General features: G+C 40.9%; 6 protein-coding genes across 20 annotated transcripts in view; 4 read left to right on the top strand and 2 right to left on the bottom strand.

Annotated features, from left to right (window-relative positions):
- The window catches only part of LOC131217185 (ACT domain-containing protein DS12, chloroplastic-like), a 19,952-nt gene extending 5,446 nt beyond the window's left edge, over positions 1-14,506 (bottom strand). The window contains exons 1-7 of one of the 3 annotated variants that reach the window (XR_009157214.1): positions 14,166-14,500; positions 10,900-10,951; positions 10,704-10,829; positions 9,991-10,085; positions 8,288-8,372; positions 8,121-8,180; positions 7,411-7,466 (exon numbers count right to left, since the gene is read on the bottom strand). Coding sequence is in view for 1 of the 3 variants with exons in the window: in XM_058211995.1 (XP_058067978.1) it covers positions 7,411-7,466; positions 8,121-8,180; positions 8,288-8,372; positions 9,991-10,085; positions 10,704-10,829; positions 10,900-10,951; positions 14,166-14,482 (791 nt within the window). In the remaining 2 variants the exon portion in view is untranslated. Of the gene's footprint in view, positions 1-7,410; positions 7,467-8,120; positions 8,181-8,287; positions 8,373-9,990; positions 10,086-10,703; positions 10,830-10,899; positions 10,952-14,165 lie in introns of all 3 variants that reach the window. The other 2 variants (XM_058211995.1, XR_009157215.1) reach the window with 2 other exon arrangements.
- A 27,302-nt stretch (positions 14,507-41,808) lies between these two features.
- On the top strand, positions 41,809-49,554 carry LOC131217184 (cytoplasmic 60S subunit biogenesis factor REI1 homolog 1-like). The gene is made up of 5 exons (XM_058211994.1): positions 41,809-42,025; positions 45,324-45,926; positions 46,185-46,354; positions 47,390-47,608; positions 49,204-49,554. Exons 1-5 carry the CDS (start codon positions 41,918-41,920, stop codon positions 49,361-49,363), a joined length of 1,260 nt encoding a protein of 419 aa, XP_058067977.1. The 5' UTR covers positions 41,809-41,917; the 3' UTR covers positions 49,364-49,554.
- Positions 49,555-55,065: 5,511 nt separating this feature from the next.
- On the top strand, positions 55,066-64,769 carry LOC131217183 (uncharacterized). 9 transcript variants are annotated; one of them, XM_058211991.1, is made up of 4 exons: positions 55,066-55,224; positions 55,384-55,532; positions 60,949-61,852; positions 64,412-64,769. In XM_058211991.1, exons 2-4 carry the CDS (start codon positions 55,502-55,504, stop codon positions 64,422-64,424), a joined length of 948 nt encoding a protein of 315 aa, XP_058067974.1. In that variant the 5' UTR covers positions 55,066-55,224; positions 55,384-55,501; the 3' UTR covers positions 64,425-64,769. The 9 variants fall into 9 exon arrangements, with proteins under 9 accessions (XP_058067974.1, XP_058067971.1, XP_058067975.1 ...); XM_058211988.1 differs by lacking the exon at positions 64,412-64,769 and adding an exon at positions 62,978-63,136; XM_058211992.1 differs by lacking the exon at positions 64,412-64,769 and adding an exon at positions 62,682-62,936.
- Positions 64,770-67,021: 2,252 nt separating this feature from the next.
- Positions 67,022-75,714, top strand: LOC131217182 (replication protein A 32 kDa subunit B). 2 transcript variants are annotated; one of them, XM_058211982.1, is made up of 10 exons: positions 67,022-67,347; positions 67,679-67,789; positions 68,412-68,509; positions 68,745-68,786; positions 69,723-69,800; positions 73,815-73,893; positions 74,007-74,105; positions 74,220-74,293; positions 75,318-75,386; positions 75,463-75,714. In XM_058211982.1, the coding sequence occupies exons 1-10, from the start codon at positions 67,246-67,248 to the stop codon at positions 75,545-75,547; spliced, it is 837 nt and encodes a 278-aa protein (XP_058067965.1). In that variant the 5' UTR covers positions 67,022-67,245; the 3' UTR covers positions 75,548-75,714. The 2 variants fall into 2 exon arrangements, with proteins under 2 accessions (XP_058067965.1, XP_058067964.1); XM_058211981.1 differs by lacking the exon at positions 67,679-67,789 and having other exon boundaries at positions 67,101-67,347.
- Positions 75,715-78,061: 2,347 nt separating this feature from the next.
- On the top strand, positions 78,062-80,171 carry LOC131217181 (ribulose bisphosphate carboxylase small subunit, chloroplastic 3-like). The gene is made up of 3 exons (XM_058211980.1): positions 78,062-78,250; positions 78,364-78,495; positions 79,377-80,171. Exons 1-3 carry the CDS (start codon positions 78,104-78,106, stop codon positions 79,620-79,622), a joined length of 525 nt encoding a protein of 174 aa, XP_058067963.1. The 5' UTR covers positions 78,062-78,103; the 3' UTR covers positions 79,623-80,171.
- Positions 80,172-86,051: 5,880 nt separating this feature from the next.
- LOC131217179 (VIN3-like protein 2) lies at positions 86,052-106,013 on the bottom strand. 4 transcript variants are annotated; one of them, XM_058211976.1, is made up of 5 exons: positions 105,877-106,013; positions 105,664-105,752; positions 103,074-103,752; positions 88,522-88,838; positions 86,052-87,575 (listed from the first exon to the last, which is right to left on the bottom strand). In XM_058211976.1, the coding sequence occupies exons 2-5, from the start codon at positions 105,683-105,685 to the stop codon at positions 86,314-86,316; spliced, it is 2,280 nt and encodes a 759-aa protein (XP_058067959.1). In that variant the 5' UTR covers positions 105,686-105,752; positions 105,877-106,013; the 3' UTR covers positions 86,052-86,313. The 4 variants fall into 4 exon arrangements, with proteins under 4 accessions (XP_058067959.1, XP_058067960.1, XP_058067961.1 ...); XM_058211977.1 differs by having other exon boundaries at positions 105,924-105,989; XM_058211978.1 differs by having other exon boundaries at positions 105,899-105,946.
- Between the last annotated feature and the right edge of the window lie 38,166 nt (positions 106,014-144,179).

The following is a 144,179-nucleotide window of genomic DNA, read 5'->3' as shown; positions in this document are numbered from 1 at the left end:
AACGAGAACGGGATAAACTTAGTCTCAGGGCAGCTAAATGTGTATTTCTTGGATATAGGGAGCATCAGAAAGGGTATCGTTGTTATGATGCATTTTCTCATCATGTTCGTCTATCTGGACATGTCACATTCTTTGAAATTTTACTATACTATAAAGTTGTTCATGCATCTCCTTCAGTTACCATTGTTCCATCTTCCATTTCTCATGTCTTCTTTTGAAGACAATCATTCTATGCTTCCTTCTCCCACTCCTCCTTTGCAGGTCTACCAACGCCGTGTAAAGCCTATCTCTCTTGGGTCCTCTCCCTCAGCTGCTTCTGCTTCCGATCAGGTGTCTTCTTCTCTTATAGCGTAGGTAACTATCCCATCTTCCACTGAGATTCAATTACGTCGTTCCAGTCATCCATCTATTTCTCCCCGTCGTTTAAATCTTTTTGCCTCTCATCAGGCCTTATTTTCTGGATTAGATTTTTTGGTTGTCTCTACTTATTCTCAGGCATATACACAACCGTGTTGGCTAAAGGCCATGGATGATGAGATTCAAGCACTCGAGGGGAATGCTACTTGGACGTTGGTTCCATTACCTGAGGGGAAGCAAGTGATAGGAAACAAATGGGTATATACTGTGAAATTAAAATCTGATGGGATCTTAGATCGATACAAAGCTCGGCTCGTGGCCCAGGGCTATAAACAAGAGTATGGATTTGATTATGATGAGACATTCACTCCAGTGGAAAAAATGAAAACGGTCCGTTCCTTGATCGCTATAAGTGCTTCTAAAGGTTGGCAACTCAGTCAACTCGATGTCAAGAATGCTTTCCTCCATGGAAATCTCAAAAAAAAAAAAAAAAAGTTTACTTGAGGCAACCTCCCGGTTACAAATCTAAGGATCCACGCTTAGTTTGCAAGCTATCTAAAGCTTTATATGGACGCAAACAAGCACCAAGAGCATAGTTTGAAATTTTTCATGGGGTGTTAACCACAGCGGGCTATTCTCAAAGCTAATATGACTCCTCACTGTTTATTCTCAAGTCCGATTCAGGTCTAGTTGCTTTATTGGTGTATGCTGATGATATTCTCATCACAGGAAGTGATGCTCAAAGAATTGCTGATCTCAAATCATTACTTCACTCCTCATTTCATATGAAGGATATGGGGCCGTTAACATATTTTTTGGGTCTTGAAATTTCTCGTAATACTCAAGGTTATCTCTTGAGTCAACGTAAGTATACCTGTGCGTTGATCAAGCTAGCAAACCTTACAGATAACAAGACCCATGAGACTCCTCTGGAATTGAATGTCAAGTATAGGAAAGATGATGAAGACCTTCTCTCCGATGTTACATCCTATAGGCAGCTGGTGGGGAGATTAGTCTATCTCACTATGTCTCGTCCCGATATCTCATATGCAGTTCATGTTGTTAGTCAGTTTGTTGAGGCTCCTTGCACATTGCATACAACGACAATTCATCGCATTATTCGATACCTTAAAGGTACCCTCAACCACGTGCTTCTCTTTCCATCATCGCATGATCTACAATTATCTGCTTACTCTAATGCAGATTGAGCAGGATGTCCCATTTCATGACGGTCCACCACTGGTTATTGTGTTTTCTTAGGACAATCATTGGTTAGCTGAAAGTGTAAAAAGCAAACCACGATATCTAGATCTAGCACAGAAGCCGAATACTGTGCAATGGCAGATGCATGTAGTGAAATTACTTGGTTCCGGGGATTGTAGACAAAACTTCAGATCCATTTGTCTGTGGCGACTCCATTATATGCTAACAATCTTAGTGCGATTCAGTTGGCTTCGAACCCAGTATTTCACGAGCACACTAAAAACATTGAAGTTGACTGTCACTTTGTGAGAGAAGAATACACCGCTGGAATCATTTCTCTTCCTCATGTGACATTAGAGCTGCAACTTGCTGATTTATTTACCAAAACTATGACCTTATCTCGTCATAAGTTTCTTCATGGCAAACTGATGTTGGTTCATTATCTTACATGAGTTTGAGGGGGGATGTGAATATCATGTATATGAGGTTACTAGAATATTGTATATATGGGTAGTTAGGTGTAAAATACCATGTATAGAGAAGCTCTAAATAAGCTTCCTTGTATAGCCTTGTAATGTGGTTATTTAAACCCACCCTTGGGTTGAAGAAATACATAAAAATATTCTCCAGATTCTTGAGTTTACATGGAGTTGGTTTGTTGTATATCTTAGTTTCTCAGGTTTCCCTTAGTTTGCATTATTTTGTTCTTTGTGTTGGTTGTGTTTTGTTTTGTTTTGTTTTCGTTGTGTTTTTGGCTCTGCCTGATAAATTCATTCACCTTTCAAAAAAAAAAAAAACAGCTGGTCCCACAATTTAATTTGTTTAATTTGGGTTAGTATAAGGTACACGTACCGTTTCTAAGTGCCTGTGTATCAAGTGTCATACACAGCCAGAATAAAATAACTCCTCTAGTACAAAAAGTTTAACATTTCAATTCCCATGATGAAAAAACTGGGTGTATGCCAATCAAAAGGGATGGGTGTAGGAATTAATTCCTTACTTAGAATGTCATATGTGATAGGACATAAAAACCCAGCATTCCTTGATGTGAAAATTATTACAATACACATTTCTAGAATGTCGGATATCTAGCATCACAAGAAAAAGAATGAATCTATCAAAGTAATGCAGGGTACTAAGCCTTCTAGTACCAAGAGAAGCATGAGAATTCAAACATCAAGAACATTTTTGTAATGACGAACAAGATTATGACTTTGTGACTTTGTGACTTTGATGAGAATTCAAACATCAAGAACATTTTTGTAATGCCGGTCATCAAAGAACTCCCCGAAGAATCGTACCCTAGGTGGGGAGACCTGTGGCGAGTTAGGGAAGGGCCTTCTCCTCCTCCGGCTACTGAACCAGCGATGACAATCAAGACGTGCACCAACCTCCCGAGCTCTAGCAGATCACCAGTGTTGTATGCTAACATCACTCCAGTTCTCGTCGGGGAAAGAGATCTCATTCCTTCCTCCCATCGAACACGTGGCGAGATCAACCGCCCTTGATCGTCCCCTCCATCAGGCGTCATACCTCGAGCTTCGAAATTTCGTAATCGATGGAAGGAGAGCACGACACGTGTCCCCCTTGCAGCGGAAGCGCCTTTGGCGTCTGCCCCTCCCCCCAAGGACCTGGACGATGGAGACACGAACTCGCTCCCGGTGCGGACACGTCAGCTCCATTCGTCAGGAGAGTTAAGGCGCCCTTCTCTCGATGAGCAGGCTCTTCGCGGGGAGCGACGCGTCTCTCCGTGGTAGTACCTCGAGCCCTCCCCACCAACACGTGCCAAGCTGTCGACATCTACCCTTCTCTTGTTCTCCGCACGAGGCTGAGATATACATCTTCCAACTCGGATCCGGGCCTGGATCCTCATCAAGTCCAGGTCATGCAGCAGCCGCAAACTTCAAAGGTTAGTTACAAGTCCAGGGCTCATCGCAACCTCCAAATCCAAGCACAGGAGGCAGGGCAATTGGGGCGGTTCGTTTGCCCAATGAGGATAATATCGGGGAACATCAGGGGGGTGGGCTCCAAGCAGAAAAGAAGCCTCATCCAAGCATCCGTTAATAGGAAAAAGCCAGACGTCATCTGCCTTCATGAGACTAAGGTCCCAAACTTTAACGATAAGCTGCTGGCCTCCCTATGGAGGGCGCCTGACGCTACTAAATTCCCCTTTTCTATTTCTGGAAACATAAGTTGATAACAAAAAATAAAAATTCCAAAACTACTTATCAGGAAACAATTTTGTTAAAAAAATACGAGTCTTTCTAGCGTGAAAGCTTTTTTCATCTTTCAGAAAAGCCATGTAGGGGTATCCTCGTAGCTTGGAAAGCATCCAATTGGGAGCTTCTCTCTTCCTCGATAGGAGACTTCTTGGTCTCGGTCATCCTAAAAGATAAGTCCTCCAAATTCCAATGTTTAATCTCTTCTGTTTATAGTCCTACTGTTGATTCTAATAGAGGTGAAGCTTGGGACGAGCTAACCCGTGTTAGACAGTCCTTCTTAGGTCCTCTCTGTATATTTGGCGATTTCAATGTCATTCAATTTGCTAATGAGCACTCCCATAGAAGAAGGGTCTCTCCAGCCATGAACTGATTCTCTGACTGGATCCAGTCTCAAGACCCCATTGATCTCCCGTTGTCTGGGGCCAGGTATACCTGAACCAATGGCCGCAGATCTCCTATTCAATCAAGGCTGGATAGGTTCCTTATTTCCCCATAATGGGTCGAAGCATTTCCCTCACTTCACCAAATTGCCCTGCCCAAGACGACATCCGATCATTGCCCACTGCTTCTGCTGATGGAGGGCGATAACTGGGGACCCAAACCTTAAATTCAACTCTTCCTGGCTCAGTATAGAAGGATTCAGACAAATGATTGCTGATTGGTGGTCGAGCTTCCAGGTGGAAGGCTTCACAGGTCACGGGCTATTATGCAAACTCAGAATGCTCAAACTCAATATCAAGGAATGGCTTCAGGAGGAGTGTCACAAGAGGGAATCCAGTTCGGAGTCTCTTTTATCGAAACTTCAACGTCTTGACTTAGAGGCTGATGACTCCCAGCTTTCGTCCGATCATTTGATCAGGCGCATTCAAATCATCCAGTCCTTGTCGGCCAGAGTGCTAGAAGAAGAAGCCTCTTGGAAAATTAAATCGAGAGCTAAATGGATCGCTGAGGGTGATAAAAACACCAAGTATTTCCATAGCACTGCCAACATGCACTCCCGGTCCAAGGCAATTTTCAGCATTTCGGAAAATGGAGTCCACATCGATGATAAAAACATGATTGCAGACCTTGCTGTTAACCACTTCAAAGCTCTCCTGACTGTCGACACCAGGACCAGACCGCGTCTCGATTCCATCCATTTCAACACGCTGGAGGAAGGTGAAGTTGAGCTCCTTCAATCCCAATTTTCTGAAGAAGAGGTTAAAGCGGCAGTTGACTCCCTGGGTGGGGACAAATCCCTGGGACCTGATGGGTTTCCGATATTTTTCTACCAATCCTTCTAGGAAGTAGTTCGTCAGGACATTCTTCAATTTGTCCAGGAATTCCATCAGAGAGGCAAGCTGTCCAAAGGGTTGGGAGCCTCCTTCATTGCTCTCATCCCTAAGGTGATCAGTGCCTCTTCGTTTTCGGACTTCAGGCCCATTAGTCTGATCGGTGGCCCGTATAAGATCCTCACCAAAGTTCTTACCAACCGCCTGTCTAAATTCATAGTGAAATTAATCTATCCTAATCAGAATGCCTTCATCGGAGGAAGACAAATCACGGACTACGCTCTCATCGCCAATGAGGTTCTTCATTCATGCCGGAAATCTAACTCAAAGGCCATTTTCTGCAAGTTGGATACTGCCAAGGCACGTAGACTGGGGATTCCTCCACTACATGCTATCTCGTATGGGGTTCGGGATCAGGTGGAGAAGGTGGATCCAAGCATGCATTGGCTCAGCCAATTTCTCCATTCTTCTCAATGGTTCTCCTAAGGGCTTTTTCAAGAGCTCTAGAGGGTTTCGCCAGGGTAACCCCCTGTCCCCCTTCCTCTTTCTCATAATTGGTGAAGCCTTCTCCAAGATGATGCTTAAAGGCCAGGAAAATGGAATTCTGAGAGGCATCTTTATGCTTGGGCTGCCTGTCCCCATTACCCACATTCAGTTTGCAGATGATACGCTCATCTTCTCTGAAGCCTCAACGGATTTCATAGCAAATCCCCACACAGCTCTTCACTGCTTTGAGGCTGTCTCTGGGCTGTGTATCAACAGGGCCAAGTTGAAGCTATTCGGGATCAACATGCCACCCGATCTCCTCCATAACTTCGCAGATACCCTCAATTGCCATGTCGATTCTTTTCCAACCACATTTGTGGGCCTCCCACTCTCTATTGGTCCTCCCCCCAAATCACTATGGGACAGAGTCATTTGTATATTTCAGTCCTACCTCGCTAGATGGAAATGCCGTTACTTATCTTTAGGAGGTCGGTTAACTCTTATCAATTCAGCTCTCACCAGCCTCCATCTATATTTCATGTCCCTGTTCAGATGCCCTGCCCCCGTGTTGAAATCCTTAGACACCATCAGAAGAGATTTTCTGTGGTACGGGAAGGACGAACATCACAAGATTCATCTCCTCGAATGGAAGGATGTTTGTAAAATTTTTTGTGAAGGCGGTGCCAACGTTAAAATTTTGAAAACAATGAACCGAGCCCTGCTCGGTGAATGGACTTGAAGGCTTGGTACAGAAGGTGAAGCCTTATGGTCCTTGATTGTTAAAGGCAAGTACGGCTCAGCCCCGGGAGGTTGGTGGACCAAAGACTCCGCTAATTACAGGGCTTCCTACTTATGGAGAGGTATCCTCCAATCGAAACAGGCCGTTCTTCGGAATATTAGTTTCGAGTTGGGTGATGGGACCGCTATCTGTTTCTAGGAAGATATATGGATGTGAGACATCCCGTTGAAAATTCGCTTTCCCAACATCTTCCGTCTGACCCCCGATAAAAATATATTCATATCCGATTGCTATTCAACCCCCGCGTCCCAAACTGTTTGGGACGTGAGATGCATAAGAAATCTAAGAGACAGCGAAGCTTCTGAATACTCTAACCTCCTGGAATTCACCTCCAAAGCCATGCCACAGCAATCCTCGCCTGACAAACTCGTCTGGAGAATCGACAAATCCGGTGCCTTCTCAGTCAGATCTCTGTACTCCCAGCTCTCCCATTCATTGTCTCCGCCAGTCCCAGCTTCCCCATTCATCTGGAGATACCCTGTCCCTCCTAAATTCATCTGCTTTGGGTGGCTAGCTGGTCGTAACAGAATTCTGACTGTAGACAACCTCAGGAAGAGAGGTATGCAGATTGTCAACATCTGCTTGTGCTGTATGCAAGCAGCGGAATCGGTCAACCATCTTTTGGTGCATTGTCCCTTCATCTCTCAGATCCGGTCCGACATCTGCCAGCGATTCAACATCTCTTGGTGCATCCCTGACTCCACCCTCAATCTCCTATCGTCTTGGCATGGATTCCAGCTCGGCAAACTCAGAACAATCATTTGGAGAATGGCCATCTTAGCTACCTGGTGGTCGGTCTGGGTTGAAAGGAACGATAGATGTTTCAACATCATCTCCGCCTCTGTCTCAGTTGTTGGTTCCAGGGCCAAAAGACTTTTGTTAGAGTGGGCAACCAATGTGAAGGGTTTGAAAGATTATGATTTTTCTTTTCTTGGGTGTTAAGGCTGTCTGCTATCTCAGCAGGCTTGTTCTTCCCTTTTTTTCCTCTTTTTGTTCCCTGCTTTTCCCTTCTTTTTAATAAAATTTCCAATTGCTTTTTAAAAAATATATATATGCAATAGAACATGCATACCTTCGGTCAGGACCATCGTCATGGATGTGTATATGGGTTGCGATATCCACATCAACCTGAAGATAGAGAAGTGAAACAGTAAATCAAACATTGACAATAAAACAATATAAGCCACAGGCTGATCCTGCAAAGACCCAATAAGTACAGAACACTGTAACACATAAAACCAAGTCCCTGATTTTACATTGATGACACATTTGTTTGTGTTGAATCCAAAATGTGGATATAGAAAACAAACATGGAATCCTCAGGAATGGAAAATAGTAGATTCCATATGGAAAACTACTGTTTGGTTTGCAGTGTAGTTCTCCATTGATTCATGTGAAAATGCAAAAATGTACATGGTCAAACAGTCACCCACCTCTCTTCAATGCCTTGAAAATCAACTCAACGCCTTTTCTGGGCAACATCTTTATACACGTTTCTCGTGTATAAAATTGGAAAATAAATTTACATGCCTTTTTTTTTTTTCTTTTTTTCTTTTTAACCATTACCGTTATGGACCACCTTGCCACTAACCCAGTAAGGGATGGCAACACAAATAAATAACATGGACTGGTTCATAAACATCATAAGTGAGAACAGTGGATAGTCGTTGCATACTGCTTATACTTTACACTAGAAAAGTAAATTAAATACATCTCTGCTCCATAAACAGAAAAAACCATAGTATGATCTTGGCATTCAAAAGCCCATTTGGAAGGATGTACCTTTTCCTTTGGTGGCTCAACCCCAAAAGTTGCTCCCATGGCTAATTGCGCACTGGATTCCTGGTCCACCAATTATGGTCATTTAAAACAATGTAACTTATAGAAGTATGCATGACAATCCTTGAAGAATATTTCATGCATGTAAGCCGAAGCTTCGAGAATGTTACTGGGTGATACTGGAGTAGGTTGTTGATAATCGTCAAGCGTATTTTCTCTAGCAACTCCGGATTATCAACTTTGCGGCCAGTAACCCTGCAAAAATGCTGCAATGAACACATAGACAATTTTCCGCAAAACACCAACTGCAAGTAGCTATCCAAAACTGTTGCAGGTAGGAGCTGAGTTCCTAAATATTCTCATGGCGAGATGCAACTGAATCACTGCAGAGAGAATATGAAGTCACATGTGTGTGTGTGTGTGTGGTTATAGCTGATTTGCTGGCCTTGCTTTGTTATCACATTATGAAGTACACAGAAATTATATGCTTCCATGAATGAGAGATAATTTCTTTTAGCCAATTGCACCTGCAGGTGAAAACCAAGAGTAAATAGATATCTTGCAGCATCAAATGTTCAACTCTTTTTTTTTTTTGAAAGGTAATGATTTTATTGAGAAGCCGCTATAAGTGGAAAAAATAGGCCGCATTGGGCTGCATCGGCTGATACAAGCTGATACGCCCCAGCATCAGCACCATTACCTTCTGAAAATTTTTACTCTCGTTTTCCCATTCATTCATTTCAACCATGAAGGAAGCTTAAAAACTAATTTAAACTAGATCCAAGCCCATTTTAAGGATTTTTTTTTTTTTAAGGTACAATTCAATGAATCAGAGCGGAGTAGACCATTTTGGGAAATACCGAGAGAAGAGGTAAACCATTACCTTTCTGTTTTCATTTTTCCATGTTCTTTTTATTGTATTTATATGCGGGCCCTAATCCACAATATCATGCTTGATTTGTTTCGATTCAGGCACAACTGGTTACTTTCATTAGGTCAAGCTGCCACTACCGGAGCTCAACAGACAACATTATTACCAAAGAATGGCCCGTTACACCATCAAATACATGTTCAGAAAGGGGAAAAAAAAAAGATTACATATTTGGGATCCTTACATATTTTAGACTTCACAATATCATGCTTGATTTGTTTCGATTCGGGCACAACTGGTTACTTTCATTAGGTCAAGCTGCCACTACCCGAGCTCAACAGACAACATTATTACCAAGGAATGGCCCGTTACACCATCAAATACATGTTCAGAAAAAGAAGAAGGAAAAAAAAAAAAGAGAGATTACATATTTGGGATCCTTACATATTTTAGACTTCTGCCAATAACTTTTTTTTTCCCCAAAAAAAGAGGCCGTTACAGGGCTGTATCAACCGAATGGGAGTCGTATCAGCCGATATGCCAGCCAATGCAGTTACATAATACCATGACTAAACTACTAAAGAAGGAAATATATCCTAAATGGTCTGAAATTATCCAGTAACTCATGCACATATTCTTCTAAATAATGTTATAAACCACCATTTTAATTTAATGCATGCTTTTTTGTGAGGGAATCCTCTGATATAAACTAGAGTGATCAAAAAACCATAATTTTGCAAGAATGAAAGAACATAAATAGAAAAAACACTCATATTTAAAGAACTACAAGAATAAGTTTTAAAAAAAAAAAAAAAACTGTGAGATAGACGCATGGGAACCCATCATCTTCTTGTTGCAACAATGTCCATAATATAGCAAGATATAAAGTACAATAAATTCATGCCAATAAGCTGTCCCTACTTCATAGATGACAGTAGCAATTCAGGAATGAAAGCATAACATAAATCCAAGCCCATCATTATCATACGAAAGAGAACTTACGCTCTAGTGATAGCAAAGGTATTGTGTTTGCCAGATGAGTCCAAGAAGACATTTGCCTTGACAACATTCAGTCCTAGGTTCTTAAGCGCATGCATCTACAGAAGATTAAAACATTGTTAGACAAAGATACAGGAATCTTGCCAACTCCCGGGGGGGAGGGGGGGGGGGGAAGAAAAGAAAAGGAAAGGAAAAAAAAAAAGGGAGCCCATAATATACATACAAGGTTTGCTAAGTGCACACACATGCAATAAAGCCCATGTACATGCCACATATGTGCCAGCATGGCACAATAGGTCCGAGATCCAATCCATCCATCAGAAAGGAACCACTATAATAATGCCCAAGAATCAGGTTGATCCACTAGTCGGTTGGTCCACAGCTTGTGAAACTTGCAGCTCTGAAAAAATTGGCTTAAGTTTATAATCCATCCACCTGTTTCCAATATTGGGGCCCACATGCCCAGTGGACCAGATTTTTTTCCTGTGTCATACCAACCTGATGGATGAAGGATCTTGCACCTGAGTACCATGCTGGCATATGTGTGGCATGTACATGATCTTTATTGCACAGGTTTGTGCACTTAGCAAAGCTCTACGCATATTACGGAGTAATAAGTCTGGATTTACGAAGAAACAGTTATTTCAACAAAGAAGATGACAATATCCTGGATTTATGAAGAAACACTTATTTCAACAAAGAAGACAATATCCTACAGTATCGAGAAGAGCTCCAAGGCGGTCACCGAAAGTTATCTCCACAACAGTTGCATTTGGATCTGAGTCCTGATCTATTATAACTTTGGGAGTAGGAACTGTATCAGTTTCACCAGAACTTCCACCCTGTTAACCTGAGAAATTAAGTATATATACGATGCTAATCATTCATAGGGAAGCAATGGTTTTCCTGTACCTCTACAGAGGTTGGAGCAGCTTTTGGAATGTTTGCAGTTGTAGACAACCATCTAAAAAAAAACCAACTGCATAATCAACATCCAGTAGCTCTTCGGCTGTGCCAGAAACCGAAACTATAAAAGCAAGTGATTCAAATGAGGTTCCGCATTTAAAGATAAGGATTAAAGATAAGGATGAAAAGACGAATGAAACTTAAATGAAATAGAAATGTTCATTTCCAATACATTCACATTCGATATGAATTGATGCATCAGCACTCTGCTCCCAAAGATCTGCCACCGATGATCAAAGGTTGGCCTTCACAGCCTACCCAGTTAATAAGCAGGCCCAAAAATCTATCCAATCCAGTTGGCCTGGTTCAAGGCTTGATCACACCGATGACAAAAGAGGGCCCCAGATACATATACGTCTGTCAGATCAGACTACTGAGCCCAACAGATGGACCCATCAGATCCTGGACTCGACACATGCATTTTTCATTTGTATAGACAAGAATCGCTCATGACCCAAACGCATGGCTCTATTTTTTAAGAATAGCTAGTTAACCATGGTTAGCTAGTTCAGTTAGCAGCTTTGGTTATTTTGGAAAGCTCTCCCTACATGAGTGCTTGTAGAGACTTTGAGTTCTATTATTGAGTAAGAAAGCCCTAGCGTTTCCTCTTTGCCTGTTTTTCTTGAGATTATAGAAAAGATTGTTGAGGGTGAGGTTATCTGTTGAGTTTGATGCAATCTGGCAACTTTCTTTTTAACTGTCCATTATCTTTATACAAGCTCTAGCCCTCTTGATGAGTCAATTGGCCCGGTTTATATAGGCCCAAGTATGAGATTCAAACTAATATACCCCAACCTTAAGCTCTGATACCACTTGTTGGGAGGAACCTCAGATCGAATCAAACAAGCAATAGGGAATGAAAAATCCAAGCTCTCATAGAGAACACAAGAGATTTAACTTGGAAAACCCTTGCGGGAAAAACCATGGCACAAAGCAACGATCAATCCACCATAATCATAATAAGGTTACAAGAGATGGAACAACTTACATTAGAAACCCTAGCTTTCTCCTCAAAACCCTTAAGTATTCGTGCCAGGCTCCAAAACCCACTTGGCGCTCGTTTTACTCTACAGCTCTAATCCTAATCGCAAATTACGAGGGTATTTATACACTCCCGTACAATTTTAGAAAATAAAACCCGCACTTACACATTCCGTCAGTCGAACCAATGGGACTTTTGGTCGGACTGAAAGTGACGCAGGGATGAACGTGATGAGGATAACTACTCCGAATCCACGGAGCTTCTCTGGAATCCTCACAGAGACTTCTCGAATCCATGAGGAAAGAAAGCAGAAAATAGAAATAAATTCTAAGAAATTCGAAATTGATTAATTGATGAATAAAAACGAGTTCACAACCCTTTAAATAGGGGTACCAAGCAATGGGAAAGAAATCAGAATCAAACTACAACTCAAACTCCTAGAATCCGCGACTTACTATAAATAGTAAACTTACTATTTATAGATGGTCGTGATGTCTACTAGTGCGCAAGGTTTTCGGCCAAAAATAGTAAGTGTCCTATTTGGCTTCACCAAACCGTTCTCCTAATTATTCTAAGCTCTTTTCACGTTGGGCGCAACTCCTAGAGCTCAACGGATGAAGAGTTATAATCAAACTAAAACTTACTATTTATAGTAAAAACGAAATTAAAACAGGGAAATGACCGTCGATCCGGGGGTTTTTCGCAATTCCAGGCTGCGCAACCTGGCATAGCTGGGTTAGTTGGCTTTAGTAGCTCGTTCTACTCCAAAATCATATATTTTACGTCAGATAACTCATTCCGGATTGCAAGATACGCCCGATTTAAGGTTCAAAGGTCTGGATCACTTCTGTCGTCGACCAGGCCTTTTCTGATCCATCTTGGCCATGTAACTGTCCGCGACCCGCTCTACATCAGAAAGGAACCGACTCACACACTTAGGTCGAACTAAAAATGTGCAAAAGTGGACAACGTGCAACCTGAAAATCCACCCCTAATTCGGTCTAACCAAAAGAGACGTCAGTCGAACCGAGACAGGGCTTCTCTGCACTAGGAATAAAGGCAATCGATCAACAACAATAATCTCATTGATAAGACATCCTCATGGTATTTCTAACTGACAGATAACATGCAGAAACTTAGAAGCTGCAAAAATTGCATATGTGCCAGATACATAATTCAAATCAATTGTCCAAATTGTGGGCCTCAATTTAGATGCATCATGAACCAAAAAATATGCTCATTTGATCATCTTACTATCAGCTCAGTAGACATTCATTGGATGGTTTAAAATGAAAACATCCAATGGTCCTATTTCAACAAACAAGCGCCCATGAATCATACGTTAGGATTGCTCAACCAATCTAATTTTCCGATCGGGACTTAGAAACAGTGGATTCCACACTTTAATCGGTTTAATTTAAGTTAATATATGCAACTTGTACAATTTCCAAGTGCCCGCACAAAAGTATCACACTCCACCTAAGTATCAAACAACCCACCCTTTGGCCTATCTACGGAGGTGATGATCTCTGATCGGTGAGATTTTTCCCAATCTGGCCCATATGCAACAGTTCCTACCAGATCAACGGTCGGATCATTATCCAGTGTGGCAAAATGGGTGAGCCTCCCTTGGCAATTTCTCCCACCAAAATCCAAAAATCTGCACAGTTATCCCACAGGATCATGCATATCACCCACCACTTTTTTTATTTCCATATACCTATTTTCCATTTTGGGAATTGAAACAGTCCAGAAATGTACTATTTCAATCAGGTCCTGTGTGTGTCACTTCCAACGGGTTGGACGATTAGTCGCCGTCCACCCAGCCGATAGCTTCCAATAATGAAATTTTGTTAAAATCTAATCCGTCCAATTGCTTGATCCCACCATGAGGATCACCTGGTGTTAAAATCATCCCCATCCGTTAACCAGATGGCCCACAATTGTAATCTGTAATTAATCATCGGTTATATATTTTTAATGGTGTGGCCCACCTGATCACTTGATGGAGCTGATTTTTACATAATGTGATCCTCATTGTGGGAAAAACACATTGGACGGGATAGATGTCGTACGTGCATGATATATTATAAGTTATCAGCTAGGTGGACGGAAGCTTATCGTCCAACCAGTTGGATGTGAGCATTTCTCGACATGTGAATACAGAATGCGTACATTCCCACGCAGTCTAGACTATACACGTGCAACAAGCGACTACTGTTGGATCTACCTGCTCTTGTACGGAACCCAGCAGAACCGTCGATCGGAACCGAAGGCGCGGACGCGGAGCCCGATCGTGGGGTGAGGATTGTCCCCGTGTTTTGGTCCGAAGCAAGATCCGAGACTTCCAGTACGCATAGCTCCCGCCATTCTCTCTCTCAAAAGAAGAAGAGAATGCTGAAGAAGAATGCGAAGAGAAAAGGGGGCGGTGGTTGCGAAATGGGAAATGCCAGCTGTTTTATGGTTTGATTGGATGCGCGTAGAAGAAGATGATGATGATGCGAAGCACGTGACACGCGTGTCTAGAGCGAGCTCATGGAGTTGCATAACCCGAATTCCGAATCCGTGGATTCTCTGCCCTCCCCCTCTTTCATGACTCTCTCTGCAAATATCTACTGGAAATAGTAAAGAGATTCGCGACAGGAGAGATTGAAGAGGTGAATCACATGCTATATTGGCATGCTATTGAGATATCCACGCAATCTAGAATGTGAAGCGAAAGGTTATAATTCTCTATAACAAAATCCAATCCTTTAAAATAATTATATGGGCCACAAGTGTACGTTGAATGCTTTTGACGTTGAATTACTACTTCGTACGTCCATTAAGTTTCATTTTTATGATTAATACTGGATTTTATTGGCTAATGGGATAGTTATCGGTCTGATGAACCGTTTGGATCTCTCACATGTTCTCCAATTTGACATGTGTTCTGAGATTCATCTCTTAAATATCTTATCGCGCAAATCTCCATAGATATAACTTTTCTGCCTGTGTGCCGGCACAACGTCAATGTCTTTTCTTCTCGAAAATTGTTTGATACTCTTGGTGCATTACATGGATAATACACGGGCAGATAGAAATTACTGATATATTACATAGGTGGTAAAAAATAATTAAAAATAAACTGTCAAAATTGTCTATAAACTTTTAGATTTATCATAACCCAAAAACGATTCTAATTTCGTCGTATAAATACTTGATTTATGAAGATTTATTGGACGGTTAAAAAAGAAATTTATCCAATACTCCTATTTCAAAAAAAAAAAATTTGACTACAAATCAGAGGTTTAAAATTTTTCAAAAATCTAATTTTTTTTATTTTAAATTTTATGAAATTGGATCCATAAATTAGTCGGTTTAATTTGAGCTAATATTTTCTAAATGTGACATTTCTAAGTGGCTGAGTATCAAGCGTCAGGCACAACCTGGGTATAAGAGAGCTTTTCTTTTTCTTTGAAAAAAACTTTGATACTCTGAAAGAGCGCCTAGGATGATACGCAGGCATTGGGAATTACTTATAAATTGTCTAAGTGGCGTACATGTAAGTCAAAATAAATCGTCTTAATTATGGATCTTACCATAAATTTGTGGTGCAGTGAAAATTATGCTTTAATTGATAATCTGACTATTGGATCGGTGACCATATATCTGACGGTCAAAATTATCAAATGGTTTATTTCGACATATGGATGGTGACGTATCAAAGGTTAGGATTATTCATATATTCTTATATTAGGATTTTAACTTAGCAACGATGGATTCCACTGCAAAATGCAAGATTTCTGAGTGGCCGCGTATCAAGCGTGGCTGCTGCCTAAGTATCATAGCAATGATGGGTTCCACTAGACGGTTTAATTTTAGTTCATCCATGCAAAATGTAAGATTACTGAGTGGCCGCGTATCAAGCAGCGGCTACTGCCTGAGTATCATATAAGTCGCTTTTTCCTTCTTCTTTGTTTAGTCTTTTTTGGCCTTTTTACTTTATACACATCAATCCATCTACGCTCGTAGAGGTGAGCAAAATTGACCCAACCCGATGGATCCAACCCGATTCGAATAGAACCGATAGACTTGATCAGTTAAGTTCGGGTAGGAGCGGTCAAATCCGAACGACAATCGGATCGAATTCGGGTACATAGTAAATCCGACCGAACCGAACCAAAATCCGATCCGGACCGCACCGGTGTAATAACTAGTAAATTATAAGTTTACCCCTCCCTATATCTCATATTAGTAGGTGGATCCTACAAAAGTTTTAACAATGAAAATCACTATCTCCGCTTCTATTTATGATGTGGTCCAGATGATCTTTGAATATGATTGATTTTTTGGATAATGCTCTAAAATGATCTCTGAAAATAGATGAACAGTGTAGATATAATAAATACATCACTATAATGCTCATGTAACTTTGATCTCCTTTGAACCGTTAGTACAACTCAGAGCTCGAGGAGCGTCAGTGCTCGTCTTTGAGCAACAAGTACCTAGAGCAGCTGCCTGTATAGCTGGTGTTAGCTAGCTAGTAGCTACAGAGGTCAGAGAGTGGGAAGCGGATTGCGTACTGAGTAACTCAGTATGCTAAGCGTACTGAGTAAACTCTGTGGGATCCACCGTGATTTGTCTATTTGATCCACGCCGTTCATCCATTTGAAAAGTTAATTTCATTTCCATATGCCAAAAATAAAGTATATCCAAATATCAAATAGACCACACCACAGGAAATAGTGTGAAATAAGTGTTTACCATTGAAAATTTCTAGGGGCCACCAAAGTTTTGGATCAAGCTGATATTTTATCTTTCCCTTCATCTAAGTATTTTTGATCTTACGTACATGTTGGATGACAAATAAATATCACTGTGGGCATTAGAAAGATTTCCACGGTCGAAATCATTATTCCCACTGTTTCCAGTGGTTTGGATCACTTGAGCTTTGTATATGCTTCAATTTTAGGCTCAACGTATAAAATTAGCTAAAACAACATATGAACGGATTGGATAAACCGCATACATTCAAGGTGGGCCCAAATGAGTTTACTCAGTACGATACACAATCCTATTTTCAGAGAGTGCTCATCTTCAAGTACGTGACTTGAAGCTTCTTCAGGAAGTTATGTAATAGGTATAAGCTTCTTCAAGAAGTTATGTAGTTGGCGTGAGCTTTACGGTTTTATCCTACTGAGTAAACTATATGGGGCCTGTCTTGAATTTTTTGGTTTATCCACACCGTCCATTAGTTTTTCTATATCAATTTAGGGGTTGATACTAAATTTTAAGTATATCCTATAATCAAGTAGATTACACCATAGGAAACAATGATAATAATAATTTCCACACCATTGGAAAAAATGAACGATCCGAACCTTGTCCAATCTGATTCGACTCGATTTTCCTGACCGAGCCGGACTCGGATCGGTTTAGGGCAGCAGAAGATCGGATCGGATCAAGTAAGATGGCCCGGACTCGGTACCGAATCAAATCGAGTTCGGGTTTGACCCCGCAAATTGCGAACTAAGTCGGGTTGGGCCCAATCTGATCCGACTCGATCCGATGCCCAGCTCTATATGCTGGGGAGCGGATTAGGTACGCCCCGGCCTCCTCGAGACGGTGCGGCCATTAACGTGGGGTCCACCTTGATGTATGTATTCAATATCCACGCCGTTCATCCGTTTTTCCGAATCATATTAGAACATGATGCACAAAAAACGAAGAAGATGGAATTCTCATGTGGACGATAATAATAAGGGTCTCCCCCTCTTGGTCCACGCCTCACCCCACATGATGCGGCCCTGACTATAAGGCTGCCATTGATGTGTTGAATGTATATCCACTATGTTTATTCATTTTTTCAGCTCATTTCATGACATTATCTCAAAAAGAAGCAGATCCAAATCTCAAGTGGGGCATCTTACATGAAGCAAAGGTGATTGACCAATAAAATCTTATCATGGATGTCAAGAGTTTTGTAAAAAATTGATATTTGTTTCTTCCATTCATCAAGTTAAATATAAAATAAATCATACGATAGGCATTTAGGTGGTTGATATTTGTTTATTCCATTCATCCATGACTATTTTACGTTAATAATATTGGGTTGAATAAAAAATAAGCATTAGCTTAAGCGTTTAGGTGGGCCCCAAGAAGTTTTCAACGGTGGATGTTTAATAAGTACACTGTAAAGCCTATATAATTTATCTTTTTATTTGAGAAATATATTTCATATTTCATTTATCTTATCCAAACCTAATCTCTTATCCGATCTTAATATCTTATTTCTATCTCTAATTCCTCTCCCTTTTATCTCTCTAATTCTCTTCCCATCACTCTGACTTAAATATTAACAAAAAGATGCATGGTGTACAACTAGGACAGAAAGAGAGAGAGAGAGAGAGAGAGAGAGAGAGAGTTGGTGGGAAAGCAATTTCAGGTTGGTATATTTATAAATTTATTAATCTTGATATAATATATAGCCAGATGAGTGCGATGAATGGTTTGAATCAGTCCTATGTCCATAGTACACATTTGAATGAAGATGATCAATTTACTATGTAAATGATATAGTTTCGACACAAGGACTTGCTTTATATGAATAAATTTATATTTATAGGATAAATTAATTATTATCAATTTTGATAATTTTGAAATTTAATTATTTGAGCAACACAATAAGCGTGTCAGATCGACCATACAATTATTATGTTATCGAATATTAAAGTGTTTAATAAGGAAAACTTAGATTAACTAATGAGGGCAAATCTATCAATTATGGTTAAATGGACCATATACCCTTAATTAAAGTAACTCCTCAAATTTCAGATTTATCTATGTATCATCGATCAATCGTTGATTGATTGATCGATTGATCGAATGTGCTAAATTTTGTCTAACAACCTATATACCTTAAATAAAATTCCATTAATTCGAAGTTCGGTCGATCAAGGCATTCTCGATCGATGTCGATCAATCGACCGCATCGATTAACAGGTGTCTGGACATAATTTGAGCTTTGATAATCGAATCAAATGAATCATGCATGTAAACTTAAATTGTTTGGTCGTTAAAGGTTGTTGCATAGCGGTTTACTACTTAGGGTGTTGAAATCAAATGTGCAACCCACCATATGATGTAATTGGATTAAACACTAACATAATTGTATGATTGTTAGGATTTCCAAATTCAATTTCATCATATCATCTTGTGAATTATTCACTACTAAACTTAGGTGAGTAACCCAACATGTCTCATGTTCATGAAATTTCAAATGGAATTGTTTTTATAATTGATTGATTGATGTTTTAATCTAAATGACGTTGATTCATGAAATTGTGTCATATTCTAATTTATGTTCTTACATTTAATTTATAAAACAATGATGGAATTACATGCTTACATTCTAAAATACACACAAGTGTTTATAATTTGATGAAATCATACATCATTCATCGCATTTTCATATCGCATGGTCGATCCTGGGGGGTCTTCCCTGAAAGAAATGTCAATCGTAATAGAGCATTACTAAATGCGGGTCATGCCCATGCCTTCCGAAAAGTGGAAGCCTACCCAACAGGCGGATGCTGGTTGACGATTTTCAACCTCAGCAGATAGACAGTCACCTCATCTAGCGCATTCATACATCATGTGCATACATTTTTTTATTCGGTATTTTGTATTATTTCAATTACTATGTTCATGAACCATGCTGGGTTATTTCACTAAGCTTGACCAGCTTACATTTTTATTGATGGAAAAAACTTTATAAATGAGCCATTAGCAGATGATGTAGCGCAGGAACTAAAAGGGGCCACTGAACCTGAGCACAACCCACGCGAAACATGGTCATACTTGTATGAAGATGAATTGGTTGTATTAGACCATTCACGAATATTTAATTTACTTGCTATGATAATTTGATTTGTGTACAATGCATATTGGCATTGATCGTGTGATTTTAAGCAATTGTTTGAATTTATTTGATTGGGACATTGTGAATTTTGAATAAATATATTTATATTAGGATGCCATAATAAATTAATTATGTTCGGAATTTATGTTATTTGAATGGTCGTGAAGTCATGAAGATTTATATATGCATGGTTGATTGGTTCTAATGTTATGTGTGCATGATTGAAATTCGACGAACTTTGGTGAAACTTAGAATGAATATAATTCTCATATTTGATTAAGCTGATCAACAGGTGAAGTTTGTACACTTTGTGTACGAGTTACAAACCAAAACTCAAGTCTGAGTGTGCACACTCCGTACCCATATTTCAAGGTGTGACATATGGTCCGCCTAAGATTTGGACTTGCTTGTTTTTTTTTTTTTCCAAGCTTTAAAATGACCAGGCAAATGTGATAGACAACATGGATGTTACACACATACATACATTGAGGTGGCTCCCATGGTTAGAGTTGTAGCATTTTAGGTGAGGCGAGGAAGCACTTAGTCTACTCTCTCTTGTGGTTATTAATTAAAATAGTCATAAATTATGATCTAATATAGGCGTTAATATTACATTTTCAAGTCATCTTTTTTTTGTCATTCGAGTACTTTTTGACTTTTTCTCTTGACGAAAATGCTCATTGCAAGTGGTAGCTTTTCGCAGAAGTTGAGAGAGCATTTTGAGAATGAGGTGTGGGCCCACTAAATTAACAATTGGGGCCACCATCGACCAATTTGATATGTTCTCTTTAATCAGACGGTCATGAACCTACAAAAAAATCATTAAAAAAATTGGAATTGTTTATGGCCTACAACTACATCAACGTTGTGAGTTAATTCTGAATTGTTCTCTAGTGTTGTCTATCCATGATAAAATTTACCTTCAAACTTGTATATATGGTATAAAATTAAAACCACTTTCATATGGACAACTCGTATCTACTTCAAGATGAATAAGTGGGCCCCATATAATATGTGGGATGGGTTCAATAAGTGGGTTCCTTGTGCAGGGAGGTTATTTATCCGTTTAATTCTTCTTCATTTTTTATTTCACGGCAGGGGACCATTTTAGCCATTAAGACCATTACCACCTATGTGCACCCACTCTAACAAAATATAGGTGGTTCAATAGGTGGGTCCCTTGGTATTTGTGTTTTCCCTTGATTTGGGTATAAATCACCTCACATATAAACATCAGTGGTGACTGCAAGAAGGTTTGGATTATGAATGTTTTCATCCCCATTGTCAAACGTGGTGTATCATTTTCTTTTTCACACGCATCACATGAGCACTCGAACTTATGATCTACTTCTTTTTTTGAATTATGTCATAGCAAAAATTGTTAAAAAAATGTGGACATTAGATGGTTACACATATCGGGCCCTAGTTACCTTTTGTTTACAAGGGCTTCTTGTTAATAAGATGCTAGGAAATTCGCATTCGTTATGTTTTTTTTAATAGTGTATTTTTACAATATAGCTCATGTGATTATTGGCTTGTGTCTTGTATGTTTGTCATAGGAAGGTGTTTGATACTCTTATCCACTGCTTGATTAATGACACTCAAAATTATCTAAGTTGAAGTGCAAAAGTGGATTGGTTAGCAAATATATACCTCTTATTCATGGTCTCTTGTTCGTAAATAGGCTAAAAGTAATATCGTTATGTATTCGAAGCTCATCCATATCTATATCCATATATGTGTAATATAATATGAATTAAAAAAAAAAATTACAATATTTTGGCTCCCTAACTAATCTTAAATTTTTTATTATAATAACATAAAAATATCATTAGAAATATAATTGTTTGATGATAATGGCTTAGATTTGACACAACGAGATTCCTTTCGTTGGCATGCACCAACCTTCCACATATATATATATATATATATATATATATAACACTAGTTGGACTGTCCAACTAGTTGCCTCATTTAAGGAGAAATTAATGTCAGAAAATGTTCTTGATAAAAGTTATTTCAATGAGGAAAATGGATTGTTAGATTAGGTTAGAGGATTGTGATATAAAATCTTCATGGGCTAAGCTTAATGACCATGTGATTCCCATATATGTTGCACTGACTTGTATCAACTCATATGTTGCATCTGCATCAACTCATTATATCTGGCAACTTGTAATTAAAATACCAAATAAAAAAATTCATTTAAATTATAGGAAGAATTTGATTATTAAGTCAACTTTAATATTCTGAATTAGATATTTGATATTTAATTGAATGATTGTCATAGGCCCATTGAAATATATACATCGGCCAAAGAAAATAAAATCCTAAGCATTTTGTTGGCCACAAAGCATAAAGATCCCAAATGAGTAACTCGCCATCATATTTTATTCATCGATTTACATGGCTAATGTTTTGAGAGTTCGAATTATTCTATTAATATGATTTTAGTGATGCAACTAATAATTAACTTGTTTGGGGATTCATTTGCATGCTATGTTTATAATGGATTAATAGCCTAATGAAACATTTGCTACACACAAAACTCTCTCACCTTTAGGGCTTGTTTGATTTTTAAATTCTTGGTAAATATCCTATAAATGGGTAATAATTACTTCCTTAAGTATTTACATCATTTTTCTCAATACTTGATTTGATCGTCTGCTCTTTAGATACAAAAATCGAGAAAGCTGCAAAACATTTGTGGGTCCCACTGTGATGCATGTCACATATCCATACCTCATCCATTATGCCAGCTGAATTTATGGTATAAGCCAAAAAAATGAGGCATATCCAGAGCTCAAGTGAACCACGCCATAAGAAAAAGGGAATCAAACCACTTACCGTTAAAAACTTCTTAGGGCTATCGTTTCTTCTGGTGCAGGCCACTTAAATGTTGGATCTGCCTCATTTTTTAGCTCATGCCTCAAAATGTTGTGGCAAAATAGATGGATGGAGCAGATGTATCATATACATCACCATGGAGACCAAAATTTAAAACTAACTCTTTTGAACCGGTTTCCAAGATAGAAATTCTAATGAATTTTCAAACGTGGGTATTTACACCTACTTTGAAAAATCAAACAGGCCCTTAAAATGGAGTGGAAAAAAAAAGAAGCATTTCACTTACAACTACACTTGAATTACATCGTAAGGTTAAGATTTTAAAACATGAAAAATTTATTGTTTATACCTAATTTAATATGATCAGATCAGACAATTCACAAAATACCACATGTTACCATGCATGGTAAAGATGAGCTTAAAATCTAATAAAGTAGAGGCGTGTTTATACTGGAAAGCAATGAATGCAATAGTAAAAATAATAAAAATAATAAAATAATAAAAAAAGAAAAAGAAAAACTTTCCAACAATCCAACAAAAACAACAATCACGTAACTTGATGTATAAAATAGTGACTTAGAAAGTGTACAAAATCATATAACTTGATATAAAAAATACTACATACCTAATAAATTATGCACAATCACGTTACTTGCCGGAGACGGATATCTTCTCATACACGTGGATGAATATAAAAGGTTGCGTTTACATGAAAATTCAATGAGATATACATAAGATCGTATGGCCGGCCATCACCTCACTCCAACATCCAAGTTACGCCTATAACTACATTAAATATTGACCACGCCTCCGTTTTCTTTTCTTTTTTAATACATGCACACACACCCCCACACACTCACACCTTAGTGGGATTTCACCACCTATGGGTGCTCGAACCCTTGACCAGGTGTTGAAGTTGCTGAGAGTCTACCACCGGAGCAAGAGTAAGGACCCTATGATCACGTCAAATTATCTACGTCTATGACTAAGTTAATTGGGCCCTTACCAATCCAGTTAAACAATTTTTTTCTTAAGCTTAACGTTGCCTATCCAGTATTTTCATCCAACATCAACACCCATCTTATTATATCTTATTTTGGTTTAGCTGCTCTACTATTGTCCAGCACCATATTAGAATAAGTCTGAATTGATTAATGCAGCTTGCTCAATCTCTTCATTTCCATTCAACACGTTGTTATAATAAGTAGAAATTATATTAGTTTTATCAACGAACTTATCATTAGGCCCAAGTCTTTAGTGATTTTCTTAGCTATAACTTATTAGGCAAACCACGACTGTCTATATTTAGATGACTGTCTTCCGACCATTCAAGTTTAGAAGAGAGAAGTTGTCAACCACCATCTTCTGACCTTCTAAGTTTAGAGAATTGTCAACCAGCCATAGCCACTTTGCTTGTTCGAATTATTGTCAACAATTTATTTTTAATTTTAATTTTATTTTATTATCAATTATATTGCACTCTTATCTGGATTAATAAAATTAGCACCTAACTTCATATTTCATATTTTTTCTTTAAATACTTTGTTTATTAATAAATATAATAAAATGATCACAGTTGTAATAAAAGTCATTGCATTTTTTGTAAAAATAAGAAAAAACATACGTAAAGGAATAGCATACTCCTTTACGAATCACCCAAAGTATTCAACTTGATTACAGTCGCACATCGCTTTGGTACCCCCATATATACATATTCGCACTCTCACCCATTAGCTGCATGGGTAGCCGTGTGTCCCAATTGAAGCCTACTGGCCATGTATTTTGTGGAAACGGATTGGCTACTCATACAATCTCATTATATCTTATTTTGGTTTAGCTGCTCTACTATTGTCCAACACCATGTTAGAATAAGGCTGAATCGATTAGTGCATCTTGCTCAATCTCTTCACTTACATTCAACATGTTGTTACAATAAGTCGAAATTATCTTAGTTTCATCAACAAACTTATCATTAAGCCCAAGTCCTTAGTGATTTTCTTAGCTATGACTTGTTAGGCAAACCACGACTGTCTAGATTTAGATGACCGTCTTTCGACCATTCAAGTCCAGAAGAGAGAAGCTGTCAACCACCGTCTTCTGAACTTCCGAGTTTAGAGGATTGTCAACCAGCCATAGCCACTTTGCTTGTTCGAATTGTTGTCAGCAATTTATTTTTATTTTTAAATTTATTTTTTATCAATTATATTGTACTCTTATCTGGATTAATAAAATTAGCACCGAACTTCATATTTCATGTTTTTTCTTTAAATATTTCGTTTATTAATAAATATAATAAAATGATCACAGTTGTAATGAAAGTCATTGCATTTTTTGTAAAAATAAGAAAAAAAAACATATGTAAAGGAATAACACACTCCCTTGCGAATCACCTGAAGTATTCAATTTGATTGCAGTCGCACACCGCTTTGGTACCCCCATATATACATGTTGATGCAGTTTTCAATAGACCCTTTACAGTATCCCTCCTTGAACCTGCACAGATAGAGGTGAGAGACAAAGGAGGCCCTGGTTCATTCAGGGGACTCTCCGATGCTTAAGTCAGGCTCGTGGTCTTGGAAGTAGGATCTCCAGAAAAGAGATCAGTTAGGTGTTTAGGGTTTTCGTGAACGTACCTTAATGGTGGATGAAACTCTCTCATTTATAGGGAAGAGAGGATCCTGTTATGGAAGGGGGTCTCCCCTAATATCTTGAAGATTTGATACAATCCGGGATCTCCCTGAGATTGCGAAGTCCCAAGGTCATCGGGATTTGCTCTTATCTCCTGGAGATCTCGAAGGGGAGATCTTTAATCTTCAATGAGCACTCTTTAAGCCCATAGTTCGGCTTTAGGTCGGGTCTCAAAGCGGTCGCAGAATTGGAGCCAAGCCAAAAAGTACTGCCCTGATTAACAGATCGGCATTTATTTCTGTTCGTTAGTTAAGCTAGAAGGATAATATTTCCTTCATCCAGATGCTGAGACTTCTTAACCTTGTCAGGGGCGTCATTTAGTTTATGGCGATTTGTGATTGGGCTATGGCTGATCCGTGATCGTCTTGCAACTGATCTATGGCCAATCTATAATCGAGCTATGGTCGATCTGTGATCGTCCTGTGACTGATCTATAGTCGATTTATGACCGATTTATGACTGAACTATGGCCAGTCTATAATCGATTTGTAATCGAGCTATGGTCGACCCGTGATCGACGTGTGACTGATTTATAGATGATCTATAACTGTCCTTTAGCTGACCTATGAAATAGGTCGGTCTTTCAACCACTTATGTGAGCTTATGAGCTCTTCGAGTGTCTTTGCATTTGCATTACCCTTTTTTAAGGTCAGCCTGCTTTTGGACGTAGAAGCCTTATCAGGCTCGGGTTTTCATGGGCTCGGGCTAGTTCAATAGAGTTGGTCCATTCCATAAGCCGACTTATCGACTTGTCCATTTATCTCCCAATAGTGAGCCCCCCTTACTTCTTGGGCTAACCTATGGAGGTTCGAGAAGTAGGTCGGTCGAAGCTAGGTCAGATAACACATAGATTAGGTGGAGTCGTATTGTCATTAACACTACGTATGACGGCCAGCACAGAAGTCGAAACGTTTCAGTTCCTTATTATGGTTAGGGGTGTACATGAATAGAGCTAGCTTGGTTAGCTCACTCGACTCAACTCGAAAAAGCTCGATTCGACTCGGTTCGAAGCTGAATTCGAGCTGAGTCGAGCTGATTTTTTGAACTCAGAAATGAGTTCGAGCAGGCCCCAGCTCGACTCGACTCGGATTGAATCCAGCTTGAATCGAACTTGAAGCTATATGCACATGTATTTTGCTGATTAAAAAGAGGTAAAATCTGCAATAAACAACATAATTTTGAATCTAAGATGTTTTCTTTACCAACCATACATGACTGCTATCTTCTCAAATAAGTAGCTTCTGAAACTTCCATTGGATATAAGTGGGAATAATGATAAATACAAGGTAACTACCTACATCGAACGTAATAACGCCCGCAAGTCAGCATTCTCTGCCATCAGCTCCTGCTTCTTCACCTCAGATTCATCTGCCCATTGGCTATGAGGTTCTTTTTTTTCTTAGTTTTTATTGGTTTTTATGTTGCTTAGAAGGTGTTTGATAAAACACCTGTAAAACCATTGTCTCTGTTTGTAAAGCAGTGGGATTTTGAAGTTGCAGTTCAGGTGTTTATGGAAATGCCTCAATGGTGAACTCAGCTCGATCCTGGCTCAAACTCAGCCCGAGCTGGCCCGAGCTTCTGACAGAACCGAGCCGAACTGGCCAGTCAAGGTCAAGGACCGAGCTGAGCTGAGTTCGAGCTAAGGTCAGCCAGTGATCGAGCTGAGTCGAGTTGAGGCTAGTTCGACTCAGTTTGACTCGTTGTACACCCCTAATCATGGTGGAGAGGTCTCCAGTGCAGAGACCGGTGCCCGCTGTTAGGGCATTGGACTAATCTTCCAGGCACGAGAGGGTGTCTGGGATGCAAGGGCTAAATGTGTCCTCGGCGACAGACCAAGTTGTTGTGGCTCGCGATCCACTTGACGATGATGGAGTGGGCGAGGAGGATCCGAGGGGGCTTATGCCCTCGACTTTGATCGCAGAGGAACTGGTCCATATCAGACTCGGGTACCACATTCCTGAGTCTGTGATTTTTAGTCTTCCTTTAGCAGACGAACTTCTGTATCGACCTCCTGATTTTTTAGGTCGCCCTCCAGTGCGGCCTGCGATTTCCGCTTCAGAGAATCATTCGGCGTCTCTTGACATGTCTTGACTTGGCCCTGGGATAGCTAACCTCTAATGGGTGGAGGGACTTGCTCGGCTGCGCAGTCTTATGGGCTAAGCTGGAGTAGCCCGAGCTATCGGTAGATGAGTTCCTTCACTTATATCAGGTGAAGCCGAACACCCTTCAGCCTAGCTGGTACTACTTCTCTGCATTGCGAAACACTAGCAGGGCCCTGATAACCAACTCTTCTTCCTCCAATAAGTATTAGAGGGATAAGTGGTTCTGGGTTTATGGATGCTAGGAGACTACCGGCCCAAAATCAACGTAGTCCCTCATCCCTCGAGCTTTTTCCGAACCAGGTTCGTATAATAATGGTAGGTTGTCCTTCGTTAATCGGTTTATACTGTTAACTAACCCTATTTACTTGTCTTGCTTCGGTCATTCCCAAGAATCCACCTCTGCTTAACAGTGGGTCCTTGACTCAGATTCCGGATTTGTGGGCCCTTGACGAAGGTCGGCGATCTTGGAGGGTCCTTTTTCAACCTGAGTGACTTCTCCAAGCAGGTTTAGACTTGGTCCTCACAGGTACGACCTTTGGTATGATCTTCAACCAAGCTTCGAAACTTTGAGAACTTTCTTGGGTTGATAACTCTTTTTAATGCACTTGTTTTCGTACAAAGATGTCTGAGGCTCGGCCTTACATTCCTCCTCTCTCCAAGGTTTACGGGCCCCCTCGGGATGAGGTGACGACCCCGGAGAAGAAGAAGTCGAAGACTTCTATGAAGTCCAAGGGGAAGGTTGGCTCTTCTCACCTGGTTGCCATCGTGGACGAGGGAGAGGGCAGGGAGGTGGACACCTCTGGAGCAACGAAGATGGTTACTCCTGACCACGCCACTCATGATGATGCTCGAAGAGGCGCCAAGCCTTTGGTCAAGGCACGTCCTTCTGAGGGGGCGAAAGTTGGGGAAAGGCAAGTGAGCCGACTTCGTTGGACTATGGGGGAGATCCTTCCTTGGGTCGATTGTCATACGTCTGACATGGAGTACGTCACTTTGTTTAACGCTCTGACAGAGACGGTCCTTGCGCACACAACGACCACCTTGCTCGGGGTAGGCATCTCATCCGAAGTACTTTTATTTCTTTTTTTATTTGCTCACACAAGTCACTTCTTTTTCTTCTGCAGTTTACTTCGTGCGTATTGAAGTCGTGTGCAGAGTTCGCCCGGATGAGCGAGCGGGTAGAGAGAGCCTAGCAGAGGGCAGATCGGATGTATGCCGAGCTTAAGGTTGTGAAAGCGGGTTCTGAAGCGTCGATTGCGACGATGAAGTCTTAGCTGGAGGAGGCTAAGCGCGTGCACGTAAGTGTCACGTTGAGCCGCTCAAGGCCAAGGGGAAGCTCGACAAGCTGAAGGTGGACACCAAAGGTGTCATCGCCAAAGCTTATGAGGAGGTCCTTCATCAATTTGTGTCCTCCCAGGCATTCATGAATGAGAGAGATACCCTCTTTCGTCAGGGCTATGCTGAGTGTACGAAGGACACGAGAGCTTCCTTCCCCTATCTTGATCTCTCTGCCTTTAATGAGGAGGAAACGAGTTCTAATGGGTCGAGCGATAATGCAGCCCTTGACGCGATGCCTAAGCGGGTGCCCGAGTCTACTTGATATTATAGTCGATGTAAAGCCGATGTGATCAGACCATATTGGGTTCTATTAATGAAAAACGTTCCATTTTTGTCGACCTTTGTGTGCTTGAACTGACCCATTATAGTCGTCTTTCTAACTTTGCCGCTGTTGATAGAACTGATGTCGAGTTGTTGCTCAGGCATCAATATGGCGTTAGTTAAGCTAAATGAATTTTGATCAAATGTGGATCGGATGTAGACCAAATGTAGATTGAATATAGATCAGGTAGAAAACATGCGAATTTATTGACATTACTCTTTGACTAATATAGAAAAACGAGCATCATTTTGGTTTGCCTATGGGTAGTAGATTTTCAGATGCTCGGCGTTCCAAGGGTGCGAGAGCAACTGGCCACTGAGGTCCTCTAGTTGATACGATCCGAGTCGGCTTGTACGTGATACCACATAGGGCCCTTCCCAATTTGGACCCAGGGCCCATGTTCCCTATTCTTTGGTGTTTTGAAACACCTTTCAGAGAACCAAATCTCCAACTCGGAACCTTCTGATCTTGACCCGAGCATTGTCGAACCGTGACACCTGCTGTTTGCGAACAATGGTTTGAAATCGAGCTTACTCCCTTCATTCTTTCAGGAGGTCGAGACTGAGGGACATAAGTTCGTCATTGGTCGGTTCGTCGAACGAGCTTATCTGGGCTAAAAGTAATCCAATCTCTAGGGGGTAACTACCTCTGCTCTGTATGCCAAAGAGAACAGGGCTTCTCTGATGGCAGTTCGAGCAGTAGTTCGGTAAGCGTAGAGAACCTTGGGAAGTTATTCGGCCCCACCCCTTTAGCCTTCTCGAGCTTGGTTCAAAGATGGTGTTTAATGATCTTGTTAAATGCCTCTACTTATCTGTTCACCTGAGGATGTTGTGGCGATGAGTAGACGTTACGAATCCCAAGGTTCTCGCACATCCCTTGGTATTTCTTACTGTCGAACTGTTTTCCATTGTTAGAGACGATAGTCTGAGGAATTTCAAACCTGCATGTGATATTTTTTCAAACGAAATCTGTGATCTTTTGCTCGATAATCTTTGCTAATGGCTTGGCTTCTGCCCACTTGGTGAAGTAGTCGACCACTACTACGGCGAACTTGATTTGGCCTTTGCCTATAAGGAGCGGACCAATAATATCGATCCCTCATTGGGCAAACGGCTAAGGCCTTACCACTGGCATGAGCTCTTCCGGTGGCTATTGAGGGATGTTTGCAAATCTCTGGTATTTATCACATCTTTGGACGAGTTTTCGGGCATCATACTGGATGGGCAGCCAGTAATATCATTGCTGGATAACTTTATGTGCCAGTGAGCGTCCTCCCGAGTGATTTCTACAAATTCTTTTGTGAATTTCCTTTAAGACATACCCTGCTTCTTCTAGTCGGACACATCTTAAGTAAGGGAGGTAAAACCCTTTCTTGTAGAGCACGCCGTTAAGCATAGTGTATCGGGTGGCCTTGACCTCCATTCATCGCACTTCCACTCGATCCTCAGGGAGTTCACCGCTCTCGAGGTATCAAACGATCGGATCCATCCACGTTGGTTCTGAATTAACTGGAAGGACGAGCATAGGGTTGGCTTTGTCGATGCTCGGTCTAGCCGAGAACTCAATCGGGATGGATCTGAGGATTTCGTCCTCATCTGCTGTAGCGAGCTTTGCAAACATGTCGACCTTGGTATTCTCCGCCAATGGAATCAAGGCGATGTTACACTTCTATAAACTGCTGATCAATTTCATGGATTTTTAGAGAGGCCTTCAGACGATCTTTGTTGGCTTAGTAGACGTCAGTTATCTGGTTCACGATCAATTATGAGTTACTGAAGACTTCGAGACGCTAAGCCCCCATGTTCGCTGCCAGCCTAAGTCCGACGATCGGGGCTTCGTATTCCACTTATTGTTAGAGGCTTGGAATTCAAATCTCAAGGCATATTGCATACACGTATGGTCAGGAGTCTCTGGGACTACCCGACCCCACTTGGTTTTGAGTTGGATGAGCCATCAATGTAAAGTGTCGAGAGTGGTGGGTCGAGGACTGTGTGGACATTAGGTGGTTTGGCGACTTGCTGGTCAGGGGGAAGTCCTAATCCAGAGAAGTCAGCAAGGGGTCGGTCTTCGGTCGGCTCTTGCTCTGACGATTGTGCTAGTTCGACAATAAAGTCCGTTATGGCTTGGCCTTTTATCGCGGTTCGTGCCTGATACTTAATGTCAAACTCACTTAGCTTGATTGCCCACATGGTCAGTCGATCCGAGGCTTCAAGTTTTTATATGACTTGGAAAAGTGGGTGGTCGGTCAGGACGATGATCGAGTGAGCTTAGAAATATGGCCGCAGACATTGGGAAGATGTGACCAAGGCTAGAGCCAATTTTTCCAAGGTCGGATATCTTGTCTCTGCTGAAACTAATGCTTTGCTAATGTAGTAGACCGGCAATTGCCTTCCCTCATATTCCCTTATCAGTGTCGAGCTGACTGCTGCGTCGTACACGGCTAGATACAACAATAGTGTTTTGCCTAGCACGAGTTTGGAGAGTAACGATGGTGATCCCAGGTATTCCTTGAGTTGTTGGAAGGCGATCTCACATTCTTCGGTCTATTCGATAATCTGCCTTCCCTTCAACTATTTGAAGAAAGGGATGCATTTATCAGTAGCTCTAGACATGAAGCGGTTGAGGGCAGTTACTCTTCTGGTTAGTCTATGTATGTCTTTGATCATTTTTGGGGATTGCGTGTCGAGAAGGGCCTTTATCTTTTTGGGATTGGCCTCTACCCCTCGCTGGCTGACTAAAAAGTCGAGGAACTTTTTCGAACCTATCATTTGGTATTTTCAGAGAATGAGGAATATTTCCTATAAGTTGGCCGCATGGTCTATGGCTTTTATACTCTTGACGAGCATATCGTCATTATAAACCTTCATGGTTCGCCCTATCTGGCGAGGAAACATTTTGTTGACCAACCTCTGGTAGGTCGCTCTTACATTCTTTAAACCGAAAGGCATCACGCAGTAACAATAAAGACTTTTTTCATTGGTAAAGGCGATCTTAGATTTATTTATTGGGTGCATTACAATCTGATTGTATCTTGATTATGCAAAACAATTCTTGTCCTGTGGTACTGTCTACTAACTTATCAATCCTAAAAAGAGGAAAGTTGTCTTTTGGGCAAACTTTGTTTAGGTCAGTATAGTCTACACAGACACGCCAATTCCTATTAGCTTTCTTAACTAGTACAACGTTGGCCACCCATTTCGGGTAGTAGATTTCTTCGATGAAGCCGGCCTTGAGGAGCTTGCCGATCTCTTCTCCAATTACCGCGTATCTTTCTAGGCCAAGAGCGTGTTTCTTCTGTCGAATCGGGCGGTAGGATGGATCGATGTTTAGTCGATGCGTCATGATGACAGGATCAATGTCCGGCATGTCCTCATGGGACCATGCAAAAAACGCAGGCAAAGTGTCGGAGGAGGGCTACCACCTTGTCCTGTAATGGTGGTGTTAGGGATGATCCAATCTGTACTGCTTTAGAGGGATTAGACTCGTCCAAAAAGATCAGAACAAGGTCTTCCATAGTGTTGGCCACGTGCCTGAGTTCCTCCTGCGGGTCCAAAGAATCGATTATCATTGTTTCAAGGGGGGCTCTCAAAGCTGTAGCATAACACTGCAGAGCATCCTATTGGTCGCCCTTGACAATTCCCACACCGTGTTCGGTTGAGAATTTCATAGCGAGGTGGCAGGTCGATACTGTCGCTCGGAGAAGGTATAATGATGGTCGACCAAGGATAGCATTGTAAACGAATGATTAGCTGACTACCAGGAAGTCAACCATTACGGTAGTCTAATTTTTTTCATCTCTGGCTGTAAGTGGAAGCTGGATAGCCCCTTCGGGCATAACCTAACCTCCGGAGAATCTGATCAGGGGAGTTTTTACGGCTTAAAGTGAAGCCCGACCAACACCCATCTTATTAAAGGCCTGGAGGAAAAGTACGTTCGCCGACAACCCTGTATTGACGAGAATTCAGAAAACCTTCTGATTAGCTATAGTAATGGTGATTACCAATACATTGTCGTGAGGGTAGTGAACACTTCGGACGTCCTCATTGGTGAAAGTCACATTGTACCTTTCTAATTTTCTCTCTTTCAAGGGTCGGGTAAGGATCATAATTTTTACTTCTGGGCGTCCGATGCTCCTTGCGTGAATTTTTCGGGCATTGTTCGAATTGCCTCCGCCTTTTATAGCCTCTAAATATTGTTCGGATCTCCCTGGTTAGGTGGTTGTTGATCGGTTGTTCCTCAGTCGCCGTGGCCCGACTTCCTCTTTGATCCATGTGCTCGCCGAGGTGGCCTTCCCAGATAAGCCCTTCGATCTCCTGCTTGATGTGGTAACAATCGCTCGTGTTATACCATAATCACGATGAAAGTAGTAATATTTGTTCTTGCTTCTTCGGTCGGGGTTGCCTCGTAGCTTATTCGGCCACTGAACAAAGCGCTCATCCTTTACTTCCATCAGGATTTGCTCTTGAGATTTGTTCAGCGGGGTGTAAGCGGTGAACTTGTTGTCGGGTTGTTTGCTTGACCTACGGTCATCACAAGATCGATCATCCATTCGTTTTATGCTCGTATTGGTCGAGTCTGATTCTTTCTTTGCATGTTTTTTTGCCGCAGAACTTGTGTTTTGAACGAAGTCTCGCAAGATTCGAGATTCTTCGGCATTAGCATACTTCTGTGATCAGTTTAGGAACTCCGCCAATGTAGTAGGAGGGTTCTTATATAAAGAGAAGAGGAACAACTTATCTCTCAACTCGGTCATGATGACATTCAGTGCGGTTTCGTTCAAGTGTTTTCGCACTTGCAGTGCTCGCCGTCTCTTTAGCCTATATTCATGAGATGGGCTAACGCTTTGAGTCTCTTCTTTTCTCCAATGAAATTGGTGACGAAAGCCCCGCCGAGCTCGAAAAATGACCTGATGGATCTCGATTTTAATTATTTAAACCAAAGCCACTCAGCGTCGGCCAGAGTCTGCGAGAAAGCTTAGCACATGACCACATCAGACGCATTGTGGAGTTCCATGTAGGTTCGGAATGACTCCATGTGCTCTGTTGGGTCGGTGCTCCCTATGTAGTGGGTTATTTGAGGTTAGTCGAAACCTATCTGGCAATCGCGCCCACATAATGTCGATTGTGAATAGCAATTCTGTCTCTTCTGGAGCAGTCATATTGCCTCGATAGGTCAGCTTCATATCAGCTATTTGTCGCTTTAGGCTCTGCAGCTCGTTCCTCCAAGGTTCTTTGCTGTCGACAGTGGCCTCGATCGGGGCCGTGTTGTCCTCCGCCGATCTTTCTCATGCCGCAGGTCGGAGGTAGGTAGCGGAACTATCCCCGACACGTGAGATGGAGCGGGTACGATAGGGGCGGGTTAAGAGTTTGGTTGCGAGGCGACATGTACGATTGAGGGTTAAGGAGGGTTAATGCGGGGTTGAACGTAGCTCGACTGTCCCTCCCCTTGGTGATCAGGCTCATGGACGTGTTGAGGTTGCATATTTTCCATCGTTTGCTTCAAATAGCCTAAGTTGGCCTTGATCTCTCCAACCTCTCTCTCTCTCTCTCTCGCATCTTGTCAACTGCCCCTACCATGCGCTTGCTGACTGCGTTGGCTCGATCCTGAAGTGACCTGACTTTGTGGGGAGCCACGATGACTCTCCTGTCGCTCAGGGCATTCGATGGCCTGCGTGGCCTGGGCGGGTGTAGGTACGGTGTTGATCAGAATAGCTATGGGGGGAGATTGGGCTTTCTTCTTTCCTTTTGCTATTGCTGACACTGGTAGAACTGGAACGGCTTAACTGTGTCGTTCTCACAGACGGCGCAAAACTGTTGATGCAGTTTTCTGGCAGACCCTTTACAGTATTCCTCCTTAAACCTGCACAGACGGAGGTGAGAGACAGAGGAGGCCCTAATTCATTCAGAGGACTCTCCGATGCCTAAGTCAAGCTCATGGTCTTGGAAGTAGGATATCCAGAAAAGAGATTAGTCAGGTGTTTAGGGTTTTCATGAACGTACCTTAATAGTGGATGAAACTCTCCCATTTATAGGGAAGAGAGGATCCCATTATGGAAGGGGGTCTCCCCTAATATCTTGGAGATTTGATACGATCTAGGTTCTCCTTGAGATTGCGGAGTCTCGAGGTCATCAGGATTTACTCTTATCTCCCGAAGATCTCGAAGGGGAGATCTTTGATCTTCAATGAGGACTCTTTAAGCCCATAGTTCAGCTTTAGGTCAGGTCTTGAAGCGGTAACAGAATTAGAGCTGAGCCAAAAGGTACTGCCCTGATTGACAGATCGACATTTATTTATGTTCGTCAATTAAGGTAGAAGATAATATTTCATTCGCCCGGATGCTGAGACTTCTTGACCTTGCTAGGGGTGTCTTTTAGTTTATGGCGATCTATGACTGGGCTATGGCCAGCAGCATCCTGCTGCTACGTAGGTGGGAGAGGCAGGGACCGTGGGTCCCAGCCGTAGGCCCCCACTGTGATGTATGTGCATCCGTCCATCCATCCAACCGACCGTCCATCCATCTGGTGGGCCACACGTATGGACCCCACCATGAGGTATGTGATTTATCTATGACCGTCCATCTCTATGGGGGCCCGCTAATGGATGTGTTGCATCCAAATTGTCCATCCTATTGGTAAGCTCATCTTACAGCTTGAGACTAAAAAATAAGACAGATCTAGGATCAGGTGGACCACTTTACAGAAAATAGTGGGTTTGAACGTCCACCATTAAATCCCTTAGGCTACCAAGTTTGGACCCATATAATATTTGTTCTTCCTCTAAATCCAGGTCTTTGTGACCTTATGAATAAGTTGGTTGGGGAATAAACCCTATGGTGGGGCCCACTGGAATTTAACCGTGGAAATCATTATCACCATGGTTAGATACGACATGGTTGATATGATTCATTTTTTTAATATAGTACTTTATATTGATTTTTAAAAAAATAGATGAATTGTGTTTGACCTATTTGAATTGGCCCATTCAACTCAGCCCATTCAACTTGGCCCATTGATTCGACCCATTTGATAAGGCCCGATGTTATACATGAAGCTCGTTGTTAAGGCCACCTTGATATATGTGAGGCCCATGTGATGCGGCCCATTTGATATATTTGAGGCCCATGGGTTGAGGCCCAATGGCATGTGTATAAGGTCCATTACAATGTGTGATTCCACCGTCGTGTATATAATGATGTTTATGGCGGGTCATGCCTTGGGAGTAATGATGGTTTGACGTTTACATTGTAAGAATAATGTTGGTTAAATGTCTGCATTGTAACTCTCCTTAGGGCCCATTGATAGGCCTATACTTGTTGTGTGTAGGCTGTCTAGGTCAATCTTCATTGTGAGGATAATTCATCACCATATAACGTGCTTAGTATAACTCTATGATTCATGCCCATACACATCATATGTATGCTTGATATGAGGAGTGACTGATCATAGCATATGCCATTGGGCAGATTATTAAGGACTCACCGATATGAGTTACCCACATGAGCAAGCGGTACACACAAGATTGCTATATGACTGGACAGTGTGACTCATGCATCTTGCATATGTGTGACATGATCATTGTACGCTAATTGCTTGCCTCCAAGTGCAGAGGTTCGTAAGTAGTATCTCGTGAATACAGGGTCGATCCCACAGAGAGATGAATTGTGAGAAGGAAAAAATCAAATGCAAAACAAAATAAGTGATAAAAACAAAACTGGTGATTTGATTTTGGAATTTTCGAATGGATGTAATTCAACTGAATAAAATAACACCCAAGCTTCAAAGTTCCACACATAGGTTAATGTTCCAAAATCACGATGACTTGGATAACACAACTAGGATCTGAGCACTATGGTCAGCCTAATCGGAAAATAAAACAGTTTAAATATTTTAATAAGTTATATAAAATATTAGAAAATCATGAATTTGCACCATTGGCATATATTCTCAAGTACTAGTGATTTTAAGTATTAAATATTTATAGGATAATGAATATCAAAGAAACATAACAGGTTGAAAACCTCTCCTATATAGGAAATCCGATTGATCTAGGGTAAGCCTATCCATCAATGTGGATCTCATACGATGGAAACATATGGATCTCACAAGAGGATAAAAAAATAAAATATAAATAATAGATAACATGCATACACCATTTTTCTCATCGTTAAAACAATCAATCATCATAATCTTAAAGAATTATTAAACCCATGTGCTTCCCTTATAGCTTAGGCTAGAAGGAACTTATAAAGACATAATTAAATTGTATAAATAAAAAAATAAAAAGAAATAAATAAATACAAATAGAAAAGATCTAAAAATAATAACTTATAAAAAATAAAATTAAAGACTCTTTAAAAAACTTAATTCTTGCTTTGGGATGCCTTGAATGATGTTTAGGAATGCCATAAAAAGCCTTATTAACAAGTAAGGAACTCCAATTTTCGTACAAAGTTGAAAAACCCTAAAAACAGCCTCAAATATACGCATTTTTTCAAAATAGACTTATCGCTGCACAGTTTGTTTAAAATAGATTTTCTGCTGCGCAGTTTTTCAAAATAGACTTCAGAGCTTCAGAATGCACTTTTCAGGACGATTTTAGGATTCTTCACTTCAAATCTTCGATTTTCTTAATTCTTCACTTAGTTTTCTTAGATCTTTGGCATATGAATTTTTCAATCTTTGTCTCCTAAAATTCATCCCTTGCCTTGGCGATTCTTGAGCATCAAATCCATGCTTTTAGCACCTTTTTTCAATCTAAGCATTTAAATTCACCCTTGCAACACATACATGAGTAAATTAGAACACTAAGCTGATTCATGTGCATAAAATCAAGATGTAAATGGAAAAAATTATGTAATATTTGGGTCTCAATATATGCCTTAGCGACGTCAGGGCCATGACCTCCACAGGCACATTATGGATGACCAGATTGGATACTGAAAATATTGGCTCTAGCACTGTGGGCACATAAGATGTCCTTAGGTGAAAATCCTAAAACCTTTTTGGTACCAGGAGATGCTCCAACATTTAGACCGAGTGGATACACGAGCGCACGAGTGCCGAATACCAGTAGACCGCGTCTCCCACTGTGTCGAGGTCGGTTGGAAGGAGGTGTGGCTTTATCCGCCTGAGTGAGGGGGTTGTAAGTTAGGCTGAGTTTGACCAGCTCGCAAATGGATCCGTTATCGACGAGCCGAGTAGGTATTGGCAGACTACTGGTTAGGCGGATAGTGTGGTCTCTTCCACTCACTGGGCTGTGTGGCTAAGGAGGCGACAGTCAGTGTGGAGTGTACTAGACCCCGATGATATCTCAGAGAGAAACTGTATTGATATATGTACTTGATGATGACTGACATGCTTGCTTTGCATCACGCATATGACATTTGGCTACGTAGGCCTCGCATCGCATGGCCTTGGTATGGCCGATAACATTCATGTCTTGCATCGTATATCCTTAGCACAACTGATAGTATTCATAGACTTACCCGCATATTTTCACATTACTCTGATACTGCGTACTTGGCACTCGCCTTGCGCACATACTTACACTACCCTCTAAGCTTTTGTAAGCTTATGCACGATCGTTGCGTACAGGTGATGTTGGATCGCAGCAGCGCTGAAGCAAGAGCGCGCATCAGATTATTTTGGAGGCTTTTGATCACCTTGTAGTTCCCTTTCCGCATCGTACTTAAGTTTTTGATACAATGGATATGTGGTGATGTTGTTTTGTGACTTGGTTATGCTTGTGGTTATGCTCCATTATAAAAAAAATAAATTCATATTGAAAATCCTCCTTATAGGATCTCAGGATTTGAATCTGGCATATGAGTGCTGGGAGCCAATAATGGGGCACTACGGAGGCTGCCGACGCCGGATTTGGTAATTGAGAATTTTGTGAGCCCGTTTTCCAAGTTTGGGGCGTGACATTGCCGATCTGTGATCGTCATACAACTTATCTATGACTGATCTATAATTAAGCTATGGTCGATCTGTGATCGTCCTGTAATTGATCTATAGTCAATCCATGACTAAACTATGGCCAGTCTGTGATCGATCGGTGATCGAGCTATGATCGACCTGTGATTGACGTGTGGCTGATCTACAGACGATTCATAACCGTCCCTTAGCCGACGTATGAATTAGGTCGGTCTTCCAACCACTTATGTGAGCTTAGAAGCTCTTCGAGTGTCCTTGCATTTGCATTACCCTTCTTAAAGGTCAGCCCGCTTTTGGATGTAGAAGCTTTACCGGGCTCGGGTTTTTATGGGCTCAGGCTGGTTCGATAGAGTTAGTCCATTCCATAAGTTGACTTATCGACTTGTCCATTTTTCTCCCAGCAATGCACATTCGCACTCTCACCCTTTAGCTGCATGTGAGGCCGTGTGTCCGCCTACCAGCCATGGATTTCGTGGAAATGGATCGGCTACTCGCCACTAGCCACTGGCTAGTGGTCGATGGTATGTGGGCCCCACCATGATATGTGTGTTTCATCCATGCCGTTCACGCATTCTTCTGTATCATTTCATGGTACAAGCCCAAAAATAAGGTTGATCCAAATCTAAGGTGGACCGCACAATGTTGATTGAACGCCCACCATTAAAAACTTATTGGGCCACAAAAGTTTTGGATCAAGATGATGTATATTTGTTCCCTCCATCCAAGTATGTATGACCTATTCAACAAGTTAGATGTCAAATAACCATTACAGTGGGCCCTAGGAGGTTTTCAATGGTGGACATTCAATCACAGCTGTTTTCCCATGGTGTGGTCCATATGAGATTTAGATATATCTTATTTTTTGGATAAATCCATAAAAATATCTTTAAAAATGGATGGACGGCGTGGATAAAACACATACATCACGGTGGGGTCCACATAGCACCGTCCACTAGCCACCTGGCTGGTGTCCGCGTCACTAGCCAAACCTCGTCCCTATTTCATTCGCTGGTGGGTTTGGATCGGGTTTGCCATTTTCACACCTGGCCTTACCTCTTGTGCACGCAATGCTGTTTTTATAAGCCATGTCCGTCACCAGTGACGTTACATCGTAGCGTTTGTTAGTGGGGCCCACCGTTTTCAAATCCACATGTGATGGGATCCGCTGACCACCTGTAGATGGAGGATGGACAAAGATCTCCTAACTTGGAAAATCCAGACCTTCCATTACTGGGCCTTGAAAATGGAGGCAGAGTCCAGAAAAAAGGTCAGATACGGACGGGTTGATCTTTCAATCGAGAAAGATCGTCCTTCATCCATGGTGTGACCCACTGGACCAACGTCCTAGATCAGCGGAAAAAGGCCTACAAGATGGCCAAGCCAAAAAAAAAATGTAGGAACGGTCAATAAAAAGGGCCAGATATCCACGTCTAGGATATCCCGACGTGGAAGATTCGAGGGTCGTCCTTCATCTGGGGTGTGACCGTGCGGGCCAACGACCTAGATCACCTAACTGTAGTCGCACATGTACGAACCGGGCGTATTCAGGGAAGCGGATTGGCTGGTGTACCGCACACCACCGACCTGGCCGGGACCTGGCTGATGGGTTGACGTCACTAGGTTCTGTGGGTCCCACCATGAGTTATGTGTTATATCCAAACCGTCCGTCCATTTGGAGAGCTAGGTTTAAATCATGAACCGAAAAATAAGACAGATACAAAGATTAAGTGGGCCACACTGCAAAAAGAAGTGGGGATTTCAACTCATTCCATTGAAACCCTTTTGGAGTTACAAAAGTTATGGATGGATACAATATTTGTTTTTCCTCTTCATCCAGGTCTGTGTGACCTTATGAGCAGATTGGATGGAAAATAAACGTTGTGGTGAGCCTACGATTGTTTTAACGGTGGGAATCATTGTCCCACGGTTATCTGTGTTGTCGTCCATTTGAGATTTGGATATGAATTATTTTTGGGCTAATACTCTAAAATGATCTATCCAAATGAATTAACGGTGGGGATAAAATAAAAACATCACTGTGGGGCCCATGTAACTTTGATCTCCTTTGAACCGTTAGTACAGCCCTGAGCTCGAGGAGCGTCAGCGCTCGTCTTCGAGCGACACGTACACACATCTGTTTCGTTACACTAGCCAATCCGCTTCCATTTTCAGGAGGGACGCAGCTTCGGTGGATCCCTGACTGTGGGGCCCACATCGATGTATTTTCCTTAAATCCACTCTGTACATCAGTCCTACAGCTCATTTCAGGGTATGATTTTAGAAAAGAAGCTAATCCAAATACGAGGTGGACCACAACATAGGAAACAGTGTTGATCGACCATTAAAAAATTCTTGTAAGGCAAAAAAGTTCGGATCAAGCTGATATTCGACCAGTCACTTCATCCACGTCTTTATAACCTTATCAACGGTCTGGATGGAAAATAAGCATTCCAGTGCCCCCAAGAAGTATTTAATGGTGGGTATTCAATCATCACTCTTCCATGTGGTGTGGTCCACCTAAGGTTTATATATGTTCAATTTTTGGGATAATTTCATAAATTGAGCCTTCAAAACGGATGGACAGAGTGGATCTAAGCCAAATACATTATGGTGGGCCCCACAATCAGCGATCCACCCAAGCGTTGTCCATTCGGGTGAGAACATTGTACACCGCCCTAAATATCGGGCAGTCGTATGCATTTCTTCCTTCCCATCCTATATAAGCTTCGCCTTCCAAGCCCCTCCTCTTCCTCAAAAAATCAAAATCCTACCCATACGCGGTTCCAAAATACGATCTGAAAAAATCGCGTTTTGGGAAGGTACGGATAGAAGAAAACGAAGAAGAAGATGGCGGGAGGTCTGACATGCAATTCCTGCAATTCGGAATTCTCTGACGAGTATGAGCAAAAGCTTCATTACAAGTCCGAATGGCACCGCTACAATCTCAAGCGCAAGGTATTACATCTCTTCTTTCGGATTTCTAGGGTTAGGGTTTCTCTGCGTTAGTGTTCTTGTTTTCTCGTTGCCTCGTTAGGGTTTTGCTCGCTGTTTAGATGTAATTAGGTTTCTTGATGTCTGTGGCCATCAATCGTGGGATCGGAGCTATTTGGAACATGAGTCCTTCGTCTGATGTCATAGATGGGGGGGGGGGGGGGGGTTGGTGGTTGGATGTTCTATGGAACTGAAGATTCCAATATCGATCTAGTCAGACCGGAAATGATCAGATTGTGATGTTGGGGGTATTAAATTTTGATGCAATAGGGTTCTTGTTGTTTGTGGCGATGGATGCTGTGAGATTGGATCTAATTGGGTTATGGGACTGCCCCTGATGGTGTAGATTGAGGGGGCGTTTGGATACGCATTTCAATTTTTTTTTAAATTATTTTTTAATCTCATTAGACAGGAAATGATCAGATTGTGATGTGGAGGGATTGGATTCCTAATCCTCAATGTTATCACATTAATTTCAAGTTGGACCTTGCAAGTTGAGTTCTCTTTCCTGCTAGGAATGGAAGGAGATGACATTTCAGTTTTGTCTACCCGCTGTTTGCAATTCAATTAATTTGTGCATCCAAATAGGGAACGAATTATTGGAAATCTGAGTCTTTTTTTTTTTTTTTTTCTGGTTATGATAGAATACAATTGCCATTTGTTGTTGGATCCCCCCCACCCCCTTTTTCTTTTACTGATTTTGTAATCTATACCTTTTTAATAAAGTCAACCTAAGTTGGTATTGGGGTGTGGAAGATTTAGATTAAGAGGCACACTGAACTGCACTTGCACTGGCATATGGGAACATGTGCTGAAACGAATTGCGTAGTGTAGAACACAACAACAAATTCAGTATTATGCATTGTGGCAAAGCTTTGTGGGCCCCACTATGATGTATGTGTTTTATCCACGCCGTCCATCCATTTTGCCAGGTCACTTTAGCACATGAGCCAAAAAACGAGGCAGATCAAAGTTCAAGTGGACCACACCACAGGAAACAGTCGGGATTGAACTCCTGCCATTGAAAACTTCTTGGGGGCTACAGAAGTTTTAGATCAAGCTGACATTTGTGTTCTTCCTTCATCCATGTCTGTGTGACCTTTTGAACAGGTTGGATGGCAAATAAACATCATGGTGGGCCCCAACAAGGTTTCAATGGCGGGCGTCATTGTCTCCACTGCTTTCTGTGGTGTGATCCACTTGAGCTTTGGATTTGCCTCATTTTGGGCTCATCTGAAAAATGGATGGATGGTGTGGATAAAACACATGCATCATGGTGGGGCCCACAGAACTTTGCCAGTATACACAGTACTGACGTCGGTGCTGTGTTCTACGCTATGCAATCCGAATCCTGCTGAAACCACATTAATGACATCTAAGCCTAGTCCACTCATCAGGTGGTCCCATGTGCAAGTTGAATGTGCAGTTGTTGGCCCTTCTTCTGTGGCCCATTTTTCATACATATGGAGCCCATTTGATGAGGGGACTAGACCATTTTTGGGTCAGGTCATCTTCATGGTGGGGTGAGCCTGACAGTCATGCACATTAGCATGTTTTCCTGCATCTTTGTTAGTGCTGTCAACAGGCCAGGCCTGTGGTTGTCCTCGGCCTGGATTTTGAACTGTTTCGGGTTGGGCTGGGCCTATTCAAAATTTTGATTTTGGCAGGCCCGAGCCCGTTCCATTGACAGCCCTAATCTTTGTGTAGGCGTGCATGTAGGGAGGTGCTAGTGGGCTCAGCATGCCTCTTGGCGATTGGATTTGGATGTTGTAGTCCTCGAATAAACCATCGACCCCGCTGTCAGTTTCTTATGTAGTTATTGGCATATTTCTACTTTCAGATGATATGCATTTAATAATAAACATCTCTATAAAAAAAGTATTTAGTAATAAAGTCATGCTATTGCTTTTGCTTTCTGGGGAGAGTTTTTTATTTTGTTTTTTTTTCCCTTCTTTTTTTGTGGGAACTATTGTGTTTGTTTGGGGAGAGTGTTCATGAGTGATGTTTAAGTCTCATAGCTATTTTTACCTCTCAAAAAAAAAAAAAAAAAAAGAAGGAAAAAAAGAAAGAAAGTGGAAGAAGAAGTGGCTGATACAATGATGCGTTTGGATCCTTAGTTGAACTGTATGGGTTGTTGTTGTTTAAGTTTCTGAAAAAGTTTATATGCTTTTGAGCTTGCATTTGACTAATAATGTCATGTCACGCAACTGAATCCAATAGCGACTGTATCTACAGTTTTAGCAGTTGCAAACGTGAGCATCCGCCCAGTTTGGATAATGCTCATGCACTTAGGGGTCGTTTGGATGCCTACAAAGTCCTTATGTTGTCAAGGGATTACAGGTTATCTGATTACAAGGCTGTTTGGATACATGTATTTGCCTGTAAAGGCTTTACAGGCTGTAAACACATTACAACTTTTAGTTGTAATCTGAAACCTGGTAAAAAGCCATGTTCCAGATTACAGGTAAAGTCTTTACAGCTAAAAAGGCATTGTACACACAATGGTTAATACACACTCATGATATGTGGGGCCCACTGTAATGTGTATGGTACATCCAATCTACTTCCCTTGATGCTCTCCTGTGGCGCTAAAAAACGGCCTGTCCATTATCAAATGGACCGGACGAAGGGAGGATGGGACATCACCATTAAAAACTTCTAGATTGCATTTGGGGCCCACCGTGATGGGTGGAAAACATGCAATCTGTTCAGCGTGTGCATGCTTTAATGCTCTCTCAGGGCCCTAAAAAAAATCAAGTCTTTCTTACGTGATTTGCAGATTTTGGAAGGTTCACCACTCAAGCTCTGTGGTATGAATACCTACCTTATTCATTGTAAACACTTCATAGGCTAGCCAAACATACAATCTGTTTACCTGTAAACAGATTCCCACGTATAAGCCAAACGGAATAGCATGTAAACCGAGGTGTAATGTGTTTACCAAAAAAAATAAAATTACGGGCATCCAAACGACCCCTTAGATGAATGGCTAAAAGCATAATTATACTCAAGAAACTTACTCAGCATCCAATTGCTAATCTAATCAGACACCCGTAAACAAATTTTGTCAACAGACTTGGTCCACGTCTCCTTGGTAGAGTTATTTTTGCTGTTGCCAAATCTAACTGTCAGGGAGGTGGGGGTGGTTCTACCATCAGAAATCTATGTGCTTTCATTCCACAGCTTGTTTATTCATCTCATTATATACACTTGACAGGTTTGACATGAATATTCGAGTTTCTAATATGCTCTTTTTCTCCAGGTTGCAGGAGTTCCAGGGGTCACAGAAGCATTATTTCTAGCTAGACAATCTGCACTAGCTGCAGAACAAAGCAAGTTGAGTGAGGACCGCATGCTATATGAGTGTGCTCTTTGTGGAAAAGAGTATAGAAGTTCTAAGGCTCATGCTCAACATCTCAAATCACGATCTCATATTGTGCGGGCTTCTCAAGGGCCGGAATCTCAAAGCATAGGAATTACAGTCATTAAGCCACTGGGAAATCGTGGGGCAAATAAGCCAACTTCTACAAGAAAGCCTCTAATCCCAAGAGAATTGGAGAGCGAAGAGAGTGAAGATAGTGGAGATGAATGGGTTGAGGTTGATCCAGATGATGAATTGGTTGGTGAGGCCATTGAATCCTTAATGGATCTTGATGTGAGTGAACCGACATCCAGTTCTGCAGTGGAGCCAGATGATGACGCTGATGATGAAGAGTTGGATCCTTCATGCTGCTTTATCTGTGATCTAAAGCATAAAACCATAGAAAGCTGCATGGTTCACATGCACAAACAGCATGGGTTTTTCATCCCAGATGTCGAGTATCTGAAGGATCCTGAGGGCCTCCTTACATATGTTGGTCTTAAGGTATCAAGATACATCTACTGTCGCCAATGTTTTAAAACTCATGTTTAGAGTATGGCTAGCCTGATGATGAAACCATTGGACTTTGTTCGGTTTCTACTCGAATCAACGAAGCGTAAATGTTTCGTAGGCAACTTGATTCATTCTCGAGCAAAACTGTGTCAACTTAGTTTCCGCGAGTTTTAAAATGTCATTTGTTGCAATTCATTCTTTTAAAATGTTTATAACGTTAACTTATGATTTTTTTGCCTTGTCTTCCAGGTCAAGAGAGATTTCATGTGTTTGTACTGCAATGATAGGTGCCAACCTTTTCTGAGCTTGGAAGCGGTGAGGAAGCATATGATAGCAAAAGGTCACTGCAAAGTACGCTATGGGGATGGAGGTGATGATGAGGAAGCAGAGTTGGAAGAATTTTATGATTACAGTAGCAGGTTTTTATCTTCTCATAATTTCCTTGCCTACTTTTTGAACCTGTGTTTAAATTTGTGTTTGTAATTATAATGGCATATCATAAGGCATTTACTTGTTTTCTGCATCCCTTTTTCAACGAATTGCTAAATTAGTTTAGTAGACTTTGGGTAGACAGCATGTTTTAATGTTGTCTTTGGTAATTATGCTGGTTCAATTAGATATTAGCAATCACAAAATGTTTTACTTCTCTTGGACATCTTTCAAATAAAACTAATCCCAGAAACATTTCACTGTTCTTGTTCTTCATTGTCATTTTTGTGAAGGGCAACAAACAGAGAATCCCATTTCTGGGAGGTTTCTCTCCTTCATTTGCTCATTTTTGCTCTTCATTACCATTTCATGAGTTAAAATGCCTTGTTTGCTCATTGGCTGGGGCCTCCGTTTTCTTTCCGTCTTCTAGTCTGGGAGGTGTCCCTCTCGGTTGGTCGGATGTTTCTTGTAATGCCTTAACTTTGCTTTCAGGCTTTTCTCGTTTAATAAAGCATTCATTCCCGATTAAGAAAAGAAAAAGAAGAATAGAAAGATAATTCCCACTTCCCTTTATAGCCTCTAAAGGAAGTAGGAGTGGAAAGTATTTTGGTGCAGTGGTTTCATGCCTCGCTTTATATTTTTTCTTGACTTCAAGTTGTGTTGGCAATTGTTTATATCACTTTGAGCAGAGTTGGTTCCAGAATCAGCTTTCTTCTACTATGATTTTTCTTGATCCGTATTATAATTGCTGCATCTAGTGTTCCCCTTTATTCCTAATTAAACTGGCAACCTTCTTAATGATTTTCTGTATCTTATTATCATATTTCTCTTTTCTTCACTGCTAGTTTCTGTTGCGTGTTTTTGGTTATATCAATTGCTGGTTTGTTCTTCCTTTGTTCTTTCTTAAATTGCACCAGCTTGACAAGTTGTTTTATGATTTTAGCAGCTGTTTTCTCACTTGCATGCATTTATCCCATAATATTACTTTTAATTTGATTGTGTTGGTTTGTTGTTTCTTTTGGTAGTTATGTGGATTCGGATGGAAAACAGTTGGTAGTGTCAGATGAAATAATCAATGCTGTCGAACTGGGAACTGGTGGGTCCGAGCTTGTAATAACAAGAAAAACGGATAACGGGATATCTGTCAAGGCTCTTGGTTCTCGTGAATTTCTGCGTTACTATCGCCAGAAACCACGGCCATCTCTTGAAAGAGATATTGCCCTTGCTATTTCATTGGCATCAAGGTATTTGCTGCTTTTATCATTCTTTTTGTCTCTTAAAATTAGAAGTGACGAAACTGCTTTCACATAATCCTTGTTGATAGAAATTGGTGATGCTGGTAATACCAATTAGAAAGCCACTTAGAAAATTTTGATTTTGTCCTTTGCCTTCAAGAAGTCATTACTTCTGATTTCTTGCAATATATACATGTTTAATCATTTGTTTATTTATTTCTTTATTTGGCATTGGTAGCTCCCTTCTTTTTTCCTGTCCTCGTCTTCAGTCCTCGTGTCTTTCATGGTTTTCCTTGTTGTATAACTTAATGTATGGGCTGTGTCTTTCTTGGTTTTCCTTGTTATATAACTTAATGTATGTGCTGTCTCTATTTCGGGCTGCCTATTCCAGCCATGACTGAAACCCCTCATCTCTTATTTCACTCTTCCTTTCAAAAGCTATCCTTTTTTGTTTTTGTCATTTTCTACATGAAGGGAAATAGAGAGAACTCATCAACAGCGTATGGTTCTCTTCAGCTATTTGTTTGCAATTCCAAGAGTATCCGCAGTCATCTTTGTGGCACGATCTTCAGCCCACCTCAGTGGATGCCGCGATGTAGGCGGCAAAGAAAGGGGATGTGCCAGCCAATAGCCAATGGTGCCACTGGATATGTATCCACCAGGACTTACCATCGTCAAACCCATCGTGAAATATGGAGAATGCAGTTGATTATCATATCTTTTCTTTAGTCATTCTCTCCAAAACAATGAATGCCTATGAAGAGAAATTAAATTTTCGCTCCATTTCACTTTCTGCCATGTCCATTAAAAAATAACCATCCACTCCCAAAAATGTGTAGAAATCATAGCATCCAAATATCATAATAGAATTTTCACCCGAGATCCAGTACCTAGGCAGTAGTACTTAGATGCCTCTTTTTTTGTCTCATCGTTAAGAAAAAAGAAGAAAGCCTTGGTATTCGTTCCGATTTCTCAACCAATTCTCTGTAGATCAAAGAAGAGAAATGCTCCAGTTCTCTCAGAGCACTTTTTAAGTTAATAGCGCTCCTAGTTGCCTAAGTTTAGTTAGATGGTCCAATCAATTGATCTGAATTGCGCATCAAATCTTTTCAGGCTACCATGCAAAAATTCTACTGATTGGGTGATCGGTCCATCATTGATTTGGCCTTATTTTTTATAGCCATCCTTTTCCCAAGCTGTGGATGGTATGGCTACGATTGCCCGTCAAAAGTGGTTCTTTAGAGTTGCTTGACAAACGTGATTCTTTAGGATCATAAGCAATCCATCACGGATTCTAACAAATAGATGGATCTAATATTTGATTGGAGTTAATTTTTGTGTAAATGATCTTGACTCAAATTTCTGTGATGCTTGCATGGTTGCCCATGAAATGTGGGGTGGACCAAATGAACGGTCTAGATCAATGTATTGAACAGTTGAAGTGCCCCAATACAAGTAAATACAACTAGGAGCACTATAACATGTAGTGCTCTGAGAGCACTATAACATGTAGTGCTCTAGAGCATTTCAACCCAATATAAGGAGGTCATTGGCTTGGATGTATTACCCCGATAGAACGGTGATTGGAAGTTTGAATTTTGCAGGTACCAGAGCATGGGTTTAGCAACGGTGCAGTCGAAAGAACAGATTGTGAGGATGAAAGTTTTAAAGGAGATGAAAAGATCAGGAGTGGAGATGATGCGGTCGAAAATCGGAATGAAGAGTAATGTGATCAGAAACCTCCCCAAGAACGTCCCCTATTGATCACATCACCATGTAGAAGTTGAGTGACCCTTGCCTGAAAAGGTGCGCATGATGGTTCTGTATGAATGCCTGAGATCAGAGCTGAAAAGAAACACTTTGCTAGTGTCAGCATATAATACTGCAATACCTAGGAAAATGTTTTATACGTTTGGCTTTATTAATGCATGAATTAGATGGTATATTTGGATTGTTTGGCGCACCAAACATTTCTCTCTTTATTCTTCTTCTTTTTCAATTTTACATAAATCAGTGAGTGCGCATGCAAAGGGGTATTTAATTACTATAAGACTATAATTCTGATGAGTTTTCGAAGTATCAGTATCTCACTATGAGTGACACCCTTGGGATACAAATTTTTTTTTTCAATGTGCCCATAATGTGTCAGAATCTGAGTGAAGCATGGGGAAAACTTGGAGAGGGAAATGGTGGAATTTAACTAATTTTCCAATCGCCTTGTAAATACACATAGATAAGCAATAATGATTTCTAACATCTGTTTGCCAAGAGGCTAATTAGTGAGTATTTTTTCATCGATCAGGGGAGGGCACACTTCAAATTGTGGGCCCCACTGTGATGTATGTGACTTATTCATGCTGTCTGTCTGTTTTACGGGCATGAGCCAAAAAATGAGGCAGATCCAAAGCTCAAGTGGACCACAACACAGGAAATAGTCGTCCTAAAGACGTCTACCTTTAAAAGCTGTTTTCATCCACAGGGGCCACATTGATGTTTGTTTGTCAGACTGTTCATAAGGTCACAGAGAAATGGGACGACACAAGAATCAATTCGATCCAAAACTTTTGGGCCCTCAACAAATTTTCAACATTAGGTAATCAATTCCCACTGTTGCTTGTGGTGTGGTCCACTTGAGCTTTGAATCTGCTTCATTTCTCGGCTCTTCCCTAAAATGAGGTGGGCCCCATAATTTTTACCTTTTTAGCCCTTGGGTTTGGATTACAAAAAGCGTGCCTGTCAACGTCACATGGGGAATGCATGCTGCTGAAATTATGGATGTAAATAATCATTATTTACCAGGAAATGAAAAATTGAACACCCGTAGTAGATGTGAAAACGCACGAGATTACACACTTAAGAAAATACTGAGTAGTTTTCCATGACAAAATTATGTATTGTTATATACAAAGTGAGTTCATATGATTAATTGCACAAGGAAGGCACAAGCAATGGAACATGCAATGATGGTGACCGAATAGAGACCTGAGTATAAAGAGCCCCGACGGTAGGTTAGGTAGGTAAAAGAACAAAATCTTCTTTGTGAGAAGAACATGACAGGGGAGATATAGTACAAAGTGATTACAAGTCTTTTCCATAAAGAGAGACAAAAAAGACTTTAGATATGATAGCAGAGAAGATTAATCAGGATAAACCTATTTCATTTCCTTCTTTGAGTAGAAGCATGTGTCGTTGATGTAGATGTATTATTATTGATACATTGGTTTTTATTTATTTATTATTTGGATGGTGTTGTAGTACCAAAACCTTTCTCAACAAGAGTAGACATTTTGTCTGCTTTATCAGTTTGGTTTATTACATTCACAACCAGTTCATTTCTCTCGACTCTGTAGCTACATTACCATTTGGATATGTGGGGACATTATCATGTCGATCCGTAGTTATATTTCAACCATCCAGACCGTTTATATTATGGCCCTCATCATGGATGGGTATAGATGAGGAACAACCCAAAAAATAAAGAGCAGGTGGGCCACGGTGTTATAAACATATGATGGTTTAGATAAAAAGTTGGACCATGTTTTTCTGGAGCTAAGCATTTGTACCCACAGTCGAGCCCCTCTGATGGATGGATTGGAATTAGTACTTGTGTTGGACCATCCGTGATTTAGGTGGACCACGTGATTGGTAACATTATTCAGGGCATGGATCACCTCCAAATAGACTTGTACAGGAGTTGAGCTTGGCACAGCTCGACTCGGCCAGCAGCCAACCCTAGCTCAGCTTGGTTCGGTCACTCGGGCTAGCTCTAGCTGAGTTCGAGACTGTGACATTTTCTTAAATACATAGAATGCATCTTCAATCTCCCACAATTTGAATGCAAATCAGTAAAAATACTTTACATGCATTTCATCAAACACTCAGTGAGCATCATTAAGATCAAGATATGAGGGCATACCTATAATTTAAAGTTTTATTTTTGTGGAGATTTGTTTCTTCATTCTTCCTCCGAATATCTATTTCGAGAATACCTTGATATGAGGGCATTTTAAGAAACAACACTTCATTGAGTCATTTCATCAAATACTCGGCGAGCAACATTAAGATCAAAATGTCCATATCACTGAGTCAAGTCTAGCTTGGGCAAGCTCGAACTCGGCTCAATTTTATTTTTTTCTATCTCTAAAAACCAGCTCATCTCGAGCCGAATCTAGTTTCGAGCCGAGTCGAGTTGAGCTTTTCTGAGTCGAGTCTAGGGGTGTACATCGAGTCGAATTGGCCTCAGTTCGACTTAGCTAGGCCACTAGCTGACCTTAGCTCGAACTCGGCTTGGGCCAGTTCGAGCCGAGTTTGCCTGTGCAGCATTTTCACAAACACCTGGACTGCACCTTCAAAATCTCACTGTATTTAAGACAACAACAATGGTTTTACACGCATTTTATAAAAAACCTTCTAAGCAACATAAACAAAAAAAAAGGGCATTGGTTTCATATACATACATTCCTTGCCACCAACCACACTTTGTTGAGTCATTTCATCAAACACTTGGTGAGCAACATCAATATCAAAGTAACCAAGTCACCGAACTAGTTCGATCCGAGTCGAGTTGAGTCGAGCTAGGGCCAGCTTGAATTCAGCTTGAACTCAATTTCGAGCTCAAAAAATCAGCTCGACTCGACTCGAACTCAATTTCGAACCGAATCAAATTGAGCTTTTTCGAGTTGAGTTGAGCCGAGCGAGCTAACCAAGCTAGCTCAATTCATGTACACCTCTAGTCGAGTCAAGCGAACTGACTGAGTTAACTCGACTCATGTGTAGCTCCACCTCCAAACTGTTTCTCTTAGTAGAGCCTCCCAAATCACAAATGGCCTGATTGTTGGGCCCCGTGCCTAAATTTTGGTGGTTAAAGTAGATTTCATATTTCATATAACCATCATTGGGCCCTATAAAAATCAAGGGTAGATGTCTCTCTCCCAGTTATTTCATATGACCATCACTGAATCAAAAGTCACATTCCAACCATTAGATATTCAGTGCCTTATTAGGCCTAAAGAAGATAAATAAGGCTAGCCTGTGATTCTGTTGGGCCACACCAAAGAACAGTTGCAAGAGAGATGTATACCCTTGATTTTTACAGGACTCACCGTAATAACCATATGAAATCCCCACAAAAAAATTATGCTTGTGGCCCAAGCATCTTACCTATCCATGATTCGTCGTGTCTCATCAGTGGAAACAAACCCACTTGAGCAACCGACCCATTTACTCTGAGCGAGCGACCCATTTACTCCACGGGGCGGCTGCCACAAAAGGCAGCTGCCTTTTTTAAAAAAAGGCAGCGAATTAGTTGCGGTCCAAGCCTCACCCAAGACATGCGGCCCTTACTGTGGGGCCCACTTTGATATATGCATTTTATGGACGCGAATTGCGTCCTATCCTGCCTGTCTCTATCCAGGCAGTTCTGTGGGCGGGCCCACCGTGATATATCTGTCCATCTCTTTTCTCAGATCATTTAACGGTAAGAGCACAAAAATGAGGCAGATTCAACGCTCAAGTGGGCCACACTACATATGGCTCTTGCATTTCATGCTTTGTGCATTTCATGCAGCCCAATCTTATTATTTGGTGTAGTCCATTTGAGCTTTTGATCATCCTCACTTTTATACGAATACCTTAAAATAATATGAGGGAATTGATGAACGGCGTAGATAAACAAATAAATCACACAGAACTGTCCGTGGCTAGAGACAGGCAGGGGAAGGACGCAAAATTCATGGTATTTTATATTCCCAATGTTCATCGTTTTGCAGATTATTTTAAGCAGTGAGTCCAAAAATAAAGCTGATTCAATTCTCATTTGGACCGTACCAAAGGAAACAGTTGATTGTTGATTGACTGTTAAAAACTTCCCGTGGGCTGCTTTATTTTTGGTCTCGTGCCTTAAAATAAGTTTTTTTTTTTTTTAAAAATGATGGATAGTATGGATTCAGAACAAATACATCAAGGTGGGTGGACCCACTGCATCTAGTCTGATCCTTATGGAATCCAAATGGTTTAAAGGATCACCTCCAATTCGAGCATAACTTGTTTCCAGATGTAGATTGGCTGCAAGTCGTCAGTAGGTGGGGCGCACAGTGATATTTGTGAGAAATCCATCATCTCCATTTATTTTGCTAGCTCATTTTAAAATATGAGCCCAAAAACAAAGGGGAGCTCATTAGGAGAGAGCCCCGCCTCACCCAAGATGATGAGGTCCTTCCAATGGGGTCATGTGATTGTATTTATTCCATCTATCCCTTTTCCCAAATCTTTGAGCCCAAGAATGAGGAATATCCTAATCTTATGTAAACCATACCATAGGAAACACTGGTGATTGAACGCTATCCTCTTAAAAAAAAAAGAAGAATAAACTTAAGGATCATTATATTATTTGTGTTTGTTTGCCATCTAACTTGTTGATAAGGTCACATGAACATAAATGATGGAAAAAAATAAAAATAAATAAAAACAAATATTAATTTGATTCAAAACTTTTGTGCTCGGTAATGAACAATCACCATTGTTTTCTATGGGATGGTTCATTTGAGAATTGGATCTGATTCATCATTGGGCTCATGCCCTAAAATGATCAGTCAAAACGGACAGACGGCATGGATATATAATATATGCATCAAGGTGAGCCCTACAGTGAGGGGTGCACCATCTCGGGTGAGCCCAGGGCGGCACATAAGATGCAAGTGGGCACACCATAGGAAAAAGTGGTGGGAGAAACGGCTACCGTTGAAACCTTGGATTATATGCCATCCAAACCGCTTAGAAGGTCATTCCCACCGGGATGAGGATGAGCTGTAAACAAAATCAATATTAGCCTAACACAAAACCATGCAGTCCCACGAATGTTTCAATGGTGGCCGTTCAATCCCTAGTGTTTCCTCTTGTGCGGCCCAGTTTAGTTTTGGATTTGCCTCTCTCTCTCTCTCTCTCTCTCTCTCTCTTTCATGTCCTACCACGTGGAAAACGGATGGACGGTTCAGATTTCCTGCACAGCACCTTAGAATTTTAAGTTTTGCAGGTGGGACCTACGTTAATTTCTTTTCTAACCGTCAATTTTGTCAGGGCACCCTTTCGACGGTTGCTGTCTTCTATTTGTAGGGCCACCTATTGAAGGGTTGGGATATTTCTGCCTGGAGATTTTCTCTACCATCTAAAGTGGGACACGTGGAGGTTGGCTACTCCTACAGCTACCTATGCCAATTCGTGTGCTTGATCAAATCTTTCCATCCATTTCACTCCGTAGCCGTCTATTAATTTTTTTATACATTCTGTGGCCCATCTGATCAGTAAAACAGCTTCGTCCATTGTAGACGCTCTTAACCATTATTCCAGCCAGATGGAAAGATCAGATCTACCACAAGTGCTCCATGTTGGCACGTGTGCCTCCGTGTAAGGCTCACATAGGCACACGTGCCCCGTGTTGATGAGCCCATGTCCTTTGCCACGTGTGCCAAAAAGACCGTCCCAGGAGAATCGGACCTCCAAAGTCCTGCCAGCAGCCTCTCTCTCGCAGCATATATGGAATAAAAAAAAGAAGAGAATAGGGCCTTTTTCTCCTTTGGATATGACAATTTAGGGTTTCAATTCTCAACTCTCCGGGAAGAAAACGCAAGGTTCGATCTCTGTCCCTGTCTCTCTCTCTCTCTCTCTCTCTCTCTCTCTCTCTTAAAATACACAACAATACCTTCCTTGGACTGGTTTTTTATCTCCTTCTCTGTCGATTCTTACAAAATTTTAAAAATTTCACTACCATATATTTCATTTTTCTTCAGTTCCTTATCAATTTCCTGTCAAAGATGTAAATCTCTTCATCTAAAGGAAGCTCCGATCGGTTCATATCGATCCAATAATCGAGAACGTCGAATTCTGCAGCGATTTCATCATTCGTGCATGTCGGGCTTGCATTTTCATGTGAAACTAGGTATCGATTTGTAATATCTTTTGTTACTGCATGATTTATGCGTCTTTCCTTATTTTTCATTTCAATTGGAGTTGTGTTGGAATGTATGTTAGCTGATTTTTTTTCCTCTCTTAGCGTATTTGAGGTGTTTGATGATGAATTCGTTAATTGAGTTTTGGTCATCTAGTGCATATTGGCTGTTGTTCTTTTGATTGCTCGAAATGGTATCGGGGGGACTTCCTTTTGAGGTCATTTGTTGGATTTTTGAGGTTTAGTGAAAGGGGTATGGTGGCGTTTGAAGGATGAGTTTAGTGCGGTTGGCGGATTGGGGATTGGTTAATTGCTTCCTTTCTGATTTCCGAGGGACTAGCCGCAGTAGTTCTTTACCAGATTCTGGAAATCGGATTTGCTTTGGTTTGCCCATTGATTGAGATAATGATCCTTACTCGAAGGTGTTTGTGGTTTTCCCCCACTTATCTGTACTTTCTTTTATTGTTTCTTGTGTTGAGCTCATTTGTTGTGGAAAGACACGACTCCGGCAAAGTAGTCAAAACTCCTTAATTAGCTTAGGTGTATTGGCAGGTGAACATGGCATGAACCGTTCAGCCATCAAATCTTAAATGTCACACTAATAAAACCATCGTACTTTGTGGGTCTTAAACCATTTACCAGTAGTCTTAATATTCTTTTTTCCCTAGGTGACTCTGGGTATTGTACTTCTCTTTCATTCTCTTTAATCTGGGTGTATAACAGCATAGACCCTCACCTAGGACATGAGTCTACCAGTTGATGCTTGGACAACAGCTCTTGGTTGACTAATGGTTCCATAGAAACTTACTGCTCTAGGTTGACTTCTTATGTGCAGAAAGCCCACTTTTTTCTTGAAAAATACTTCTATGCCGCGCATAAATCTACTCAATTTGTGGCTGGGTTTCTTAGAATCCTTTACCATGCTTCGATATAATGATATGTATGGATCTTGGAAATTTCCATTCTTTCCTAAAGTAAATCCAAATGATCATTGGTGATGTTTGGACAATTTTATTAGTGAACTATCTTTTATGCTATGATTTATGGTTGGGGTTGAGCCTGCAATTTTTATTATTAACTCCAAATACTGATTCTATTATTTCTAGTGTCAGTTCTTTTTTTTTTCCTTGATACATAACTTACAGGCCTTTGCCTTTACATTTTCCTTTTAGTTAGGCCTTTACTTATGCTCTCTCACACTTTCATGAGAACTGTTACAATCTTACTCAACATTCTTTTACAAATCGATTTGTTGGATTATCTTTTTTGTTTATTTTTTTCCCATTATCATTCATGTGATGTCATTTGTGCCTAAGGGGCTCATCTAGCAGTGCATTCTCTAGTCATCAACAGTTCTTTAGTTCCTCTTTGTGGCTGGTGCACAATAGTTTTGCTAAAGTGCACTGTGGGCTTGACCATGTTGGAATGTGAGTCTTGTTGGTAATCCTACGTCGGTGGTTTCCTTGCTATTTTGTGCAGCAATCTACCTAAGCATGACTTTTCACGCGTGTTGGTGCTTTGTGCTTAGTGGTTTGCCTGGCAACTATCCACCCATGACCTTCCTTTGGTTGCTCGCCCTTCGGGTGTGCATGCAATACTTGGGCTGTGATTCAGGGCTGTGGTGATCGGATGGTCCCAATCAGTAAACAATGGTCCCCAGTACAAATCTGAAACCTAAATTGTAATGTACAATTTCTTGGCCTAAGCATTGCATGATACCTTTTAAAGTTGAAATTGGAGATAGGAGATACCTCAAAGGAAGTGATCTATTGCCTTGGCTCTATAAGTCAAAAGTTTGCGGCTTTTGCTTGCTTGGTAGGCAGAAAGGGTACTTGTGTTGTCGGTGATGGCTAGGGTCCATTGAGGACCTGTTTCTTGCTTGGCACGGGGTGGGATTGGTAAAAAAGGTAGGATGGTGTGGAGATTAGCCATGTTGGCAATCATTTGGGCTCTCTGGGGTGAAAGAAATAATCAATGTTTTTGGAACCGCTGTTTGCTGGTGCAGGAAGCAGGGAAGTCTTTAGAAGTGTTAAGCTAGATGTTTTGGGATGGGTTTCATGTTTAAAGGGATCTGGTGAGTGTTCTCTCTCCTCCTCATTTGGGTTCTAGCCTTTGTATTTGCTGCTTGAGGCCTTTTTGGCACTTGGTGTTATCCTTTGATAAAAAGATTTCATTACCTTTTGAAAGAAAAAGGTAAAGGATGGAGAGATTGAAGATGATCTTTTCAATAGAATAAGAGTTGGGTGGATAATGTGGAGATGTTCCTCTAAAGTGCCACGTGGTTGCCACGTGAGAATGTAACTTTAGGAAACTATTGTTATTTTTTATAATCATATGTGGTAAAGAGGCAATTGAAAAGCCACATGAGCAGAGAATGAGAGCTCAATAGATGAGGATGCTAAGATGGATTTGTGGGAAATCTTGGAAGGATTGATTTAAGAATGAGGTCATTTCAAGCAACCTAAGACCAGTTCATTAGGTGATAAAATGATGGCTGGCCAATTGAGATGGTTTGGACATTTGTTATGGAAACTAGAGGCATTCTTGGTTAGCTGAGGAACTTTGATTAGGGTTGAAGAGCCTAAAAGATAGATGGTGGGAAGATGCGAAAGGATTGGGATTGAGGTAAGGATAAGTGAATGAAGGCTTTGTCACTTGCTGAGTACGAGATGAGAAAAGGGCTCCTCAAGATCACTCCAAGAGAAAGAAAGAATAGGCTTCATGGGAGGCAATATAAACCTAAAACAAAGCAACATCAACTAAATTCTTCTTCTTCTGTGTGTGTGTGTGTGTGTGTGTAATGGTTTTCACGTAACAGAGATGGTAGATCTGTTATGTGTTAAAGGGTTGTAACACTCAATCTGAGAAAAAAAAGAAGAAAAAAAAGGGGGGCCTAGAATGGGCCTGTAACAGCCAATACGGGGATATAACGGGCCAATAGGGGCCTGTAACAGTCCTATACAGGCCATAACGGTTGTTATGGAGCCTGTAATGATCATTATGCTATTAATGCCACCATTACGGTTATTGAATACCTTGCTCTAAATCCTAGTTCTAATTGCTTGATCTTGGGCCGGTTGGAAAGGTAACTAAATAACCAATCAAACATGGCCAATTTCACGTCATTTGGAATTATTTTTACATAGAAAATATGGCTTTCAATAGCAAAACAAGAATAGCCCCTACATCTTTATTGCCAACATGGGCCCTCACTGAACCCCTTTCATCTTCTGTTTGTTCACCTTTTTTCTACTGACCTTTCTTCATTTCTTCCTTTGTTCCTACGTCATAGATGATGGTGGTGAAAGTAGATGCTTCGCACCAGTGGGGGTTTAGGAATGATTGGTGAAATAGGATTTTTTTTTTTTTAAGAAGTAACGAGCTTATATTAAAAATGAGTAAAAAACTACAAAGACTGCCGAGATGGCAGACGCAAACAAGGAAAAGAAAACAAAAGGCGAAAAGCAGAAAAGAAACCAGGAAAAAAGAAAGGAATATTAGATCCCTAAGAACTGGAGGTCGAAATCCTTCATAACAGGAATGAGAGCTGCCCATTCGATGATAAGGTTCTTCGCCCATGATCCTACGACTGAAGCAGTAGATTGAGAATTGTTGAAGCATCTCTCATTTCGTTCCTTCCACACCGCCCACCAGAGAGCAATGATAGCTATTTTCCACACCGTAGTTTTTCTTTTGCCCAGCTTAAATCCATTCCAGTAATCCAGTAGGAGAGGAGCAGATTGAGGCATGCACCCATACACGCTGAATCTCAAAAGGAGATCATCCCGAATGGTAGATATGAATGGGCAGTGGAGCAGCAAGTGATCAACAGACTCCTCATTTCCTATACAGCATAGGCATATGTTGGAGAGTCGCATTCCTTTTTTCTGCGGGTTGTCGATTGTAAGGATCCTGTTCTTCACTGCGAGCCAAGCAAAACAGATGAACTTGGAGGGTATAGGGTATTTCCAGTGAAATAGGATTTGTAAAGCTGAGTTCAAATGGTTGGGACAAGTCTATGAGATGACCAAAACGATGATGACCACAATGACAATGATGATGTCTTTATTGGATTAGGACTACGTCAGTTGGTTGTTATTGGTCTGTATATGTCCTTTGACATCCTTATGACTTGTTGTACAGATGATCCAAATACTGAGGTTTTAAGTGTTGTTGAGGTCAACGATTTAGGCTTTGAAGGTTTTAACAATAAGGTTCAAGGTTATTGCTTTGTTATCATACTTAGAAGAACCAGCCATGAAAATGTTATTTTTTCTCGAGAACAGCGAATGAGATTTAGGTAAAATTTGTAAGATGGAAGTAGGTTTTCTGTACTCGGCTGTTTGGATGTCCCCAAAATGGTGAGGGGACTTAATGTAGTTTTAAAGACTTGGGGGCATCTGGGCATTAGGCAGTCCCCAAAAAGGCGATTTGGTGCCAATCCAAATTGCATTGGAATAAACACAATTCTTCCCCAGATCACAGGCAGTGGTAAAACACTTGGGAGTTGTTCTTTTGCCTATCTCAATTTGGTTGGTAAAGCGTCCATTCTGCTCCCAATTCCGGGTGCATTGAAACTCACTCTTAACAATTGAAACTTGGGGAACTTGAAAGCAGCTGAGTTAAAAGAAATCCTTAGTTGCATGAGTTTTTTTTTTCCCCCTATTTCCTTTTTCCAATCGTTGCTGTATAACTATATGAATCAATCATTTCATTCAAAGTTGGGGCTGTTCTTAGGTTTTAGTTCCAAAATGGAGAAATTGATTGCTGATTTCACCGTTTATTTATTTATTTATATTTTTTTTATTAACGGATGGAGGGAACACTGGCCAATGATCTGCCGGCCGACATTTGTTATACTAGGTGGCAATTGGATTTTTAATTTAGTTTTTTTTTTTTGGGTTAAATGTTTCCTATCTGGAAAACACTAAATACTACGGTTCTTTTTGGGTCACAGCCCTTTATCATTTTAAATTGAATACTGCTAGTGCTATTCCACTGTCACTGCCTGAAACAGAGTTTCAGAGGCATTCTCACTGGAAATGAGTTTGGGAGGCATCTTTTCTTTTTCCACCTCTTTCCACTCATGTCAAGTGGTGGCACTTGTGCATGATCCAAATCAATGTATCATGGCCCAAATAGCAGGCCCATTGTAAGTACAGCAGTCCACCTGACCGTTCACAATTCTGCCGACAAGCTCTGAGGCTATAGTGACCCTGTTGGAAGAAAATGAGTTTTATTCATTTTTCATTGGCCCTAAATGTCTAATCATCAAAATTTCTATATTGTGATCAGAAAATATAAATAATTTTTTATTGTGTTTTGTTGAGATCACGTGCGGTTTTTTGCGGTCAGGCTCCAAGCCAAATCAGTGAATGAAGGCCTGCAAGGCTTATCATGGCGACAGACAACTTTCATGTGCAGGGCCTGCAATCAAACACTTTCGATATAGAGCATGTTCGGTTGAATACCAACTGGGAAGATGTGACGTGCCCCATCTGTTTGGATTTCCCTCACAATGGCGTCCTCCTCCAGTGCTCGTCTTACAAGAATGGGTGCCGACCGTTCATGTGCGACACAGACCACACACACTCAAACTGCCTTGACCGATTCAAAAGCGCAAATGGGATGTCAATGGCAGCAAAGGTTCCTTCAACTTCAGATGCAACACTATCTGAGGAAAGCACTCAGCCAACAACCACAAACACTAGTGTCCAACCGACTTGCCCCTTATGTAGAGGAGAAGTTACGGGTTGGGTTGTTGTCGATGAAGCCCGCATTCATTTAAATAAAAAGAATCGGTGCTGCCAGGAGGAACGCTGTTCATACCTTGGAAACTACTCGGAGCTTCAAAATCATGCTAAGGTCCAACACCCTCATGCTCGGCCATCAGAAATAGATCCGGCCCGGCAACTTGATTGGGAAAACTTCCAGCAGTCGTCTGAAATTATAGACGTTTTGAGTACCATACATTCAGAAGTACCGAATGGAGTGGTACTCGGGGATTATGTGATTGAGTATGGGGATGATGACACAGGAGATGAGTATGAGGATTTCCCGGGTGACAATGGAAATTGGTGGACGTCCTGTATCTTGTATCAGGTCTTTGATAACTTTAGAACATCAAGGAACCGACGGAGGTCCAGAATCAGCAGAACAAGGAGAGGACGTCGGAGATCGAGCTATGATGCTTCCAATACAGATGACAGTTCTGTGGCTTCTTTAGAGATTGCCGAGTACCGAATTGATGAAACTGATTATGATTATGTGACTAGAGGTGTTGTCAGTAGGGGGAGCTCTAGTCATCGCAGGTCAGTATAACATCTATCTTAACATTTCTTTGTTTGTTTGATCTCGTAGTTGCTGTTTGTAATATCATTGGTCTTTCTGGAAATAAATCTTTACCCAAGTCATCAATCTGTGAGCCATTTAGTTTGAATCAATCGGCCAGCTGTGCCTTGTTTTATAATCACTTTTCTTCATCAACTTGCTCTGTAATTTTCTCTGAGATCGACCTATGGGATTCATAGGGAGAGCATGTGCGAAGCCCACATGTGTGCAATAAAGCTCATGTACATGCTAAACATGTGCCAGCATGGCATGGTAGGTCTTGCAATCCAATCCAACTATCAGAACGGCACCACTATTGATGTCCTGGCCCACGAATCAGGTTGATCCTGTAGTCAGGTGGGTGACAGTTTGCAAAACAGAAGTATGGCTCAGAAAAGCTTGGCTGAAGTTTTCAAGTCCATCCATCAGATCTGATGTTGGGGCCAACATGCTGATTGGATCAGATTTTACTTTTGCGTACAAGGTCGGACAAACATGATGGATGGATTTAGATCTTGCACGTATGCTGGCACCTGCTGGTGTGTACATGAGTGAGCTTCATTACCCGCGCACGTGCGCTTGGTAAAGCTCTCATAGGGATATGACTTGCATGGTTTCTATGAGTTTTGTTAATTTTCATCCATCAGAAATGTGGGGAAACTCCATAAAACCTTCCTCCCATGTACACACAACAGAGGGATAGGTGGATTGTGACCATCCATCTAATGGTCCGTTCTGTGGTGGACCGCACTTCAGTTCAGAATTACACCTAGTAAGCAGTCCCATCTCGTCTGGTGGCCTTTGAAGCAGGTAGAGAGGAAAAGGTAGAAATGGTTAAAATGGAACATCATCAGCAAGGATATGGCAGGAGAAAGTGATTGGTTAGTACGAGTTTGAACTGTGGGGTGTTCACGGTGCTGCCCACTAGATGTGGGGCCTAGACCCAGGTGTACATGTTTTCATGCGTTGAAATATATTCCTGTACTGACTAACTACTACTTTTTTCTTCGTCGAGTGGTTTTAAGATGATTGGAAATTTACAACAAACATACTTTTTTGCTCTCTCTGAAGGACTGATTCTCTGTCTGCTCTATTCCATGTTGCAGTTCCCAGATGCGCCGCTCCCGTTTTTATGACCGCTAGGCTAGGCGCCCTTGTATAGTGTTTACTCCATCTGTCTTAATGGAGAATTCCTGTTTTAATCTTTTTTCTTACAATGGCACATCTTGTGTCCTTGAGAGCCTGCTTGTTACTTTTTATTTTTATTTTTATTTTTGTGTGCATATAGTTGCATTACATGGCATTGCATGTATCCCTTTTCATAGGGGAACAGATTAGGTGTGGCCTGGCCTCACCCAAGGTGGTGCGGCCATTACTGTGGGGCCCACCTTGATGTATGTATTCTATATCCTTGCCATCCGTCTGTTTTTCTATACCATTTTAGGGCATGAGCCCAAAAATGAAGCAGATCCAATTCAATTCTCAGGTGGATCATACCATAGGAAAGAAACAGTAGTGATTGATCATTAATGGGCCACAGGTTTTGGATCAAGTTGATATTTGTTTTTTCTATCCTTCATCCAGGTTTGTGTGACTTTATCAACCAGTTTGACCGTAAATAAACATTACGGTGGGCCCTAGGAAGTTTTTAATGGTAGGGTGTTCAATTCCCACTGTTTCCTATAGTATGGTCCGCTTGAGATTTGGATCTTCTTCATTTTTGGGCTCATGCCCTAAAGTGAAATGGCAAAACAGACGAATGGCATGGATATAGAATGCATATGTCAAGGTGGGCCCTGACTTGGATGAGGCCAGGCCACACCTAATCCCTTCCCTTTTCAAAGGGAAGTTGTATGTTCCCATACCTTAGGATGTGCATGGTATGCACAGGTTTTCAGTTTTTGTATAGGTGAGACTCGTGGTTTAGTGGTCTGGACCATTGGTCTACTGGGTCCCACCACAAATGGACCGTCCCCTATAAATCACATCCATTGGATGATCCTAACCTTTCAAGTTGTGGCTTGCAATAGGTGGTCAGGAAGAGATGTACACAATGCTCCATGTTGAAATGGAGAAAAAGATCTAAGATTGGTGGCATCTTTGGATCTGCTCATCCATGGTGGGGCCCAGCTGATCAATGGGCCATGTCACTGAACCATTGTCCCAACAGAGAACCCTAGCATACTGAGCACTTTCTCAGTAGGATCACAAAAATCTCTCACGACTCCTTTTCTGTTTGAGCAGATGCTCAGGACATGAATTAATAATTCATAACCGCCGAACCAGGTTCTTTGGCCAGTTTGCCTGGATTTTAAGTTCTGACAAGGGGCTGCCCTGTTTCAGTAATCTAGACCGTTGGTTTGTTGGGCCCCACAATGGGCAGTATCTTGAAAATTCCATTTTAGTAAGAATCGCAACGTTTCTGCTGTGGCATACAAATACCGTTAAAGAGAATACATGAAAGTTCAACCTTAAAATGGGAATTTTATTTTGCAAAATGGCTGGCTAGGATCGTCTAATCCGGAGGAGTTTAATGGCAGGTTATGTCCATGATGGGACATAACAGACTGACGGTCCGGATCATTAAATGAGGAACACCACTTGCCAGAGCTGAAAGCCAGGGTCAGGAATATCAACTACAAATTATAAACCATAAAAAAGAGGTAATGGCATACGGTAGATTCAAGAGATGGCCAGCTGATGGGATTGTTATTTTAGGCGGTAGAGATGGCGATTTTATATCCACCGTTCATCTGGTGGGTCTGACCGTGGAAACCCTATAGCACCGATCAGATGATGGTGAATGCTGGGCCGTTGGCTCCTGATTGTAAATGGTCAATTTGAACTGGAAGAAGAGCAACAATGCACTCTCAAAGCTATTGACGGAACGTTGGGATCGTCTAAAGGCACCATAGATGGAAGCGGATTGCGTACTGAGTAACTAAGTGGGCCCTTGGCCCCCAATGTGATCTATGTATTTTATATCCACTATGTCCATCCATTTTACGGGATAATTTTAGGGAATTATTCCAAAAATGAAGCACATCCAAGGCTCAAGTGGACCACACCACAGGAAATAGTATGCATTGAACGTCTACCGTTGGAGAATTCTTGGGGCCACAGAAGTTTTGGATCAAGCGGATATTTGTGTTTTCCCTTCATCCATGTATATTTTATCTTATTAAATGGTGGAAATCATTATTTCCACTGTTTTCCACAGTTAGCTCAGTACAGTTTACTCTATACGAGAAAAGCATATTAAGTAACGTAACTCAGTTTTTGTGTTTTCAGTTCCTACCGGTGGGATTTACCTAATGACAGGAGCAGTGGGATTGAATGCCCGATGTTGAAACATTTGCAGGGTCAGGGAAGTTTTCTATCAAGCTAGTATTTTTGTGTTTTCAGTTCATCCTAGTGAAAATGACATTATGAATGGTTTGGATGGCATATAAACATCCCGGTGGACCTTGGGTAGGTTTCAACAGCAGGCATTTTCCTCACTTCTTGCTGTTGTGTGGTTCGTTTGAGTTTTGGATCTGCCTCAATCTTTTGCTTATTTCCTGATATGAGCTGGCAAAGCGGATGAACGGTGTGGATTTCTCACAAACATCGCGGTGTGGGGCCTGCTTAGATTGGCAGTCCTGATCACTTTGGATTCATTACAGAGATGATACAAATGAGGAAGATCGATAGTTCCTGTGCTCATCTGCTTTGCCAGTGAAAATGGTTTACGGCCAGATCTTTATAGATCGTTAGGTCCTGGCAATCAATTCCTGTGCTGTATTCTCTGTTGGACGACGGCTTTTATACTCTCGTAGCGTACGATGCTTGATACACAGTCACTCAGAACTTGTGCATGTACCATACATCAATTCCAATTAAACCGATTCAATTCTGTAAGTCACCCAACATCTCTAAGCCATAGGCCAAGATCTGATCGGTTGACAATCCTCACTTTTGATTGGCGGCACATGTTTGTTGAAATGGGATAATATGATATTTTTATTTTTAACTGTCGGATGTATTTCCACAGTCAGATAATCCTATAAGCATAATATTTGGCTCATGATACATCTACACTTGGATCCATAATGTGGACAGTTTAACTTGAATTACTTGTATGCCACGTATGCAATATCTAAGTAATTTCCAAGTGTCTGTGTATCATCCATCAGGCAGTCTCTGCTAGAGTATCTGAGTTTTTCTCCTTCCAATACGGTGGAGTTCCGATTCATGCGTCTCATGCCCCGTCCATGGTGGGACCGGATTAATCAAGGGACGGTTCATCAAATAAACGGTCTAGATGACTTAACGAAGGCCATACATGTGCAGATCAAGGTTGTATCCACACTCTGTGGAGTCCATGGCGATTTATGTCTTTTATCCAAGCCATCCATTTATTTTAGGGCTAAGCCCAAAATCTGAGTGTATCAAAAGCTCAAGCGGACCACACCACATAAAACAATGTGAAGTGAATGCCTACCGTTGAAAACTTTTAAGGGGCCAGGTAACTGTATTTGTTTTTTCCCTTCATCCATGTCTGTGTTATTCCCACCACTTCACTTGAGCTTTGGAAATGCTTTAATTTTAGCATCATGTAGTGTAGTCTACAATAATGTTTATTTGCCATTTGCCATCCAACCCGTTGATGTGGTGACACCAACATTAACGAATGAAAAACAATTATCAGCTTGATCCAACACTTGAGATTTGGATCTGCCTCATTTTTAACCATAAGCATTCAATCACCCAGATTTCTATGGTATGGTCCACTTGAGATTTGGATCTGCCTCATTTTTGGGGCCATGGCCTGAAATGAGCTGGCAAAATGGATGGATTGCGCGGATAAAACACATACAGAATGGTGCACATAACCCGGAGCATCAATCATGTGGGTCCCATCTTCATCGCATGATCACAACCATTCCATCTTGGTCATGGAACACCAACAGTTAGAGAAAGAAGGTGAAAGTTCGGATGGTTAGGCTTGTCCGATAAAGTTGATATTTTCATGGTGACCCATAAACAGTGAAAAAGACCTAACGGACGGTTCAAATTGATTGTATGATAGTCCACGTGTCTAAAAGACGGAGGTATACTTAAAAAGTAAAATACATCCCGTTGTACTTGAGAATTCCTCTGTACAATTCTTCTTCCCAAAAGCATTTCCCTTTCCCCCTCTCTCAATTTCCCTCCAAAAGAGAAATTAAGAATAGAAAATGGCGGGAAGCCATCTCTCTCATCTATAAATATCTCGATCTCCTTCCATTTCCACGGTTTCAAATTCCCCGCCATTTCTCCACTCTCTCGATCCGTTACTCAATCTAGGGTTTTCTCTTCTCAGAGAGAGAGAGAGAGAGAGAGAGAGAGAGAGATGTTTTCGAGCCAGTACGATGGTGCGTCGCTCTTTTCCGGAGGCGGTTTCATGCCTTCTCAGGCCAATCAAAACTCCGATTCGGGTTTTTCTCCCGCTAAAGTAAGCAATACCTCTCTCTCTCTCTCTCTCTCTCTCTCTCTCTCGCAATCTATCTTGGATTTTTATTTTCTATTGATCTGATGATACCTACACCTGCCATGATTGATTTGTGCACAAGGTTTTTCATTTTTCTTTTCTTTTCTTTTTGTGTTTTGGAATTGAGATGATCCATTTTCCATTTTTGGGAATTTAAATAGCACACTACATGACTCTTTCCATTCAAAGAAAATGGGTTGCTTGCAAATCAAGAAGAGTGGGTGTGAATAATGGCTCCATCATCTCATCCCCCATGTTTCTGCTCTGAAATCTGTTATTTATTTATTTATTACAGAATCGTGCCAATCAGTGCTTGCTTCCGTTAACTGTGAAGCAAATAAGCGACGCTTATCAATCAAGTGATGAGAAATCTAATTTCCTCATCGATGGTGTTGATGTCAACAATGTAAGTGTTTCTTAAGACTCCAATTCTGTTTTTTTTTTTTTCATCTACGTATGCATTTTTTAGAAGCTGACTCTGGTACCTCTTGCTCGAGTTTCTTTGCCTTTTCCTATCCATGATGTGGCCCACGCTGCTGCATGGGCAATTGTACAATTTCATCCGTTCGATTGTCAACTGTCCCTCTTCAAAATAAGATATGGGGCAGCTAGTCTTTGTCAATTCTTATGATTTTGCTGTCCAGGATAGGATTCATCTTAAGATGCTGCCGTATATAAGCCATTATGAATGGGCTAATTGCAGAAATTTATTGTCCCACCCATGACATGGCCCATGTAAATGCATGGGCAACTGTACAATATCACATTTGACCTAACTATCTTGTCTGTCCGATTGATGCCCTTTATCAACTAGCCATGTTCAAAATGGAATATGAGGCGTCTAGTTGGTACCATCAATGTGATTTCAGCTTGTTCTTTTGTCCAGAGTGAGATCTTCTTGATGGGTTGTCTGGATCATCCTGCAGCCATGTGGGTTCCATCATGGATGGTCCAATGAAAAGATTTATGCATTAATTTTCTTTCCTTAAGTCCTAATTAATTCTTAATTTTCTTGTTGTCTTTTTAAGGTTACGCTGGTTGGAATGGTGATAAATAAAGTGGAGAAGGTTACAGATGTCAATTTTAGTCTTGATGATGGGACAGGGCGGATTGACATTCATAGATGGTGAGTTTCAAAGCATCTCACTAATTTGCTTGGGTTTTGATGGATTTTACCTCATCTACCTTTTCTTTTAAACAGAATAAGAAAACCTTTTGTACTGTTATTCATGTGTTTTGCATTCCCAAATTAGTTAGAACAAGGCTTGGATGCTGCTGCTGATGGTGGTGGTGATGACGATGATTCATGTGTTTTGGTCCTTAATTTGAAACTAACCTGTGATTTTAAAATGGATTTCTAGGGTGAATGATGCGGCAGAATCGAATGAGATGGCTGCTGTTAAGTAAGTTTTGATGGTTCCTTTTTTTCACCTTGTTTTTGCTGTAGTTGGTTATTTGTACAGGAAATGATCCATTGCGAAACACCCGTAGTAGAAGTTTGATGTGTGTGGATCTTTTCACACACACAATTACAACCTTAGCAGGAGGGCAATTGGAAGACGATCCATTTGCTTTGGCCTTTCAAGAGATGGTGTGATGGAGTGGGGCCTGTCTCTCATTGTTCGGATTTGATTGGAATGGACAGTGACAAGATTCACTATGGCTATTGGTGTTTCATGATTGGTTGCTTTCCGTTTGTACAATTGCTCTCTATTCTTCATTAAGGACCTGTTTGGATTGGGGATTACCATGGAAATGTAATGAAAAAGTGCCATTGTTATGACTTTACCACTGTGAAACCCAACATAGAAATTGTCGGTCAAATGTAGATATTTTCAGGAGACAACTAAAGGAATTTATAACCATTGTGCTCTTCAATTGCATTATTGTGGAAATCTCAAATTCAAACAGGCACATCAATGTATGGATTTGATGAATTGACATTAAAGTAATGGAAAAGTGCCAACCTTATGATTTGACCATTGATAAATTGAACGCGGCAATTCTTAGTCAAATGCAGATGTTTTTAGGTGATAGGTAAAGGAATTTGTAATCATCGCACTTTTCCATTACTTCACTGTGGTAATCCTCAATCCAAATGGGCCCTAATTATCAAAATGGAAAAAAAATGTTTACCATATATTGAAATAAAATTTGAGGCTTAATTTGAGGTGATAGTTTTTAATCCCTCATCTTTCTTTAGGATAGCTTTTATTTAGTTTGCTACTCGGTTAATTTTTTTTTTCAAATAGATAGTGTTATTTTATTTTTTATTTTTGGAGAATTGGGCCATTATGCATTGTGTGGTTTATGCTCATCTTTTTTTCTCCTGTTGTTAGCAATGGTATGTATGTTCGAGTTAATGGTCAGTTGAAAGGGTTTCAGGGGAAAAGGCAAGCTGTTGCCTTCTCTGTTAGGTATGAGGTTGACATTTTTGAAATCTCATGTGCTTTTTTATTTGTTGTGTTCAGCTCATTGTTTTTGAAATTTGCAGTTACTAATTCTTATTAGTTTTCTTCTTCTATGAAACCATGCTTATAGTTCTTTTACAATTTTTGGGTAATGTTGAGAACTGATAAGATTGTCTCGAGATAATTTTATACTATTGACCATTACATGAGTCACTTTTGCAGTGTTGACAGAATAATTTACTAATGAGTTCATTTACAAAACTTCTATATACTGTATGTCACAAATTGCGAACTTGATTGTAACATTTAATGGAATCTCATAGATGAGGGCCACATTGAAATCTGAACATGACTCAGTCACATCTTTTTAATGCTTGATGTTGGCCTTAGAGTCAGTGGTTGGTTTTTTCCATTAGAAATGGTGAATGCATCATATAGACAAGATGCACATGTTACTTGAGTACTATATGGGTATTGAGTACAACAGGGATGGGTTTGATGAGTCGATCAAAATTCTCAGGATATACAGCAAAAATAGTTCTTGCTCATGTTTGAAACATTAGAAGTTTCCCTGATAGTCAGATCTCCTACCAGGTACTGAAATAGCCTCCATGGCATAAAACTAACTCTTTGTTCCATTGTCACCAAGGTCAATCACATTAGGGATGCCCACACATCAGGTGCACATGTTAAGCAAGAGAAAAAGCTTAAAATTAAGCATTCCAACATGTCTCAACAAACCAGAGCATGCAAAATAGTACTTTAGGATCTGTTATGGCAGGGGGTGTTGCTAGTGACGACTATGTTGTGGCACCTTCTTTGCAACATGCATTCAGTAATAGGCAGTTATGACTGTTGCCTAAAATAAGGGAGTGTGGGAAGAAATCCTTGCTGGTTTGAAATGCTCCTATAGCCTATAAAAGGCGCTAAATCTGTCAGGGAAGTATAAAAACCTCACAAATTGCTGTTGCACACAAATTTCCAAAATACACTTTGGAGTTTGCATTAGCCAACTAGTCCCACAACACAGATCTGCAACTGCACCCAAATTTGTTAAATTTTACTTTCTTTATGGTAATGGTGTTGATGTTGGGTGGTTTAAACTAGAATGTATGTGTGAGCACAAAAATTATCCAGCGAAGTAAACTAAGCAAATCAATTAAAATATTTATATTCAACATAATACTGAAGATAATAATAAATGGAACATGTAATGGTTGTAGACCATCATCACAATCCTGTGGTACCGTATTCAAATTATGCGTGGATTGGATCCGGCGAGGGACGAGACGTCCCGATCTTGCATGGTTTCAATCTAACAGTCAATGCAGCTTCTTTAGTTTGGGAAATCAAAGGATTTTTGGAATAGGGATGGCTGAAAATTTTGAGAGGGTTGGGATCAATTCTCAGATTTTCAGGGTCAATAACAATTAAAAAAAAGACTAGGCATAGAAACAGAAGAAGAAAGTTGGGAGGGCTAGAAATAGAAGTTAGAAGAAGAGAAGAGATTATGGGAAGAAAAGAACTTATCACAGAGAGAGAGGGGAAGGAGGCATCAAGCTTTCATTAAAAACATTATTAGGTTTAGGGTAGAAAGCACCCTATTTATAAAATTCGGATTTAAAAGAAAATAACTAAACTACTCCTATAACAAAAGGAAAAAATGTGTAAAATAAGGCTTTCTAATTTTTTTTTTTTCTTCGTGTAATAGTTCAGTCTTTTAACTCATCTTGCATGTGTCCTCCTAAGGTGGGGCCTTCAATTAATCTAGGGACACGTGTAAGGTCTTCAAAATTCTCATTGGTTGTGCCACTAATCATCATCGAGCCATAATGATATATTTGTCGGCTGCCTTTGTCTTCGATAAACTTTGAAGGTTTTGATGTCCTCATCAGGTGTCCTATAATTGGGAGAGTCTAAGATATAAACCTGCCATCAATCTAAAGATTGATTAATATGAGTTTTGCTTTTCTTTAGCAACAAAGAACCTGCCAAAAAACGGTTCAATAAAAATTTAGAGCACTTTAGTTTCCAACCCAAAGCGTGTTGTACAAAAGCATGAAAATTAGGTGTAAAGAATCAACCCCAAAAGTATAAAATTCAATATAGAACTATTATATTATCATTTTCTATCTTGTTAATTTAAGTATTGTAAGCTTTTTAACATTTGCAACTATGTTCTACATGAGTTGAGTGGAATGGCGGAATAGGATTCATGTAGCCGACCCCAATTAATTGGGATAAGGCTTAGATGATGATGATGAGCTATGTTCTTACATGAGTTGAGTCAAATGAAGACTCTATGGAGTCTTTGAGTTGATCCAATTTGGTGTGCATCAATTTGACTTGAGTTCCCATGTCTTCAAATGATTCCCTAACAATGTTACAAGCTGAATTTGTTGCCAATTTTGTACAGTTAGCTATAAATCCTAGATGTAGCAGTTCCATAATTCAAAATACTAGTAGATTGTGGTTTCGTGTCTTGGGAAGGGTTCTCTTGACCCTTACATTACCCGGGTATGAAGTAGGATTATTGTCCTTGCCCTTATACAAGTATCTGAGTATCCTGTGCAAACAGTGTGGTTTTCTTTTTCTTTTTCCTTGTCTTTCCTCCTTTAAAAAAAATGATATTTCTTATCGCTATGCTTGGCCATTTATCCAAGTTGGATTCCTTATCCGTACCCTTACACAAATGTTCGAATCCACTGCAATGTTCTTGCATTTTTTTAAAGAATGTGGGCATCATAGATATGGACTTGAATATCTCCTCAGTAGTCATTACTAAGTAAGGCTTGCTGCCTTTGATCCTCACCCACTCCAGCGTTCATTCTGTCTTGTCCATGAAAGTCTTGAACATGATTTTGCATTGTGATTTGTGCTTCTGTTTACAATCACCACATTCTTCACAACTCAAACATAGACCATCCATTGCCTAATATGTAGGTTTCCCAAATCAGAATCAAGCATTTATTGTTGTACAAATTTTCTCTTCAAATTAGATTATGTGAAAGTGGGATGGAGGAATATATTCTGTAGTCAGCAATGACAGGTCTGGTCTAAGCAGGTACTTGCAATGCCATTGACGCAGGGAAGGGTGTGATGTGGACGATCATTGTCTTCCTTGAATGATAAACACCTTGAATCTACAAGAGAAGTTTCTCGAATCCATGAGAGAAATTAGGGAATTTTGAGAATTTTTATCAAAAGCTATCAAAATAAATGAGTTTGCATGCTTAAATACTCTTAAACTAACCTAAGACACAATTAGAAAAGACCTAAACAAATAAAGAAACAAAAACTGAAAAACACGCTAATTTCTGCATTTCATCGATCGATCGATCGGAATGGTGGAATAGCGCAAAAATGTCCAGAGACTAAAACCCATAAAATTGTATTTGTTCTAATCGATCAAAGTGAGCAAAAAGTGTCCAATAAGCTTTCACCTAAATCTGAATTTCCATCGATCGGTCGACTTGATCAGTTTGCTCGATTGACTTCGATCATTGAACTATGCTGAAATTTTGTTTGATTTCCTTTTGGACTTCTTCTGGTCCATTTGTGATAGGAATGTGCTTGCTCCACATCCTACATCAGCCATCCTGAATTTCAGAATTTTTGGACTTTGGATTTCAACATGCAATACTTGAAGCTCATTCAAATGGTGTGGTCGCGCTAAGGTTATCAAAAGAACAATGAGCTTTTTAAACTGATAGCTCTGGAAATATGCTCCTCTTGCACAACCCATGCACAAGGCTCCTTTGAAAGATGGGCTTTTAAAACTTATAGCTCCATTTCATCTTTCCAAGTTCCTTAATACATCCGGTAGTAAATGGTGGCAGTTCTATGGGGAAACCTTCAGAATACAGTTAACTTATTTGCATGTGTTGTGTTGTAACTTCAATATGAAGTGTAATGGTGTACCAAGTCATATATGAGGGGTCTATTTTTATTCATGCAGATTTCTGTCATTGATGCTAGATACCAATATGCCAAGAGTTTAACCTGGTTCTGCTTTTCCAGGCCTGTGACTGACTTTAATGAAATTGCTTACCACTTCATTGAGTGTATACATGTCCATCAATACAACATGAGGTCACAGGTAGGTCCTCTAGATAAGGTGTCATCTGTGTTTTATGCAAATGTGAACATGCATGCTGCATGTGTGCATCTATGTTCCCATTTTGATTAATTTTACATTTGAATGTAAACAAGGCCCAGGGTGGTGGCCCAGGTCAGGCCCAAACAAATTCGGCCACGACCACCGCTTTTCAGAATGGGTCGGTAGGTCATCAAGCTGCTGTTCCAAATCAAGTAAGGACTAAGGACTGATTTTAGAACATGTATTTTTATTTTCCTATGAATGTCCTTGGTGTGCAATCATATACAATCAGCTGAATTGTTCATATATTTGTTTCTTTTTTCTAGTTTGCTAGCATGGCTGAAACTGGGACCGACTTTGATCAAATGGTGTTGGCGATCTTTCATGAACCTGAAAATCTGTGAGTTATCTGTCACATCTTCAGCTTCTGTATCTTGAATACTTCCAAGGTCCGAAGAGGGAAGTGTATACCCATGGTGATTAAATATCTTGGCTTTTTTAAAATAACGAGCTTTTGTGCATAGCCATGGGCCAGTATGGTTTGCAAATTTCAAATTGGGATTCGATACAATGGCTATAGCTTTCTTGCATCTTACTATAGGCCGCTGTTTATTGTCAATGAGCATGAAAAAAATAGAAAGGATAACAGCTGGTGCTTGTTATATAATCAAATATTTGAGTGTATCAAATGTACATGCAGCATTGACCAACAGAAAAAAGAGGCTGGATCCAATACAAAGCTTTGTACGTTAAGCTTAACATACAAAAGTGCTTCTAAGTGCACTGAAGTGCATCTAAATACAGTTTGTGTCCGACTTCATCTTAATGCATTTAAGTACAGCAAGTGCATCTACAGTTAGGTGCAGTTAGACCACACTTGGATGCACTTGGACTGCACAATGTACTTAAAGCCTAATGTGTCCTCATATGTTCTTAGTCCATCTGAGACTGTTCTTAGTTCTGTTTCCCTTTGTAAGGTTTCCTATATGGGTCCTTGTTTACTCGAGCAATTTGCAATTTATAGCTTGTATGGCAATTTCTGGGGACAAAAAAAAAGGCTAAATAATGAAATGGGTTTTTCCGAACCCTTTGTTTAGTTGCACTTGTATGATGGAGAACACCCAAGGGTGATCTCACTTCGCATCAGCAAAAGCTGCCTGGTGGCAGCTTCTCTGAGATACTCAATTTGTCAGTTATTATAAGATTTCCATCAGCGTTTAAAGTGTTTCTGTAACAAACTATATATAACTTAAAATGTGATGCAGCTTGACCCTACACACATGTAAGTGTGCCTTTGCATGTGTTCTGCATGATCATGTACATGTATGGTGTATATGCATCCACCTGGGACATGCTAAGTGCTGATTATTTTTTTACTGCTACTGTTATATCTCATGACATGTGTGGACTCTTTGTGCTTGCAGTGCAAAAGAAAGTGGGGTACATGTGGATAGAATCGTGGAGCGGTTAGGGGTACCAAAGAACAAGATCATGTAAGTCTCTCTGCCCACCTGTCCCTTTATTTCCCCATCCAATCATATATAACTGTTGTTATTTTATGTGGTCCAGGCAATCAATCAATTACCACACCGACAATGGCAATATTTATTCAACGATTGATGACTACCATTTCAAGTCGACAATCAATGGTTGATGACTGTGCAAGTGTCAAAATCTCATCCCTGGTGAAAGAAATGCTCCTATCAAGTCAAACAGCATCTGTACCTACTCTCTCTCTATATATATTTTATTAGAAAATATAAAACTTATGGACGTAACAAGTCTACTGATGGAATCAAATGTTTGATGGCTTTGGTTTTTTTTTTTTTAAGCTTATAAAGTTTTGGAGAATGTAGTTCTTAGGATATAGTTTTCTTGGAAAGTTGTTAGTGCTGACAAGGAAATGGTTCTTTTCTGAGAAAATTTGAGAGTAAATTGTCCAGAAATTTCGTCTTTCATAAGCAAGGAAAACCATCACTTCTAAGGAAATTGATTTCCTTGCCATAGTTTTTAAATTTCCAGCAATCCAAACAGCCTCTTAGTTTCCTCGCCCTTCTTGTCTGGTGATACTCTGTTAATTTTGTGTTTTGGGATCTTCTGGTGTGTGATCATCTGACCTGCATGATTTGGCCATGTCCCAAAAACCATGTTGATTGGATGGCCCTAATGATTCGTCTGACATTAGAGTTTGGTGGTCCAATGGTTCATTCAGGCAGGTCAATGACTTCTTCATCTGTTAGGGCCATTCCATATGACATACATTTCAAAAGCAAAAACGCTTGTGTGATGAAGGCCCACCCTGTGTTTGCACTGAGCCTGAATATCAGGTTGATTCAACAATTAGGTGGCCTGCTGTGGGAGGCAGTTGAGATGGGAAGTCACACCATTAAAATCATCCAAATTGTGTGGGGTCTACTGTCACTAGCTGACATGTCACATAAGGATGAATGTCTTCTCCAAAAATTAGGTCATTTTAAGATTTGTTTGTCACATGTGATTTAAAGGTTTTATGCATGACTTTGTACTGTTCCCTGTGGCAAGGCCCACCTAATTTAGGATCCATGGTGAAATTGTGATGCCCCATCTGATGGATGGGGTGGATTTGATGCATGTTTTTCTAGGGCCGTCCTTTCAAAAAGGTGCATGTACCATCCACCCCTCCCTCCATTTAAGAATGAGGAACTATAAAGCACTGATGGTTTTGATTGTCCTCAAAGCTGAAGATCCTACACGTTGAAAAAAGAGGTGAGGATGAAGGTGGGCCATCTTAGGAATGGCCTTGGGTCAGGGGGCCCCGCCCATTTATTTGATGGAAGCCCGGTTCAGGTCGGTGGGTCTAAACTAGGCTGGAATGCCGTAACAGCCATAAATGGGCAGGAAATCAGATCAATGCATGGCAACAGCGAATTCCCATGTGATCTACGGATAGATGGAATCAACAGAGGGTGATCCTGAACTCAAATGTTCCACTGCAAGCCTTAGTGCCCATTGTGACTCCACACGTGCGGAACGTGCCAACCAAGCGTGTGAGATAACCATGAGGTGGGACCCACCATGAAGACGGTGTCAGGTACTGTATGCAATCCAGTTTGATCCGTTCATCAGGTGGACCAGGCATGCACGAAACAGTGGACGATGACAGTCTAGGTCCTGCCTTGTGAATGGCCTGGATCTCTCACTGTGCTAGGTATGTACGGTCGGAGGGTGGCTTCAAGTACGACGTTCCCCACACATTCCATTCTTCAAGTGGGTCCCGCTGAAATGTTTGATGGCCAGAAATCATCCGGTGGGCCACAAGTACGTTTCAGTTTTAATAGGTGATGATACCAAAGGCGGAAGAGGAACCATTTGATACTCTGGCAGTGGGACGCTTGATACGCAGGCACTCAAAAAAATATACCCGGCCCACATCGATCAACTAAACCGTCTAAACTGTGGAACGTGCTTCGGCAATCCTAGCCTCTGATTAATTGAAATAGGACCATTTGGGTATTTTTCATTTTAACCGTCCAATAAATGTCTACCGATCCAACAATCAGATATTATACTCCCCTGGACTATAATTCGTACAGTTTAATTCGAATTACATATGCCACGTCTTAAATTTCTAATGGCTGCGTATCATCTCGTTACACTGCTAGAGTATAAAAGTTTTCTCAAGGTGGAAACCTCCAAAAGAAGCCCACCTCCTACCCACCGTTTCTTGCCACCGCTTATGAAACCCGGAATCTCTCCCAACCGTACATCACCCTGGCCGCTGCTTGTCCTTTTCCCCCAACAACTCATCTCCCAGGAATTCTCGAGTGTACTCGAGGGAATACACGCTTTTGTTATTTGCCTCCTACATGTGGCAATATGGCATACGTGAGGGAAATCCAATCCGCACGTCTGCCAGATCCCACAGGAAAGAACCATTGTCTTAGAAATCATCCTGATCTAATCACAGATGGGCCACGCTTATATATTGGATACGAACTGTTAGTTTCAATTAACTGCCATCGTTAGATGGACCATTGATCAGACCCGAGTAATTGAAACAACGCATCTACTTGATAGAGCTCCTGATGAGCGATCACGATCACGTACACGTGTAGCTTGTATGAGATGTCAGTACCAGGAATATGTACTCACTTTACTTCACTTTACCTTTCTCTCCCCCTTTAAAAACCTCCCTCTGTCCCTCTCCCTCTCTCTCTCTCTCTTTGTGAAAATGTCTGCAGGAATCGTCTTCACCTCTCTTCCAGGAACAGGCCACCTGGGCCTGAAGCCCACTTCCCAACAGCTATTTCCAGCCAAGGACACAATCGGGTGGGCTAGGAAAACAACATCCAACGGCTCAAAAACACACTGCATGAAGGTACGTACATGATACATGTCTCTCTCTCTTCTCTCTTTAGATGGGCCTTACATGGAAATGGGCCAATTAGGCCCACGGTCTTATGGGCCGAGCTGATGTTTTTCACTACATAGACGTGGAATCCCATCAACAACAAGAAGTTCGAGACGCTCTCATACCTTCAGCCTCTTTCGGACAGTTCGATTGCGAAGCAGATCGATTACATGATCTCCAATGGGTGGATCCCATGCTTGGAATTTGATGAGGTAGTTTTCTTTTTCTATTTTGATCAACGGTCCAGATTAATGATTCGTATGATATGCTGATAGTTAACCACCATTTTTCAAAATGGTGATGACCCATCCACCGAAGAGTTTGCTACTTGTATGAGAATCCAGACCGTCCATATCGTGGGTTCCGCTGTGGATGGAGCTGTATCCTGAAATCTCAGTGATAGGTCAATCTGAACCGGTAGATTGGATTGCTGATGATTTTATTTTAATCATCTATTTCATGGCCAGCCATTAGATGGTCAGGATCAATCGATCTGCGTGATTTCAAGCTATGCTACATCGAGCGTGGGCCGTCATTTGCAGGACTGATATAGATGTTTGCCACGTGAACGGTGGATGCGTCACCACCATTTTTCAAAATGGTGGTGAACTCAATCATAGTCTTACTCAGATTTGTATGAATCCTATGCGTTTGCCACACCACTTTTACCTTGCAGCAACTCATCCGCTCGCGGCACACGTGTATTTCGACTAATCCCTCCCATTTGTGGCGATCAATCACATGCCTTCCAGCTAATTTTACTTACTTTTTCGTGGGCCCCACCTTAAATCCCACGTGTAAGATCCTGACCGTCATCTCGTGGGGCCCACTATCGCATAACCCCTGCCCAGACAAGCAGGCTGATCCGGTCCACAGGTGGGCCAAAAATGTACAGTTAGATACTCTTACTGTTTTGGTCCATCTGATGACCTGACCAGCTGCCTATTCGGGACACTGGCCCACGCGAAGAACGGCCCAGATCATGCACACGTGAGAAGAGGACTATTCGGATGGCCCATCATGAGTCTCTCTATACACACGCTTCTAACTTTTTTTTTCCTCAATTTTCTTTTTATTGATGGGTACGTTGAAGGTGGGCCACATCCATCGGTCCAACAGCCGAATTCCAGGTTACTATGATGGACGGTACTGGACGCTCTGGAAGCTGCCCATGTTTGGATGCTCGGATTCATCACAGGTTCTCGATGAGATCAACGGCTGCAAGAAGGCGTACCCAAACGCCTACATCCGCTGTCTGGCCTTTGACAACAAGCGTCAGGCCCAATGCTTGGCTTTTGTCATTCAAAAGCCCAACTCCACACCTAACGAAGATACTTGAGCTCTGTGAGGCCCACTCGTGATTTTTATGTAGAATCCAAACCGTGCATCTGTTCCATCTCCTCATGTTCACCGTACATACCAAGAATAATAATCCTGATCCAAAACTCTGGTGGGATACACTACAGGGAGAAATGTACAATCACCACTAAAACCTATGCATTTAGATCGTGCGGCCCACCTAAGTTTTTGAATGGTCAGATTTTAGTTTTGACCCTTCATCCTGATGGGGTGCACCTGATGAATGGTTTGGATGGCATGTGAATGCTACATGGGGGACATCACCTTCCGCAATGCCCCCACATTGATGATCTTTGATGTGGCCAACCAGAGTTATAGATCAGGCTGGATTTTGGTACCTACGTCTAACATGGAAGGATACATCTATTGGACGGGTTGGATGGAAATTACACGTTATGGTGGGCCCCATGTAGCTAGAACGTACGTAATTACCATGCGTTAGAACGCATGATCTCCATATCTAGCTTTTCTACTCTCGTTGTAATGACTTTTGATTTGCAATAATATAGCTTTCTGTTATGAACCCTGATATGATTTTTTATTTTTTAAAGTGGGGTGGACCCCACCTTTTAAAATATTGAAATAAATGATTAAGATGTGATTGTGGGGCGTACGTCGTATGTGGCCAGCAAATGGTTTTTATTAACAGTGCATGGTTTTTGTTGAGCGGGTTTGATGCGAAAATAAAATAATAGCTGTGGATTTGGGATTCAGGGCTTCACATGTACGGATAACCCAAGTGGGTCCCACTGTAGATTCCATGGTCGGAAAATCCAGATGACCCGCTGATCTGATGGGGGACATCGTATGTGACGAACGGATGGTTAAAAAGAAGGGAATTTTACAAACAACTACATATTTATTATGTAATTTACATTCCAGTACCTTTATATAAAAAAAAAAGTTTTCAAAAAGCTGCCTCATTAATTAATCCATTTAATTATCCTTTTACTACCTTCCCTTATAGTCGGTTGAGTGGGTATGAATGCAAATAGGTCCTTTACTTGGGTGAGCCCCATGGAGATGTTTACTTAAAATCTACCGTGACCACCACCTGCATCACCTCATGTTAGGCCAAGGGCCCGAAAATCACTTCCATATGTAATTTAGATGGACCACATGATTGAAAATAGTGTAAAGGGTAACGATCACCCTCCAACTATTTCCATTGGTGTGACCTATCTGAATCATGAATGCGCCTGAGGTTTAGGATATGAACCTAAGTTTTGATGTGGCAGCTAATGGTTGGAGTGGATTTCATAGATTTATTACGGTGGGCACTGTAAAAATCAAGTTTGGACGTCCCTCCATTTAGGACTCCCTTCTACAACCATACAAAGAGATATTTTCAAAAAAAAAGGGGAACAAAAACAAAAAATGGCAGGCGGCGTGATATTTACGTAAGATCCACTGTTTAGTGCTATATTAGATCTAAAGACAAAAAAAGTTAAATTGACTTATGATTTTGGGTTACACTAAGAAAAGAAGTTAGGAAAGAGATATCCAACCTTGATTTTCAGAAGGCCCACCATTATAATTATATGAAATTAACTCCAACCATTAGATTCCACATAAAAATTTAAGCATGTGTACCAAAAATCACACCTAGAGGTGGGCATCAAGTCGAGTCGGACTGAGTTAGGTCTAACTCGATTCGATCCGATATTGTAAAACCCCTTACCCGAACTCGATTCGACTTGGGACCGAGTCTAGCAAGCTTGACTCTATCCAAACCGAGTTCGACTTGGTCAGAGATATCGAGTTGGATTGAGTTGGCTACGGTTCGGATCGGGTTAAAAGCTCAACGCCAGGACTCGGTTTGATGGGTTGACCCAATAAGCCTGACCTCACCGCACTGGTGCACCCAAGCCAGGCCATAGTGAGCTTGACCTCACCGCACCGGCGCACCACACCCAGCACGAGCAAGGTCGGCCGCACCATAGAGCAAACCCAGGTTGATCCTGAATCACCCAGGTTGATCCTGAATCGGCCCGGATGAACCATAGTGGGCCAGGCCGATCAATTACAACGGGCCATTCAATTAAAAAAATTTACCTGTATCTTTATGTCGTTGTGCGGACGGGTGGCTGGACCGGGGCTGCTGCATGTGCAAACAGGTGGAGGAGAGAGAGGAGGAACCGGGCGTACGAGTGCCGGAGAATGGGACTTCAGGATCGGGTTGGGTGTTGCAGCTAGATACTAGGGTTAGGGAGGGGTAGGTTGAGGTTTTTTTTTTTCTTTTCTTTTGAATATATAATACCCGATTACTAGTCCGAGTTAGGTTTCGGATCGTATCGAGTCCGACCGGATCGGATTTTGATTTGAGTCGGGTCAGGTTACCGTGTAACCCGAATTCGACTTGATCGAGATTTGGATCCACGTGGGTCTACTCAATCTGATCCAAAACTGACATTCAGTTCGGGTCGAGTCGAATCTGCCGATTTAAGTCGAGTCTTGCCCACCTCTAATCACATCCTTCATGATTTATGCGTGCCACAATAATGTAAAAACTTTGGAGGGCAAACATTACCCTCTACGCTATTTCCAATAATGTCTACCTGCATCACCAAAATGAAGCTGATTTTTGGGCCGCCTAATGGTCGGAGTGGATTTAATAAAATTATTACGATGGGCCCAATAAAAATCAAGGTTGGACGTCCCTCCATTTAGGACTCTCTTCTACAACCATACAAAGAGATATTTCGAAAAAAAAGAAGAAGAAAAAAAACAAAAAAATGACAATTGGCATGATATTTACGTAAGATCCACTCTTACCATTATATATTTAGTGCTATATTAGATCTAAAGACAAAAAAAGTTAAATTGACTTATGATTTTGGGTTACACTAAGAAAAGAAGTTAGTAAAGAGATATCTAACCTTGATTTTCAGAAGGCCCACCATTATAATGATATAAAATTAACTCCAACCATTAGATTCCACATAAAAATTTAAGCATGTGTACCAAAATCACACCTAGAGGTGGGCATTAAGCCGAGTCGGATTGAGTTATGTCCAACTCGACTCAATCCGGTATTGTAAAACCCCTGACCCGAACTCGTCCCAACTTGGGACCAAGTCCAACGAGCCAGACTCTATCCAAACCGAGTCCAACTTGGTCAGAGATATCGAGTCGGATTGAATTGGCTACAGTTTGGATCAGGTTAAAAGCTCAACGTCAGGACTCGGTTCGATGGGTTGACCCAACAAGCCCTACCTCACCGCACTGGCGCACCCAAGCCAGGCCACAGTGATCTTGAACTCACCACACTAGTGCACCCAAGCCAGGCCACAGTAATCTTGACCTCACCACACTAGTGCACCCAAGCCAGGCCACAGTGAGATTGACCTCACCACACTGGCGCACCTGGACCAGGCTAGGCGCACCACACCCGGCACGAGCAAGGTCGGCTGCACCAGAGAGAGAGAGAGAGACTCCAGGGTAGGTTGGGTGCGGCGGCCGGATGCTAAGGTTAGGGAGGGGTAGGTTTAGGTTTTTTTTTTTTTTAAAAAAAAAAAAATATATATATATATATAGTACCCAATTACCGGTCCAAGTTGAGTTTTGGATCGGATCGAGTCCGATCCGATGCAAAACCGACATTCAGTTCGGGTCGAGTCGGATCTGACCGACTTAGTTGAGTCGAATCTGCCGAGTCAAGTCGGGTCTTGCCCACCTCTAATCACACCCTTCCATGATTTATGTGGGCCACAATAATGTAAAAATTTTGGAGGGCAAACATTACCCTCTACGCTATTTCCAATCATGTCTACCTGCATCGCAAAAATGAAGCTGATTTTTGGGCCGCCTAACATGTGGTGACAAGAGTAGTTGATTTTTTGGCCCTTACCCTAACATGTGGTGTGAGAGCGTGTGTGTGTGGGAATCCAAAAGATAGGGACCCATTTGATCGACAGCTCAGGTGTTCCACATGTGTGCCACGTTGGTACATCTAGGGGTCTGTACGGAATTTCCACACGTCTGGATTGAGTTAGCCATAGAAAAGCAGGTGGGGTATCGAGTTGAGTTGCAACTCGTGGTGTCGAATACGATAGATTAGGACTGAGTCTGAGTCGACTCGGAGATCCACTTGGAAGTATAGCAAAAATATAAATTGGCAGAAAGATCCTGACCGTCCATTTATTAGGCTCATCTAAAAAAAATGTCTACCTGATTAAGCTAAATGAATTTTACTAAATAATAATCTATTTTTGACATAATAACTTACTTGTTTTAAAGAATAAACAGCTAAGCTCTTTTAGAAGAGATGCCAAACGGCCCTACATCTATGACTGGAACTAGGGGTGGGACTCGGTTTAGCTGGTGACCCAAACACCAGCCAGCTAGCTGGTGTCAAAGCTGTGGGCCCCACCATGATGTATGCAGACAATCCACACCGTCCATCCATTTTTCCACCTCATTTTAGGTTATGAGCCCAAAAAATGAGGCAAATCCAAAAGTCAAGCGGACCACACCACGGGAAACAGCGAGGAGAATGACGTCCACCGTTGAAACCTTCCTAGGGCCTGTTCACTAGGTCATACGGACCTGCTGGATAAAGGGAAAACAAATTCCCACTATTTCCTTAAAGTTTGAGCCACTTTAGATTTGAATCTGCCCCATTTTTGCTCCTATGCCCTAAAATTATCTGGAAAAAAATGAATGGACGGCGTGGATAAAACACACGTATCATGGTGGGCCCCACAGAGCTTTGACACCAGCTAGCTGGCTGGTGTTGGAGTCACCAGCCAAACCGAGTCCCTAAGGGTGGCAATGACAATGGGTCAGGTGAGACCACGGTTCAGCTGACCCAACCTGCTTCTGAAATGGAAGTGGGTCGGACTTAGGACAGAAATACGGCCTGCTTGAGTAAATAAGTCAGGCTTTGGGTTGAACCCTAACCCAACCCGATTAACCCATATACCTTGTCAATGTGCTGGGCCTGATGAGCCAACTCGGCCCAAAATCAGAAATAAAGAAATAAATAGACAGTAGACTACATCCATATGATGTATGCATTCCCTAATTGGGCTGCACTTCACATACCCACAGCCCATTTTCTATCCTTAACCCAATCGTGCGGTTATGCTGGGCCGGGTTTCGATTGGATGGACCCAATTACAATAGATGGGCTTGAAATCTTGACCCGTTTAGTAAATGGGTTGACCCATTCCCTACAACGATTGGACCAACCTAATAAACAGCCTGGATATATTGCACATGTTCCATGGACCTAGGTTTGAAATTGGTCTGAGATGTAACATATACCACGTCCCACATATCCGGCTCAATACACCCATATCTTTCATGGGCGATACTGTTACATATCGGTTATCCATACCAGTTTTAGACGATATTCAAATGGGGAGCAGATCAGCTGTTACCCGGATAACAGTAACACCCTAGTGGGGGCCCCACCTTGATGTATGTATTTTATATCCATGCTGTTTTTGCCATATCATTTTAGGGCAAAAGGAGATAAAAATCTCAGGTGGACCATTCCACAAGAAACAGTGGTCATTGAACGTCCACCACCGTTAAAAACTAACTACGGCCCACCATAATGTTGATCTGCCATCCAACCTGTTAATAAGGTCAGGTAGACCTGGATGACGGGAAAACACAAATACCAGCTTGGTCCAAAACTTTTAGAGGGGCCCAAGAAGTTTTTAGTGGTCAATGACAACTGTTTCTTGTGGTGTGTTCCACTGGAGATTTGGATCTTTTAATTTTTGGGCTCATGCCCAAACATGATCTGGAAAAACAGATGGACGGTGTGGATATACAACAAATACATTAAGGTGGGCCCAACAGTCAGGGAAACACCAGCTTCGGTGTTACCCGGGTAACACTTGATCTGCCCCCCTTCAAACATTGCCATGAACCCTCAATCCTTCTCATGCAAACATAGTTTGGCGTGGCATTCATGCATTAAACAGTCCGGCAATCCGGTGTACAAAAACCAGACATGTTGTAGACATTGTGGTTGGAGAAAGCATGATCTTGGACCATTATATTTTTGGGTGGGCAATCAAAATGCACCAATCACAATCATGGTGTGCCGTAAAGGTTGTTATAGGGCCGTAAAGGCCAAAGTAACAGTGGCAACCATTACACATTACAGGATCGTAATGGCTGCAACAGCTGTTACAGAAAAAATGACCTGTAATGGCGGTTACAGCCCCTATAACGGCCGTTACGGTTCATTACAGGGTCGATACAGGTTTTCGGGTTTTTTTTTTGCCAATAAAAAAGAGGACTGTAATAGCAGTTATGGGGGGCTGTAATGGCCATTACAGCCCATCTCATAAAGGTAACGGTGGTGGCCATTACGACCACCGTTACCATTACCGTTACAGAATACCTTGATCACAATGCATCTATGACACCTACCACAACATTGCCAAAAGACCAAAAGAAAGTATTCTATGTGAAAGGAAAGGCTAGTGTTCAATGAGAGAATGGATTGTTTAAATGGCAATGAGCTACTTTCTATCCAACTTCCAAACCAAAAATCTTGATTTGGGTTGTCTAATGAAGAATGCTCAAATCTGTGTAATCCAAAGAATTACGCAATACCCACGTCCCGGCGGGCCGCGACTGAGAAGAATATTGAGTCAGGGTAAAAAAAAGGTAGGACGAAAAAGATGTGCACCTCCAGTCAAAAGTCCTCAATGCCAGAGCTTCATGCAAAATCCACTTGGCACGGGTGGTGGCCTTTTCCTGTATATACCCTCCGAGAAGGTGTCAACCAGCTGGCCCGCAAGGCTCGCTGGGTCATCGATCAGCGTATCAACGTAAACGCTCACGATCCTCCTCTCCTGCGGAGTCGCCTGCAAGCTGAACCAAGTCAGGAACTTCACTCGGAAGTTCTTCTGGACATGCCCTTCGCATTCCAGCCATCGGATCACCTTCACGCAGTACTCGTAGTCCCTCTCCAGAGACCCGTCTCGGTTGCATGTGTCTTCGCATCTCCCAGCACTTCTCTTCTTAGACGAGCTGCCAGCCAGTGGCTCCTCTGGCTTCGCTGGCCGGCTATCGGGCTCCCCGGTTTTCATTCTGCTGCTCCTTACTGATGACCCATCTTTGCCTATATCAACTTTGCATGGAGTGACAGGAAGGACAGAGTCAGACCGTCCATATGGAACGACCTCCATTTCGTTTCCAGCAGGCGCATTTGATTCATTATCAATGCTCAGCTCCTCGAGCAATTGACCTTCTGAGGGGTGCTTGGTCTCGGATTTTGGGACATCAGATGCCTGGTTGTCGTCAGTCGAGTTTGTAGAATCTCTCTGGGACTCCGTCTGAATTGTCGAATTGGGTTCTGATCCGACTTCTCCCGTTATGTGTTCCTCATCCAAGGCTGAAACCGAGTCTCCTGCAATTTCCTCTGGGCCCATGACCTCCTTCCGGCCAAATGCTCCATGGTTTATTTCTTTGTGGACGTAGTCAACCAACTTTCCCGCATGGAGAATCTCAGATTTGTTACAATAACCAGAATAACTGCCAGGTGAATTGTTGGGGTCTTCGCATGCCGCATCATTAGATTCATCCCCCTCTGATGAAGGATTGGATGGGCCGCTGCAGTTCGTTTTTGGACTAGCTACCACCTCATTCTTCTTAAAATCTTCCATGGCACTACCCGTCCGAAACCCAACTTCCCACTTCCCCAACTCCCTTGTGTTACCACAGGAAACGACTTTGAACAAATACTCTGTTGCTGGGATCAGATCCGATACGAAAAATCTCCTGTTCGGCCTGTACAAAGTACATGTTGGCTCCGATGGATAGTCTGCACTACTAGCCTTTCTGTGCCAAAGGGTGTAACCCACAATATCTTCCGATGATGCATCGTCAGAACCCAAGACGACAGTGAGAGATGTTGAGGACACGTCCACGAAGCTGATAATGCTGGGAGACAACAAGCTAGCTTCTGCAATTTCAAACACATTGGAACGATAGATATGATTAGAGCTCTATATGATGCTCGATGAAAAGTAACGACAGACTTCTTATTTCCCCATGGACTGAGGCGGGCCGTGCCTACAGGTAAACTGAGCCATTCATCTGGTGTGTCCCCATCCTGACTGGCCATGGCCGAACATACCCCTATCTTTTGATGGGTTGTGGACTTTTTTCATTCGAAGACCCAGACGTAGTACAGGTGGGATGCATGTCTGGGTAACCTATAGGTCATGCCTGACATCTTCCCTATTAGATGATCCTATCCATTAAATGAAAATAGACCAATTCAAGCAAAGAGCCACATTTAACAGGAACTCAATAGTCAGGATCACCCAATCAGGCAGATTTTGAAGTATTGCCCATCCATCATATGACCCACCTTATGAGCAGTTTGGATGGGCTAATGGGCTAGGGAGTTCCTTTTTTTCTGTTCAAAGACACCCAATCAGGCAGATTTTGAAGTATTGCCCATCCGTCATATGACCCACCTTATGAGCAGTATGGATGGGCTAATGGGCTAGGGAGTTTATTTTTTTTTATTTTTTTTTCTGTTCAAAGACCCAGACATAGGACAGGTGGGATGCATGTTTGGGTAAACTATGGATTCTCCCCCAATATCTTCCCTATCAGATAATCCCAACCATTAAAAAGTGGACCAATTCAATCAAAGAACCACATTTTACAGGAGCTCAACCGATTATCAGGATTACCCAATTAGGTATATTTTGAAGTATCACCCATCCAATCATATGTCCCACCTTATGAGCAGTTTGGATCACCAAAAGGTGAGACCACATGTAGGGTTACACTGGGCCTCTCATGCTTGCTCAAATGAGACACATCCTCCGCAGATTACAGAAGGACCAGTCAATGTCCATATTTTAGAATAACTAGAGGTTCGAACCAACACGAACCTTGGAGATTATAACCCAGGGATGGATGGACCACACTAGAACGCATGGAGTCCAACATCTCCACTGCTAAAGCGCACAGCTTCTGAATCTCCGCGCCGGAAGAGAGCCTGTTGACAATGCCTCGTGCCATCTTTGTTGGTAAACCATCCAAAGACCCGACTTCCGCCTCGAGTTTCTTTGCTGCAGTGTCCACTACCTCATGCAGCTTTTGGAATTTTGTAGTTCCACTGAGAAGCCTATGGCTTAGGGAAACTCGATAACAAAGAACGTCGACTCGCCTGGCGTCCTTTGCGATCATCAGCTGTTTCCTCCAGCATCTGCATCAAAAGAAATAAGTAGATTTGAGCTCACCATTCTTACCTCCTGTCACAGACGAGTCTGTATGGCATGTGCAGAGGAACCAGCCACTCATCAGGCAGACAGCACAGTGCATGTGCCATGGCCTGAAAATTATGAGTGTCCAGCGATCAGGTGGGGCCACAATTGTTCATAGGATGCAGAGAGTTAGCAGATTTATTTAACCAGCAGGCCCACCTGAACTGGAATGGCCTATTTTTGGCTGGGGCACGTAAGCAATGCGGCCCACCTATGAATGGCCCAGATCTCACACAAAAATTTTAGGAGAGAAGTAGGATGCATCATCCTGCTCCCACTGGTGGCCTTCCCACTCCTCACTTCTCATATATAAGCACATCAGCTAAGAAAGAAAAGGAGAGGAATTTGATGCCATAAGAGGACATATTCTAAATTTACAACTCAGAGATGGAATAATTTTTTTTTTCTGACATACAGGATTCCATGGATGTGGAGCCATGGTTCAATGACCCCAACCGTTGACATGGTGGACCCCACTGTGAATGGATGATGTCTAAAAAATAATCCAGATTGGAATATTCTGCAGGACAATGTCCAAAAATAGACGAATATGAAAGTATACTAATGGCCCACATTCAATAGAGCACTGTCCAATCATCCAAGGGCTTCCATCTCTGAAAATTTTGACAAGTTTCCATCCAAGGTGGTCTGCATATAATTAATGGTTTAGATCACCAAACCAAGTCCTAGATCTATATAATCCTTCAAGTCAATGGTAGACCTCCCAAGCATGAAACCAAACTGATTTTCTGATACATTCATCTCATGCTTTTGTCTTTGCTCAATCACTCTCCCAAAGTTTCATAGCATGGCTCATAAGTATAATCCCATGATAGTGCAGCTCTGTATGTCTTTTATTCTTATAAATTGGTACCACGGTCTCTATTCGCCTTACAGTTCCTTTGATTTTACAATCTTGTTGAACAACTTTGTCAACCAAAATAACCCAATATCTCTCACACACTTCCGAACCTCCGTTGGTATACCATCTATGATGAGGGCCTTTCCTGTTTTCATCTTTTTCAAAGCTTCTTTCACTTCATATATCTTAATCCTATGAAAGTATTTATGGTCTCCAATGTTATTTGAGTTTATGGTTTCTTCTATCCCTATGCTCTCAGAGTGGTGGTCATTTAACAAGTTCTGAAAATACTCTCGGCAATCTTTTTGGCATTTTTATATTGTTTATAATTTTTATTGTTTCTAGCCCCTTGCTAAGCTTTGAAATATGAACAATTCTCGTGAATAACTTTTAGTATATCGTCAGTTCACCACCAAGTTTCCTTATATGATTGATTTTTCCCTCTATATACTCTTAAAACATCTTCTGCTACTTTCCTAATGCACTTCAGTCATCTCATTCCACATAACATTTACTTTCTCCTCAACATTCCACTTTCCTTCTTCCATTAATTTATTTCTGAATAACATTGTTTTGTCTCCTCTTAAATCTACCACTCAGTTTTCGGACGCCTACTAACTTCACTCCCTTTTTCCATCTCTTAATGAAATAAACATCCATAACCATTAACTTTTGTTGCACAACAGTTAGACTCTCTCTTGGTATAATCGTGCAACCCTCACATATTGATCATTTTGTTTTCCTAAGTTGAAAGAATTATATTTGGTTTGTATATGATCCACTTTTGATAGTTATTAGATATTCATCTCTCTTTTTAAGGTAAATGTTTCCTTGAGATAGATTGTATGCCATAGAGAAATCAAGGGCAAAATCCCCCATCTCATTTCTTCTCCCAAAACCATATCCTCCATGAACGCTCCGATACCCTCTACTTTCTTTTCCTACATGACCACGTAAGTCTCCTCCTAAAAATATCCTCTCTCTGTTTTGAATTCCTTGCATTAGTCTGTCCATTTCCTTCCAGAATTGTCACTTGATTCTATCATCTAACTCTACTTGCGGCATGCATGAACTAATGACATTGATTACCTGTTCTTCTAACACAAGTTTTATTAATAAAAATCCCATTGCTTACTCTCATGACATCTACAACTTTATCCTTTAAATCTTGAACTACCACTATCCCTACCCCATTTCTATTGTTGTCCTTTCCCATATACCTGAAGTTTATATTCATTAATTCTCTAGTTTTGGCTCCTTTCCACTTGGTCTCTTTAACGCAAGCTATGTTAACTCTACTTTGTTTCTGTGTATCTACTACCTTCATACTCTTTGATCTGTCAATATTCCTATATTCCATATGGCAAGATAAATTCTGTTCTCTTATATTAGCTTCTTTACTCACATATTTCCAGAATGGCGTGGGAACCCTTGAGTACTTCTACAGCAACTCTGGCGTTGTTGTGGCATGTCGCTTCCAGGGGACGCCCTAACCAACCCTTGCCCATTTCTCACCACACCCAGGTTCTGATGTTGCACGTTGCAGGGAATGTCCTAGCATGAGTTTAGAATGTCATATTGTTCAGAATTGATTGCCAATTCTAAATGATCTCAACCCTAATCCTACTCAAAACCGGGTTACATACTCTCTATACTAAAAATACCAATGAAAGCGACCACAAGGGCATATCAAGGTGATAGGGGCAGGCCCGCTCTAATACAACCTACCAGTCTAGAAACAACCTCATTCCTTAATCTTTGAAAAGAAATCTCTTGCCTTAAAAAAGGCAAACAGTACAGATTGAAATTGACTATATGATAGCAAGGACCTCAACTATTACAAGGACCTCAAATATAAAATAGGCACAATACCATTCAGATGCAATCCAGCTACAACACGAACTGGGGTGATAATTTATGAAATAGAGAAGACAAGTGCCGACTTCCTATAAAAGCGATATCTGATCAGTTGAGCGAAAGTGAAACCATGTAGATGCACAAGATGAAAGCTTCATTAACAATTTCAACAGCTTGTCAATATGGATGCTTCTATCAAAATATGGGAAGCCATCCCAACCTAGACTTGCCGGATGACGTAAATGTGCTAGTCCCTCTCCCACACCAAGGAACTCACTGCTAGCTTATATGGCTTCAAATGATTCCAAGAGAAGCTTGTCTGCATGTAGGTGTGGCGAGCTAGTTGAAGAAACGAATAAATCATGCAAACTTTATATGTATTAATTTCCATATTGTTAAGCTTTTAGAGCAGATGGAATATTGTACACAGCATAAGACCAAGACCGTAAAAAAAGGTCAACCAATGGATAGGGAAAAAGGCTGGTCACAAACAACAATTGATAGATCATCTATACAAAGGAAAAAGGGAAACAAAATATCACCAAAATTTTAAACCTAATATCTACCAGAAATAATGGAAAACCTCATGAAACAATCACACGAGTTCGGGTGAATAAAAGAGCACGAGTTACGGCCATGTGTAACTTGAGTGAGAAAAAGAAACCTTGACAAACCAAATGGTCCTCTACACAAGTAAACCTTCTTTTCCCACGTTATTCTTCTTTTGCTCTTCAATACTAGCCAAACAAACATACATGGCCAATGATCTACCCCCTCTTTTGACCCATTCTATGCTCTCCAAGGGAACCACAATGGCACAGATTACCCATAGAAGAATACTTCAAATTTGACTTTTACTTCATTTGATTTACATGTGGTTAGAAATATGAAATTGGGTTCATATAGTTATATTTGAGTTGAAGTAGGTATACTAAATTTAGGGAGCCTTTGTGTACAACTAATTCACATGAATTTGAATCATATTTCATTTTTGTGGGGAGCTAAACAAAAAATAATGCAAGGAATGACCCATGTGATGTAAACTAATGTAGGGGTATTTTCAAATCGAGCTCAAGTGGGATGTCCTGTGTGAAGTAGGGGCACACTCGGGGTGGGTGGCCCGTGTGAGGTGAGACCCATGTGAAGTGGGGCCCACGAGAGGGGTTCGGCCGAGGGGCTTACTTGGACTATGAAATAAAGGAATTGATTCGCCACGCTCTATCAATTCGAGCTTTTAGAGCAAGTGATTAGTTGTCCTACGTCAAAAGTAGTATCGAAGTGGGAGGTCTCGTGTTTGAGACTCCTCAGCGAGGGTGATTAATGCAAGGGCATTTTCACACCAGACTCGAGTAGGGTGGCCTGTGTGAAGCAGGAGCATACTCGGGGTGGGCGACCCGTATGAGGTGGGTGACTTGTGTGAGGCAAGACCCATGTAAAGTGGGGCCCATGAGGGGAGTTCGGTCGAGTTCCTAACTTGGGCTATGAGATAAAGGGATTGGTTCGCCACGCTCTATTAGTTTGAGCTTTTAAAGCAAGTGGTTAGTTGTCCTGCGTCATACACCGTTAGGCCCATAGAATCAATCTCTATCGACTAGGGAAAAGGAATAAAAATAAAGAAGAGCTGACTGCATTGTAATAGTATACATGTGTAAGGCTTCGAAATGAACATGAGGATTACACATCAAAATTCAAGTCACCAGACTATAGGGAGGCACTGTCACAGGGTTTTGAATCTTTTAATGTAGTGCGGTTAGAGCCGGGCGGCGAGTCGAGTCGAACCGAGTTAGGGCTGACTTGACTCGATCCGGTTTTGAAATAGGCTTGACCCGAACTCGATCCGACTCGAGATCGAGTCCAACATGCCTAACTCAATGCGAGTTCGGTCTGGCCTGGACTGATCCGGACCGAGTCTGATCTGGTCAAAAGTACCGAGTCGGGTCGAGTTGACATCGAGTCTGATTGAGAGATGAGGGAGTGGAGAGGAGAGAGAGGAGGAGGAGGAGGGTGATGGTGGTGGGTGGTTGCCGAGCGTGGAAGAGGAGGAGGATGAGGGAGGGAGTGGAAAGGAGAGAGAGGACAAGGAGGAGGAGGAGGAGGAGGGTGATGGTGGTGGGTGGTTGCTAGGCTTGAGGGAGGGAGGGAGTGGAAAGGAGAGAGAGGAGGAGGGTGATGGTGGTGGGTGATTGTCGGGCTCGAAAGAGGAGGATGAGGGAGTGGAGAGGAGAGAGAGGAGGAGGAAGGTGATGGTGGTGGGTGGTTACTAGGCTTGCAAGAGGAGGATGATGGAGGGAGAGAGAGTTTGGGATCGAGTCGGGGTAGGGTGCGGTGGGTAGGGTTAGAGAGTCGGGTTGAGTCGAGTCTAACCGGATCGAGTTTCGAGTCGAGTTACTGGGTAACTCGAACTCGACTCGGTTCAGACCGACTCACCTATTCGGTTCGGGTCGAGTCGGATCTAAACGGGTCAGACAAGTCGAGTTGGCCGGATCGAGTCGGATTGTGCCCACCTCTGAGTGCAGTCGTACTGCTGAAGCTAGGTTACAAGTACGGCCTTCAATGGGCTAGGCTCATGGCGTGCTATAAAGGCCGTTACGAGGCCGTAAAAGCCGTTATGTAAAGGTAACGGTGGCAATCGTTACACGTTACGGTGTCATAACGGCTATAACAGTCGTTATGGAAAACAATGACCCATAATTGCCATTAACGGCATGTTACATTCCCTATAAAGGCAATAATAGCCCCGTAATGGTCTATTACGGGACATATATAGGTTTTTCATACTTTTTAATCAATATTACAGAGCAGACACAAGTTTTTTGGGGTTTTTTCAATAAATAAAAAAGAGAGTCCGTAACGGTCATTACGGGGCCGTAACAGCCGTTGTGCCCCGTACCGTAAAGGTAACGATGGTGGCCGTTACGGTCACCGTTACCGTTACGAAACACCTTGGCTAGGCTAGTCTGATGGCTCTTTGACCAAGCCCACCACAAGTTGGGTTTGAGTCTCATTTTTAGGCCCATGGGCTGGGCTTGGACTTGATTTTAGGCTTAAAAAATAGATGGGCTTTGTCCCTCCTGTCCTCCATCTCCCTGCATCTCCATGAATGGACTTTCTTTGTCCCCTATTTCATGGTGAAAAAATCTAACTGACAATCAGAGGACATAAGCTGGTACATAAACTTCTTCCACCTCTCCATAGAATAATACCATATCTTTTATGCCTGAAGTTTCCACCTTAATCAAGTTTGTGCCTCTTAACTTTCCAACCCATGCAACTACTCAATCATTGCTTTCTCCTTCCCCCATTCATTTTCTGCTGGTTGAACCTCCCTATTCCTTTCCCACATTCGCTGCCACATCTCTGAACTATTCTCTTTCTTCAACTTGAGAAGTAAAGGCCTTAAGTACTTCATGTGACTCCAGTCTCCCTACTCATCTTCGATTTCTTGTCCAAACCTAACTTTATTAACAACAATTTTTATTTCCCTAAAAAATACTTCTTTTTCCCCACTCAAATAGTGAGTTTTGCCTCCTCTAATGATCCAGAGCTCACAAACGCAAAGCCCCTACTCTTCCCTGCTATATGTGCCACTCTCTAGTCTCTGATTAAACTGGCCTCTCTGAACAAGCTGCGCAACTCCAGCTCTATAAACACATCCAGCAAGTTGGACATGAAAAGAGACACTCATTTTCCTCACACTTCTCCTTCTTTCCTCTCTCACCATCCACCATATTGAGTTTCTAATAGTTGCATGCCCCAACTAAAAAATAAAAAGAGTGAGAAATTAAAACGAGAGAGAGAGAGAGAGAGAGAGAGAGAGAGAGGCTCTTATATCATCTTACAATAATATATTATAGTATTATATTTTAATAGTTACACACAGTGTTCATAGTATTAGTATTGTTACATGTATCGTTGGCTAGGGATACGGAAACGTGTATTGATATCACGAATATTATCGCTAATACCTAGATATGTATCATTAATGGAGGGAATCATTGGGAAAACACGGGGAAAGTGGTGGAATTTCTCATGAAACTTTAGGATAAGCTAAAATACACATTTTTTAATCAAATAATGCAAAAAAGAGACATGCATAATGAGTTTTCCTTTAATGATGACTTGAAAAGCATGTAATGCTAACTTAGGGAAACATTGGAGAAACATGGGAAAATCGGTGGAATTTCTTGATGATGCTTCAACAAACATTAAAATACACATTTTGGTGCAGCTAGCTGATGGGAAGGATCTGTCCAAGCATAGGCGCCTTCAATCTAAGCACGAGAATTCAAACACATAGAAGAGAACAATTCTAAAAATTTGATTCAATTCAAAGGTGCCCTAATACTACTCATCTATGGCCCTTATATAAGCTTTGAAACGTACATATAAGGAAAACTCATAATGTCATTGACAACCACTGACTTATTACAAATATGAAAAATAAATAAAAGGAATTTCACTGATGGATTATTCATGGCTAGCTTATTGATTTTGCTAGATAACTATCTAAATAGGAGGCTTAGGCCTCCTACTAATGAGCCAACTGTTGGGCTTGGGCTTAATGGGCCTGGGCCTAGCCCATGGATCATGGGCCTAAATTAGTCTGCATCAGTCATCCCCCGCTTGAAAGAATTTGACTCTGGCAAGTTAATGGTTTGATATTGCTCATAAAGGTCAGCATTCACCCGTGAAGTCCAAAACTTCAACCTGTAATTTCTGGTAAAATCATCTTTCTTGGGCATCTCTATCATGGTGTCAGGGGCCCTCTCTGTAAAGAATCGTTGCATGAAGTCATAAACAAACTCCCGAGGACCCATACCATTTTGATTCACCGAAGGTTTTAGTTGGAACCCTTGTTGTGGATTTGGATCACCATCAGAATCTTTGATAGGATCAAGCTGCTCACCATGTTGTTCTCCACGTAGTTGGTTAACAGAGGTTTCCAAGATGGCTACCCTGTTGAATAGCTCGATGATGCAATTGTCTTGTTGTTGATCAGTAAGCCTCCATTGATAGACGTTACCACTACGGGTTAGCATCGTGACGTCGGAAAGTAATGGACAGAATATATGGTGGTTTCTAGTTTAGAACAAAAGATTGCTAATGGGTTGAGATTCTAGACTCTAATGGATTAAAATAGGCTGACTAGGGTTGTTAATGGTTGTAATGGGGACTGGATTTGGACCGGAATATGGCTTTGTTTTTCAATGGGATGGAATCAGCCATGAGCTGCTAGTGTTTGTAATGGGGACTGGATTTGGGGTTTGGACTGGAATCGGCCAGCCATCCATCCTACCAACCAACCATCCATGCATGCATGCATTCCATCCAAATCCATCCATGCATGCATACATTCCATCCAAATCCATCCATGCATGCATGCATATACATGCATACATGTTGGGAGAAAGATCACCATCAATTTCTGAAAATCACATCTCACCATTTTAGATATCAAAATCTAGACTCCCCAGCATCATGGCTAACCTGCTAATGTGAATCAGATGATGATGACGGATTTCTTGGGAGTCCATCTTGAAAGGATTTGGTTCCATGGCTCACTGCACCTGTCCACTCCATCTTGCCTTAAGATGTCATCCTCTAGTCAGGTGGTAAAAAGCAACCCATATACTTCATCAAATAATGGTGATGGTGCATTTTCCATGGCAGATGATGAATGAGCATTGAAAGGATGATCACATTAAAACTTAAACGAACTCTGAAGGTGTCATCAAAAGTGGCTCCAATTTCAGTTCTCCTTCCTTCTCGAACAACAGTGGCAGTGTATTCCTTCTGGCAGTTTGAACAATAAGTTGCTTACATTTGGGGAAAGTTTAAAATGACCTTAATATTGGTTTATTTCAGATAAACACCCCTATGATCATAACAATAGGACATTTGCCTCAAAACTCTTAGGACCCATATGGATGACACCTATAAATTAGTAAGGCTCTGGGGAAATCCTTAACAGTATCCCATTTTCTCAAATGATTTCCCAAGAAAACAAAGTATTTTCTTTTTTCGTGCAAAAACAATTTGGTGAGGCAGGAATTTTATACCAACCACCACACGTGCCAATCTACGCATGAGGGAGTGGTCCAGACATTAGGTAGATCATAATGGGATCTTCTTCAAACTTAAAAATCGGGCCCGTCCACTCTTCAAGGGGCCACAAATGTCCCTCAAATCTAAACTGCAAGAGACACATATGCTGAATCTTGACAAGTGCCCACACACTTTTCGGCGTGCTCCCCTTTAGTTGGTTCTAAAATGAGTTGGGATTATTTTCGTCTGTTATTCAGAGTACACCTAAATGTTTTTAGTAAAATCATCTTTCACTAAATGCCAAGACTCCATTATGGAAAGAATGATAGAAATGCCCCTATAACAAGATCACTTTCAATTTATCCCATTGACAACTAGTTATTGGGAGAAACTTTTTTTTTTAATTCTTTCTATAGTGATTCACGACGACCATGGGTTACCCCATATGGCCCAAATGTGCATATTTTCTAATGATTTGAACCATCCATCCTGTTGCTACTGCCATGAGGGTCATGATACAATAATCAAGCATGAAAGGATGAGCCTGACCATGGCATGGATCAAGCTCTCGGAACTTTTTTTTCTTTGAAGGATAACAGCATTAAAACTGAACTGAGGGAGGTAAAGCGAGTTCCCAAAAAAAATGCGAGGACGTACAGACCTTGCTTCAGAAAGAGGGGCAACTCTTGGAACTTCTTCATAGCTCTTCTGCAGGGGTATCCATGGTAAGGGAAAAGAAGAAGAAGAACCAAGCCCCAAAATACAAAATCCAAAAAATCAAGATGGGGTTTCTACAGAGATGGAGACTTATGGATCTGCTTGTGTTTTCCCCTTTTTTCCTGTTGAAAGCTATGAATTTCAAAGTCCTTTACTTTCTACATATGTTTTATTCAATATATGATGGATGCTTTGGTGAAGTCAATTTTTTCTTGATCTTGATTGTAACTCTAAATCTCATCTGTATTTGGGAGATCTGAGGGGCATGATTGAACTACATTGACCATGAGCTGCACTGCAAAGTCCTTTAATTTCTACATTTTTCATTCAATCCGTGCTGATTCGGTGGACTATTTTTTTTCCTGATTTAGAACGTAATTCTGAATCTCATCGTTATTTGGGAGAATTGAGGGGCATGATTGGCCCACGTCAGCCATGGGCGGCACTTGTAAATAAATGAAAGTGTGAATATACCATGTAAAGGAATTGTAGGGTCCTGCTCATCAGCAAACAGTATGTTTACTAGCACATGGTTGATGGGGAAAATGGTTTGAGGATCCAAACCTTTGATCTGATGAGACACCACTGGCATGGGTACAATTTAGTGATCTAAAACCCTTGATCTGATGAGACACCACTCGCATGGCCACAATTTAGTGATCCAAAACCCTTGATCTGATGAGAAAGAGTTGAAGGGATTGCCTAAAAAATCATCTAGATTGGAAGATCCTGACCTTTCACTCCATGACCCATAGAAAAACATCTATGGAGAAGAGCCACATTCAGAGGAAAATAGTTCAATGATCAAAGGTTCACTCTCACATTAGAGAGGGGTTTTTATTGGGGACATTTCCCTAAATATTTAAGGATTCTTTTTTTCAAAGGTCGCTTACTACAAACATAATGAGGTCATTTGGATGATGACAAGTGAAAGTCATTCCAACTCATTTTACGACTGAACTAAATTAAAAACACCACAATCATGCCAGTGCTTATCCAGATTTGGTGTAATGGCCATCCAACAGTTCAGATTTGAAGGCCTTTTCTGGCCCATTTGAAGAGTGGATGACCCTGGATTTTTTAGTCCAAGGATTGTCCTGTTGTGACCTACCTAATGGATGGTATGGATTGCTCTCGAGAATGATAGGTTGGCACCTGAGAGGATTGGTGGAAAATACCGTGCCAATTTGTTTCATGCAAAAGAGAAAATACACGGTTTCCAACAAAATCATTTTAGGGACATTGTCAGGGAATTCTGCATAAATGAGTCCAACTCATTTCCATGGAATTTATTTTTCTAAAATACCACCAATTTTTTTTTGTTATTTTTCATCTTTTCCTTTACCTTGGATGCTTCAAGATTATGGGTTGACATGACATATATCTATAGTTACTCACAACATCTATAAATTACAGTGTTCCCCCCATTGTTTGAAGTATCCCTGATATTATCTGTATCTCCAGCTCGGCAATATCGATAACACTAGTAGTATCAGAAATTCCAAGTATTGGCGATGTATCGCTAAGTATCGCCCATGTTCAATATCACCGATCTATTGCTAATGTTTTTGGCTGTGTAAATTCCAGGTGTCACTTGTATTGCCAATGTATTGATATTGCCAAAAATCCATTTATTAAAAAATTTCCATTTCAATTTTTTTATGGGTGCATGGTTGTATATGGTGTTTAATTTTTTGACGATAATATCACATTATTATTGTTATTGCAACATTGGCGATATCAAGACCACAACCTTTCATTTCCTTTCTAGTTGTTGATGATTTATCAGCGAAATTCATATGTTGTCGATATTCTGAAATATTGATGGAAGGTTGGATGGGATGGATGGGATTGTTGGGCTGATTTCTTACGACAACACATGCTTTTAGGCCCCTATTAAATAGAAACTTATTATGTATGCATTCTTTTTGCAGTTTCTTAATTCCTAAATATGCAAATGTGTGTATTTTAGCATTCACTGAAAAATTCCACCATTTTCCCCATGTTTCCCTGCATTTCTGGTTATCATTGGCGATATTATCAACGATATCGATATTGTTTCCATATCCCCAACCAGCGAAACTTATAGCGATACCGATACTTTGAACATTGGTTCCTCCACATAGGTCCAAGACTTTACAAATGAACCACGACGACCAATGTGGATTTAACATCAAAAGGAAAATCTTCTGAGCTTCTTGTTTGCTAAAACTGCATGTTAACGGGCTTGAGTTTTAGAAGAGCAAAAGAACATTATATTGATGAAAGATTGTCTTTTGAAATCTATTTATGTGTTGCTAGGGCAATGGGCCTTCCTTTTGTAATAAATATTCCTTCTGTTTTGTGGAGAAATTCGAAAGCTAGAGTGGCTGACCATAGATTCAGATAATGAAAGATTTTTCTTAAACCCCTAGATGCTACGTATAGTCGATGGAGGATACTCCAAGAAGTTTATGCAGTATTGAAAAGTTTAGCTTGCATTTACATGTATTATACATCAATTTTTTATGATTAGAGGTGCTAATTGCCAGTCTTTCAACATCTCTCAAAAGAAAAAAGAAAAAGAAAAAGAAAAAAAGGCACTCCTTCAGTGAGATCTTCTCATGCCCTCTTAAGGGATTTCCCGAACTACTGCAAAAGGTAGGATGCATGAGATGCATCCCATGGGCTCTCAAAGTCAAACCATTTACAATGCTTGCAATGAAGGATTGTTATATAAGTGAAAATGTACAAGCATGGAAATATTCCTTTGTTGTGAATAAAAGAAACAGCTTCTCTACTAGGTGCCTAGTTCAATCTTATATCCCAAGGAAGGGGTATCTAGACCATGCTTATGTGTGGATCATCCTATCAAATCAATTAACTCAATGGATCCTTTGTACTAGTCTTATTGCTAGATAAAATCTTCATTACCATTAAAAAAAATACAAGGACAACCACAAGTGATTTTTTTTTTTCCTTTTGTAAATACTGTGATCAGCTTGTGAAAATGAGTCAATGGTCAAAATCTTCATGTAATGCAGTCACCCTAGTCAGCTTTTGGCAATTTCCTTCCATACATCCCTGTAGGATTTGAGAGAAGCAATTCTGCTCACGCATTACGGATATTGAAGATGCTCATATGGTACAACGCCTTGTGGACACTAGCAAATCAAATAATACTGAAATTTTGGAGAGTAGAAAGAGCTCCATCTTCATAGTTCTATTTACGTGGCACTTAACGTTCTTGGTAATGCTAATTGCCATAGTGGAGAACGACATCTTATTAAATTCATTCTGTTGATCTCTCCTTTTTATTCAGATACATTTGGCAAGTCTCCTCTGCTTTCCATGCTCAACGAGTGATCCAACAGCCTGCATATCCAGAAATGCCTCAACTTCCACGAAAATGCCTGTTTTGTTGGATGGCAGACATGCATTTTGGCATTTGGTGGTGCATTGGGGAGGAGGAGAATGCTTTGAAAGATAGCCATGACCAAAACTTCATTAGTTCATTTACTAGCATGTTCATTAGTTGAGCAAAAGAGGTCTCCAACATTGCTAATGGAGTAATAAGAGGAGTCTCCACGCCTTTCAGCTACTTCAAATGAGATTCTACATGTGTTTGGAGATGTCGGGCATTAGGAAGATTTAGCACACTCTAGAGAAAGACTGACTTGGGGGAGAATGAGTCAGCTGAAAATTGTACCTATTTACCTAATTAAGAAAGAAATTAGAATGAAGTCCAGAGCTTTGTTGCTTGAGACGTGAAGACACTTTTTTTTCATGTGACATCCATAATACTATAATTCCATTCATAGAAAATTTATATTTTACCACAAACTTGTTCCATGCCTAGTTCTCAACTTTAACTGTGGCTTGCTACATGGTCATCTCCCAAAGTCGTCATCGTCTCATCAACGCCCCAAAGGAATTAGGACTGAACGGATTCTCTTTCACAAAGAGAATTATCAGCAGTGAAGTGTATGCTCAGCTGAGATAACATCTTTGTACTCTGTGAATCCTATCTCTGGTGCTAGTAACTAATAACAAAATAATAAGGGAAAAAAAATCTTCACCTAAGCAAACATAGTGATTTGCTTATATCTTCCAGCCTTGGAGGCTGTTGTAAGAATCCATTTTCTCATATTTGCTTGAAAAGGTGGATTCACAGATTATTTGTTGCAAAGGCATTTTCTTTGTGCAGCCTATGAAAGAACTAGGAGATTTAAAGTGGCTGGTTTTATTATAACACCCAAAATAAAAAATAAAATTAAAATAATCCTAAGTGCAAGGTACCACCGTAAAAAATAATGATATGCTTTACAAGCTCTCGAGAAAGATAAAAACCAAATCAAAAGACCACATCTAAAGACTCATTTATCTTGGATCATATCCTGCTGACTGCATGCTGAAATAAGCTACTCCGTTCCCCCATTTTTCACCGATCCTTCCACCCCAAATACTTTATATCCAGTCCCGCATCAAAATGGATGATTAAAACATAAAATCAAAAGCACTTCATACTATAGAAAGCTCCAAAATTTGAGAACAACAACTGTCAAAGCAACATAATTGCAAATAAAAGAATATAGTATCACAGTGATAGATTTCTCATGTAGAATGCAAACTATAAGGATAAAAGATCAAATCTTTGGAATAAAATAGAATAGTGACATCATGGGAAAGAAACAAAAGAGCATGTAAGAGGATTTACCCAAGCAAGTCATTCACTTTTCTGCAAGATATGCAATAGAACCTCCCGTCCAATCTTGCATGGTGTACGTTCTTTGAAATGCCAGCTCTTTCATGCTTAAGAGCACATTCAAGGTGACACGACATGCCGCACGAATCGCCATCATTGGGAGGCTCTGAGTTGCAAACCAACCAAAGACTAGGATCCTTGTTATCATCGTATTTGAAACAGATGCAGCACGAGCACCTCTTGCAAAACAGGTCTTCCGAGTGTACGGCTGCTCTGCAAGCTACGTTTAGACAATAAATCATAGTGTCAAAATCCCCATCACCATTGCTACTTGCAAAATGGTTTGTCCCGATGGCCACTCGGGATGGGTGGTCTGTCTTTCTCTGTCTTTTGGAAGAGGTTTGGGTGTTTGCTGGTGAAGGGTGTGATGCAGAGTCTTCGCCATCGGTATGGCTCCCAGACTTCCTCTCAGAAACAATTCGTAGAAGATGCTCTATCATTTTATACTTTGTTAGGCCGGTATATTTCCTCTCTTTTCCCATCTCTGCACACAGGATCTGTAAAAGCTCCCGGCGACTCCATGTTTGTAGCATTTCAGGGGCACCTTGTGACCATTTGGATATTTCATACACAAGCTCTCTCTTTTCGTCCATACTCAATTTACTGCATTTGGTTGGGTCAAGCACAAATCCTGGAGTAACAGAATACAATTACTTGATGCAAAAGGAATTCATAACATGATAAAAGATCAGACTGTGTATATTGCACTCACATAATGCAATAAAGGACAGCTTCCATATAAAAGATGGAGAATGAAAATGAAAAAAGAAGAGAGAGAGAGAGAGAGAGAGAGAGAGAGAGAGAGAGAGGAAAAAAGGAAAAAAGACAGAAAAGATATGGCCAAATGAACCATGTCCCAACACCATCATCATCATCTGAGCCTTATCCCAACACCTTCATCATCATCTAAATCTTATCCCAACACCATGCCCCATCAAAATTTAGTAAAGTCATAGCATTACATGGCATCTCTACTTTGGAAAGGGATGAATACCTATTTTGTCACTCATATCTTTTTAATCTAAAATTTTTTTAATCTCACAAAAAAAAAAAAGAAAAAAAAAAGCACTTGGATTCTTAAAAATATCCATTAAAAGGGCAGCTTTTCCCATTTGTTTCATTCCATCTGCTTGAAACAGTACAGACTGGGCTAATCCCATCCTGATTTGGCCTGGCACTGCTAGCATGCAAATGGGCCCTTATTTTTGGACAATATAGAACCGCCACGCCAATCAAATGCAACTCCATTTTATCATCCTTGAAACCATAAGATCAAACAAACCTGAAGTCCTTTATCAAATAGGATTCGAGCAAAATAATGAATCGTTTTCCACCAAATTCAAATCTAATCATAGGATAGATGATGTAAATTATGCAATTTTACAACGCTAGTGCTACCATCGCATGCCTGAAAGTGTCTCAAAAGCCTTAGAATCCGACACCGCTCCATCTATTCAAACACACTACACTAAACACAAGAAGTATGGATTCGAGCAAAAGAATGAATCGTTTTCCACCAAATTCAAATCTAATAATAGGATAGATGTTGTAAATTATGCAAATTTACAATGCTAGTGCTACCAACACATTCCTGAAAGTGTCTTAAAAGCCTTAGAATCCGACACTGCCCAATCTACTCAAACACACTTCACTCCCCACACGAAGTATAGATTGAAGCATCCAACATTTTAAAGGAATCAGAAACAACAAAACCCAAAAAAGTGAGATAGAGAGAACAAAATGCAATAACAATCGTATGTCTATCAAGCCACATTGGGCATAAAAATGACCAAATGGGTTTCTTTTCTATGATTGTTGAAGTACATTTGTCATACTCAATACCAATATAAAGTTTAAAAAATAAAATAAAATAATTGAAGAACCATACTTCTGAATAACAAACAGCTTACTTTCAATTAATAACAAAAAAAAAAAGAAGAAAAGAAGCAAAACAACAGTGATATTCTCGCATACGTCTCATTTAAAGATTTTTTTCTTTTTCTAAATTGCAAAGACATCAAGGTCATCACTTAGATTATTTATTTATTTATTTATTTTTTTACTTCATTTATGCAACGTCTCATATATAAAATAATAATAATAATAATTTAAAAGAGCAAAGACGCAGAAACTACCTAAAATTCTTCACTTCATCATATGCAATGAAACGCAATAGAAACAAATTTAGCATGCCATCTTATAATACACCAAAGCCTCCATCTTTAAAACCAACACACCAAAAAACCCAAAAAAAAGAAAAAAAAAAAGAAATCATAAATCCTCAAAACCAACATGCATCTCAAACAAAATCATAAGAGGAAAAAAAAAAGATTCAAGAGAGAGAGAGGAGGGGAAATCCAAAAAAAATCATTAAAAATCTCACGTAAAAGAAAAAAACACAAATTTTCAGATACCCAAATCAAGAAAACATTCATAAATCCCTCAAAGAAATAAAATAAAATAAAATAAAACAAATCAACATATTCCTACAAAACCCAAATCAGAAAAAATAAAAATAAAAAGCTGAGAGAGAGAGACTGACCAGCAAAAGGAGGAGAATCCATAGTTGAAAATTGCCACCCCACCTCTTTCACACCACATTACCTCCCACGATCACACCCTTTCTTTCCCCTGCAATACGTTTTTTTAAAAAAAATTACAAAAATACCAAAACAAAAGGAATGAAAAAAACAAGGAAGAAATCATGTGCATGTATGTATATAAAACAAACATACACATGCATACACATACATACATAGATACATGCATGCACGCACATCACAGAGACAGAAAGAGAGAGACAAGGGCGAAGAAGGAAGGCTCGAATCTGTGGCCCAAGCAAGGAATCCATGGTCGAGACGGAGTCTTCTTTGTGGGCTTTCACGACCCTTTTGGTCCCTTTTCGCTCGGTTATGATACGGTAGATCTGCAATAATGTACACCCATCTCTCCACGGTACACGTGGAAGGATGATGAGTCAATCAGATCCATCCATCTAGTTTCCCATACTTTGGATGAGAACTTTTATGAAATATACATTGATAAGATGATTAAGGTTTCTGATCTTTATTTCTCAATTCTACGGTAGAAGATAAAAGTTGGGAAATTGTAGAAAAGTGACGGACTGGATTATTTAATAGATACGGTTCTTTTTGTATAAGACATGGATGGTGAGGTCCCAGTAGATGAACGGACTCGATTGATACTTAATCATGCCACGTGTTCTGAGGGGAGATGGATCTACCGTTCTCCGGCTCTTCCGGGATCTACCATATCGTGTTCCCTTTCTTTCAGGGTCTTAAAATAAGAGGTTGCTGCGCCTACACGCGCGTGCGAGGAATCCCGTCAGCACGCCTCTTGAGTAGGCAGCAGGACATGATTTTGAGATCCAAGCCATCCATCAGTTGTGTCCCACTGTTGAGATTCTGATTATTTAAAATTAAGTGAATCCACTAATTTAATAGGCCGTGATTTTTTGGCAAATGAATGGCTAAAAAAAACTTTGATAATTTCTTTTTGGGCATCCATTCGTTTCATAAATATTATAAAAAAATAAATACAAACACTGTAAAGGGTTGGATTTTTGTCAATGGCATGTAGATTGTGGGCTCTGTATGATGTACGGCTTGGATTTTTTACATGTATACTTAACGTGCAGATTTCTGTGCGCGTAGCTTAATAAAGCTGCTTAATAGAGAAAGCCCGGCGTGAATGTCGTATATAAAAAAGAGCGGCCCATAAATAGTGACCGTAAAAAGAGAAGCTCATAAATAGCGCCACTCTGGTGTGCGTTTTGCACGTTTTCTCATTAAACTGTGGCGATTTATACGGGAGGATGGAATATATTAAAAATGTAAAATTATTAGATAATCTTGACCGTCTGATTTGGCCGTTGGGCTAATCTATTTGATGGATACTTTTTGGACGGTTGGAATTGTCTGGTTATTTAGGGGAGCGGATTAGGTGCGGCCAGGCCTCAGCCACGACGGTGCGCCCTTACTGTGGGGTCCACCTTGATCTATATGTTCTATATCCACACCGTCCATCCGTTTTTCCAGATCATTTTCGGGCATGATCCTAAAAATGAGGCAGATCCAAATCTCCGGTGAACTATGACATTGGAAACAGTGGAAATTGACCATTAACAGCTTATAATGGGTTACAGAAGTTTTGGATCAAGCTGATTTTTTTTTTTTCTTTCTGTTCATCGAGGTTTATGTGACCTTATCAACAGGTTGGATGGTAAATAAACATTAGGGTGGGCCATAGGACGTTTTTAATGTTGGAACGTTTAATCACCTTTTCCAGTAGCATGGTACATCTGAGATTTGAATCTTCTTCATTTTGGACTCATGCCTAAAATCATCTAGAAAAACGAAGGGACGGCGTGGATATAGAGTACATGCATCAAGGTGGGCCCACGTTGGGCGCGGATTGGATACTGGCAAGGTCAGTAGCCAAATCGCTACTGAAGTGACGTCACCAAGCTCTGTGGACCCCACCATGATGTATGTGTTGTATCCATACCGTTCAACCATTTGTAGAGATCATTTTATGGCATTACGAAGATAATGAGATAGATCTAAAGTTCAAGTGGACCTCACCATAAAAAATAGTGGGGACCGTGACATCCACCATTCAAAACTTCTTAGAAGCCACAATAGTTTCCGACGAAGCTGATATTTTTGTTTTCACTTCATCTATCTCTATGTTAACTTATGAATAGGATGGATCTCAAAAATACATCACTGTGGGCCCTATAAATGTTCCAATCGGTAGGTGGGATGGCTCCAACGGTTTTCTGTGGTGGGTCCACTTGAACTTTAGATCTATCGTATTCTCTTCGTAATGTCATAAAACGATCTCTAAAAATGGTTGGACGGTGTGGATACAACACATGCATCATGGTGGGGTCCACAGAGACTGGTGACGTCACTTCAGTAGTAAGTTGGCTACTGACCTTGTCAGTATCCAATCCGCGCCTCCCCACGGTACGGCTGCAGCATCTTGGGTGAGGCCGGTGCCGCACCTAATCCGCTTCCCGCCCTAGGGGGAACCGCGCCACTTTGGGCGTGCGTTCTTCATAATCTGTTAACCTGTGGCAACTCATCCCATGCCTGTGGCTTTGCATCTATTTCAATCCAAACCGTCCAAGTCACAGGCTTGGTTGTAGATGAATTTATGGAGCAAAAACCGATGATCACGTGGATGGCATTATAAAAGAAAGCTTGCATACGGCGTAGTTACAATATTATGGTGTGGTCCACCTGAGTTTCGGTATAGCATGAATTTTGAAAAATACCTTCTTCTTAACGAGAAGATTTTTATGAATGGATTGGATGGAAAATCCCGGTGGGGCTCATAAACAATTATCGCGTGGTGTTCGCTACCTGAATTTTGGAATTTGGATGGACCCAATTGTCAGTTTCAAGGTAAACACGAGGCAGCGCAACTGATAGACGGCGTGGATCTCGTGCAAGTTCTCCCCCGTGCAGTGTTGGTTAGTTGTAGGTAGCCCCACATTTATCCCGTTGGATTAGAACCATCATAACTGACATTTTTATTCTCAGTCACTCATTTTTTATGGCCACCAATAGACGGTCATGATTGTCCGATCACTATGATTTCAATCTAGATTACCCTTGGACAGTCTGGATCGACCCGCGTGGGATGAGTTACCAGCACACATGGTGGATCCCTGACTGGGGGCCCCTTGATTAATATTCCTTACATCCACGCCGTCCATCCATTTTAACAGTTCATTTTTAAGGCATGATGCAAAAAATGAAGCAGATCTAAATCTCAGGTAGACCATACTACGGGAAGCAGTGGTGATTTATCATTAAAAACTTCTCGTGGGCCACAAAATTTTTGGATCAACCTGATATTTGTATGTTACCTTCATCCATAACTTTTTAACATTATCAACAGGTTGGATGGAAAATAAACATTCCGGTAGTTCCCGAGAAGCTTTTAATAATGGCTATTCAATCACCACTATTTCCTTTGGTGTGGTCCAAGTAAGATTTTAATATAATTTATTTTTGAAAATACACAATAAAATGATCTTTAAAAACGTATGGACGGCGTGGATATAAGGAAAATACATCAATGTGGGCCCTACATTCAGGGATACACCGAAGCGGTATCCGTAACTGGACGTTAACAAAAATATATAAAATCAGGTGACGAAAGGGCGCAAAAGTGCTGCATGTCATGCAAGAAAAAGAAAAGGCAAAAGAGTAAAACTCTGATGCTCTGACAGAGAGTGATAGATGATGCTCACGCACTTACAAATTAATTTAAATTACATAACAGAAATTCAATTTATACCGTCCAAATCATGGTTCCTAGTCTAGATGCACCATAAACTAAAATTTAAGGTTATTCGATTATCTGACCATTGGATTGGAGAACATTTATTGGACGGTCAATAATGTAAAATTACAAATGGTCCTCTTTCTACAAACAAGTGCCCAAGAATCAGAGGCTAGGATTCTTCACGAACTTGATTTCGGGACCGTAACTCAGAGACAGCTAATGCATGCCACGTGTAATATTTATGGGTGCATGTGTATCAAGGTCATACGACTTATGTAGTATCAAATAACTCCCCGTGGTGAAAAGGAGCCGTTTGGATACGCCGCATGATTTGTCTGCGGTTGGTGGCTCCATACGTAATTATACTGTTCCCCATGCGTAAGTCAGCGTATTTGTATCTCCGCATTGTTTGATGTTTGGTGGTACCCTGACCGGACGTGGTATGGCTGGTGACCCAGTACCAGATACCTGGTGTCAAAACTCTGCGGGCCCATGATGTATGTGTTTTATATAGGCCGTTCGCTCATTTTGCTAGCTCATTTTAGGGCATGATTTAACGCTTGCCATTGAAAACTTCTAGAAGGCATGGTACCGTTTATTTACCATCCAACCTGTTCATAAGGTCACGTAACCCTAAATGAAAGAAATACACAAATATAAGCTTGATTTAAAACTTCAACAGCTACTAAGAAGATTTTAATAGCCACAGTTCAATTCCCCACATGAAACTTTGAATTTCCATCTCTTTATTTGGCTCGTACCTGAAATGAGTGGAAAAAAAAATGGACAAAAAGTAGAGGTGGGCATCGGACCGAGTCGGACCGGATTAGGTCCAACTCGACTCTACTCCGGACCGGATTAGGTCCAACTCGACTCTACTCGGAACTTTTAGAGCCATACCCGAACTCGATCTAATCCGGGATCGAGTCCCGGTAATCTAACCCGAACAGATCCGAAATCCTGTTAGCCTTAACCGATCCGAGTACGACCCGGTCAGGAAAATCGAGTCGGATTGGATTGGGTAAGGCCAGGATCGTTCAGTTTTTTTAACGGCATGAAAATCATTATTATCAATGTTTTATATGGTGCAATTTACTTTATCATTGTATATATTTAAAATTTATTATCAACCCCTAAAATGATCTAAAAAAACTGATGAACGGTGTAGATAAACCAAAAAAAATTCAAGATGGCCCACATAATGTACTCAGTAGGATAAAAACTATAACAATGTAGCTTCTTAGAGAAGCTTTACTCAGAGATATAGCTTCTTGAAGAAGCTTTATAATTGTTGTTTGTAGCTAGCACAGATGTGGATTACGTACCGAGTAACTCAGTAGGCTAAGCGTACTAAGTAAACTCTGTTGGATCCACAGTGATTAATATATTTTATCCACTCCGTCCATCCATTTTACTGGATAATTTTAGGACTTTAACTTAAAACCGAAGTATATTCAAACCTCGATTGGACCACACCACAGAAACCATGTGAATTGAGCACCTACCATTGAAAATTTCTTAGGGGCCACAGAAGTTTTGGATCAAGCTTGTATTTGTGTTTTCCCTTCATCGATGTTTGTGTGATCCCATGAACAGGTTGGATGAGAAATAAACATCACTGTGGACCCTATAAAGGTTTCAACGGTGGAAATCATTATTGCAATTGTTTCTTATGGTATGGTACACTTGATCTTTGGGTATGCTTAAATTTTGGCCTCTACCACTAAAATAGGATGGAAAAATGAATGGACGGCGTGGATAGACCAGATACATTCACGTTGGGCCCAACCAAGTTTACTCAGTACGATAGGATCGTATTGAGTAACCCAGTACACAATCCGATTTAAGCTAGCACCAGCTAGCCTACAGCTGTTCTTGTTACGTGTCGTGCGAAGACGGCACTGATGCTCCTCGTTCTCCGAGTTGTGAGAACGGTTCAAAGGAGATCAAAGTTACATCTCACGTAGCCCCACAGTGATGTATTTATTATATCTACACTGTTTATCTAACAATAGAGATGATTTTAGAGCATTATCTAAAAAAATGAATCATAACCAAAGATCATGTGGACCACGACATAAATAACAATAGAGATAATGATTTTCACTGTTAAAAAATTTGTAGGGCCCACTATAACGTTTATTTTACATCCAATCTGTCTATGAATAGGAAAAATAAATTTCATACGGTCATAAGTAACCAAATGAAGAGAGGAAAAACAAATTTTATATTGATCAAAAATTTGTGACCCTAAAAAGGGTTTCAACGGCAGACGTTCAATCTCCCACTAGTTTTTTAGGTGTGGTCCAGTTGATGGTTAGATCCGTCTTATTTTTTGTCTCAAGCCTTAAAATGAGCTCGCCAAATGGATGGACGGTTTGGATATAACATATACCTTGTGATCAGACCCGTTACATCAGCCAATCCGCTTTGTACACAGGTGCTTCCGTCAACTTCGGGTGTAACTATCAAGACAAACAGCTGTATGCACTTGCTACGACTCTCTCTCTTTCGTTTACAACCGTACACCATTTCTCGGTATATTTTTCTCTCCAACAGATAAAACCCACGAAGCTCCGTAACCCAACAGCAACTAAAGAAAATTTTGATCTATCAAAGGACATCTAGCTAGTCTTTTTTTTACCTTCTTCTTCAATAAAAATAAAGAGGCAGAAATAGAGAGAGAGAGAGAGAGAGAGAGAGAGAGAGAGAGAGAGAGAGAGAGAGAGATAAGGTCGGGGGGCTTGGGTGTACATTGGGCGGGTTATTTTGGCGCCGAACGAAAAGCCTTGGCGGTTAAACTTTTATTTAGAGATATATTTACATCCGGGTCGGATCGGGTCAGACCATTGCGGTTCGAGTTTTCGGATCGGTTCTATCCGGATACACCTTTATCCAAACCTAATAAAAAAAAAGATCGGATTTAGATTAGCAAACTCGATCAGGGCTGATTTAGGCCGTCGGTTCTGTTCGGAACGGTACCGAGTCGGGTCGGATCGGGTTGGATCTACCGGATCGGGTCCAACGTGCCCACCTCTAACAAAAAGGTGAATAAAACATATGCATCATGGTCACTTGGCTAGCGTCTAAGTCACTAGCCAAACCACATCCTGACCTGGCTGACCTAGTTTAAGTTTTTTATAAATCATTTGACTAAGGAAAATGGACTAAATGGGTCTTGAAACCATGTTAGTTTTAATCATGGTGAGCCATTGGATAGGAGGCTTTTATCATGGAATGTGCCTGGCCCGATAATCTCCCTAATCCAATGATCATAGCCATCGGATTAGGGGCTTGCAAAGGTAATACCTTCAATTTTATCATTCGTCTTCCACACCATTAATCAAGTACGGTTGTAATCGTCCTCCCTAGGTAAACTTGGGGCCATGAACCCTCACCCCTAGTGGGCCAACATGATTGCTAATGGACCCAATGTAAGAAGAGTTCTTGTTGAATTATTCAAGCTACAACTACGAACCACGTATATCATATCTTGTTCTAAGTTGTTGTGGAAAAACACATGCATATGATAGCTGCAAGCAAGGCTAAAACACAAAAGAAAGGGGTGAAACAAAAGGTTAAACAAAAAAATAAAAACAAGATATGCGGAGCAGCAAGGCTAAAACACAAAAGAAAGGGGTGAAACAAAAGGCTAAACAAAAAATAAAAACAAGATATGCGGAGATTTATGTGGTTGGATGATATGCTTATTGCATAGGCAACATTAATAGAATTGTCTTATTCAATATAAACAAGATAAGCAAAAATATAATACTTACTTCTCTTCCACTCGTACGATGAATCACACACCAAATAATATTCTAGAAAATAAATTAATTTAATACTTCTCTTTAACAATAACCCTCGCTTTATGTAGACCACCACCAAAGAGAGCCGGTGGCAAATTTTAGAGAAGCTAGGCGTTCACCATGCCATGTGTCCATATACACCTATGGGAGAGAGAGAGAGAGAGAGAGAGAGAGAGAGAGAGTCTTACTATGAGATATCCCATGTCTCCACTACCACAACAATAGCCTGGGTGAAAATTTAATTGCATTTGGGGTAGGGTCTACCACGAAGATTTATAGGGCAAACTAAACCTACAAAGCAATAAGTTCAACCCATTAGGATGTGTTCTTGACATCCGATCCATCCATTACATGCGCTCTGAATGTTCTTTATGACACCTCAAAAATAAAGCCAATACAAGACTTAGACGGGCAACATCATGTAAAATCATGTATAAAGACTCTAAATCATGTTTTGTGGCCCATTTGAATTTCAGAGTGGCCAAATTGTAGAGGCTTTTGTTCACCTTGGTTGCATTTACTTAATCAATTAGATGGCATATACAAAACATGGTGGGCCTTGTACAAAACTTGAAAGGTTTCTAAGAATGGGCGTCTCAGTCCCAATTGTTCATTGTGATGTGTCCCATTAAAGTGTTTTTGTCTGCTTTATTTTGAGAACTGAGGATGGAGTACATATAATGAATAGATAAGATGTCATTAAAGCATGGACCACACTAATTGTTTTCTAAGTTAAACTCATTTTGCATACATTGCCGTGGATCCGACCTCATTTTTATATGCTAAGGACATGTCATTGTTTGCATTCTATATAAAACGGTGGATTGGATGATATTTTAGTCCATGATTTTAATTGTTACTCGTTTGAACGGCATTGCCCCCGCCTATATGATAATCCACTAAGGCAAGCTGGCTCTGTGGGGTCCACCCTGTTGTAGAGCTTTTATCCACGCCATCCATCCATTTTTTCATATCAATTTAGGATATGTCTCCATAGGGAGGCAAATCCATGGCTCAAAATGGATCACATAGTGGGGGTTGAACACCCACCATTAAAAATTTATTGGGTGTCGCAAAAGTTTTGAATCAAACTGATATTTTTGTTTTCCCTTCTTATAGGTATATATGACCTTATGAACAAGTTTGATGACAGATAAATGTCACAATGTCCCTTGTGATGGTTTCATGGATGCCATTATCATCACACTTGAGCTTTGCATATACCTCATTTTTAGGCTCACAGCCTAAAATGGTATGAAAAAAATAATAAAATGAATGGACAACACGAATAAAACCCATACATCACAGTAAGTCTTACAAAGCACCTTCTTAGATACATTATTGTCCAGACGGGGATAGGATGCCTAAACACACTTAACAATTAATTAAGTAGTTTTATGAAATAGTCAAAAATTACTAATTTAAGCAACGCCAGGCACACTCTATATGCAACGGCGTTAGGTTACAATATATAACATTGTCTTTTGATATAAAAAAACAACTATTATTTTCTCACAAATCCAACCTCTTTTGTTTATTCATTTATTCATTTTATAGTAACAATATTTCCCACATAACATAAACAATTGTTGTTTTTTTTTATAAGGTCTCAACATCATGTTTTTTCAAGCTGGATTAATATTTAGTTAGGGAAAATGTTGGTTTTGGCTTCATGGCTCAATGGTAAACAGACTCCTGTTTCAAAACGGAGAACAAGGACCGAGTGCCCATATTTTTAAGGGTTCAACATTTCGAGTTTTTACCTATAAAAAGAGAATTACCTTTTTATTGTGTATGAACTTTGGCCCTTTTTACTTAGTTTCTTTTCGAAATTTTGATACCATCATCTCATATATTGTTACAAAATACAATGGTAATACAGCCCGTGATTTGGATGGATTTGATGCAAAACATGACCAATAGTGGTTGCGTTGAAAATCTTCAAGATTTTAAGATATTAAGCTTTAGATATCAATGGCCTACAAAAAGAAAAAGGAGATGATTCATATTCAAAGGAAAAAATAATAATAATAATTTACGAAATGAAGGGTTGAGATACTCCAATATAAAATTCTCTCCTTTACATCCATCTTCCATGATAAGACCCGTGACATTAATGGTTTGGATTACATAACATGACCTCAAATCCATTGGTTATACTCAAATATTATAATAAGTTGTGGTTGTTGACCGTGCAAACCCCTTATCTTATTATAATTAAACCATACTTTCCCAAGGAGGCTGGATCCTCCACAATGTTTGTGGAAAAAGCTTAAGGGCGTGTTTGGACGAGCACACAGGATGGGATTGGGTAGTATTAGGGTGGATTGCACGCCTTTCAAGATGGTGTCAGTGGATTAGATGCAATCCCACCGGATTGCTATATCCAGTGGCCGAGGTATGGCGTGTTTGGACGGGCGGATGGCAATCCAAAATGCATACAGTGATGGTGTTTGGACGGGCTGCTGGTCGGTGCTCCGTGGGACCCACCACAATGTATGTATCTCATCCATGCCGTCCATCTAATTTAACAGATCATTTTATGATCTGACAACAAAAATAAGTTATATCCCAATTTTAAATGGACCACATTACAGGAAACATTATTGAATGAGCGTTTGAAAAAACAATTTGGGGCCATAAAAGTTTTGGATCAAGCTCATTTTTGTTTTTTCCCTTCATCTGGGGCTGTACGACCTAATCAACCTATTGGATGTCAAAAAAACAGTACAGTGGGCCTTACAAGGATTTGAATGATGGATGTCCAGTCAATATTGTTTTCATGTTGTGTGGTTCAACTGAAATGCATATACCTCTCATTTTTTGGATCAAGCCATAAAATGATCCGTAAAAATGGATGAACGGAAAGGATGAAACACATACATCATGGTTTTAAAAAAACCCCTATTCAGCATTGAATCCTACAGGATTGCACCATACGCCCAAAAACCCCCCACAATCCCGCGTCAAAATCCCTCACAATCCAGCTGGATTTTCATCCAGCTGCAAATCCAACGCCCATCCAAACAAACAATTGCTCGGACGTTGTGGGATTCGAGTACCCAATCCAACTTAATACGGGCTACTCGAACGAACGGTGCCCGTCCAAACACGCCCTAACTCTATTTGTGGGCCCCGCGATCATTTGTGTATGGAATCCAACCTGTCCAAAAGGGTCACCTCATCAAGAAAGTCGGACGCCTCAAAAATAAAGCCGATTCAACCATTAAATGGGTAGAACATGAATTTGGAAGCTTTTAGGTGGCCCTTCTTTTGTATTTGTATAGACCTTTTCTTAGGCATCTCATTATCATGGTGGGGCCCACTTAATGCCAAGGTTGAGTGACATAAATACAATGAGGTGGACCCTACATAGTCAGATGAATAACATTCACCACCTTACCTTTAAGGTGGTGTAATGACATGGCAAGATTTGATTGGTGTGGTTGTAGGGTGGACTAAACTTTTTTGAGTACTAAAGCTACTGGGAGGTTGAGTGGCTAGACTCGCCACTGAAGCGACATCATCAAGTTTTGTGGGCCCCACTATGATGTATGTGTTGTATCCACACCGCCCATCAATTTGGAGATCCAAAGCACGAGTGGACCCACCACAGAAAATAGTGGAGAGAGTGACTCCCACCGTTAAAAATTTCTAGGTAGTGTACTGATGTGGTGAGATTTGATTGGTGGGGTTGTACTCGATTGAACTTTTTTGAGTACTAACTAGCACATCTCTTACATTATAGGCCCCACCAGCCAAATCTAGCTAAGTAACCAAACCACCGTTGAAGGTGGTGAAGGCCTTGTTATTTTATAACCTTTACAGGCAGGTGTCTGAGATAAGTTGAAAAAGCTCTCAACTGGAGCTCTTTAATAGGAGGATTTTCCTTTTTTGAGTGTATGGTGTACTAGTCTGAGGGACCACAAATTTCTATATACCCTCAGCTGTTGCCTTTTTTTCCAGCCGGTACCAACCAATACAGCTTCTGTCCCTCGTTCCATTGATGGTCGGGTCGTTTTCCAACAACAGCGGACGCAACTGAAGGTGTGGTCCCATGGACTACCCGTTTTCTTGATTTGGTATACGGCCCTGACTCATGCGGCCCTAGCTGTCTTGATGTATGTATTTAATATCGATGACGCGTCCATCCATCTTGCCCGATTATTTTAATGCATGAGCCTAAAAATGATTTAGATCTAAATCTCTAGTGGACCATATCATAAGAAACAGTGATGATTGGCGATTAATGCGCCATAAAAGTTTTGGATTAAGCTGATATTTACTTTTTTTGCTTGATCTATGTTTATGTGACCTTATCAACGTGTTGGATGGAAAATAAATATTTAATATCCATGACGTCCATCCATCTTGCTAGATTATTTTAATGTAGGAGCATAAAAATGAAGTAGATCTAATTCCCAAATGGACCCTATCATAAGAAGTGGACCATACCATAAGAATCGGTGGTGATTGGCGATTAATGTGCCATAAAAGTTTTGGATTAAGCTGATATTTACTTTTTTTTATTAATTCATGTTTACTTATATAACCTTATCAACATGTTGGATGGAAAATAAATATTACATTAATATTATAATAGGCCTCAAGAAGTTTTTAATGACAGGCCGTTCAATCACCAATGTTTCCTATAGTATGACTGACATGAGATTCAGATTTTCTAAGGTTTTAGTTTAATGCCTTATAATGATATGGAAAAATAGATGAACCACATAGATATATAATACATTTAGGGGTGTACATCGAATCGAACCGAGTCAAGTTGGCCTGAGCTCAACTCGGCTCGAACAGTGGCTAACTTCAGCTCGAACTCGGCTCGGCTCGGTTTGGTTAACAGCTGGGGCTTGCTGGGGCCAATTCAAGCCAAGATCAAGCCGAGTTCGCCATTGAGGCATTTTCACAAACACTTGAATTGTAACTTCAAAATCCCACTGTTTTACAAACAGGGGCAATGGTTTTACAGGTATTTTCTCGAACACCTTTTAAGTAATATATAAACAAAAAAACAAAAAAAAAAAAGGTATTTGTTTCATGTACATTCATTCTTTGCCATTAGTTAAACCTTCATTGCCACCTTGCCACCTAGAGCTGGGCATCGGTCTGGATTGGATCGAATTGGGTATAACACAATCCGATCCGAAATCTCTATGGTCTGATTCGAACTCGATCCGATCCGAGACCAGGTTCGAGTCACCTGACTTGGACCGATCCGATGTATGGTTGGCCTGACCCGAACCGAGTCTCACTCGGTCAGGGAAACCGAGTCGGATCGGGTTTGGTACGATTCGAATCGTTTAAATTTAATTCAATTGCTTCATGTGGTGTGGTCCACTTCAGCTTTTAATATACCACATTTTTTTGCTCAAGGCCTAAAATGATATGTTAAAATGGATGAACGGCTTAGATAAAACATATACAGCAAGGTGGGCCCCACATGACTCTGAAAAAATGTATCCATGCTTTCCCAGATGTATTACAATGTTGACGTGCACTGCAAGAAAGTGCAGTGCCGTCCTTTTCACGTAAGCACGTCAAGTTGTTGTATATAAGTTCTGTGTTATAAGCACGTCACTTGCTGATAATGGGGTATGTGTTATATCCAAACCGTCCATCCATTTGGCGAGCTCGTCTTAAGGCTTGAGACAAAAAATAAGACAGATCTAACTATCGTGGGGACCACATGAATTGTTTAACGGTGAAAATCATTCTTTTGCTACTATTTGTGGTGTGGTCCAAACGATCTTTAGATGTTATTTATTTTTTGGATAATGCTCTATAATAATATCTAAAAATATATAAATGGTGTAGATATAATAAATATATCACGATGGCCCATGCAACTTTGATATCCTTTGAACCATTCGTACAACTCGAAGCTCGAGGAGCGTCAGTGCTCGTCTTCTCATGACACGCACCTATATAGCAGTTGTAGACTTATCGTCGATGTCAGATAGACATCATGTGGGCGCACGAAGAGGGAAACAGATTAGCTACTCCCTCTGACATGGTCGGTGCTATGTGGGCCCCACCATGACGTATATTTTCATCCATGCCGTCCATATATTTTTACAGATCATTTTACAATATGAGTCTAAAAATGAGGTATATCCAATTCTCAAGTGAACCATATTACAGGAAATAGTGTTGAATGAGAGTCGACCATTAAAAATATTTTGAGGGCCATAAAAGTTTTAGATCAAGCCGATCTTTGTTTTTTCTCTTCATCTGGGACTATATGACCTAATCAACGGATTGGATGTCAAATAAACAATATAATAGGCCTTAGATGTCAAATAAACAATATAGTAGGCCTTAGGAGGATTTTAATGGTCGATATCCAAAAGCTATTGTTTTCACGTGGTGTGGTCCACCTGAGATATATATTCCTCTTATTTTTTGTACCAAGCTATAACATGAACATTAAAAATAGATGAATGGAATGAACGAAACACATACATTCGGATCGGATTGGTTCGGATCGAATCGGATCGAATCAGTTTGGGTAGGTATGGATCCGAACTCAACCCGAAAAGCTTTCGGATCTATCCTAACCTACTTGATTCACACCGATCCAGGCCGTCGGATCGGGTCAAATCTAGTCGGATTGGGTCAGATCCACCGGATCGGGTCTGGATTGCCCAGCTCTATTGCCACCAGCCAAACCTTCCTTGCCACCGGCCACATTTTGCTGAGGCATTTTATCAAACACTTGATGAGTAACATCAATGGCAAAGTAACCGAGTCACCGAATTAGTTCAATCCGAGTTCGATTCAAGCTAGATTCGATCTGAGTTGAGTCGAGTTGGGGCTTCCTCGAACGCGGCTCAAATTCATTTTCAAGCTCAACAAATTAGCTCAACTTGGCTTGAACTCAGCTTCGAACCGAGTTGAATTGAGCTTCTTTGAGTCGAGTCGAGCGAGCTAACTAAGCTAGCTCGGTTCATGTACACCCCTAATTACATTGTTCAAGGCGGGCCCTAACGTATGGTCCGCGCCATACTTCGTTTCCTTTTATTTTATATTTACTATCTCATTGCATGTACTTAAAAGGTGTCACACATTTATTTTTTATTAAACAGGCAGTGGAATCAGTTGTTGAAATGCACTGTCTACCCCTAAGCCATGCATTGGATCTCCTTACACGTGGCACACATACTCAACTATCTTGACCATCTGAATTGTGGGCCATCGTCTAAGTGGAGCATAAGTTGAACAATCCTAACCATCTAATTAATGACCAAAAGTTAATAATTAAAAAGAAAATAGTAAGTGGTCCAAATTCAACATGCAAAATCAAGCATATTCTGACCTGTCTAAGCCTCCACCCACAAAGTAAAACTTATATTAGTTAGAACTACTTTGGCGGATCTTGTGCTGGGTCAAAAGAAAGCTACACTCGTAACAAATATACTTGTGGAGGTCCAATCCTGACCATCCACTCTTGTGTAAGATCTAAGTCGCTCATTTGGTGTGTGTATATATATATATATATATATATATATATATATATATATATATATATATATGAATGATAAAAATACCCTAAAATGCTAGAACCATCAAACAAAGTTGACAGGCTCTTAGCCATTTTCCGAGTGGCTCGATTAATAAATGAGCTTGAATTTTAAGGCTGAGCTAATTCGAATGTGGCTGATATTTCCTCCAAGCATGGCCTAAGAGGGCCAGGCTTTAAAGCTAGGTGGGTCCATCTAGCCCATTGATAACCCTATCTTCACCTCTTCTGATCAAGTTGGGTTGGCTGAACTAGAGTTTTGTTTGTTTTTTTTTTTTCAAGTTATTAAAACATGCCATCAATGCTCAGATCCACCGTGGGCCGGATGATCTATGATTTGGCCTATCATGTTGTATATGTGAAATCTACACCGTCCGTATGTGAGAAGCATCATGAAAATCAAAGATGGGCCATATCAATAAGCATATTGTAAATATACATGGTGTGAACAGCATGAGTTTTTGATCGTTATGATTTTTCACTTGATTAACGGGTTTGATGAAAGAGACAAACAGATGGTGGCCCCACAGGCAAACCTATAGTTTGCATCCCCTCCCATGACCTGGAATCGTGCATAAGCACATGAAGGACGGAGTGGATTTTTTACACGTCGAACATGGTGGGCCCCACAGATTGAGTGCTGTAAGCGCTGTGTAAAACGTTTGTTGCGGTTGATTTCAGTCCGAATCTCATGCGCGACGTCGACAAGTCGCCGCTACTTTTCAAATGGTGGTGAACTATCATTGAAGTCCACGCCGAAAGAACTATATTCCTGGTGGTGGCAGGAGTGGAAGGCATGTGACCCTGTTGAAAATGACGGAGACCCTTCATTGCTTAAGTGGTCCCCACAGTCTCCAGCCAATGGGAGATAATGAAAAGTCCAAACAGCCCTAGTTCAGGTGAAACGAAAAACCATTCATTTCTTGAAGTGGTCCAAACAGCCTTAGATTGGTGGGGCAGTATGCTGTCCTATATCTACCCCATTAAGTGCAGCCCTACTGTGGGCCCACTTTGATGTATTTATTGTATATCCAGGCCGTTCATCCGTTTTTACAGTTCACTTTAAGATATGGGCCTAAAAATTAAAAATAAAAATAAAAATCCAAATCACAGGTGGACGAGACTACAGGAAACAGTGGTGATTGAACGCCCTACCATTAAAAAGTTGCTAGGACCCACCATAGTGTTTCTGAGATGTTTATTTGCCATCCAACCAGTTGGATAAGTTAACGTAGACATGGACAAAGGGAAAAAATAAAAAATAAAAAATCAAGTATCAGCTTTATCTAAAAATTTAATGGCCAAATAATGATCAGTCACTACCATTTTTTATGGTATGGTCCACCTGAGATTTAAATTTATTTTATTTTTGGGCTCATTACTTAAAATGATAATAGAATATATATATATATATATATATATATATATATATGAGTCATGCTCCCCTGCGCACCTATGCACGTGCGCACCTTTGCACACGTGACATGGATGTCTAATCTGAACGGTCCATGTGATGCGGAATCCCATAAAATCCCATGTGGGAAATTTTCACCCTGATCTAATATTCTGGTGGGCCATAGCAAAGAGAAATGCAAATCAAGGGAGGAAACTGTTTTCATTTTTCATGGCCCACCAAAGTTTCATATCGAAGTAAAACTTGGGCTTGGGGGGTTTCAGGAGGTGCTGATTCACATGAACGGTTCAGATTTTGGATCCACATCACGTATGATGGGTTCTCCAAAAAGTTCGTGTACGTACGAACTGGTTCGCAGATATATATATATATATATACACACACGGGAAAGGTACTATGCGCTCGACCTCACGAGTCCGTCCCATGAGGTCGAGCTGTGTGGGCCCCACCGTGATGTGTTTTAAACATCTACACCATCAGTCAGATGCACCATTCCATCGTGGGCCTAGATCTCAAAAATCAAGTCAATCCGTGACTTTTACGGGTCACACCACATACAGAAGTGGGGAGGGGCCATGCACCATTAAAACATTTATAATCGTTTTTGGGCCCACCGAGATGTGGTTTGAAAATCCACCCATCCATTATGTGTGTCCCACTTGGATGAGGGTTCATACCAAGTTTCACCACATTAAAAACTCAGGTGGGCCCCACCAAGTGCTTTTATATGTTTTAACGGTGTCTTCACATGATTTTAGATGGTATGGCCCACCTGAGTTCCGTATACGGCTGATTTTTGGGATATCCCATAATTTAGATGGGACCCATCAAATTCACGGTGTTGATGGTCAACACGCATCACGGTGGGGCCCACACAGCTCGACCTCACGGGAGCTTATAGTGAGGTCGAGCGCATAGTACTTTTTCCTATATATATATATATATATATATATATATATATATATATATATATATATATATATATATATATAAACAAGGTGGGCCCCACTGTAATGCCTGCACCATCTTGGGTCAAGTCGAGCTGCACCCGACGTGGGTCAAGTCCAGCTGCACCCAATCAGCTCCCTCAAATCTCGCGGTGTCATTTCACCACCGCCGCTGAATCTGAGGCCCTCCGTAATATTCCTCCAGCAAACAAAGATGTATGTGTTTTATTCATCCATCCGTCGGTTTTTCCGGCTTATTTTATGGCGCGAGATAAAAATGAGGTGCACGGCTTTGGTGGATTCCCTGTTTGTGGGACCCATTATAATGTATTTTACTTACATCCATGCTGTCCATCCACTTCTACAGCTCATTTTAGGCCATATTACAAAAATGAAGCAGATCCAACTCTTCCGTAGACCAAGCCACAGGAAACAATCATGATTAAATACCTACCATTAAAAACTTCTTACAGGCCATTGAAATGTTTATTTACCATCCAACTTATTGATAAGGCCACAAAGACGTGGATGAAGAGGCCATGCAAATATCAGCTTGATCAGACAAAAATAAACTTTTATTGATAAATCACCACCGTTTCCTATGATGTGGCCCACCTGAGATTTAGATCTGCACATACATTAAGTTGTAGATTTAGATCTGCACCGTTTCCTATTATGTGGAACACCTGGGATATGAGCACTCCATAACGTGGCCAACGCTCTAAAGATTATCTAACCCAAGAATCAGTTTGGATCGATCCTATGGTGAGCCACGGTAAATAAAACAAATGGACGGCTAGAAAAATCATTTAGACTTTTGGTTTGTTTTCTACACCCCTGTAGAGAAGCGGCCTGATTTTCGGGCCTGATGATCTAAACAACGTGCCCTATCTAATCAAAAGCTTAGATATTGTACACACGTGCCATGTTAGCACATGTGCTAGTGTACATGACCGGTTTAGCGCTCTGTGAGACTACTGAAGATGCATGTCCAAACATGGGGTCCACCCATAATGATACTGACTGTTCATCAGGAAACCCGAAAGTAAAGCCTGTTTTCGGAAATCCGCACGGAACGGGCAATCCCAACCGTTCAATTGATGGGCTACTGCTTGTTGAACGTCAACATTGGCTTTTCTTTCTTTATCCCATCGCCGGTCAGTGGGCCATGCGTATTATCTCATGAGTTGGATGTCCAAAGGCCGTCCACATCCGGTTCGACAAAACGAACGGTTCGGATTACGAAGATTGGGCCGCATGGCTCGTACACGTCTCCTGCATACTACAGTTTGGTGCACTCGCAAATTGGTTGGCTTTTTTTTTTTCACGTGCAAAGAACAACGGATGCGTTGAAAATGGGACGGGGATTGCGTCTTACCCTCGCCCTACGATGCTCTTCGGGCCCACCGTGATGTATGTGTTTCACCATACCGCCCATCCATTTTAACAGATCATTTTAGGGTATGTTTGGTAGGTTGAATTGAATGGTATTGAATTGTATTAGATGGGATTAACATTATTATTATACAATGATTATACGTCTGGAAATACCATATTATTTCAGTCATTCAACCTGTAAAAGGATTAAGCAAAATCATGTTTGGTAAACCATGGAATTGTAACCAATGGACCAAATTCACAATGGATGGCCAATATCGATAAACAGATGCATCAACGTGGGGCCCACATGTGTAATAAATTTCAAAATTCATGGAAATCTGCATGGGACCAAGTGCAATTCCATGGGACTAAATGCAATTCCATCCCACTTAATCCCAACCCTTTTAATCCTCTCAAAATGTTAAATGGGATGACAGGACCAAATGCAATTATATCCCACCTAATCTCATCTAATACCCTCACTCCCTTAATGTATCGAGCACAACTTAGGTGAGACCTAGTAACTAGTGATGTGGGTGAGACCCCGACTATAGGGTCCACCTTGATTGTATATCTATGCTGTTTATCTATTCTTCTAAGTTATTTTAGAATATGAACCCAAAAATGAAGCCGATATAAGTTTTAGGTAGACAATACGGTGGGAAACAATGGTTACTGGTTTCCCACTACTTAAAGCTTTCTCACATCCACCCTAATATTTATTGGCCATCTAACCTATTGATAAGGTTATTTAGATTTAGATGAAAGTTTTTTTTTTTTTTTTTTAAAAACAAATATCAACTTGATCTAAAGTTTTCGTGGCCCACGAAAGGTTTTCAATGGTCATTAAACATTGTTTTTGTAGTGTGGTCCACCCGAAATTTATTTTTGCTTCATTTTTTGGAGCATGGTCTACAATAAGTTGTAAAAACTGAAGAACGCTTGGATATACATTGTGTATATCAAGGTGGGCCCCTACGATTGGAGTCTCACCCCACATAACTGATTCCATGGTCTCACCTCCAAGGCATGATGCAAGGCTCAAGTGAGCCACGTTACAGGAAACAATGAGTATTGAACGCCCACCCTTCAAAACTTCTCATGAGCTACGAAAATTTTTGATTAAGCTGATATTTGTATTTTCTGTGCTTCCAAAACTAAGCTACGTTGTGAACAGGTTGGATTGGAAATAAATATGATGGTGGGCTTTAAGAAGGTTTCAAACCGCCGCATAGTCATTACCACTGCCTCCTATGGTGTGATAATGACCACGCAACATTGAAACCTTCTTAAAGCTCACCACCAGGTTTATTTCCCATCCAACCTGTTTAGACTTGGAAGGACAGAAAACACAAATATCAGCTTTGATCTACTTCATTTTTATCCCATGCTTTAAAATAACATATTAGAAATGAATATATAGGGATAAAACATATACTAAAATAACATATTAGAAATGAATATATAGGGATAAAACATATACATTACGGTGGGCCCCACAGACCTCTGGTAAAGACTGAGTCCATCCTAGCATGGGATGGAGGGAACCGCGTCCTGGAATTGGAGGTGACAAACGATGGCGATCGAATGCCAAACACGACCATGGGAGAGGACAGAAATTTCCAACAACGACAACAAAGAGCCAGGACGTGGATTGCCCGTTGATCCGGTCATCATATTCTGTTGGGCCACCATGCATGACATTTGCTTTTTATCCATGCGGTTCATCCATTTTGCCAGCTCAATTAAGGGCACAAGTCCAAAAATGAGGCAATCTAAAGCTCAAGTAGACCCACAGAAAGCATCCTCACTATTTCCTGTGGCCCACTTGATCTTTGGATCTGCCCTAAAATGAGCTAGCAAAATCAATGAACAGCCCGGATGAAACACATACACATGGCCCCACAGAGTCGGGTCACCAATTATATTCTTGGGGCCCACCATTATGTCTATTACATCCATTATACAGATTGTTTCCCTGTTCACCGGGTCACTACGGCCGGTAGGACCCACTGTAATGTCTGTTACACGCCCTCTGTCCTTTTGCCACCTTATGTTAGGACACCTACCATTGGAACCTTCCTGGCCCCACTGGAGTTCTAGATCGAGCTTGTATATGGTTTCACCTTTCTTCCTCCCCGTGGGACTGGCCTTATGAACGGGTTAGATGTCATATAAACATCATGGTGGGCCCAAAAAAGTTTCAATTACCAAAGTTTCTAATTTTCAGATGGCCCACTTAAGTTTTGAATAGGTTTATTTCTAAACCGACGTCCTAACATAAGCCGACACAAATAATAAATAGAATAGATGAGAAAAACATACACATTAGGATGGGCAAAAAATCAATGGCAGTGGCCCCGCAGTCAAAGGCATGAGATATGGAGTTGTACTTGAGCACATGCACCCAAAGTTAGGTGAGGCAGTATCTGACACCGTCCAACATGATAGGTGGGAATATTATCATGCATTTCAATCAATTGAAAATTAAAATTATCAAAATTAATGTTCGGTAGATTCCAGCTAACTGTCTTTTAGTGGTGGGAGAAAATAATGTGCACACCAACTCTCGGTGTGCACAGTGGGCATAGAAGTCAAGACTGAGATGAAAAATAACCATTGGTTGCATTTGGATATGTGGACAGTTTAAATAATCAGTTTGGACCGTTAATTATAGGTCTAGTCACGGATGTTTACACCCATTCAATTGCTGCAATTCCTGAACATAAGGATAAGAAGAGTCGTCTGCACCTAATGGATGGTCAGATGAATGATGAGGATTGCCAACGTCCAGATGCTTCCATGTCTATTGGGTGGCTTAACCTTATTCCTACATGTGGGGCCCAAGTTCCAGAGATCCAAACCATTGAAAGGACATGCCTTTATATGACCAATGCACCAACATCTCTTATATGGGAGAATCTCAACTCTTCATTTGGAGGCCTGGAAGAAGACAGCTACGAAAGAAGATACAAAAACGGTCCATTAAAAAAATAAAAATCAAAAGATTTAAATGGTCAGGATACCCTAATCTAGGGATCGTCTGCCGAGGTGTAAGACGAACAGCTCGACTCGGCTCAGCCACTAGTTGACCCCAGCTCGAACTTGGCTTGGCTCAGTCCTCAGCCTGATTACCTAGCTCGGCTCGGTTCAGTCAACAGCTCGAGCTAGTTCGAGCCTGTGGGGCATTTTTCACAAACACATGGAGTGCACTTTCAATTTCTCACCGTATGTAAAATAGCATCAACTGCTTATATGTATTTCATCAAACACCTTGTAGGTAACATTAAAATCCAGAAAAAAGGGTATTTATTTCATATATGTACCTTCATTGCCACTGGCCCACACTTTGTTGAGTCATTTCATCAAACACTTGGTGAGCAACATTAATATCAAAGTAACTGATTCACCAAACTGGTTTGATCCGAGTTCGATTCGAATTGGGGTTCAATCCGAGTTGAGTTGAGTTCGGGCAAGCTCAAACTTGGTTTGAAATTTTTTCAAGCTGAAAAAACAGCCCGAACCAAGTTTCAAACCAGGCCGAATCGAGCTTTTTTGAGTCGAGCTGAGAGAGCTAACCGAGCCATCTCAATTCGAGTACAGCCGTCTGGGACATGGCTTTTCGTCATATCAACGGTTTGGATAAAAAACCCTGGCCCCACTAATACTGACTGAAAACTCAAGTATGGTATATACCTCTTTAGAAAATATTCAATGTGGTTGTTTCTGTAGTAGAATAAAAAAATACAAAAAAAAAAAGAAAATGCAAAACCTTTTCCTTTATTTTTAAATTTTAAATTTTAATTTTCTGCACTTAATGGTCCACGGTCTCTTGGGTCAAGCAGGCTATGACAGGCCTATAGAGCTAAAGATAGGGTGGGCCCCAATAATCTTGTACATGTGATGTACCACATATCTAAATATGCCACGTATTCCATGACATGTGAACAAGATTACATGGGGCCCACTGGATCGTTATCTCTATAGGACCGAGCTTGGGTTTGATGTTTAGGACCGTTGGTTGGGCTTGAGTTGATTTTACTCATGGCCTAGCACGTCCGAACGTATATCTAAACTTGGTTACATCTACCATGGGCTGGGCTCAGGCCCATAAGCCCAGTCCAAATAAGGCCCGATAATTCCCAAAGGTGGCTGACCGATCTCATTACTTTTGGCTAGAGTGATTTTCTTGAATAAGGTTGTGTTTCGTTACACCGAATATCGTGAAATTTCATCATTCGCATACGCGTGTGTGTATATATATATAGCCAAGTGCTCGGCTGCGCACCTGTTCGCACGGAACAACTCATCATACGTTGTGTGACTCTAAAATCTAAACGGTCCATGTGAAGCAGCACCTCATGAAACCCCTCAGGACCAATTTTTACTTTGATCCAAAACTTTGGTAGGCTATAAAAAATGAAAATAGTTTCCTCCCTTGATTTGCATTTTTTTATGGCCCACTAGAATTTTAGATAATGGTGAAAATTTGTCCCTAGGTGAGCATATATATATATATATATATATATATATATATATATATGTGTGTGAGCATTGGTATATATACACCTTTGCACATATGTCATTAGCACAAAATCTGAACGGTCCATGTGATGCGGCACCCATTGAAACCTCACGAGTCCAACTTTCGACCCAATACAAAACTCCGGTGGAACATGGCAAAAGTAAACAATTTCCTTTCTTGATTTACATCTCTCTTTACTACACACACACACACTGACTTGAGTAACTAGCTTCTATTTCCTTGTGTTATGAGCTAGAAGATCTAATTAATGTAGCCAACCTTACAAAAAGCTCATTTGGCACAAGTGCCATCGGCACGAGCACCCATAAGTAGCTGTGCAGGGCTAAAATGCGTGTAGGCTTACCAAGCCGCCTGATTATACCATGACCTTGACTCGGCAATTTTAATACAAAGCAGAACCCAACTCATCCTAGAGTGTTTTCAAGGTATGGTCAATATAGAAATTATCACATGATAATGAAGTTCCTTTGAAAACTTTGGTGGGCCATACCCAATCCGTACTGCGCTTGGAGCTGCATTTTGATAAGCCAAATGTCGATTTCATATGATTTTGGACCGCGTCAACCGACCCAACCAAAGACCTAAAGATGAAAAAAATGCAAAAACTTGAAAATGGAAAGTCTAATAGGATCACTTTTTCTAGTAAAGTATTAAGCTTTCCTAATCTCTTTTCAAATCATGATAAATATGATTGAATGGTAGACTACGATGTGAGTCGGCATGGTGGAATGGTGCATGTATCGGTCAATGTATAAAGTCGGTGGACGCGGACGGGGCTCGTTAGTCATCCGTCGTGATGAAGCCAATGAGAATAGACATTGCAATAAGCTTTGGAACATTTCGCATGTGGACACTATAAAACGCGTTAGTCTTCGCCGCGGCCCATTTTCTATTAATTTGATTAACCACTCATTGACCATAATTACTTTATGAGATTCTTTCCAAACCTATAATGAAGTTTGCTCCAATACATCCTAACATATTAGGATATGATACATCGGGATTTTATCCTTTGAATCTAGATTATCTTCTAATGAACTAAACCGTTGATCGGATCAGTCTCAACTTGTATGGTGGATAAACAACAAATAAAATTTCTTAAATTGGATTATTTCAACCATTTGAAATTTAACTTTCCTGCTTTGTAAATGGATGGTTGTGATGGGCTTTGTATAATCAAATGGCAAAAAATCCAACATGATTTTAAAAAATAAAATAAAAAAATTAAGAATTCCTCTCCCAAGGAGAACTCTATCATACCAACGATTTGGATAATTGAAAAATAAATAAATTTTGATGAATAAAACCCTAAGATATTATCACGTTATACATCAGGATGTATTCAAGCAAACCTACCTTATTATTATCATAGTTACCTGTTTAACTTCACATCATTATCTTACATCTGAATCTGGTCTTGAAGGGAAAATGGAAAATAATACACCCATAGGTTTGAGAGTTGAAAGTATCACATGTTTTGCTTTTAGGTTTTCTAGATCTGGAGAAATGATATGTGTGCATGAATCAGGCGTGCACAAGCATGGAATGGGTCGTTTTGGACTTTTTTGAATGTTTCGAGCACATCTCGTGCTATAGCATCAGCATGCATTTGATTAGAGGTGTACACGAGTTGAGCCGAGCCAAGCTTTACCCAGCTCGTGATAGACTTGAATTGCTCGAGTCTTACCTCGTGCTCGGCTCAGCCTTCGAGCTTGGAACAGCAGCTCGTGCTCGGCTCGGCTTGCAGATCAGTCGAGTTCGAGCCGAGTTTGAGCCGACTTTTCGAGTCGAGTTCGAGTTCGAGTCTCTGACTGTACCAGAGAGGACGGTGGGCTATACCAGATGTTCGTTGGCCAGTGGTCGCTGGTCAGACTTAATCAATATTCAACAGGTTCGTCAGCCAGTAGTCGCTAGTCGGATGGGTTTCGCTACTCAGACAGCCGGAAAAAATGGAGAGAGCAGAGGAGATGACTCACTTTGGAAGAGAAGCTCGTTTGGACAGATGTTGGAAGAGGGAATGTCGCCGGGCGGAGAGTATTGAGCGAAGCTCGTCCGAACAGACGCTGGAAGAAGAAAATGCTTGTTTGGACAAACGCTGGAATACCAAGTCGAGCTACGTCCAGCTCAGACTCGACTTGAAATGTTCCGAGCGCTCAAAGTATGACTCAACTCGGTTCAAACAACGCTTCGATCCGAGTCGGGTTGAGTTTTTTCGAGCCGAGTTGAGCGAATTACCAAGCTTAGTCTGCTCATGTATAGCTCTACATTTGATATCACTTGTTTCAAGATGTTTGCTAGGATACATCCTAACTTGTAGTATAAGTTGGATATTGAGCCTTTGGATGATGGGTCATTTTTTTTAATGGTCCAAATCATTTATATGATGGACAACTACCCAAAAAATAAATATTTCAACTATTTCATCATTTGACTCTTTTTCTTTTTGAGTATATGCAGTCTCCGTAACATTTGAATAATCAAACGAATGGATGAAATCCATCATAGCTATCGGGTGCACCACCTCATGATAAGGGTTGATTGCAAACATAGCATTGATCCCAAACTTTAGGTGGACCTCACCATAGAAAATAGGGTAAAATCTGCCTAAAACTAGGTCGTGTGCTTCACTTGAGGTTTAGAGTTGAGTGATTTTTAGATGGTACATTCACGTTAGTGAGAAGAGTCATATTACTGGATATATAGCACAGTGGCCCACATGATGGATGACCCACATCAAGGTGGGCCCAATGTAATGGATGGTCTACATCAAAGGTCAACCCCTAATGATGAATGGCTGACATTCGAGGTAGGCCACGCATGATGGACGGTCCATATCAAAGGTGGGGTTCACATGATGGGCAATGGAGATTGAAGATGGGCCCCGCATGATGGATAATTTATTTTGATAGCGGGCCTCACAAGACAAATGACCCACGTTAAGGTGGGCCCATATAATGGACGGTCCACATCAAAGGTGATGATTATGAATGACTCACATCCAAGAGGTTGGCTACATATGATGGATGACCCACATTGAAGGTTAGGATCAAATGATTGGTGGTTCTCATGAAAGGCGGGCTCGGCATGATGTCACTGGATATTAAAGGTGAGCCCCACATGAGCACAATTCACATCAAAGGTGGGCCCCTAATGATTATTGACTCACATCCAAGGTAAGTCTTGCTTGATGGATGGCCACTTTGAAGTTCGGCCTTGCATGATGGACGATCCACATTAAAGGTGGGCTCGCATGATTCTAACCTACATTGAAGGTGGGCCTTGCAAGGTGTGCACATTGAAGGTGGGCCCCATGCAATGGACAGTTCACACTGAAGACAAGGCCAAGGTGGGTCCAACATAATGAACGGTCTACATCAAAGATTGGAAGTATAATCTAGCAAACCTTCGCAACTTAAGGCTGTCAATGGGCCGGGTTAGGGCCAGGCTGAGCTCTGTCCAGGCCGGGCTTGTAATTCTAAACCTAAGCCCAAATCTAACCCGGGCAAGCTGAAATAGTCCAGCCCGAGTCTGGTCCGGGACATTTACACAAAGTCTGACCTGAGTCAGCCCGAGCTCAAGCCTGGAATATCTATAAAGATAAATGATATTTCGGTGTGCCTCATGTGAGAGAGAGAGAGTAGGAGAGAAGGAAAGAAAAGGGAGAAAATTAGATTTAGAAAAGACCCGCGAGCCAGGCCCAGTTTATGGGCTTTTGGAGAGCTAAGCCTGAGTCCGGCCTGATTTACAATTGGGCTCCTGATTTAAGCCCGAGCCCAACATCGGGCCTAATAAGTAATATCACCCCAAACCCGGCCCAATACTGGCCAAGCTCGAAGGCCCGTTGGGGGACTACCCGGCCCATTGACAGCCCTACCTGCACTCATGCAGGTATCTCTTGCCGCACGTATGGGAGATCCAATCCGTTCATCGAGAGAGATCTACTATCTAGATTTTGAGGACTGTATGTTTAGTCGAAATTAAACCGACGGTCCACATTCAAAGCACATTTATTGGACACAAATGGGACAGTACGCCCATGGAATCAACCCACTGGGTTGCAGCCCGATGAGCCGTTAGATCTCGCATGCGGGATCTCACATGGTCACACGTGAGAAGTAAGTACCGTGAGAGTGCACGTGTGCTGCAGCGCACTTGCATTCCCCACTTTCTAAAAGTGATGCTAAAGGCCGTTTTAGTTTAACCACACTCCACCTACCAAAAGAAGAAAATCACATGGGCAACAACAGGGAAGTGGATTGCGTCCTGCCCCCCTAGTTTGGGCAGGGGCTCTGTGTGGCCCACCGTGATGTATGAGTTTTATCCACACCGTTCATCCATTTTTCCAGATCATTTTAGGATTTGATCCAAAAAAATAGGCGCATCAACGGCTCAAGTGGACCACACACATTGAAACCTTCCAAGGGCCCACCATGATGTTTGTTTGCCATCCAACCTGTTCACAAGATCACACAAACCTGGATGAAGGGAAAACACAAATGTCAGCTTAATACAAAACTTGTGTGGACCTCCAGAAGTTTTGATAATGGGCATTCAATCCCCCACTTTTGTGGTCCACTTGAGCCTTGTATCTGCTTCATTTTTGGGCCAATACCCTAAAATGATATGGAAAATAGATGGACAGCGTGGATAAAATCCATACATCATGGTGGGCCCCACAGAGCCCCTGTCTAGACTGATTCGAGACAATCCCACTTCATTGAAGTGATAGGAGACGATGAAAGTGGGGCCCACCTTATCCACAATCTATGCATGAATGAATATTTTAGGTGGGCCTCAAATAATATTAATCAGCCTCAAATAAAAAATGAATTCTATTAGTGAGGCGCTGAGTTTATTACGAGTATGTATGGAAAATAGATTTTTAATTATGAGCATTCAATTTTCAAAATTTATAATTTTTGCTAGTCACATTTCTAAAATAAGATAGAAAAATAAATAAATTCTCATCCAACGGTCATATTTTTTTTTAAAGAATAAAACATCTTTTCTTCTCCTCTTCGTCACTTCTCTCTAAACACTGAAAATTGAATTATTAAAAATAATTTTTCTAGTACTCAAACACCATATATAAAACATCTTTTCACTGAAAACCTATTTCTAGGTAACCCCTTCTAAGATTGTTTCTATGATCTTCACCTTGAATTAGTATGTTGGATTGGAATCATTAGTTGTTTTTAATTGTACATTCAATGAAGACTGATATGGCAGTTATGAACATTTCTTCAATGTAATCGACAACATGTCCCTTACACAATGGGCTTTATGATTTGGATGGTTTGGATTGAATATATGTATCCCACATGCGAAGAAAATGCATGCAATGCCTGTGAATTTCATAAAATGCATGCAATGGTGTGAATTTTTGTTTTCTCCCACAATATTTCAAATACACACCCTTTCAAAGCTCATTAATGTGTGGTTTTTAGGGCCTGTTTGGATCAAGTTACCATAGCGTAATTACAAGTAATTACTGGCTTAGCCCTACAACAATCATGTTTGGACAGAATTTGAGAAATACACCTTATAAGATGTGATTTCCTCTGTGCAAGTACATGTGTTGGTCTCACCATGATATATGTATTTGATCCACGTTATCCATCAGTTTTACCAACTCATTCTAGGGCATGAACTTAAAAATGAATTGGATTATAAGCTCAAGTCTACCACACCCTCCAAAACAGGGAGGATATTGACGTCCACCATTGACAACTGAAACATGACTTGCGTACAACGAGAATGTATATCAGTCATCCAATGTGTTCATAAGGTCACACAGACATGGTTGAAGAGAAAACACAAATATCAACTTAATCTAAAACTTATGTGGTCCATAAAAAGTTTTCCATGTAAGTGATAGTCTGCTTGCACTCAGGTTCTACCTCGTAAAACTGATGGACGATGTGGATCAAACACATACACCATGGTAAGCCCACAAAATTTTGAAATATGGTGTTTTCTTTCCTCAATATGAGCTACCACTAAATACCAAAATAATAATTACTCATTTTCTAGTATTTACCTTATAGTAATTCAATCCAAATAAGCCTAAATTATAATTGTGCAAAGTGAGAAGCAACACAACAATGGATTTAAATGCTAGATTAGGGAAGAATCTCTTCTAAAATGTTTGGTAAAATAAATAGCTAGAAAGTCGAAGTGGGAGGATTATTTTTTTACCACATTTCTTGAAGAATTTCACCTTTTATCATATCTATTATTTGCATAATGAAAATTTTCATGACTCGAAGATGGTATTAAAGCGGGCAAAGATCTAAGGCCTAAGCCATGTAAAATCAATATTTTAATCAGCTCAGCTGGATGATATCAAAAACCATTATGAACTAACCTCTCAAGCTGGAATGGGAGGTGACAGACGTGTTGCATTCAAGATAGATTGTGGAATATGAGTCACATTATCACATGTGACACTGGTAACGTAGTTGAAAATGTATGGTAGCGTATGATGGGTAGTGTCACATGCAGCATATAAACTTGTGGGGTACTTGAAGATGCATGAAGGCACATGTAGCACCTTAAGATGAACGGTGGAAGATTGACACGTGGGGCATTTGAATATGAGTGATGGTTCATATTACATATATTACAAATGAGCGTACATAAAATGCTTGAAGATATATGTGGCACATGTGCAGCACTGTCGATAATTTATCGCAAGTCCAGAGCATCAACGTGATATCCATTCTTTATATCTACTTGCCAACCGGAGATGAGCCAAAAAATGAAATTGAAATGTAGACCAATGAAACATTCTTCAATCATGCATCAGGTAGGAAATTCGATACAAGTAGCTATATCGAAATATCACAAAAAACGACGGCTTAAAACCGTCCCAACAGCAATGGCCGATGGTCCTAGACCGTCGCAAGGGCCGTCTTTTTTTCGCTACATCTTAAATGGTCGGAATCAGAAAACGACGGTTATAACCGTTGCAATAAATGACGGTCCATAACCGTCGCCTAACCAGTTATTGCTTTTTCAAAGCCCTCCCTGCGTATAAAATAACTAAGAACCATCATTTATTCCAAACGGTTAACAACAATCTTTTCTTTGCAGTTACTGACGGATTGTCTTAAATGATTAGTGGACTTTTTTAACATATAAGACGATTTTGTTTCATATCAAAGACAGTTAAGAGCAGTCGGAACTTTCAGAGGCGGTTCATAGCCATCTTTGAGGTGGTCTTTTCTCTGCAGTTACCGACGGATTCTGACTGTTGTAATTGATTAGTGGACGTTTTACTGTGCAAAATTATTTTGATTTGTTTAAAAGACGGAAGAGCCGTTGGAACTTTTAGAGACGGTTCATAGGCATCTTCAAACAAACGGTCAACAACAAATTTTGACCGTTTTAGAGACGGTGCATGGCTGTCCTTAAACCAAAGTATTGTACGCACGGTCCACAATCGTCTTAAAATTCGTCCCCCCGTCCACGTTGTGTTGTGTATGGGGTTCTTTAGGTGTGAGACCATATTTCGATGATCTAAACCATATATTTGATGGGTCTCATCTTTGATGGGCTATGGCTTTGAGTCTCAGAGATGGGCTAGACAGTTAAAAGGAAAAAAATACAGCAAGGGTACATATTCAATGAAAAATGGCCAAACGACGAAAGGTTATGTTAATCCATCCATGAAAGGGTCCTTAAGATGAACCGTTGGATCATTTCAATATGGTCTTGCATGTAATAAGGAATCTTGCTCTACATTATATTATGGTTCTGACAAGCAGTCCTATCGCTTTGCTAGGCTTGGCTGGCTTCACTCAAGCCCGACCCATCGGGCTTCTGGGCAAGCCCATGGGTCCTAAAATCACGTCGAGGACTGCCTTGATCCAGTGGGCCTGATTGAAGAAGAGATCCTCGGATCACGTCTTACAGTTCTGGGCCAATCATCAGATGTGGCCCAATGTCGTTTACCGAAAATCAGGACAGTCAACTCATCAGGTGGGCCACATTTCGATGACAAAAATGGAGCATGGATCTATTCATGTGTGGCCCACCCGATGAGTGGGGCAGGCCTTCTTGATTTTGGGCCACCAACGAACCAGTTGCGAGGTGGCTACTAGACAGTGCTCTGTGGGCCTACCATAATATGTGTTTTATCCACGCCGTCTATCTATTTTTCCAGATCATTTTAGGGCATGATCTCAAAAATGAGACAGATCCAAATCTCAATTGGATCACACCACAAGAAAACAGTGGTGATTGAACACCCACTATTAAAACTTCCTAATGTCCACTGTATCAAACATGTTAATTAGGTCACACAGAACTGGATGAAGGGAAAACACAACTATCAACTTCATCAGAAACTTTTGTGGCCCTCAATAAGTTTTTAACAGTAGGCGTTCAATCATCACTGTTTCCTGTGGTGTGGTCCACATGAGAATTAGATCTGACTCATTTTTGGGCTTGTGCACCAAAATGACCTTAAAAAATGGATGGACGGAGTGGATAAAACATATATATATCATGGTGGGGCCCACTGAACACCGTCCAGTAGCTATTGGCTACTGTCAGTGTCAGTAGGCAATCCGTATCCGCGTCACAGTGGGCCTCATCTTACAAGTGGCCTGGATATCTCATACACGTGCCATTCTGGCACACGTTTTCAAATTGCCTCTTCCATTCATGTGGTCCGTTGCTGATCGGAACCATAGATATGGTGGGCCTACTTAGAACTCAAGAAAAGGCCCTTCTGCATCGTCAATCAGGTTCAACTGAGGTCATCTCCACCGTACGTTACATTTTGGTTTGGACCACTGCATTTTGAGGAGAGTGGTGAAAGGAAAACGCTTGTGTTGCTCATCTAGGTACCTACCATGGTTACTTTTTCCACGTGCATGAAATCCACTCCGTCCATCAGGTAAACCACACACTGTTTCTCCTTCACCGCAAAAATCAAGTAGATTCAACACTTAGGTGGGCCACCCCAAAAGTAATTGTATCTAAAACCTCTAAATTCATGTGGTATGACCCACCTGATTTTTTAGAATACTGTGATTTTTTGGGTAATTCTTTCGTCCTGATGAGGGACATCTGGATTGCTTAACATGTAACACTAGGTGGGCCCTACACAAAACAAATAGTTAGTGTTCCATACTAACTCTTTCCAATGGTGTGGCCCATCTGAGTGATGGATCATCATGATTTTCGGAATCCACGGTGAAAATGAGGCAGCATTCTTGATGAAGGGTTCGATCTTACGAAAGTTCTACCCACAGGGCTTGCTAGAGTTGCCTAACTAGAGATGGAAATGGGCCGGCCGGCACAGCCCAAAAAGTAGTCCGAGCCCAATCCATTCATTTTGCAGCCAGAAAATTAGGGTTGGATTGGTTGGGCTCAACCCCAACCCAACTGGTCCAACTTGAACTTTTGGTCTGGTCGGGCAGGTAGGGTTATGGTTAGATGGGCCTGGGCTTAAAAGCCTTAACCCAACCCTAATTGGTTCGGGGTTGGGTTAAAGCCTCGGGCAACCCGACATGACCCGAGCCCATCGAGAAATGCTCCACTACAACCGAAACAATAGTGTTGGGCAGCTCGGGTTTGGTGGGGCCTTGGGTTGACTTATCTTGAGGTTGGTTGGGCTTGTGTTGATTGTTAACCTGATCTAGCCCACCTGAGTTACACCGCTAATGAAAAATGACATTCGGATCTTGAGCATGGAAGTTTTAATCAGGCCCAAGCCCAAAAGATATGGAAGTGGTCAATTTGCCTAGACCCCGGGCCTGACCATTTTACTTGTCAGAGGTGCAAATGTCCTTGATCAGCCTAGATAGTTTTAAGTAATAACTAAGGTTTTTTTTGACCGGCATTTTGAGCTAAATCCCTTTTCGTGTTGTGTGTTTGAATGCACTTTCTTAAAATCTCATTTTATACCTCATTCATTAGAAACTAATCAAATTGGTTTTTAGAATAGAGATTTGTTTTTGCAGAAGTTGCATAGAAATGGCCGGCCGTGGACTGGTTCATACATAACAGCTAAATGAGCTGGGCCATGCCTTGGCCCAGGCCCATTTTAAAGAACGGCCCCCAAGGACAATTTTGGATTGGCCCAACTTCTCTGTGGCAAGCTTTTTTGGGGAGTGGCAATCAATTGAAATTTGATTTCTGGAGAAGAATTCGGAGTGCAGCGGTAGAAAAACCACTCCTATTTATCGATCAAAGAAACCCCCTGCAGGGCAATATAGGGATATAAGCATGTCCCCAAACCAATAATCAGGCCAACATATGATACAATAACTTGTTTCGGTTTTGAAATAGACCCGACCCAAACTCAACCCAACTCGTGACCGAGTCCAGCATGCTTGACCCGATTCAAGTCTGGATCTAGCATGGACTAATCCGGATCGAGTCCGACCCAATCAAAACCTAGGGGCACTTGCTAGAATTGCAGCCTCTCCATGCACCGCATCTCGGTGCACTAGCTAGAATTGCAGCCTCTCCATGCACCGCATCTCAGATTTGACGTTCAAATCTGAGTGTTATATATATATATATATATATATATATATATATATGGGAAAAGGTTCTATACGGTCGAGCTCATAGGAACTCCCCATGAGGTCGAGTTGTGTGGGCCCCACCATGATGTATGTCGAACATCTACCCCATCAGTCAGATGCACCATTCCAAAGTGGACCTAGGGCTTAAAAATCAAGTCAAAGCGTGACTTGTGTGGGCCACACCACATACAAAAGTTGAGAGGGGTTACCCTCCATTAAAACATTCATAATTATTTTTTGCGCCCACTGAGATGTGGTTCACAAATCCAGCCCATCCATTATGTGTGTCCCACTTGGACGAGGGGTCAAACCAAGTTTCAGACGCATCCAAATTTCATGTGGGCCCCACCAAGTGCTTTTATATGTTTTAGGCATGTCTTCACATGAGTTTAGATGGTATGGCCCACCTAAGATCCGTATACGACTGATTTTTAGGATATCTCATAATTTAAGGGGGACCCATCAAATGCACGGTGTTGATGTTCGACGTACATCATGGTGGGGTCCACACAACTTGACCTCATGGGAAGTTCCCATGAGCTCGACCGCATAGAACCTTTTCCCTACACACGCGCGCGCGCGCGCGAGTCCAGTCAGTATCAAGTTGGATTTAGCGTCAAGTCAAGTCAACTTACTAGTAACCCAAACTCGACTCAGTTTGAGTTTGGATTGGACAAAGTCTACTCCGTTTGGATCGACTCACCCACTCGGTTTGGATCGAGTTAGGTCTGAATGACTCAGAAGAGTTGAGTTTACAGAGTCGAGTCATCCGACGCCCAAGTCTATTCATAATAATAAGAAAAACAAATCAACCTGTGAGTTGCCCCAACTGGTTAGGACCAGAAGTGTAATCCTGCCCAACCCACAAGTAAAAGGATGGTTTGTAGTCCAAAACAAGCCTAGTGTCGGGCTAAAGAACTGATATGGGTCCACTAGCTCCAATATTTTAAATGGGTTGGACTGTGCCAGACAGTCAACTGGGCCATCTGGCATATTGAATCTAGGGTGCACATCTAACCGGTAGAATCGTGGAACTGGACCGGAACCGACGAAACGGTCCGGTTTGGTCTAGTTATAGAGTGCATCGGTTCCGGTTCCAAAAATTAAAGAACCGTTTAGTTTGGTTCGGTTCCGGTTTGGGGTATGTAGAACTGAACCAAACCATGATCTGAACCGTGGATCCAAACTGTGAATCCGAACCGTTGAACCAAACTTGAAACCGAACCGTGGAACCGAACCTGGAACCATGAGTTTACGATATATTTTAGTTGTATATTTGACTCATAATTTATGGTTTACATTACACCTTTTGATTGTTTTCATAAATGTATTTTTTCACACCATATACAATATCTAAACCATTCATCAAATGGATTACAACGCGAATGGACATGGGCTAAATTATAAAATAGAACATGCAATTGAGCTGGATAATAAAAAACCTAGAACCGTGGAATTGATCTGGAACCAAACCGGTTTTCACGGTCCGGTTCCGGTTTCGAAAATCCTAGAACCGTAAGGAATGGTTCGGTTCCGATTTTACCCCAGAACTGGACCGAACCAAACCATGTGCACCCCTAATTAAATCCTTAGTTATTGGAGCTTGAAAACCGAGGCCAGGCCCACTGAAAAGATTTGAGATAGTGGGCCCAGTCCAACCCATTTAAAATATTTGAGCTAGTGGGCCCAGTCCAATCCTTAGTTCTTGGAGCTTGAAAACCGAGGCCAACCCACCTGCAAATCAAGCCATTTGGCACACCACCAAGTGATCAAACTGGCCCATTCTTTTTTAGCAAGGCATGCACTTTGCCGGCCCCACCAAATGAATAGCCTTGATCATGCTAACTCATTCAAGTAATTCAAAAAAAAAAAAAAAAAAAAAAGAAGAAGAAGAAGAAGAAGAAGAAAGAGTTGATGATGCCATTCCCATGGAAGTTATTCCATGTAAGATTCTTCATGGATCATTTGTGTCTCTGTATTAGTTGTAATTTAAGCTTTTGTTTCATTTATTCATTTTGATAGAGAGACGGATAAGGATGTGTCTAAACTTGTGTCTGATTTTGAGGCATACTTGTCCTAGTCTGGTTTATTAAAGCTTATTGCTGTAGAGCATAACAATGATACTTAAATATCATCTTCTATGCATTCATGGTAATGAGTGGGTCTTCTTTGTGAGAGTGAGATTGCCCAGAGTTGTGCTGCATGTTCAGCGAGCAATGTGAGCTATTGGAAGCACAATGGTTTGTTACTGTCAACAATGGAAAAATGTCCAAGTCACTAGGGAATTTTCTCACAATTTGTGAGGTAACTGACAAAATGTGTGTTTGGGAAACGTTCTCATTTCGTAATTTGAGTTTATTTTGAGTTGAACATCTTTGGAATCTTTTATGCATTCTTTCTTGCTAGAATTGTTTCGGCCATAACCAATTAATTGTGTTGTAGTTCTTCAAGTTGTACCATCCATTGGCCTTGACAGATTTCTTGATTAGCATGCACTACCAGTAGATTAAGGTCTATTTGGTTGATGTTCATCTGGCCAAGCTGACAAACAACATTCTTATCAATGATGGACGCTCCTTGTAGGAACTATTGGTTACCACGCAGCATGACTAATTGTGGAATTTGATTGAAGTTCATATTTCATTAGCCTTGATGCCAAAAACTGAAAAGGAAAAAAATCTGTTGTCTGTCAGGATGGACAATGAGGCGATCTCATATTATGAGAAGGCACTTGCCCTTTCGACCAAAGTTTGAGCACCTATGCAGGTCTGGCGTACACTCATCATTTGCAGGTAATGATACTCTTTAAGCCATGGAATCTTTTTGGTCTTTCCAATTATTTCCTAAAGTAATTGGGAATTCATTGGTGAAGGGACATACATAAGGTTGAGCAATGAGTTGGAATTTGACCGATTTTTAAGTTGTCCTACTGTCTTATTAGTTATTACTTTATTAAATTTTTTTGCTGGATGCCTTCGATAAGTTTGTGAAGAACCATGGTGTGTGCATTGAATAAACTTGATGAAGTGCTCCTATGACAACAGTTAAGGATGGTATTCCAATTTAAATGTGGATGAGACATTTTATTAGGTTGATGTAGCTTTGGGTTTCAGTGATACTTGTTTCCATCTTCTATCTGATCTTGGAATACTTGCGTTCTTCTTTCATCCTGTTTGAATTGCATGATCTTTGATGGTTTTTACTAATAATCTTCAATCTATTTGAGCCTACACCAACAAACTGTGCTGCGAACTATGAATTTTTTTTATTTTTTATTTTTATTTTTGACAATTGATTTTATTAAGAAACAAAAAGGAAACAAAGGCAGCAACAAAACAGGGATACCAAAACAGTGATCATCTAATCTCATGCTCTATTTTCTTTAGATTCTTTCATTTGATTTTCCTTTTTATTTGCTCTTTTAAATTCATCGCAGACTGTTTCTTTGATTTCTTTTTGTGCAATCTATGGGGTATATCACGCTTTTGTATGATCTCTCTTGATTTATGTCTATCCTCTTACAATTTTGTGTTTCTATTTTCAGGCAAACATAGGTACATATCTCGTATCAATGGCCAAACAGCACATTATGTTGCTTCCTCAAGAAGGAGACTTCCAACAGTCCCAGTCTCAATGCCCTGTGGTGTAATTCCCAAAAAAACACAACCAAGGAAAAATTCTCTCAATGAAGCCAGCAGCAGCAATGACAGAAATCGTGGATGTACAACAACAGCAGCAATGGCAGTTTGTTTGTTTTGAAAACTTTAAATATACCATTAATTGTTTTGTTGGTATTGTGTTGATTGTTGTCTTGATGGATGTTAAATGCGGGAAACATGCACAGGTTCCATTGTTGGTTGATTATAATATTGTTAACTTTTGTTGATAGAAACTAGATTTAGCCTCGGTTATTAATAAATGATGTTAAAAATTGAATTTAGCCTCAGTTGACGACAACAAAGGCTAAATTCATCTTTAGTCTCGGTTTTGCCTTAGTTACCTAAACTGAGACTATAACTCCCATGGCTAAAGGTTGTAGCCTCAGTTGTTAAGAACCGAGGTTAAAAATAGTTTTAGCTTCGGTTAGAGGCAATTGAGGCTAAATTTAGATTTAGTCTCAGTTAGAAACAATGGAGGCTAAAATTTTAATTTAGCCTCGTTTCGAGAAAACTGAAGCTAAAATATTCTTTTAGCTTCACTTGAAGAACCGAGGGTATAAATGTTATTTTAGCCTCGGTTGTTAAAACTGAGGCTAAAGCATTTAGCCACGGGGGTTTCAACCTCGGTTTGGATAACTGAGGCAAAACTGAGGCTAAATGTTTTAGCTTCAGTTTTTAACCTTTTTAGCCACTGTTTTGAATTGAGGCTAAAGCCCCCTTTTCTTGTAGTGTAACCAGGCTAATATATATAGAAGAGTGGCTTTGCTACCCTGACCCATTGAGATTCATTATAATTCAAAAAAAAAAGTTCAACGGATGAGTTGCCACAACTAGCCAGGGCTGAAAGTATGCCCAACCCATGAGCAAAAAGATGATTCAAAGTCCAAGACAACCCAAGCCTGGG

This window comes from Magnolia sinica, chromosome 10 (genome assembly GCF_029962835.1).
Source record: "Magnolia sinica isolate HGM2019 chromosome 10, MsV1, whole genome shotgun sequence".
NCBI classification, from domain to species: domain Eukaryota; kingdom Viridiplantae; phylum Streptophyta; class Magnoliopsida; order Magnoliales; family Magnoliaceae; genus Magnolia; species Magnolia sinica.
Note: the sequence above shows the minus strand (reverse complement) of the source record. Positions and strands in the feature narration are given on the sequence as shown.

What these genes read in the sequence shown, in the direction of transcription:
- LOC131217184 (XM_058211994.1), top strand. Translation starts at nt 41,918, where the DNA reads ATGGCGGGAGGTCTGACATGCAATTCCTGCAATTCGGAATTCTCTGAC. An exon ending in GCTACAATCTCAAGCGCAAG is followed by an intron (nt 42,026 to 45,323) that starts GTATTACATCTC and finishes CTTTTTCTCCAG; the next exon opens with GTTGCAGGAGTTCCAGGGGT. An exon ending in TTACATATGTTGGTCTTAAG is followed by an intron (nt 45,927 to 46,184) that starts GTATCAAGATAC and finishes CTTGTCTTCCAG; the next exon opens with GTCAAGAGAGATTTCATGTG.
- LOC131217183 (XM_058211984.1), top strand. Translation starts at nt 55,502, where the DNA reads ATGTCGGGCTTGCATTTTCATGTGAAACTAG. An exon ending in GCATTTTCATGTGAAACTAG is followed by an intron (nt 55,533 to 60,948) that starts GTATCGATTTGT and finishes TCATGGCGACAG; the next exon opens with ACAACTTTCATGTGCAGGGC. An exon ending in GGGAGCTCTAGTCATCGCAG is followed by an intron (nt 61,853 to 62,518) that starts GTCAGTATAACA and finishes TTCATCCATCAG; the next exon opens with AAATGTGGGGAAACTCCATA.
- LOC131217182 (XM_058211982.1), top strand. Translation starts at nt 67,246, where the DNA reads ATGTTTTCGAGCCAGTACGATGGTGCGTCGCTCTTTTCCGGAGGCGGT. An exon ending in TTTCATGAACCTGAAAATCT is followed by an intron (nt 74,294 to 75,317) that starts GTGAGTTATCTG and finishes TTGTGCTTGCAG; the next exon opens with TGCAAAAGAAAGTGGGGTAC. An exon ending in GTACCAAAGAACAAGATCAT is followed by an intron (nt 75,387 to 75,462) that starts GTAAGTCTCTCT and finishes TATGTGGTCCAG; the next exon opens with GCAATCAATCAATTACCACA.
- LOC131217181 (XM_058211980.1), top strand. Translation starts at nt 78,104, where the DNA reads ATGTCTGCAGGAATCGTCTTCACCTCTCTTCCAGGAACAGGCCACCTG. An exon ending in CAAAAACACACTGCATGAAG is followed by an intron (nt 78,251 to 78,363) that starts GTACGTACATGA and finishes TTCACTACATAG; the next exon opens with ACGTGGAATCCCATCAACAA. An exon ending in CATGCTTGGAATTTGATGAG is followed by an intron (nt 78,496 to 79,376) that starts GTAGTTTTCTTT and finishes GGTACGTTGAAG; the next exon opens with GTGGGCCACATCCATCGGTC.
- LOC131217179 (XM_058211976.1), bottom strand. Translation starts at nt 105,685, where the DNA reads ATGGATTCTCCTCCTTTTGCTG. An exon ending in AAAGTGAATGACTTGCTTGG is followed by an intron (nt 88,839 to 103,073) that starts GTAAATCCTCTT and finishes CTTTTGATGCAG; the next exon opens with ATGCTGGAGGAAACAGCTGA. An exon ending in CCTGGGTTATAATCTCCAAG is followed by an intron (nt 87,576 to 88,521) that starts GTTCGTGTTGGT and finishes TTGAAATTGCAG; the next exon opens with AAGCTAGCTTGTTGTCTCCC.